Below are 137,641 nucleotides of genomic sequence, written 5' to 3' on the forward strand. Positions count from 1 at the left end.
GTTGGCACAGTGGGGACGACGTCTCCTCCTTTAGGCGCAATCTAGTTTTGGACGTTGTGTTTGCTCGGGAGCAGTGGAGAGGGCATTGTCAGACAGTGGTTGGAGGTTGACCATTGGGTTAGTATCTCCATTTGTAGTGCGGGCTCTTTGTCCATCGCGGGGGCCTCGACTAGGAGGGGCGAATTCTGCTCCTCTTGTCGTCTGAGGAGATGGGATCCGGCTTCATGTTGGAGGGAGCAATTGACACTGAGGGGCCCTGAGAACACCCCCTCATCGTTCGGTTTGGAGGATTTATGACGTATGGACTTGTTCAAACAAATTAGGTGACTGCCATTGGATGGTTAAAAGTGTCTAGAGAGGCCGATTCTGACATTTTTTGGGGCGATTTTGGTGATCCACGTTGGAGTTGTCCTTATGGTAGGCATTTTTACAGGTGAAACTAGTCAATTGGTAGTCATGGTAACCAACTTAGAAGGATCTTTCGTTGATAGGTAGTCATAGTAGGGGGAAAAGGAGTTGCTTTTCTGTATCACTAAAGTTGCCTCCGTAGCACACAAAGTTGCTCGAAAAAAAAGTTCGTTGAAACCTACTCATATGGGATCTAGTTTTGAAGAACTCATCGCGAGAAACCCAACGGTGAAAAAGAATCTGAATTTTGACACTTGAATCAAAAGTTACAACTTTTTAAAATTTTTGATCCCTTAATAAATACAGGTGGGATAGATAACATGACCACATGGGACAAGTCGCTTTCTTTTTTGGTGCAATTGAAAAGGTCCTGGTGCTGTCGTTTCTTTAAAAGGAAAGTGTGCCCAATCCAACGAACGAGTGCACGGGCGCCGGCTAGCTAGGTCCTGAAACAATCGTGTTTAAGATACTCCGAGTTTTCCAAATTGGCCCTTGTGATGAATCTGTGAGACGTAATTCCCTGCCCACGCGCACAGCATATGGACGTCATGTATGGTGTCGTGTGATTTGGCACCGGTTCGTCCACCTGGTCTAGCAGGCTAACCTGCATCTCATCTTGATAGCTCGCTTAGCATCAACATCAACACCATCATCACCATTGGTATCATAACTATGGCCGACAACGTCGGCGTGGTGAAGAAATAGAGAAAAAGATATACAGTCGGTAGAATCTCTGTCGAAACCCAAACCCGCGGTCGGCGTGGTTCCTAACTATCACTTTTTTAATTTTTCTCAGAAAACTACCAAACAAGCGGTCGGCTGTTTCAAAAAACCCAAACCCGCAGTGACTAGCGATTTAACCATTTTCCTGACGTGCTGGGCCCACCTGTCAACCCACCTGGCCACGCGCGCTCACGGCGCAGCCGTTGACGGCCGTTAGCCCGGCCGGTCCGGTCGGAACCAAAGTAGGCGGTCGGGCCGCACTCTCTCTCAGTCTCCCCCTCCTCTCCCCCGCAGTGACCTAGGTGGGCGATGGCTGCGGCGGCGCAGCCAAATGCCGTCGGCGGCGAGCTATTGAGCCAAGGCGTCACCGGCCAGGAGGGCGGTGGACATTCAGAGGTGGACAAATGGCTAGGCAGCTCGAGCTTCCCGGCACAACGGTCGCAACAGCCATCACCGCCCGCGGCTCAGGTAGATCCGGCGAGCTCAGATCCAGCAGTCTGCACGGCTAGGGCAGTGGCGAAGTGCATCCACGCGGATCCAGATGGAGGCTACAGTTGGGCGTCGTCCTTTGGTGGGGTGAGGTAAGAAATTTCTGGGCCCTTCATACGTTTAGTTCAAATTAGAACTAGGGTTAGTACTTGTTTGTTCTTGGCAGGGTACTGTATTTTATTGGTTATGTCACTGTAGAAGATAGTGCATTTGGTTAGTTCATTTGGTTAGTGCAATTGGTCAGTGCATTTGGTTAGTGCATTCACTGTAATTAGAAGAAAGTTCAGTAATGTTCAGTGCATTTGGTCATTGTTTTAAGTTTCAGTGACTCAAAAAATAATTGTTTGTTAATTTAATCCTACAGTTTAGATGATGAGATTTGGGTCATGAGGCTACATTTTCAAGGAACAGATAATATGGAGAGAAAGTATTCAATTTCTTCAGATATCAGTTATCTGACCATATTAGCATTGGTTGAGTTGGAGGGCTATGGAATGGATGCTTTTCTGACTTATGTAAAGGAAGAGGGAAAGGGGCTGGAGGGGGTGGAGGCCCTGGATAGTGAGGAGGCATTAGAGGAAATGCTTGACTTATTTGTTGATAAGAAGGTACTGAACATCGATGTCAGAAAAGCTAATGATCCAAGCCCAGCAGATGTTAATATGGATCACATCATGCTTGAGGAACATATCCCCATTGATCATGTTGGTGGACCTGTTGTTTACAGAGTTTCACAAGAAGGTGTTCTGTACCCTGCCTCTAATGCTAGTTTGCCAGCTGTGACCCCTGATGAGCCCTACCTGAACACACAACAAAGCAGCAATTTGAACAAGGGGAAAATAGTTGTGGAAGAAGAAGATGTAGAAGAAGAAGCAGATGAAGAAGATGTACCAGAAGAAGAAGATGAGTTGAAGAGGACAAATCATCTTCAGATTTTGAGTTCTTTAGGGGTGATTACAGAGGGGAGAAAATATCTTACAAAGCTTGGTGTAGGGGTGAAGATGAGGCTGACACTGATACTGCAGAGCACTTTTGTGGAGCTAACTCAGAACCTTCTGAGTTTTGGCAGGAAGAACAAATTGTTTCTGAAGATGAACAAGCAGAGGATCCTGCTGCTCTAACTACAAAAGGAGCCAAAAAGCTTAAGCCAGTTAGAAAACCTGGCCCAACTAGCAAGTCTCACAGTGAGCCTGAGCACATCAAGTTTGAAGATTATGTCCCTGAAGCTGATGAGTACTGTTTTCCAGGTGATTTTGGCCTAAGTGATGAAGAGGATGCTCCAAGGCTGCCATCTGGAAGGAAGAGTAGGAAGAAGCAGAAGAAGGAGAGGAGATGGTATGATCCATCCAGGCCTGATGCACATGAGCAATTTTCAATGCATTTGTGCTTTGAAAATGTAGTTCAGTTCAGAGAAGCACTTAGAAATTTTCATGTGAGGACTCTTAGGAATTTTGAGTATCACAGAAATGAACCAACTAGGGTTATTGCTTGGTGCTCTGAGAGAAAACATGGTTGTGAGTTTTACATAGTTGCCTCTAGGATAGCTCATGAGGCAGCTTTCAGTATCAAGAAGATGAACCTGGATCACACTTGTGGAGGAAGTGGAGAGAACACAAAGGTGACAGTCAGTTGGGCTGCTAAGGTTTGTGAGGATACAGTCAGATCCAACCCTGGAGCTGGTGTTGACACAATTATGTCATACACAAAGAAGAAGTTTGGTGTCCATGTGCCTAAAAGCTTGGCATATAGGGCAAGGAAGCAAGCCATTGAGGTTGTGCAAGGAGATCACAAACTCCAGTATCACAGAATAAGGGACTACCTGCAGTGTGTGCTAGATACTAACCCTGGCAGTAGGTGCATAGTAACAACACATGAGGACCCACTAAACCCAGCTCCTACCCCAAGGTTTCACTATATGTTTTACTGCTTGTTTGCATGCAAGGAGGGTTTTCTGAATGGATGCAGGCCATTTATAGGTAAGTATTCAGACACAAATGTATATGATATTTTTGCATTGATGTAATTAGGCACTCATGTGATCATGTTAGCAGGTCTGGATGGTTGCTTCATCAAGCTAAGCACTGGTCAGCAGATATTGGCAGCTACAGGGAGGGATGGCAACAATAACATCTTCCCAATAACTTTTGGTGTTGTTGATAAGGAAGAGACAGACAGCTGGACATGGTTTCTCACACAGTTGAGAACAGTCATTGGAGCCGACAATAAGTTTCGCAAATACACAATTATGTCTGACAGGCAGAAGGTATTGTTATGTACCTAGTCTTTACATTTGCCATGAGTCAAATGTTATTCAGTAGTAACACTTAAGATTGCACTACATTGAACAGGGATTGTTGAATGCAATAGATGATGTATTCACTGACTCTCCACAAAGGTTTTGTCTTAGACATATTTATGCCAATTTCCAATCTGTTGGTTTCAGAGGAGAGGAACTTAAGAAACATTTAGATAAGGCTGCCTATTCTTTTACCAAACATGGTCATGATTTAGTGTAGCGACCAGACCTCAAATGGCCTGTGCTGCTGTGCACCAGTGTCATCCCTGGATCAGTAATGCTGACACGCACAGTACAAATGGAGGATTTATAACAGAGTAGCAATCACACACTTATTACAACGAATATCTCCAAAGAGATTAAGTATGATAAGCATGGCTTAAGGCCATCTAATAACGATAACAGCGGAAGACTTGGAAGATAAGTGAGTCCATCAACTCCAGCGGCATCACTGAGTATAAGACCACGACCTAAAGCACCTTACTCATCGTCTGAAAAGTCTGCAACATGAAATGTTGCAGCCCGAAAACGGGTCAGCACATAGAATATGCTGGCAATATAACACATAGAGAACAATGAACAATAACAATGCTGTACTACATGCATATATGGCTGGTGGAAAGCTCTATGGTTACAGTTTTTGCGAAAAGCCAATTTTATCCTACTTCAAAGGAATAAATTTTATTTAACTATCATGGTGGTTGTGAAACATTGAGATGGTTGACAGCATCTCAATCCCAATTAAAAATCATCAATAACCCAACAAAATTAATTAGTAGTAACATAGTGATGAGATTCACATGATAATCCAAGTACTAGATACTCAAGTTGTCCATAACCAGGGACACGGCTAACCATGATTAGTTTTTACACTCTGCAGAGGTTTGCGCACTTTTCCCCACAAGACTCGATCGCCTCCGCTTGATTCTCGCACTGCATGATGTTTGAGAAACGGATGACCGAGACACAGTCTTTCAGAAACAATCACTCTTTACTCTGGATGGACCGGTACACCTACTTTCCCCTACATCTGCTAGTCCACCTCTTCAAGAGATCCTGTAACCTACTCAGCTATGCTAGAGCCCATAATAGCTTGTGGCTGCACATGGAAGTTACTAGCATGAATAATCTTATGATCCCTTTGACCCTGGGTGGCGGACCTTATACATACAGACAACACTGGGTTCTCCAGGTGCCTCAATCCACCCAGATGTGAGATTTAGTTGCCACCTTAAGTTGAACCATTAATAAACATCTCACACCTGTCATGAATTTCTCTCAAACCCAATCCACGTCTACGAGCATAGCATGGCAATAATAAAAGCAACGTAGAAGTAACTCCCAAGGGTTTGATAAATGAAACAGGTAATAGGTACTACCTCAACTACTTCCCAATACCCACAGTTTAATTAGATCCTAATCATGCAAGTGTTTGAGGAAATAGATCTAATGCAATAAAACTGGGTATGAACGGGGTATGATCAAAGTGTTACTTGCCTTGCTGATGATCCGCAAAACCTAGCGAGTCGAAGAAACAAGCGGCACACTCCGGGTACTCTATCACAAACAAACAAGCATACAATCAGTACTCATCTAATGCACAAGTAAAACTCGAATGAAAGATCCAACCAGAAAGTTCAACTTAAGAACTCCGGTTTGCAAAAAGAATCAACTCGAAAGAAGCAACGAAAGTCAAACGGCGAAAGAAAGAAACTTCGTTTGCTAATCTGGATCTAGGTCAAATTTTACTGTAGCAAAACTTGTTTGAGTAGGTTAAACGGAAAGAGAATTTCGAGACGAAACTCTAGGCGCTTGAATCGCCTGATTCCGATAAACGAGCGAGAAGTTAAACAGAATCGAAGATTCGATCAGAAATCGAATCTGAGAAAATAACGAGAAAATCCGACGAAAAAGAAAAAAACGGACGAACGGTTAAATAACGGACGTTCGTTAACAGAGAAAAACCGACAAACGCGTTCGTTAAAACGAACGGTTCGGTGAACGCTCGCAAAAATAATAAAACCGAAAAAAACCGATCTAGGTTTTTTTTAAACAAACAGTTTTTTAAAACAAAAACCGGCAAAGGTCAACGGCATCGGGCAGTACCTCGTCGGGCTACTCCGGCGAGGGCTCCGGCGGGGCTCCGGGCTCGGGCGCGGGGCTCGGGGCTCGGGGGGGGGGGGTGCGGCGAGGCGAGGGGCGGCGGCTCCGGCGGCGGCGGCGCGGGCTACGGCGGCGGCGGCGCGCGGAATGCGGGCGGCGGCGGCGGTGAGTGCGGCGGCTTGCGGGTTGAGGGAGAGAGAGAGGGGGGGGGCTATTTAAGGAGGGGGGTCCGAAGCTTGGGGAAGGGGGCGGCCGGGGCGACGTGGCGGGGGCGGACTCCGGCGGCGGCTCGGCGTCGTGCGGGAAGAGGAGAGGCGCGAGGCGGGCCGGCGCTCGGCTGGGCTTCGGCCCGGTCGGGCGTCGCGCAGTTTTTTTTAAATAAGTTCCGCGGAAAATAATTCATAGAAAAATAAATAAAAATCAGAAAAATACAAAATAAAATGTCCCCGTCTAGTTAGAAAATCTAGAATAGGGTGAACATTTTTTTAAAACAAAATAAATATTTTGAAAACATGCAATATTTTTTAATGCAATAAAATTGCCAATAAAATCCAAATAAATTCCAAATAATGATTTTAACATTTTTCCTCCAGTATTTCAATTGTTTTGGAGAAGTCATATTTTCTCCTCTCGTTTATTTTAAAAATGAAATATTTTTCCGGAGAGAAAATAATTAAAACCAAAATCCTCGTCTTATTATTTGATGAAAATCAAATATGAAAATTCGAGAAAATCCCCAACTCTCGCCGAGGGTCCTTGAGTTGCTTAGGATTTATCGAGGATTTGTCAGAATGCAATAAAACATGATATGCAATGATGATCTATGTATAACATACCAAATTGGAAATTTGGGATGTTACAAACCTACCCCCCTTAAGATGAATCTCGCCCTCGAGATTCGGGTTGGCTAGAAAACAGGTGGGAGTGGTTTTTCCGTAGATCTTCCTCTCGCTCCCAGGTGGCTTCATCCTCCGTGTGGTGACTCCACTGGACTTTGCAAAACTTGATAACCTTGCCGCGGGTAACTCGGCTGGCATAGTCGAGAATCTTCACTGGCTTCTCCTCATAGGTCAAATCACTTTCCAGCTGAATCGCTTCCAGCGGCACAGTATCTCTCAATGGAATCTCAGCCATCTCTGCGTGGCACTTCTTCAACTGCGAAACGTGAAATACATCATGAACTCCAGACAATCCTTCGGGCAATTCCAGCTTGTAAGCAACTTCTCCCATACGTTCCAATACTCTGTATGGTCCGATAAAACGGGGCGCTAACCTTCCTTTAACTCCAAAACGCTTCACTCCTCGAAGGGGTGATACTCGAAGATACACTCTGTCTCCGACTTCGTGAACGGTCTCCTTTCGTTTAGAATCAGCATAACTCTTCTGCCTGGACTGGGCTACTTTGAGCCTATCGTGAATCAACCTCACTTTCTGTTCAGACTCCTTAATCAAATCTGGTCCAAACAACTGACGGTCTCCAACTTCGTCCCATAACAACGGTGTTCTACACCTCCTTCCGTACAAAGCTTCGAAAGGGGCCATCTTCAAACTGGTTTGATAACTGTTGTTATAAGAAAACTCCGCATATGGCAAATTGTCGTCCCAACTAGATCCATAATCTAGTGCACATGCTCTCAACATGTCCTCCAAAATCTGGTTGACTCTTTCGGTCTGTCCATCTGTCTGTGGGTGGAAAGCTGTACTAAATTCCAACCTGGTTCCCAATGTTTCATGTAACTGCTTCCAAAACTTCGAGGTAAATTGGGTTCCTCTGTCTGATACAATGGTCCTCGGAACTCCATGCAAACATACTATCCTGGTCATGTATATCTTTGCCAACTTAGCACTGGTGTAAGTGGTCTTCACTGGAATGAAATGAGCCACTTTCGTCAAACGGTCGACTACAACCCATATCGAGTCATAGGCTGAACGAGTCCTGGGTAATCCTGTGATAAAATCCATACCTATTTTATCCCACTTCCATTCGGGTATCGGCAATGGCTGTAGCAATCCTGCTGGCTTCTGATGCTCTGCCTTCACTCTCTGACATACATCACAAACTGCTACATACTCCGCAATATCCTTCTTCATTCCGGTCCACCAGAAAGTATTCTTCAAATCCGAATACATCTTGGTATTCCCTGGGTGAATCGAGTACGGTGAATCATGGGCTTCTTGCAAAATCAACTTCCTGATCTCCGGATCATTTGGCACATATACGCGGTCCTCGAACCATAAGGTATCGTGCTCATCCTCACGAAATCCCTTGGCTTTTCCTTTGCTCATCTTCTCCTTTATCTCTTCAATCTCCTTGTCTGACTTCTGAGCTTCTCTGATCCTTTCCATCAAGGTAGACTGAATCTCCAACGTCGCTAAATAGCCTCTTGGGACTATCTCCAAACATAGCTCGCGTAGGTCCTCGGCTAACTCCTGAGGTAACTCTCCGGTCATGAGGGTGTTGATATGACTCTTGCAGCTCAACGCGTCTGCTACTACGTTAGCCTTTCCAGGGTGATAATGCAATCTCATATCATAATCCTTGATGAGCTCCAACCATCTCCTCTGTCTGAGATTTAACTCCTTCTGCGTGAAAATGTACTTCAAACTCTTGTGATCCGTGTACACCTCATAATGGTTTCCGATGAGAAAATGTCTCCATGTTTTTAATGCATGCACCACGGCTACTAATTCCAAATCATGCGTAGCATAATTCTTCTCATGGGGTTTAAGTTGTCGTGAAGCATATGACACAACTCTTCCTCCCTGCATAAGCACTGCTCCAAGTCCTCGACGAGAAGCGTCGCAAAAAACTTCATAATCCTTGCGCTGATCTGGCAGAATCAACACTGGTGAGGTAACCAATCGTTTCTTCAGCTCTTGGAAACTAGCTTCACATTCCTCAGTCCAATTGAATTTGGTGTCCTTCTTCAATAGCTCAGTCATGGGCTTAGTAATCTTCGAGAAATTCTCGATGAATCTCCGGTAGTATCCTGCAAGTCCAAGAAAACTCCGGATTTCTCCAATGGTCGTGGGTGATTCCCAACTTGTCACTGTGTCAACCTTGGCAGGGTCTACTGCTATTCCTTCTCCAGAAATGACATGTCCAAGGAATCCAACTTCCTTCAGCCAAAACTCACATTTGCTGAACTTGGCATATAACTGATGTTCTCTGAGCTTCTCAAGTACCAATCGTAAATGCTCCTCATGCTCTTCTTCATCCTTGGAAAATATTAAAATACCATCAATGAACACCACGACGAACTTATCCAAAAACTCCATAAACACTTTGTTCATCAGGTTCATGAAATAGGCCGGTGCGTTAGTCAGACCAAATGACATAACGGTATACTCATACAATCCATATCTGGTGGTAAATGCCGTCTTGGGTATATCCTGCTCTCGAATCTTTAACTGATGGTATCCTGATCGTAGATCGACCTTGGAAAATACTTTAGCTCCTTGTAGGCGGTCAAACAAATCATTGATCATCGGCAGTGGGTACTTGTTTTTGATGGTCACTTCATTCAAACCTCGGTAATCAACAACCATCCTTAGTGATCCATCTTTCTTCTCCACTAGAAGTACTGGGGATCCCCAAGGTGACGAACTTGGGCGAATATAGCCTTTATCCAGTAACTCCTTGATCTGCTTCTTAATTTCCTCCAAATCCTTTGCGGGCATCCTGTACGGTCTCTTAGATATTGGCCCTGTGCCTGGCAAAAGTTCAATCAAAAACTCAATGTCTCTATCTGGTGGCATGCCTGGCAACTCTTCTGGAAATACATCCGGATAATCCTTCACCACTGGTACTTCCTCCTGTACAACTCCTGATAAGGAATTCACTTGAGTCCTCTTCGGCATATGCCGGGATACATACTTGATCCTTTTTCCTTCCGGGGTGGTAAGCAAAATTGTCTTGCTGGCACAATCGATGTTTCCTCCATACAACGATAGCCAATCCATTCCCAGAATCACATCCAAACCTTGCGATTCCAAAACAATGAGGTCTGAGGGGAAAACATGCCTACCAATGGCCAACGGTATCTGAAAACATCCTTGGGTGGCCATATACTCTGCTCCTGGCGAGGTTACTAACATAGGGCTTTTGAGAACTTGGGTGGACATCTTAAACTTGTTTACGAATCCCCTCGATATGTATGAATGCGATGCACCAGTATCAAAAAGAACGGTTGCAGTAAATGACTTAACCAAAAACTTACCTATTACTGCATCAGGCTGAGCTTCAACCTCCTCCACGCTCACGTGGTTCACATGTCCTTTGTTGAACGGGTTCGGCTTCTTCCCAGAGCTTCCATTGCCATTTCCATTTTGGGCTTCGGGACAATCAGTAGCATAATGTCCCGTCTTCTGGCACTTGAAACAAGTAATGTGACTTAGATCTCTCTTGGTTGGGGTAGATGGGTTGGTGCGGTTCTGTCCGTTTCCTCCTCCATTCCCATTACCATTCTTGGAGCCATTATGGTTGTGCGAACTACCTCCTCCATGGGTATGCTGAAACTGTCCTCCCGGCTTCGGGGTAAATCGTGGCTTCTGCTGAGCTCCGGAATTATACTTCCCTTGTCCATACTTCCTCTTACGGTTTTCAATCTGCTGTTGCTTTCCTTTAATCATGAGAGCTCTATCTACCAGCTCCTGGTAGTTGTTGAAGGTTGCTACCATCAACTGCATACTCAGTTCATCATTCAGTCCTTCCAAGAATTTCTCCTGCTTGGCAGCGTCTGTAGCAACGTCATCTGGTGCATAACGTGCTAACTTACTGAAATCCTCCACATACTGACCTACGGTGCGTCCACCTTGGCGTAGATTGCGAAACTCACGCTTCTTCATAGCCATAGCTCCTGCTGAAACATGAGCTGTACGGAAAGCTTGCTGAAACTGGTCCCATGTGACAGTGTCAATAGGGTGCGTGGCTGTATAATTCTCCCACCATGATGCTGCAGGTCCATCAAGCTGATGTGCGGGAAAACGCACTCTTTCCGCATCTGTGCATCCTGCAGTGGTCAACTCCCTTCCAACTTTGCGGAGCCAATCATCTGCAACAATCGGCTCGGTGCTACTGGAAAACACCGGCGGGTTTAGCCTTAAGAAACGGGCTAAGTGATCAACAGGTGGTGGTGGCGGTGGGTTGTTGTTGTTGTTGTTGCCTTGGTTCTGAACTAACACTTGCATCAGGGCATTCTGTTGCTGAATCAACTGGGTGATCTCTGGTGGGAAAACAAATCCGGTGTCGCGTCTCGGAGGCATCTGATAGGTTTAGAAAAGATGAGAGTTAAGAATAGAATGAGGTCTAGAGAGAAAACACTACCCATATGCTCATGAGACAAATTCAATCAATATCACTCAATCAATTCAAACAAGGCAAAACAATCGATCTAACTAACGTTACAAGGTGCTTGAACTATACTATTGAATGGGGGAAAACTACTACTGATATGGTGGTCTACTAAAAATTCTGATCCGTTGAAGACTCCATGATGTATGCTCCAGCTTCATCAATCCAGTCGTCTTCGCTTGGTTCCGAGTCGGTGTCGTCGATGATGATGTAGTTATCCGGACAAGTGCATTCGTCGACTTCTGCTTTTGGCACTGGATTTCCCACGAATGCTCCAATCTTATTCTCCAGGTCGTCAATCTTCCCTACTAGTGCGTTGATTTCCTCCAAGTAATCTTCGCGTGTAGCCTTGAGTTCTTCTTGGAGTTCCTTGATCTTCGTGAATGCCTTCTTCAGTTCTTCCTTGTTCGTGCACATCTGATTCTCCTGGCGTCGAATATGTTGGTTCTGCTCCTGGATGAAAGCTGCAATTGATCCATCCTTCTTGGTCTTGATCATCTCCCATTGCGCGTCTCGACGTCCACAAATCTGATAAATTGTATCCTTAAGCTCCTGGTGATAGACTTCTCCAATGCGTCCCATGGCGATGTGTGCGGCCATGCTCTTCCCTAAACTCCAAGTTGGTGCTTCAAAAACCAATCTCATGGCACTAAACATCCTTCCTGGAATGATAACTTGAATCTTCCAGCTCTCCTCTTCAGGTAATGTGGCGTTGTAGGTTCCGGTGATGCTTGGTATTCCTATGTTCAAGTACTTGGTGACTTCCTTCAAGTGTCGACCAAACGACGTGTCTTCATCTGGTTGCATGAACTTGCTCCTTGCATTCGCCATTCCTAAAAGAATAGAAAGTGGAGAGGGGTCAGAAATGAGAAGAGAGAAGTTTTCTAGGGCTTAAGCTTAGTGGTCGTGTCCTACAGTCAGCGTGTGCTCTGATAGCAACTTTGTAGCGACCAGACCTCAAATGGCCTGTGCTGCTGTGCACCAGTGTCATCCCTGGATCAGTAATGCTGACACGCACAGTACAAATGGAGGATTTATAACAGAGTAGCAATCACACACTTATTACAACGAATATCTCCAAAGAGATTAAGTATGATAAGCATGGCTTAAGGCCATCTAATAACGATAACAGCGGAAGACTGGGAAGATAAGTGAGTCCATCAACTCCAGCGGCATCACTGAGTATAAGACCACGACCTAAAGCACCTTACTCGTCGTCTGAAAAGTCTGCAACATGAAATGTTGCAGCCCCAAAACGGGTCAGCACATAGAATATGCTGGCAATGTAACACATAGAGAACAATGAACAATAACAATGCTGTACTACATGCATATATGGCTGGTGGAAAGCTCTATGGTTAAAGTTTTTGCGAAAAGCCAATTTTATCCTACTTCAAAGGAATAAATTTTATTTAACTATCATGGTGGTTGTGAAACATTGAGATGGTTGACAGCATCTCAATCCCAATTAAAAATCATCAATAACCCAACAAAATTAATTAGTAGTAACATAGTGATGAGATTCACATGATAATCCAAGTACTAGATACTCAAGTTGTCCATAACCGGGGACACGGCTAACCATGATTAGTTTGTACACTCTGCAGAGGTTTGCGCACTTTTCCCCACAAGACTCGATCGCCTCCGCTTGATTCTCGCACTGCATGATGTTTGAGAAACGGATGACCGAGACACAGTCTTTCAGAAACAATCACTCTTTACTCTGGATGGACCGGTACACCTACTTTCCCCTACATCTGCTAGTCCACCTCTTCAAGAGATCCTGTAACCTACTCAGCTATGCTAGAGCCCATAATAGCTTGTGGCTGCACACGGAAGTTACTAGCATGAATAATCTTATGATCCCTTTGAGCCTGGGTGGCGGACCTTATACATACAGACAACACTGGGTTCTCCAGGTGCCTCAATCCACCCAGATGTGAGTTTTAGTTGCCACCTTAAGTTGAACCATTAATAAACATCTCACATCTGTCATGAATTTCTCTCAAACCCAATCCACGTCTACGAGCATAGCATGGCAATAATAAAAGCAACGTAGAAGTAACTCCCAAGGGTTTGATAAATGAAACAGGTAATAGGTACTACCTCAACTACTTCCCAATACCCACCGTTTAATTAGATCCTAATCATGCAAGTGTTTGAGGAAATAGATCTAATGCAATAAAACTGGGTATGAACGGGGTATGATCAAAGTGTTACTTGCCTTGCTGACGATCCGCAAAACCTAGCGAGTCGAAGAAACAAGCGGCACACTCCGGGTACTCTATCGCAAACAAACAAGCATACAATCAGTACTCATCTAATGCACAAGTAAAACTCGAATGAAAGATCCAACCAGAAAGTTCAACTTAAGAACTCCGGTTTGCAAAAAGAATCAACTCGAAAGAAGCAACGAAAGTCAAACGGCGAAAGAAAGAAACTTCGTTTGCTAATCTGGATCTAGGTCAAATTTTACTGTAGCAACGACTTGTTTGAGTAGGTTAAACGGAAAGAGAATTTCGAGATGAAACTCTAGGCGCTTGAATCGCCTGATTCCGATAAACGAGCGAGAAGTTAAACAGAATCGAAGATTCGATCAGAAATCGAATCTGAGAAAATAACGAGAAAATCCGACGAAAAAGAAAAAAAAACGGACGAACGGTTAAATAACGGACGTTCGTTAACAGAGAAAAACCGAGGAACGCGTTCGTTAAAACGAACGGTTCGGTGAACGCTCGCAAAAATAATAAAACCGGAAAAACCGATCTAGGGTTTTTTTTAAACGAACAGTTTTTTTTTTAAAACAAAAACCGGCAAAGGTCAACGGCATCGGGCAGTACCTCGTCGGGCTACTCCGGCGAGGGCTCCGGCGGGGCTCCGGGCTCGGGCGCGGGGCTCGGGGCTCGGGGGGGGGGGGGGGTGCGACGAGGCGAGGGGCGGCGGCTCCAGCGGCGGCGGCGCGGGCTACGGCGGCGGCGGCGGCTTGCGGGTTGAGGGAGAGAGAGGGGGGGCTATTTAAGGAGGGGGGTCCGAAGCTTGGGGAAGGGGGCGGCCGGGGCGGCGTGGCCGGGGCGGACTCCGGCGGGGGCTCGGCGTCGTGCGGTTAAGAGGAGAGGCGCGAGGCGGGCCGGCGCTCGGCTGGGCTTCGGCCCGGTCGGGCGTCGCGCAGTTTTTTTTAAATAAGTTCCGCGGAAAATAATTCGTAGAAAAATAAATGGATATCAGAAAAATACAAAATAAATTTTCCCCGTCTAGTTAGAAAATCTAGAATAGGGTGAACATTTTTTTAAAACAAAATAAATATTTTGAAAACATGCAATATTTTTTAATGCAATAAAATTGCCAATAAAATCCAAATAATGATTTTAACATTTTTCCTCCAGTATTTCAATTGTTTTGGAGAAGTCATATTTTCTCCTCTCGTTTATTTTAAAAATGAAATATTTTTCCGGAGAGAAAATAATTAAAACCAAAATCCTCGTCTTATTATTTGATGAAAATCAAATATGAAAATTCGAGAAAATCCCCAACTCTCTCCGAGGGTCCTTGAGTTGCTTAGGATTTATCGAGGATTTGTCAGAATGCAATAAAACATGATATGCAATGATGATCTATGTATAACATACCAAATTGGAAATTTGGGATGTTACATTTAGGCATCGAGAATTTGAAAAAAGAAAGTTTAGAAGCTTGGCAGTGGTTGTCACAGATACCAGAGCATACATGGGCTAGGTATAAAATGGACACTGTGTGCAAAACAGACCTGGTAGTAAACAACCTTAGTGAGGTTTTCAATAGAATGATATTGGATGTTAGGAACAAGCCAATCAGGACTATGTTAGAGGGCATAAGAACAAAGCTGATGATCAAGTTTCAGAAGATCAGAGAGAAGACAGAGTCATGCAGATGGGAGATGACACCTACTTATTCAGAGATTTTAGAAGAGGGGAAGAAGTGGGTGTTGGGGAACGTAGTATTTCAAAAAAAAAATCCTACGATCACGCAAGATCTATCTAGGAGAAGCATAGGAACGAGCCGGGAGAGTGTGTCCACGTACCCTCGTAGACCGAAAGCGGAAGCGTTTAGTAACGCGGTTGATATAGTCAAACGTCTTCGTGATCCAACCGATCCAAGCACCGAACGTACGGCACCTCCGCGTTGAGCACACGTTCAGGTCGATGATGTCCCTCGTACTCTTGATCCAGTTGAGGCCGAGGGAGAGTTCCTTCAGCACGACGGCGTGGTGACGGTGATGATGAAGTTACCAGCGCAGGGCTTCGCCCAAGCACTACGACGATATGACCGAGGTGTGTAACCGTGGAGGGGGGCACCGCACACGACTAAGAGATTGTCTGTTGTGTTATTGGGGTGCCCCCTGGTCACGTATATAAAGGAGGGAGGGAGAGAGGAGGCCACCCAGATAGGGCACGCCAAAGGGGGAGTCCCCCTTTTCCTTTCTTCCACCACAGGGAAAGGGAAGGGAGAGAGAGGGGGAAGGAAAGAGGGGGGCCACCCCCCTCCCCTAGTCCAATTCGGTTTGGGAAAGGGGAGGGCGCGCCCCTCTCTTGTGTCCCTTTCTCCTCTCCTCCAGTAAGGCCCACTAGGCCTTCTCCCGGGGGGTTTCGGTAACCTCCCGGTACTCCGGAAAAATGCCCGAACCACTCGAAACCATTCCGATGTCTAAATGCAACCTTCCAATATATGAATCTTTATGTCTCGACCATTTTGAGACTCCTCGTCATGTCTGTGATCTCATCCGGGACTTCGAACAAACTTCGGTACATCAAATCACATAACTCATAATACAAATCGTCATCGAACGTTAAGCGTGCGGACCCTACGAGTTCGAGAACTATGTAGACATGATCGAGACACATGTCCGGTCAATAACCAATAGTGGAACCTGGATGCTCATATTGGCTCCTACATATTCTATGAAGACCTTTATCGGTCAAACCGCATAAGAACATACGTTGTTCCCTTTGTCATTGGTATGTTACTTGCCCGAGATTCGATCGTCGGTATCCTCATACCTACTTCAATCTCGTTACCGGCAAGTCTCTTTACTCGTTCCACAATGCATCATCCCGTAACTAACTCATTAGTCACATTGCTTGCAAGGCTTATAGTGATGTGCATTACCGAGAGGGCCCAGAGATACCTCTCTCATACTCGGAGTGACAAATCCTAATCTCGATCTATGCCAACCCAACAAACACCTTCGGAGACACCTGTTTAGCATCTTTATAATCACCCAGTTACGTTGTGACGTTTGATAGCTCACAAAGTGTTCCTCTGGTATTCGGGAGTTGCATAATCTCATAGTCAGAGGAACATGTATAAGTCATGAAGAAAGCAATAGCAATAAAACTTAACGATCATTATGCTAAGCCAACGGATGGGTCTTGTCCATCACATCATTCTCTAATGATGTGATCCCGTTCATCAAATGACAACTCATGTCTATGGTTAGGAAATTTAACCATCTTTGTTTAACGAGCTAGTCAAGTAGAGGCATACTAGGGACACTCTGTTTGTCTATGTATTCACACATGTACTAAGTTTCTGGTTAATACAATACTAGCATGAATAATAAACATTTATCATGATATAAGGAAATATGCCCTAGAGGCAATAATAAAGTTAATCAAAGATGGTTAAGTTTCCTAGCCATAGACATGTGTTGTCATTTGATGAACGGGATCACATCATTAGAGAATGATGTGTTGGACAAGACCCATTCGTTAGCTTAGCATTATGATCGTTTCAGTTTCATTGCTACTGCTTTCTTCATGACTTATACATGTTCCTCAGACTATGAGATTATGCAACTCCCGAATACCAGAGGAACACTTAGTGTGCTATCAAACGTCACAACGTAACTGGGTGATTATAAAGATGCTCTACAGGTGTCTCCAATGGTGTTTGTTGGGTTGGCATAGATCGAGATTAGGATTTGTCACTCCGTGTTTCGGAGAGGTATCTCTGGGCCCTCTCGGTAATGCACATCACTATAAGCCTTGCAAGCAATGTGACTAATGAGTTAGTTGTGGGATGATGCATTACGGAACGAGTAAAGAGACTTTCCCGTAACGAGATTGAACTAGGTATGGTGATACCGATGATCGAATCTCGGGCAAGTAACATACCGATGACAGAGGGAACAACGTATGTTGTTGTGCGGTTTGACCAATAAAGATCTTCGTAGAATATGTAGGAGCCAATATGAGCATCCAGGTTCTGCTATTGGTTATTGACCGGAGATATGTCTCGGTCATGTCTACATAGTTCTCGAACCCGTAGGGTCCGCACGCTTAACGTTCGATGACGATTGGTATTATGAGTTTATGTGATTTGATGAACCGAAGGTTGTTCGGAGTCCCGGATCAGATCACGGACATGACGAGGAGTCTCGAAATGGTCGAGAGGTAAAGATTCATATATTGGAAGGTTGCATTCGGACATCGGAATGGTTTCGAGCGGTTCGGGCATTTTTCCGGAGTACCGGGAGGTTACCGGAACCCCACGGGAGAAGTAATGGGCCTATTGGGCCTTATTGGAGGAGAGGAGAAAGGGCCACGTAGGAGGGGCGCCCTCTGGTGGAAGAAAGGAAAAGGGGGGGGCCAAATCCTACTTGGACTAGGAGTCCAAGTAGGACTCCCCCTGGCGCGCCCAACCTGGCCGGCCTCCTCTCTCCCTCCCTCCTTTATATACGTGGCCAGGGGGCACCCCAATAGCATAGCAGACAATCATATGATATTTTTGCATTGATGTAATTAGGCACTCATGTGATCATGTTAGCAGGTCTGGATGGTTGCTTCATCAAGCTAAGCACTGGTCAGCAGATATTGGCAGCTACAGGGAGGGATGCAACAATAACATCTTCCCAATAGCTTTTGGTGTTGTTGATAAGGAAGAGACAGACAGCTGGACATGGTTTCTCACACAGTTGAGAACAGTCATTGGAGCCGATAATAAGTTTGGCAAATACACAATTATGTCTGACAGGCAGAAGGTATTGTTCTGTACCTAGTCTTTACATTTGCCATGAGTAAACTGTTATTCAGTAGTACCACTTAAGATTGCACTACATTGAACAGGGATTGTTGAATGCAATAGATGATGTATTCCCTGACTCTCCACAAAGGTTTTGTCTTAGACATATTTATGCCAATTTCCAATCTGTTGGTTTCAGAGGAGAGGAACTTAAGAAACATTTAGATAAGGCTGCCTATTCCTTTACCAGCATGGTCATGATTTAGGCATCGAGAATTTGAAAAAAGAAAGTTTAGAAGCTTGGCAGTGGTTGTCACAGATACCAGAGCATACATGGGCTAGGTATAAAATGGACACTGTGTGCAAAACAGACCTGGTAGTAAACAACCTTAGTGAGGTTTTCAATAGAATGATATTGTATGTTAGGAACAAGCCAATCAGGACTATTTTAGAGGGCATAAGAACAAAGCTGATGATTAAGTTTCAGAAGATCAGAGAGAAGACAGAGTCATGCAGATGGGAGATGACACCTACTTATTCAGAGATTTTAGAAGAGGGGAAGAAGTGGGTGTTGGGGAACGTAGTATTTCAACAAATTCCTACAATCACGCAAGATCTATCTAGGAGAAGCATATGAACGAGCGGGGAGAGTGTGCCCACGTACCCTCGTAGACCGAAAGCGGAAGCGTTTAGTAACGCGGCTGATATAGTCACACGTCTTCGCGATCCAACCGATCCAAGCACTGAACGTACGGCACCTCCGCGTTGAGCACACGTTCAGGTCGATGATGTCCCTCGTACTCTTGATCCAGTTGAGGCCGAGGGAGAGTTCCTTCAGCACGACGGCGTGGCGACGGTGATGATGAAGTTACCAGCGCAGGGCTTCGCCCAAGCACTACGACGATATGACCGAGGTGTGGTAACCATGGAGGGGGGCACCGCACACGACTAAGAGATTGTCTGTTGTGTTATTGGGGTGCCCCCTGGTCACGTATATAAAGGAGGGAGGGAGAGAGGAGGCCATCCAGGTAGGGCGTGCCAAAGGGGGAGTCCTACTTGGACTCCTAGTCCAAGTAGGATTCGCCCCCCTTTTCCTTTCTTCCACCAGAGGGAAAGGGAAGGGAGAGAGAGGGGGAAGGAAAGAGGGGGGCTGGCCCCCTCCCCTAGTCCAATTCATTTTGGGAAAGGGGAGGGCGCGCCCCTCTCTTGTGTCCCTTTCTCCTCTCCTCTAATAAGGCCCACTAGGCCTTCTCCCGGGGGGTTTCGGTAACCTCCCAGTTCTCCGGAAAAATGCCCGAAGCACTCGGAACCATTCCGATGTCTAAATGCAACCTTCCAATATATGAATCTTTATGTCTCGACCATTTTAAGACTCCTCGTCATGTCCGTGATATCATCCGGGACTCCGAACAAACTTCGGTACATCAAATCACATAACTCATAATACAAATCGTCATCGAACGTTAAGCATGCGGACCCTACGGGTTCGAGAACTATGTAGACATGACCGAGACACATGTCCGGTCAATAACCAATAGCGGAACCTGGATGCTCATATTGGCTCCTAAATATTCTATGAAGATCTTTATCGGTCAAACCGCATAACAACATACGTTGTTCCCTTTGTCATCGGTATGTTACTTGCCCGAGATTCGATCGTCGGTATCCTCATACCTACTTCAATCTCGTTACCGGCAAGTCTCTTTACTCGTTCCACAATGCATCATCCCGTAACTAAGTCACTAGTCACAATGCTAAGCCAACGGATGGGTCTTGTCCATCACATCATTCTCTAATGATGTGATCCCGTTCATCAAATGACAACTCATTTCTATGGTTAGGAAACTTAACCATCTTTGCTTAACGAGCTAGCCAAGTAGAGGCATACTAGGGACACTCTGTTTGTCTACGTATTCACACATGTACTAAGTTTCTGGTTAATACAATTCTAGCATGAAAAATAAACATTTATCATGATATAAGGAAATATTAATAACAACTTTATTATTGCCTCTAGGGCATATTTCTGAAGGAAATATGCCCTAGAGGCAATAATAAAGTTAATCAAAGATGGTTAAGTTTCCTAGCCATAGACATGTGTTTTCATTTGATGAACAGGATCACATCATTAGAGAATGATGTGTTGGACAAGACCCATTCGTTAGCTTAGCATTATGATCGTTTCAGTTTCATTGCTACTACTTTCTTCATGACTTATACATGTTCCTCAGACTATGAGATTATGCAACTCCCGAATACCAGAGGAACACTTAGTGTGCTATCAAACGTCACAACATAACTGGTAGATTATAAAGATACTCTACAGGTGTCTCCGATGGTGTTTGTTGGGTTGGCATAGATCGAGATTAGGATTTGTCACTCCGTGTTTCGGAGAGGTATCTCTGGGCCCTCTCGGTAATGCACATCACTATAAGCCTTGCAAGCGATGTGACTAATGAGTTAGTTGTGGGATGATGCATTACGGAACGAGTAAAGAGACTTTCCGGTAACGAGATTGAACTAGGTATGGTGATACCGACGATCGAATCTTGGGCAAGTAACATACCGATGACAGAGGGAACAACATATGTTGTTGTGCGGTTTGACCAATAAAGATATTCGTAGAATATGTAGGAGCCAATATGAGCATCCAGGTTCCGCTATTGGTTATTGACCGGAGATGTGTCTCGGTCATGTCTACATATTTCTCGAACCCGTAGGGTCCGCACGCTTAACGTTCGATGACGATTGGTATTATGAGTTTATGTGATTTGAAGAACCGAAGGTTGTTCGGAGTCCCGGATCAGATCACGGACATGACGAGGAGTCTCGAAATGGTCGAGAGGTAAAGATTCATATATTGAAAGGTTGCATTCGGACATCGGAATTGTTTTGAGTGGTTCGGGCATTTTTCCGGAGTGCCGGGAGGTTACCGGAACCCCACGGGAGAAGTAATGGGCCTATTGGGCCTTATTGGAGGAGAGGAGAAAGAACCACGTAGGAGGGGCGCCCTTCCCCTTGACCAAACCGAATTGGACTAGGGGAGGGGGCCGGCCCCCCTCTTTCCTTCCCCTTCTCTCTCCCTTCCCTTTCCCTCCGGTGGAAGAAAGGAAAAGGGGCGGGGGGCGAATCCTACTTGGACTAGGAGTCCAAGTAGGACTCCCCCCTGGCGCGCCCAACCTGGCCGGCCTCCTCTCTCCCTCCCTCCTTTATATACGTGGCCAGGGGGCACCCCAATAGGACAACAGACAATCTCTTAGCCGTGTGCGGTGCCCCCCTCCACAGTTACACACCTCGGTCATATCGTCGTAGTGCTTAGGCGAAGCCCTGCGCCGGTAGCTTCATCATCACCGTCGCCACGCCATCGTGCTGATGGAACTCTCCCTCGGCCTCAACTGGATCAAGAGTACGAGGGACGTCATCGAGCTGAACGTGTGCTGAACACGGAGGTGCCGTACGTTCGGTGCTAGGATCGGTCGGATCGTGAAGACGTATGACTACATCAACCGCGTTGATATAACGCTTCCGCTTTCGGTCTACGAGGGTGCGTGAACAACACTCTCCCCTCTCGTTGCTATGCATCACCTAGATGGATCTTACGTGTGCGTAGGATTTTTTTTTGAAATGACTGCGTTCCCCAACAGTGGTATCAGAGGCAGGTCTATGCGTAGATGTTATACGCACGAGTAGAACACAAAGAGTTGTGGGCGATAATAGTCATACTGCTTACCAGCATGTCATACTTTGATTCGGCGGTATTGTTGGATGAAGCGGCCTAGACCGACATTACGCGTACGCTTACGCGAGACTGGTTCTACCGACGTGCTTCGCACACAGGTGGCTAGTGGGTGTCTATTTCTCCAGCTTTAGTTGAATCGAGTGTGACTACGCCCGGTCCTTGTTGAAGGTTAAAACATCACACTTGACGAAAAATCGTTGTGGTTTTTGATGCGTAGGTAAGAACGGTTCTTGCAAGAAGCCCGTAGCAGCCACGTAAAACTTGCAACAACAAAGTAGAGAACGTCTAACTTGTTTTTGCATGGCTTGCTGTGATGATATGGTCAAGACGTGATGATATATAAATTGTTGTATGAGATGATCATGTTTTGTTAAAGTTATCGACAACTGGCAGGAGCCTTATGGTTGTCTCTTTATTGCATAAGATGCAAGCGCCATATAATTGCTTTACTTTATCGCTATGCGATAGCAATAGTTGCAAAAGCAATAGTTGGCGAGACGACCATGTGATGACACATTGATAGAGATCAAGATGATGGAGATCATGGTGTCATGCCGGTGACGATGGAGATCATGACAGTACTTTGGAGATGGAGATCAAAGGCACAAGATGATGATGGCCATATCATGTCACATATTTTGATTGCATATGATGTTTATCTTTTATACATCTTATTTTGCTTAGTACGACGGTAGCTTTATAAGATGACCCCTTACTAAAAATTTCAAGGTATAAGTGTTCTCCCTGAGTATGCACCGTTGGGCAGTTCTTCGTGCTGAGACACCACATGATGATCGGGTGTGATAAGCTCTATGTTCACATACAACGGGTGCAAGCCAGTTTTGCACACGCGGAATACTCGGGTTAAACTTGACGAGCCTAGCATATGCAGATAAGGCCTCGGAACACTGAGACCGAAATGTCGAGCGTGAATCATATAGCAGATATGATCAACATAGTGATGTTCACCATTGAAAACTACTCCATTTCACGTGATGATCGGACATGGTTTAGTTGATATGGATCACGTGATCATTTAGATGACTCGAGGCATGTCTATCTAAGTGGGAGTTCTTAAGTAATATTATTAATTGAACTTTAATTTATCATGAACTTAGTCCTGATAGTATTTGCATATCTATGTTGTAGATCAATAGCTCGCGATGTAGCTCCCCGTTTACTTTTGATATGTTCCTAGAGAAAAATAAGTTGAAAGTTGATAGTAGCAATGATGCGGACTTGGTCCGTGATCAGACGATTATCCTCATTGCTACACAGAAGTATTATGTCCTTGATGCACCGCTAGGTGACGGACCTATTGCAGGAGCAGATGCAGACATTATGAACATTTGATAAAGCTCGGTATGATGACTACTTGATAGTTTAGTGCACCATGCTTTACGGCTTAGAACCGGGACTTGAAAAACGCTTTGAACACCACGAAGCATATAAGATGTTCCAAGAGTGGAAATTGGTATTTCATACTCATGCCCGTGTCGGGAGGTATGAGACCTCTAACAGTACTTTGCCTACAAGATGGAGGAGAATAGCTCAACCAGTGAGGATGTGCTCAGAATGTCTGAGTACTATAATCACTTGAATCAAGTGGGAGTTAATCTTCCAGATAAGATAGTGATTGACAAGGTTGTCTAGTCACTATCACCAAGTTACTAGAACTTCTTGATGAACTATAATATGCAAGGGATGACGAAAATAATCTCTGAGCTCTTCATGACGCTGAAATCAGCGAAGGTAGAAATCAAGAAAGAGCATCAAGTGTTGATGGTTAACAAGACCACTAGTTTCAAGAAAAAGGGCAAAAGGAAGAAGGGGAACTTCAAGAAGAATGGCAAGCAAGTTGCTTCTCAAGTTAAAAGCCAAAGTCTGGTCCTAAGCCTGAAACTGAGTGCCTCTACTGCAAAGGAAATGGTCACTGGAAGTGGAACTGCCCTAGATACTTGGCGGATAAGAAGGATGGCAAAATGAACAAAGGTATATTGGATATACATGTTATTGATGTGTACTTTACTAGTGTTTATAGCAACCCCTCGGTATTTGATACTGGTTCAGTTGCTAAGAGTAGTAACTCAAAACGGGAGTTGCAAAATAAACAGAGACTAGTTAAGGGCGAGGTGATGATGTGTGTTGGAAGTGATTCTAAGGTTGATAAGATCACCATCGCACACTCCCTTTACCTTCGGGATTAGTGTTGAACCTAAAATAAATGTTATTTGGTGTTTGCGTTGAGCATGAATATGATTGGATCATGTTTATTGCAATACAATTATTCATTTAAGTCAAAGAATAATTGTTGTTCTATTTACATGAATAAAACCTTCTATGGTCATACACTCAATATAAATGGTTTATTGAATCTCAATCGTAGTGATACACATATTTATAAATATTGAATCCGAAAGATGCAAAGTTAATAATGATAGTGCAACTTATTTGTGGCACTGCCGTTTAGGTCATATTGGTGTAAAGCGCATGAAGAAACTCCATGCTGATGGGCTTTTGGAATCACTTGATTATGAATCACTTGATGCTTGCGAACCACACCTCATGGGCAAGATGACTAAAACTCCATTCTCCGGAACAATGGAGCGAGCAACTGACTTATTGGAAATAATACATACTGTATGCGGTCCGATGAGTGTTGAGGCTCGCGGCGGGTATCGTTATTTTCTGACCTTCACAGATGATTTGAGCAGATGTGGGTATATCTACTTAATGAAACATAAGTCTGAAACATTTGAAAAGTTCAAAGAATTTCAGAGTGAAGTAGAAAATCATCGTAACAAGAAAATAAAGTTTCTACGATCTGATCGTGGAGGAGAATATTTGAGTTACGAGTTTTGTCTTCATTTGAAACAATGAGGAATAGTTTCGCAACTCACGCCACCCGGAACACCATAGCGTAATGTTGTGTCCGAACGTCGTAACCGCACTTTATTAGATATGGTGTGATCTATGATGTCTCTTAGTGATTTACCGCTATCGTTTTAGGGTTATGCATTAGAGACAACTGCATTCACGTTAAATAGGGCACCATCTAAATCCGTTGAGACGACACCATATGAACTGTGTTTTGGCAAGAAACCTAAGCTGTCATTTCTTAAAGTTTGGGGCGGCAATGGTTATGTGAAAAAGTTCCAACCTGATAAGCTCGAACCCAAATCGGAGAAATGTGTCTTCATAGGATACCCAAAGGAAACTGTTGGGTACACCTTCTATCACAGATCCGAAGGCAAGATATTCGTTGCTAAAAATGGATACTTTCTAGAGAAGGAGTTTCTCTCAAAAGAAGTGAGTGGGGGGAAAGTAGAACTTGATGAGGTAATTGTACCTTCTCTCGAATTGGAAAGTAGCTCATCACTGGAATCAGTTCCAGTGATGCCTACACGAATTAGTGAGGAAGTTAATGATGATGATCATGAAACTTTAGATCACGTTACTACCGAACCTTGTAGGTCAACCAGAGTATGATCCGCACCAGAGTGGTACGGAAATCCTATTCTGGAAGTCATGTTAATAGACCATGATGAACCTATGAACTATGATGAAGCGACGATGAGCCCAGATTCCGTGAAATGGCTTGAGGCCATAAAATCTGAGATGGGATCCATGTATGAGAACAAAGTATGGACTTTGATTGACTTGCCCGATGATCGACGAGCCAGTAAGAATAAATGGATCTTCAAGAGGAAGACGGACGCTGATAGTAGTGTTACTATCTACAAAGCCCGAATTGTCGCAAAAAGTTTTCGACAAGTTCAAGGTGTTAACTACGGTGAGATTTTCTCACTCATAGCGATGCTTAAGTCTGTCCGAATCATGTTAGCAATTGCCACATTTGATGAAATCTGGCAAATGGATGTCAAAACTGCATTCCATAATGGATTTCTTAAAGAAGAGCTGTATATGATACAACAAGAAGGTTTTGTCAATCCTAAAGGTGCTAACAAAGTGTGCAAGCTCTAGCGATCCATCTATGGACTGGTGTAAGCATCTCGGAGTTGGAATATACGCTTTGATGAGCTGATCAAAGCATATAGTTTTATACAGACTTGCGATGAAGCCTGTATTTACAAGAAAGTGAGTGGGAGCACTACAGTTTTCTGATAAGTATATGTGAAAGACATATTGTTGATCGGAAATGATGTAGAATTTTTTGGAAAGCATACAGGAGTGTTTGAAAGGAGTTTTTCAAAGAAAGACCTCGGTAAAGCTACTTACGTATTGAGCATCAAGATCTATAGAGATAGATCAAAACGTTTGATAAGTTTTTTCAATGAGTACATACCTTGACAAGATTTTGAAGTAGTTCAAAATGGAACAGTCAAATAAGGAGTTCTTGCCTGTGTTGCAAGGTGTGAAGTTGAGTAAGACTCAAAGCCCGACCACAGCAGAAGATAGAGAGAGAATGAAAGTCATACCTATGCCTCAGCCATAGGTTCTATAAAGTATGCCAAGCTGTTGGGGAACATAGCAGAAATTCAAAATTTTCCTACGTGTCACCAAGATCAATCTAGGAGATGCTAGCAACGAGAGGGGAGGAGTGCATCTACATACCCTTGTAGATCACGAGCGGAAGCATTCAAGAGAACGGGGTTGATGGAGTCGTACTCATCGTGATCCAAATCACCGATGATCCTAGCGCCGAACGGACGGCACCTCCGCGTTCAACACACGTACGGAGCGGGGACGTCTCCTCCTTCTTGATCCAGCAAGGGGGGAGGAGAAGTTGATGGAGATCCAGCAGCACGACGGCGTGGTGGTGGAAGTAGCGGGATCCCGGCAGGGCTTCGCCAAGCGCAAGCGGCGAGGAAGAGGTGTCACGGGAGGGAGGGAGGCGCCAGGGCTTGGGGTTTCTGCTCCCATGCGCCTCCCCACTATATATAGGGGTGGAGGGGGCTGGTTTCTTGCCCTCCAAGTCCATTGGGGCGTTGGCAAAGGTGGGGGAAAGAAATCCCATCATTTCCCTTCCCCACCGATTGTTATCCCCCTTTTTAGGGATCTTGATCATATCCCTTCGGGATATGATCTTATTCCTTCTAAGGTGGGATCTTGGTGCACCTTGACCAGGGGTGTGGGGCCTTGCCCCCACTACCCACGTTCATGTGGGTCCCCCCATGCAGGTGGGCCCCACTTCGGAACCTTCTAGAACCTTCCCGGTACAATACCGAAAAATCCCGAACATTTTCCGGTGGCCAAAATAGGACTTCCCATATATAAATCTTTACCTCCGGACCATTCCGGAACTCCTCGTGACGTCCGGGATCTCATCCGGGACTCCGAACAACTTTTGGTTAACCGCATACTAATATCTCTACAACCCTAGCGTCACCGAACCTTAAGTGTGTAGACCCTACGGGTTCGGGAGACATGCAGACATGACCGAGACGACTCTCCAGTCAATAACCAACATCGGGATCTGGATACCCATGTTGGCTCCCACATGTTCCACGATGATCTCATCGGATGAACCACGATGTCGAGGATTCAATCAATCCCGTATACAATTCCCTTTGTCAATCGGTACGTTACTTGCCCGAGATTCGATCGTCGGTATCCCAATACCTTGTTCAATCTCGTTACCGGCAAGTCACTTTACTTGTAACGTAATGCATGATCCCGTGGCTAACTCCTTAGCCACATTGAGCTCATTATGATGATGCATTACCGAGTGGGCCCAGAGATACCTCTCCGTCATACGGAGTGACAGATCCCAGTCTCCATCCGTGCCAACTCAACAGACACTTTCGGAGATACCCGTAGTGCACCTTTATAGTCACCCAGTTACGTTGTGACGTTTGGTACACCCAAAGCATTCCTACGGTATCCGGGAGTTGCACAACCTCATGGTCTAAGGAAATGATACTTGACATTAGAAAAGCTCTAGCAAACGAACTACACGATCTTTTGTGCTATGCTTAGGATTGGGTCTTGTCCATCACATCATTCTCCTAATGATGTGATCCCGTTATCAATGACATCCAATGTCCATGGTCAGGAAACCATAACCATCTGTTGATCAACGAGCTAGTCAACTAGAGGCTCACTAGGGACATGTTGTGGTCTATGTGTTCACACATGTATTACGATTTCCGGATAACACAATTATAGCATGAACAACAGACAATTATCATGAACAAGGAAATATAATAATAACCATTTTATTATTGCCTCTAGGGCATATTTCCAACAGTCTCCCACTTGCACTAGAGTCAATAATCTAGTTCACATCACCATGTGATTAACACTCAAAGTTCACATCGCCATGTGACTAATACCCAAGAGTTTACTAGAGTCAATAATCTAGTTCACATCACCATGTGATTAACACTCAATGAGTTCTAGGGTTTGATCATGTTATGCTTACGAGAGAGGTTTTAGTCAACGGGTCTGCAACATTCAGATCCGTGTGTGCTTTACAAATCTCTATGTCATCTTGTAGATGCAGCTACCACGCGCTACTTGGAGCTATTCCAAATAACTACTCTACTATACGAATCCGGTTCACTACTTAGAGTCATCCGGATTAGTGTCAAAGTTTGCATCGACGTAACCCTTTACGACGAACCCCCTTTCCACCTCCATAATCGAGAAAATTCCTTAGTCCACTAGATACTAAGAATAAGTTCGACCGCTGTCATGTGATCCCTTCCTGGATCACTATTGTACCCCTTGACTAACTCATGGCAAGGAACACTTCAGGTGCGGTACACAGCATAACATATTGTAGAGCCTACGTCTAAAGCATAGGGGACGACCTTCGTCCTTTCTCTTTCTTCTGCCGTGGTCAGGTCTTGAGTCTTACTCAATACTCACACCTTGTAACACAGCCAAGAACTCCTTCTTTGCTGATCTATTTTGAACTCCTTCAAAATCTTGTCACGGTATGTATTCATTTGAAAGTACTATTAAGCGTTTTTGATCTATCCTTATAGATCTTGATGCTCAATGTTCAAGTAGCTTAATCCAGGTTTTCCATTAAAAACACTTTTCAAATAACCCTGGATACTTTCCAGAAATTCTACATCATTTCTGATCAACAATATGTTAACAACATATACTCATCAAAAATTCTATAGTGCTCCCACTCACTTCTTTGGAAATACAAGTTTCTCATGAACTTTGTATAAACCCAAAATCTTTGATCATCTCATCAAAGCGTTCATTCCAACTCCGAGATGCTTACTCCAATCCTTAGAAGGATTGCTGGAGCTTTGCATACTTGTTAGCATCTTTCAGGATTGACAAAACCTTCTGGTTGTATCACATACAACCTTTCCTCAAGAAAATCGTCGAGGAAACAATGTTTTGACATCCTATCTGCAAGATTTCATAAATAATGGAGTAACTGCTAATATAATTCTAACAGACTCTTAGCATCGCTACGAGTGAGAAAGTCTCATCACAGTCAACTCCTTGAACTTGCCGGAAAACATCTTAACGACAAGTCGAGCTTTCTTAATGGTGACACTTACCATCATTGTCTGTCTTCCCTTTAAAATCCATTTGTACCCAACAGCCTTACGACCATCAAGTAGTTCTTCAAAGTCTACACTTTGTTTTATACATGGATCCTCTCTCGGATTTTATGGCCTCGAGCCATTCATCGGAATCCGGGCCCACCATCGCTTCTCCACAGCTCATAGGTTCATCGTTGTCCAACAACATGACTTCCAAGACAGGATTACGTACCACTCTGAAGTAGTACGCATCCTTGTCGTCCTATGAGGTTTGGTAGTGACTTGATCTGAAGTTTCATGATCACTATCATAAGCTTCCACTTCAATTGGTGTAGGTGCCACAGGAACAACTTCCTGTGCCCTGCTACACATTAGTTGAAGTGACGGTTCCAGTCTCCACCATCCTCCCACTCAATTCTTTCGAGAGAAACTTTTCCTCGAGAAAGGACCCGTTTCTAGAAACAATCACTTTTGCTTCCAGATTTGAAATAGGAGGTATACCCAACTGTTTTGGGTATTCTATGAAGATGCATTTATCCGCTTTGGGTTCGAGCTTATCAGCCTGAAACTTTTTCACATAAGCGTCGCAGCCCCAAACTTTTAAGAAACGACAGCTTAGGTTTCTCTAAACCATAGTTCATACGGTGTCGTCTCAACGGAATTGCGTGGTGCCCTATTTAAAGTGAATGCGGTTGTCTCTAATGCCTAACCCATAAACGATAGTGTAATTCGATAAGAGACATCATGGTATGCACCATATCCAATAGGGTGCAGTTATGATGTGCGGACACACCATCACACTATGGTGTTCCAGGCGGTATTAGTTGTGAAACAATTTCCACAATGTCTTAATTGTGTGCCAAACTCGTAACTCAGATATTCATCTCTATGATCATATCATAGACATTTTATCCTCTTGTCACGACGATCTTCAACTTCACTCTGAAATTACTTGAACCTTTCAATAATTCAGACTTGTGTTTCATCAAGTAAATATTCTTAGCATCTACTCAAATCATCTGTGAAGCAAGAACATAACGATATCCACTGCATGCCTCAGCACTCATTGGACTGCACACATCAAAATGTATTACTTCCAACAAGTTGCTTTCTTGTTCCATCTTAGTGAAAACGAGGCCTTTCAGTCATCTTGTCCATGTGGTATGATTTGCATGTCTCAAGTGATTCAAAATCAAGTGAGTCCAAACGATCCATCTGTATGGACTTTCTTCATGCATATATACTAATAGACATGGTTCGCATGTCTCAATCTTTTCAAAAACGAGTGAGTCCAAAGATCCATCAACATGGAGCTTCTGCATGCGTTTTATACCAATATGACTCAAGTGGCAGTGCCACAAGTATGTGGTACTATCATTATTGTCTTATATCTTTTGGCACGAACATGTGTATCACTACGATCGAGATTCAATAAATCATTCATTTTAGGTGCAAGACCATTGAAGGTATTATTCAATATGATTCAAACAGCAACTGATTTGCCGTTTCATGAAGTATCCCTTCTTGCCCTTGCCCTTCTAGAAACTAGTGGTTTTACTAACCATCAACAATTGATGCTCCTACTTGATTTCTACTTTCGCGGTGTCAAACATCGCGAGTTGCTCAAGGATCATCATGTCTATCCCTGATATGTTATAGTTCATCACGAGGCTCTAATAGCTTGGTCGCAGTGACTATGGAGAACCATCACTATCTCATCTGGAAGATTAACTCCCACTCGATTCAAGTGATTGTAGTACTCAGACAATCTGAGCACATGCTCAATGATTGAGCTTTTCTCCCTTAGTTTGCAGGCTTAAGAAACTTGTCAGAGGTCTCATACCTCTTGACGTGGGCATTAGTCTGAAATCCCAATTTCAGTCTTTGGAACATCTCATATGTTCTGCGACGTTTCAAAACTGTCTTTGGTGCCACAATTTTAAACCGTTCAACATTACGCACTGAACTATCACGTAGTCATCAAAACGTGTATGTCAGATGTTCGCAACATCCACAAACGATGCTCGAGGTTCAGCACACCGAGCGGTGCATTAAGGACATAAGCCTTCTGTGCAGCAATGAGGACAATCCTCAGTTTACGGACCCAGTCCGCATAATTGCTACTATCAACTTTCAACTAAATTTTCTCTAGGAACATATCTTAGTAGAACTAAAGCGTAAGCTACGACATTATCTGCAAAGACCTTTTGACTATGTTCATGATAATTAAGTTCATCTGATTATTTAATGAACTCCCACTTAGATAGACATCCCTCTAGTCATCTAAGTGATACATGATCCGAATCGACTAGGCCATGTCCGATCATCACGTGAGACGGACTAGTCATCATCGGTGAACATCTCCATGTTGATCGTATCTACTATATGACTCATGTTCGACCTTTCGGTCTCTTGTGTTCCGAGGCCACGTCTGTACATGCTAGGCTCGTCAAGTCAACCTAAGTGTTTTGCTTGTGTTCCGAGGCCATGTCTGTACATGCTAGGCTCGTCAACACCCGTTGTATGCGAACGTTAGAATCTATCACACCCGATCATCACGTGGTGCTTCGAAACAATGAACCTTCGCAACGGTGCACAGTTAAGGGAAACACATCTCTTGAAATTTTAGTGAGGGATCATCTTATTTATGCTACCGTCGTTCTAAGAAAATAAGATGTAAACATGACAAACATCACGTGCAAATCATAAAGTGACATGATATGGCCAATATCATCTTGCGCCTTTGATCTCCATCTTCGAGAAGCGGCATGATCACCTTCGTCACCGGCATGACACCATGATCTCCATCATCGTGTCTTCATGAAGTTGTCTCGCCAACTATTACTTCTACTACTATGGCTAACGGTTAGCAATAAAGTAAAGTAATTACATGGCGTTTTCATTGACACGCAGGTCATACAATAAATTAAGACAACTCCTATGGCTCCTGCCGGTTGTCATACTCATCGACATGCAAGTCATGATTCCTATTACAAGAACATGATCAATCTCATACATCACATATATAATTCATCACATCCTTTTGGCCATATCACATCACATAGCATACCCTGCAAAAACAAGTTAGACGTCTTCTAATTGTTGTTGCATGTTTTAGTGGCTGCTATGGGTTTCGAGCAAGAACGTTTCTTACCTACGCAAAAGCCACAACGGTGATATGCCAATTGCTATTTACCCTTCATAAGGACCCTTTTCATCGAATCTGATCCAACTAAAGTGGGAGAGACAGACACCCGCTAGCCACCTTATGCATCAAGTGCATGTCAGTCGGTGGAACCTGTCTCACGTAAGAGTACGTGTAAGGTCGGTCCGGGCCGCTTCATCCCACAATGCCGCCGAATCAAGATAAGACTAGTAACGGCAAGCAAATTGAACAAATCATCGCCCACAACTACTTTGTGTTCTACTCGTGCATAGAATCTACGCATAGACCTGGCTCTGATACCACTGTTGGGGAACATAGCAGAAATTCAAAATTTTCCTACGTGTCACCAAGATCAATCTAGGAGATGCTAGCAACGAGAGGGGAGGAGTGCATCTACATACCCTTGTAGATCGCGAGCGGAAGCGTTCAAGAGAACGGGGTTGATGGAGTCGTACTCGTCGTGATCCAAATCACCGATGATCCTAGCGCCGAACGGACGGCACCTCCGTGTTCAACACACGTACGGAGTGGGGACGTCTCCTCCTTCTTGATCCAGCAAGGGGGGAGGAGAAGTTGATGGAGATCCAGCAGCACGACGGCGTGGTGGTGGAAGTAGCGGGAACCCGGCAGGGCTTCGCCAAGCGCAAGCGGGGAGGAAGAGGTGTCACGGGAGGGAGGGAGGCGCCAGGGCTTGGGGTTTCTGCTCCCATGCGCCTCCCCTGTCACATCCTAGCTAGTTCATGCATTAGAGTGTTGCATCATGTCTACTTTTCACAGAAACTTGAAATGGGGATGCCAGAAACCCCCAGCACCCCCCTGAACACAACTAGGGTTTACTAAAATCCTTTTCAATGAACCTGAAATGCCCTCCATAAATGTTCACCATCTTTGGTCCTGGCTAAAACCTCTGCCAAAAATGGTTTCATATTTTTGGAGGCCATTCTGGATTTTTGCACCAAGCCATAAGTATTTGCATTTGGGCAATTTAAATCCTATAAATATTTTTAAATGCCCAAATAATCTTGAAGGTATTTTTAGGCTGTTGAGAACATTTTCAAATGTGCCTCTGAATATTTTCAGGTTTTTCCTAAATGGAATAGTATTTCTACTATTTCAAAACACAGAACAGAAACAAATAAAAAGAAAAACAGAAAGCAGAGAAGGAACTTACCTGGCAGCCCACCTGGCGGCCCAGCACTGTGCTGGCCCATGGCCAGTCAGCTGCTTGCTCCCGCCAGAGCAGGCACAGAGGTGACGCCGGCGTGCGCGAGCTCGCCACGGCGCCACCTACTTGCCGCCTCGCCCGTGGACGAGCTGGACGACCTCCACGTCGCACCCCCGGAGTCCTGCCTAGCCTCGCATGTGTTTCATATCGTTCCTGTGTCTGTCCCTTCGGGGAAATGTCACGCGGTGACATCCGGAGTCCTGCCTAGCCTGCTACAGCCCGGGTTCCCGGAGTCCTGTTAGCCCAGTGCTACAGCCCGGATTCACACGCTGCTGACCGACACGTTCGATGTTGATTCATGTATGCCTGTCCCCATACGTTAGTGCCGCTTTGGGTTCACAACTAGCCATGTCGGCCCGGGTTCTCTGTCATATGGATGCTAGCGACATTGTCATATACGTGAGCCAAAAGGCGCAAACGGTCCCGGGCCATGGTAAGGCGACACCCGTGGGAGTACCGTGCGTGAGGCCGCAATGTGATATGAGGTGTTACAGGCTAGATCGGTGTGACTTAGAATCGGGGTCCTGACAGCGTTGGCATCAGAGCCGGACTGCCTGTAGGTGCGTTAAGCCAAACTGGTCGATGTCGAGTCTAGAAATGCTTTAGTTATATGTAGGGGAATTGATTGTGGGAGGGAACGTAAGGCGCTTTTACTCCTTTACCTTATGCCCTCTGATCTGAGTCATTCTCTTCTCATTCTACGTGGGTTAAGGACTAGGCTCTTTTCTCTCTATCAGGTTCACGTGTTACTAATCCGTAGTAACTTATAGGATTGTTGGTTCCATGCTTCGGTTTAGTTTCCACTACCATAGTATGTTGTCCGTTGAACCAGAACCTTAATATGATATTGTTGAGTGGTATTGCAAACTGTTGTGAATGTCTCAAATCTTTTTCCGAGCATTTACAGCCGTTATGCTGTCCGAATTCTCCTAGAAATTCTAATGCCTTTGCATTATTTCGTGCTTTCAGATGGCCACCCGTTGTGTTATCCATTACATTCCGTATTTCCCTGCCAAGATTTAGCCATCCTTGTCTAAACCGTTGTCTTGTTTATCCTAGGATGGTCAACACCCGCAACAACCCTGCTGTCCAGGCGCAGGGTGAAGCCAATGCAGTTAGGGGGGAGAATCTGCCTCAACCGCCTTCTCTGGCCGAAGTCATGCTGGAGGCAGAAAGAAACAAGCGTGAGACTAACCGCTTGCTAGAGCGAATTGAGCAGAATACTGCACGTCATCAGAGGAACGACCTGGTGTCCATCAATGACTTTATCAAGTTGTACCCACCAAAGTTTAACCATTCCGTCGAGCCCCTCGATGCGGATGATTGGCTTCGCAGCATCACCCATAAGCTACGTTCTGCCAACGTAGCCGAAGCTGATAAGGTTACCTACGCTGCCTATCACCTCGAAGGCCCTGCTAGCCTCTGGTGGGAAAACTTTGAGGCTATGCGCCCAGCCGGTCAAATCACTACTTGGGCTGAATTCAGTGAGGCTTTCTGTGAGCATCATATTCCAGAGGGTCTCATAGATCGTAAGCGGGAAGAATTCTGCAACTTCACCCAAGGCAGACTGACTGTGGATGCATACAGCCGTGAGTTTGGAAATCTAGCACGCTATGCTCCTAAAGAGGTATCCACCGACGCCAAGAAGCAGGCAAGGTTCCGCAAGGGACTTAGCCCCGAGCTTCACCGTGATCTTCGTCTGCACGAGTGCACCTCTTTCCAGAAATTGGTCAATAAGGCCATCAGTGCTGAGACAGGACAGACTGACTATGACGCTACACGCAAGCACTCTCGCGATTTTGGTTCCTCATCCGGCTCCGGATCTCAGAAGCGCCGGGTCTGGATTCCAAACACTGCTCTGCCACCTAGGTTCACCCCGAGGCCATCCTTCGAGGCGCCTCGCCCCAACCAGCAGTATGCACCGCCCAAGGTCTATGGTAGCCCCGCTGCTAATGCTGCTCCACGCCCCAATGTTGTGGCATGCTTCAAGTGTGGAGAAACGGGTCACTATTTGCGCGCGTGCCCCCGAAACAACCCCAATCAACCTGGACAGTCCGTTGGCCGTGGTAAGCCAGCAGGAAAGACTTACTACGCCAAGCCAGCCACCACTGCACGTGGCCATGTCAACTATGTTTCAGCTGAAGAAACTCATGAGGATCCCAACGTCGTCCTTGGTACGCTCCTTGTTAATTGCCATCCGGCAACTGTTCTTTTCGATACTGGAGCATCTCATTCATTTATCTCTGAGAGCTATGCTCGATTGCACAACACCACATTTAGTGACATGCCCACCTCCATGGACATTCAAACTCCTGGTTCTAGATGGAAAACCTCTAGGATAAGCCATGGAAATGAAATTCTTGTCGACAGATTGGTCTTCCTTGCATCACTAATAGCTCTCAAGTCCTCGGACATAAATATCATCTTGGGTATGGACTGGATGTCAGCTCGTTATGCTAAGATTGATTGCTCTACTAGAACTGTTCAACTCACCCATCCGTCGGGCAAGACAGTCAATGTTTTGACCCGTGTGTCTAAGCGTCAGCTTTACTCATTAAATGCCAACCCTCTTCCAGACCTTGAAGATGTTCCGGTAGTCCGTGACTTCCCGGATGTCTTCCCAGAAGAACTGCCAGGTATTCCACCTGACAGGGATGTCGAGTTCGTGATAGACCTTGTTCCAGGAACTGTCCCAATCTCTAGAAGACCCTAAAAGATGGCACCCCTAGAACTAGCCGAGCTAAAGAAACAACTCGATGAGTCCTTGAAACAGGGTTTCATCCGTCCTAGTTCTTCTCCGTGGGCTTGCCCCGTCCTCTTCGTCAAGAAGAAGGATGGTACGGATCGGATGGTTGTAGATTACCGACCTGTCAACCTAGTCACTATCAAGAACAAGTATCCGCTCCCCAGGATCAACGACCTGTATGATCAGCTCACTGGATCCTCAGTCTTCTCTAAAATGGATTTGAGGTTGGGCTAACATCAAATCAAAATCAAGAACGGGGACATTCCTAAAACGGCCTTCGTCACTCGTTATGGCCAATACGAGTACACCGTCATGTCTTTCGGTTTAACCAATGCTCCAGCCACCTTCTCTCGGTTAATGAACTCGATCTTCATGGAGTACTTGGATAAATTCGTCGTGGTATACCTCGATGATATACTCATCTACTCCAAGAATGAGGAAGAACATGCCGAGCATCTAAGGCTAGTGTTGATGAAACTTCGAGAGCATCGCCTTTATGCTAAATTCTCTAAGTGTGAATTGTGGTTGCCAGAAGTGACCTATCTAGGCCATGTAATTTCTGGTAAAGGTATTGCTGTCAATCCCGAGCGAGTTCAAGCCGTCCTTGACTGGACTCCACCTGAATCGGTCAAGCAAGTTCGGAGTTTCCTTGGCTTAGCGAGCTACTGTCGCCGCTTCGTCGAGAATTTCTCCGAGGTTGCTAAACCTCTAACTGAACTCCTTAAGAAAGATAAAAAGTTCGAGTGGACCCCACAGTGCGAGTTCAGCTTTCAGGAACTGAAAAGACGCCTGACATCTGCCCCCGTACTCATACCACCAGATTTTTCGAAGGACTTTGTTATCTATTGCGACGCCTCGCGACAAGGACTAGGTTGCATACTCATGCAAGATCGTCACGTGATTGCCTACGCTTCCCGACAGTTGCGTCCACATGAGGATAATTATCCCACACATGATCTAGAGCTTGCAGCCGTAGTCCATGCACTCAAAACATGGCGACATTACCTTCTCGGTAATCGTTGCGAGATTTTCACTGATCACCAAAGTCTGAAATACATCTTCACCCAACCGGATTTGAATCTCAGGCAAAGACGTTGGGTCGAGTTGATCACAGATTACGACTTAGGAATAACTTACACCCCGGGCAAAGCCAACGTCATGGCTGATGCGCTAAGCCGTAAATCTTACTGTAACAACTTGATGTTACAACAAAGTCAACCACTTCTCCACGAGGAATTCTGTAAGCTTAACCTTCACATTGTTCCTCGAGGGTTCCTATCCACCCTGGTGGCGAAACCTACCCTTACGGATCAGATCATCAAATCTCAGAAGGTAGATCCGGGAATCTCCCGTATTAAGAGAAACATCAAGAAAGGAGTTGCGGATTGTTTCTCCGTGGATGACCAAGGTGTTGTGTTCTTTGGAGACCGCCTAGTGGTTCCCAAGGTACGCAACCTGAGGCGATTGATCCTTAAGGAAGCTCATGAATCTCCTCTCACCATTCATCCCGGTAGTACCAAAATGTATCAAGACCTACGCCAGAGGTTTTGGTGGACTAGGATGAAGAGAGAAATTGCTCAATACATTGCTAATTGCGACGTCTGCCGTCGTGTTAAAGCAGAGCATCAATGGCCTGCTGGCACCCTTCAGCCTTTGGCTATTCCTGAATGGAAATGGGATAAAATCGGTATGGATTTCATTACCGGGTTTCCCAGGACCAAGAGAGGGAATAATGCTATCTTCGTTGTTGTCGATCGTCTTTCCAAAGTAGCCCACTTCCTACTTGTTCGTGAGAGTATAACCGCGAGCCAGCTAGCTGACTTGTACATCTCCCGAATAGTGTCTCTTCATGGTGTTCCATTGGAAATTAATTCAGACCGTGGAAGTCTCTTCACCTCTCGATTTTGGGAAAGTTTCCAAAATGCTATGGGAACACGCCCCTCCTTTAGCACCGCCTTCCACCCTCAATCAAGTGGTCAGGTAGAACGAGTTAATCAAATTCTGGAGGATATGCTCCGAGCTTCTGTCATCTCTTTCGGCATGGATTGGGAGAAATGCCTTCCATTCGCCGAGTTCACTTATAACAATAGTTATCAAGCTAGCTTGGGCAAAGCTCCTTTCGAGGTTCTCTATGGACGAAAATGTCGAACGCCTCTTAACTGGTCAGAAACCGGGGAAAGACAACTCTTTGGCCCGGATATGATTCAGGAAGCAGAAGAGCAGGTTTGCATTATTCGTGAGAAATTGAAAACAGCCCAATCTCGCCAAAAGAGCCATTATGACCGCAAACATAAGGCTATGACTTTTGAGGTTGACGAGAAGGCTTACCTTCGGGTTACTCCTTTAAAGGGAACCCATCGATTCGGTATCAAAGGCAAATTGGCTCCTCGTTACATTGGACCCTTTCGCATTCTTGCCAAGCGAGGAGAAGTTGCCTACCAATTGGAACTACCTCCGCATCTTTCCAAGGTTCATGACGTCTTCCACGTTTCTCAACTCAGGCGTTGCTTCTCGGATCCTATCCGTGGAGTGGACCACGAAACGCTTGATCTCCAAGATAATCTCACATATCGGGAATATCCCGTTCGAATCCTTGATCAAGACGAGCATACCACTCGACGCCAAAACATCAAGTTTCTCAAGGTTCAATGGTCACACCATTCCGAGAAAGAAGCTACTTGGGAAAGGGAGGATCGTCTTCGACTTGAGTACCCCACCTTCTTCCCAACGGATCCTAAATCTCGGGACGAGATTCTTTTGAGTGGGGGTGAGTTGTCACATCCTAGCTAGTTCATGCATTAGAGTGTTGCATCATGTCTACTTTTCACAGAAACTTGAAATGGGGATGCCAGAAACCCGCAACACCCCCTGAACACAACTAGGGTTTACTAAAATCCTTTTCAATGAACCTAAAATGCCCTCCATAAATGTTCACCATCTTTGGTCCTGGCTAATCTTGAAGGTATTTTTAGGCTGTTGAGAACATTTTCAAATGTGCCTCTGAATATTTTCAGGTTTTTCCTAAATGGAATAGTATTTCTACTATTTCAAAACACAGAACAGAAACAAATAAAAAGAAAAACAGAAAGCAGAGAAAGAACTTACCTGGCAGCCCACCTGGCGGCCCAGCACTGTGCTGGCCCATGGCCAGTCAGCTGCTTGCTCCCGCCAGAGCAGGCACAGAGGTGACGCCGGCGTGCGCGAGCTCGCCACGGCGCCACCTGCTTGCCGCCTCGCCCGTGGAAGCTGGACGACCTCCACGTCGCGCACCCGAGCCCCTGGACACCCCCATTCGCCCCCATCGCCTCTCCCTTGCTCTCTCTCGCCATGGCCGACGCAGCCGCTGCCACCTCGCCGGAGTAGCCGTAGCCACCGCCGTCCCCGCGTCACCTGACCGTGTCCAGCAGCTCCGCCGTCGCCTTCTCCTTCGAGCAAGTCGAGCCCCGAGCGCTCGTTTGCCCCGAAGCCACTGCTTCGACCTCGCCTTCACCGCCCACCGCCGGAGATCCCCTTCGCCGTCACCACCGCAGCAGCTCGTCCCCGACAGCGCCACCTAGCTCATCGCCCCCGCCGTGAGCCTCTGCCCCTTCCCCATCCTCTCATTCTCGCTGCCGCCCTTTGCGTCGACCGTAACCAGCAGCACCGCACACGCCGCCGCACGAGCTCGTCGCCGACGAGGCTCCGACCATCCAACGGTCGCACCACCATGGCCGTTAGCTTCACTGCGTCGCCAGGTGCCCGTAGCACCATCGCACGCCCCTCGCCGTGCTCTCTAGCGACGGGTTCGACTACACCCGTACCCCGGCAGCCGCATGGCTCGTCGCCGGCGTCGATTCCGGCGACCCCGAGCTCCACCACCACCACCAGTCGATGCGGCTCGTTCCCAACTGCGTGTAGATGCTCTCCGCCGCCCATTTGGTCGCCGGAGCACGGATCCCGCACCCCACCGCCGCGTCTGGACGTCGCCGGCGGCTAAACGCCGATGAGTCAGCGTGGTTTGACCACGGGTTTGACTCCCCAAAGTCACTGACAAGTGGGGCCCGCCTGCTAATTAACCTGGGTTAGATTTAAGTTAATCCCAATTAGTTAATTATCTAACAGTGACACTGACACAGGGGACCCACACGTCAGGTTTGACTTGGACGACCCCGTTGACCGCTGACGTCATCATGACACACTGCTGACGTAATAAGTAACTTAATTACTGGAATTATTCTTATACAGGAAATTCCAGAAATTATCACAAACTTCAAAAAATCATAGAAAATAATCTATAGCTCAGAATGAAAAGATTTATATATGTAAAATGATCAAAAAAATCCATTCTATCCATCTGTACTGGTTTCATGCATGTTTAAGCAAGTTAACCTACTGTTTAATGCAGAACAAGATAAAGCACTAACATGGGCCATTTATGAACTTGGAATTTGAATCTTTGATTCAAAATAGTCCAAACCCATCCGGTCTTAGTTGCATTAGCCCAATACATCCATTTTGCCATGTCTCATGCATGCATCATATTGTTGCACTTGCTTGGTGTTGATTGTGCTTCGATGTGTTCATTGTGGTAGGTCCTGCCTCCGAGGATATTCACGAGTATCCAACTGAAGGGCAGTATCCCACCACCACTCCGTCAGGCAAGCAACCCATTGATCATTTTGATACAAACCCATCTTCTCGCTTCTGCTCTCATTTACTGCATTAAGACAACGCGATTCAAACTGTTGTGTGTTGCGGTAGTTGAACCCACTTTCCTTTGCATGACCTGTCATTGCCACAGTAACTAGATGAAACCCACTAGCATGTGTAGGAGTTGATTGAGCCATGTTGTGTTCCTACAATGCTATGCTTGCTACGCTTAGAGTCGTGTCAGGTCTGGCTCATCAGGGTGATGAACTAGAGTGAAAGCGTGTGTCGGTAATGAGAGTGAGGTGTTGAATACGATTTGGTAAAGGTATCGATGGGAGGCCATGTAGGAGTACATGGTGGGTTGTTTCATTGAGACCGTCCCTAAGAACTGAGATCTGTATGCGTGATTTAAGATTCAGCTACTACCACGCATTGGGCCCGAAACCAATGGACCCCCTCGGCTTCTTAATCACCCTTGTCCTCTGTCCAGGAGTTGCACGTAGTTTCTGGTGTTTGTAGTAAGCTGGAGGCCGTGGACAGCGCTGACCAAGGGGTGGGCTGTGATGCGGTAGGCTCGTGGCCCGGTGTACCGAGTCGCCCGTTTGGTGTCTCGAGAACCCTGCACACATCGTTCGAGGCCGTATGTGGAAACCTCGGCCGGACTCCCTGCGGATGGAACCTGAATAGGCGATAAACCTGGACTAGAGACTCGAGTGTTTAGGTAGGCTGTGGCCGACACCCTCGCTGGGCTTCCGCTTGAAGGTTGCCGAGTACACACTGTGTAAACGGTGGTAAGTGGTGAGAGCGTGTGTGACGAAGTACACCCCTGCAGGGTATAAAACTATTCGAATAGCCGCGCCCGCGGTAAAGGACTACTTGGTCGCTTATGCAGTTCATAGACAAGTAAATGGATACTATTAAAAGCCTCAAGATAAGTGTGAGTACCGTGGATGGCTCTCTCGTGGGATGACGAGGGAGGATCCACGGTGGAGTATTGAAATGGTGATTAGTGGACTCGTGTGCGAAAACTATTTCACAAGTGGTGTCTCGTAGGATAGCTTAGCCAAGAGTCAAAGCTGGCTTGCTGCAACAACTCCACTACCTTCTTGAGAATGAACATGTATAGTAGGATCTGTTGTAAGACTTGCTGAGTACCTTTGTACTCATGTTGCTTCAATTACTGTTTTCAGACGACAACACCGCCCCTTCCAATGGGTTCTATGTAGAACTCGACGACGACGAGTGACTTGCCACCCAGGTGGTGATCTAGGCTTGTGAAGGGCCTACGTAGATAGACAGGCATCGTCAAGCCTTCTTTCTTTCTAGTGTCTGTACCCAGACAAGTTGCTTCCGCATGTGTTTGTATGATTGTATGACTTGAGTGTCGGGTCATGTGACCCCTATCTGTATGAACAAGTTATGTAAGGCTCTCCGGAGCCCTTTAAATAAAGTACTTTGAGTTGTAGAGTTTTGTTGTGATGCCATGTTGTATTTGCACATATCGAGCATATTGTGTGTATGATTGAAATGCTTGGTATGTGTGGGATCCGACAATCTAGTTGTTTATCCTCGGCAGCCTCTCTTATGGGGAAATGTAGTCTGGTGCCTCCTTGAGCCATAGTAGTCCACTACATCCCGGTTCACCGGAGTCCTGCTAGCCCAGCACTACTGCTCTGGACACTTGACTGGCCGGCATGTGTTTCATATCGTTCCTGTGTCTGTCCCTTCGGGGAAATGTCACGTGGTGACATCCGGAGTCCTGCCTAGCCTGCTACAGCCCGGGATCCCGGAGTCCTGTTAGCCCAGTGCTATAGCCCGGATTCACACGCTGCTGACCGACACGTTCGATGTTGATTCATGTATGCCTGTCCCCATACGTTAGTGCCCCTTTGGGTTCACAACTAGCCATGTCGGCCCGGGTTCTCTATCATATGGATGCTAGCGACATTGTCATATACGTGAGCCAAAAGGCGCAAACGGTCCCGGGCCATGGTAAGGCGACACTCGTGGGAGTACCGTGCGTGAGGCCGCAATGTGATATGAGGTGTTACAGGCTAGATCGGTGTGACTTAGAATCGGGGTCCTGACATCCCCACTATATATAGGGGTGGAGGGGGCTGGTTTCTTGCCCTCCAAGTCCATTGGGGCGTTGGCAAAGGTGGGGGAAAGAAATCCAATCATTTCCCTTCCCCACCGATTGTTATCCCCCCTTTTTAGGGATCTTGATCTTATCCCTTCGGGATATGATCTTATTCCTTCTAAGGTGGGATCTTGGTGCACCTTGACCAGGGGTGTGGGGCTTTGCCCCCACTACCCACGTTCATGTGGGTCCCCCCATGCAGGTGGGCCCCACTTCGGAACCTTCTAGAACCTTCCCGGTACAATACCAAAAAATCCCGAACATTTTCCGGTGGCCAAAATAGGACTTCCCATATATAAATCTTTACCTCCGGACCATTCCGGAACTCCTCGTGACGTCCGGGATCTCATCCGGGACTTCGAACAACATTCGGTTAACCGCATACTAATATCTCTACAACCCTAGCGTCACCGAACCTTAAGTGTGTAGACCCTACGGGTTCGGGAGACATGCAGACATGACCGAGACGACTCTCCAGTCAATAACCAACATCGGGATCTGGATACCCATGTTGGCTCCCACATGTTCCACGATGATCTCATCGGATGAATCACGATGTCGAGGATTCAATCAATCCCGTATACAATTCCCTTTGTCAATCGGTACGTTACTTGCCCGAGATTCGATCGTCGGTATCCCAATACCTTGTTCAATCTCATTACCGGCAAGTCACTTTACTCGTACCGTAACGCATGATCCCGTGGCTAACTACTTAGTCACATTGAGCTCATTATGATGATGCATTACCGAGTGGGCCCAGAGATACCTCTCCGTCATACGGAGTGACAAATCCCAGTCTCGATTCGTGCCAACCCAACAGACACTTTCGGAGATACCTGTAGTGCACCTTTATAGCCATCCAGTTACGTTGTGACGTTTGGTACACCCAAAGCATTCCTACGGTATCCGGGAGTTGCACAACCTCATGGTCTAAGGAAATGATACTTGACATTAGAAAAGCTCTAGCAAACGAACTACACGATCTTGTGCTATGCTTAGGATTGGGTCTTGTCCATCACATCATTCTCCTAATGATGTGATCCCGTTATCAATGACATCCAATGTCCATGGTCAGGAAACCATAACCATCTATTGATCAACGAGCTAGTCAACTAGAGGCTTACTAGGGACATGTTGTGGTCTATGTATTCACACATGTATTACGGTTTCCAGTTAATACAATTATAGCATGAACAATAGACAATTATCATGAACAAGGAAATACAATAATAACCATTTTATTATTGCCTCTAGGGCATATTTCCAACACAAGCTGTGTACCAGACCTATTGTATACCCTGCCCTGAGTTTGGCAAGGGAGTACAATTTTGATCTAGGAGTAGATCACTGGACAGCGGTCAAAATTATCGTTAGAGGACTATGGAAACATTTCTCGGTTATGGAGGTGATAAAGAGTTCGTCGTAAAGAGTTACGTCGATGCAAGTTTTTACACCAATCCGGATGACTCTAAGTCTCAATCTGGATACATATTGAAAGTGGGAGCAATTAGCTAGAGTAGCTCCATGCAGAGTATTGTAGACATAGAATATTTGCAAAATACATACGTCTTTGAATGTGGTAGACCTGTTGACTAAACTTCTCTCACAAGTAAAACATGATCACACCTTAGTACTCTATGGGTGTTAATCACATAGCGATGTGAGCTAGATTATTGACTCTAGTAAACCCTTTGGGTGTTGGTCACATGACGATGTGAACTATGGGTTTTAATCACATGGTGATGTGAACTATTGGTGTTAAATCACATGGCGATGTGAACTAGATTATTGACTCTAGTGCAAGTGGGAGACTGAAGGAAATATGCCCTAGAGGCAATAATAAAGTTATTATTTATTTCCTTATTTCATGATAAATTTTTATTATTCATGCTAGAAGTGTATTAACTGGAAACTCAGTACATGTGTGAATACATAGACAAAACAGAGTGTCCCTAGTATGCCTCTACATGACTAGCTCGTTAATCAAAGATGGTTAAGTTTCCTAGCCATAGACATGTGTTGTCATTTGATGAACGGGATCACATCATTAGAGAATAATGAGTTGGACAAGACCCATTTGTTAGCTTAGCATTATGATCGTTTCAGTTTCATTGCTACTGCTTCCTTCATGACTTATACATGTTCCTCGGACTATGAGATTATGCAACTCCCAAATACCGGAGGAACACTTAGTGTGCTATCAAACGTCACAACGTAACTGGGTGATTATAAAGATGCTCTACAGGTGTCTCCGATGGTGTTTGTTGGGTTGGCATAGATCGAGATTAGGATTTGTCACTCCGTGTTTCGGAGAGCTATCTTTGGGCCCTCTCGGTAATGCACATCACTATAAGCCTTGCAAGCAATGTGACTAATGAGTTAGTTGCGGGATGATGCATTACGGAACGAGTAAAGAGACCTGCCGGTAACGAGATTGAACTAGTTATGGTGATACCGACGATAGAATCTCGGACAAGTAACATACCGATGACAAAGGGAACAACGTATGTTGTTGTGCGGTTTGACCGATAAAGATCTTCGTAGAATTTGTAGGAGCCAATATGAGCATCCAGGTTACGCTATTGGTTATTGACTGGAGATGTGTCTCGGTCATGTCTACATAGTTCTCGAACCCGTAGGGTCCGCACACTTAACGTTCGATGACGATTGGTATTATGAGTTTATGTGATTTGATGAACTGAAGGTTGTTCGGAGTCTCGGATGAGATCACGGACATGAAGAGGAGTCTCGAAATGGTTGAGAGGTAAATATTCATATATTGGAAGGTTGCATTCGGACATCGGAATGGTTCGAGTGGTTCGGGCATTTTTCCGGAGTACCGGGAGGTTACCGGAACCCCCCGGGAGAAGTAATGGGCCTATTGGGCCTTATTGGAGGAGAGGATAAAGGGCCACGTAGAAGGGGCGGCCTTCCCCATTCCCAAACCTAATTGGACTAGGGGAGGGGGCCGGCCCCCCTCTTTCCTTCCCCATCTCTCTCCCTTCCCTTTCCCTCCGGTGGAAGAAAGGAAAAGGGGTGGGCGAATCCTACTTGGACTAGGAGTCCAAGTAGGACTCCCCCTGGCGCGCCCAACCTGGCCGGCCTCCTCTCTCCCTCCCTCCTTTATATACGTGGCCAGGGGGCACCCCAATAGCACAACAGACAATCTCTTAGCCGTGTGCGGTGCCCCCGTCCACAGTTGCACACCTCGGTCATATCGTCGTAGTGCTTAGGCAAAGCCCTGCGCTGGTAGCTTCATCATCACCGTCGCCACGCCGTCATGCTGACGGAACTCTCCCTTGGCCTCAACTGGATCGAGAGTACGAGGGACGTCATCGAGCTGAACGTGTGTTGAACACGGAGGTGCCGTATGTTCGGTGCTAGGATTGGTCGCATCGTGATGACGTACGACTACATCAACCGCGTTGATATAACGCTTCCGCTTTCGGTCTACGAGGGTACGTGGACAACACTCTCCCCTCTCGTTGCTATGCATCACCTAGATGGATCTTGCGTGTGCGTAGGAATTTTTTTGAAATTACTGCGTTCCCCAACAATTTCCTTCTGTCTCCCACTTGCACTAGAGTCAATAATCTAGTTCACATCGTCATGTGATTTAACACCAATAGTTCACATCATTATGTGATTAGTTCACATCGCCATGTGACTAACACCAAAAGGGTTTACAAGAGTCAATAATCTAGTTCACATCACTATGTGATTAACAACCAAAGAGTACTAAGGTGTGATCATGTTTTGCTTGTGAGAGAAGTTTAGTCAACGGGTCTGTCACATTCAGAGCCGTATGTATTTTGCAAAATTTCTATGTCTACAATGCTCTGCATGGAGCTACTCTAGCTATTTGCTCCAACTTTTAATATGTATCCAGATTATGACTCAGAGTCATCCGGATCGGTGTAAAAGCTTGCATCGACATAACTCTTTACGATGAACTCTTTATCACCTCCATAACCGAGAAATATTTCCTTAGTCCTCTAAGGATAATTTTGACCGCTGTCTAGTGATCCACTCCTAGATCTCTATTGTACCCTCTTGCCAAACTCATGGTGAGGTACACAATAGGTCTGGTACACAGCATAACATATTTTATACTCCCTCCGTCCCAAAATTCTTGTCTTAGATTTGTCTAGATACGGATGTATCTAACACTAAAATGTAACTAGATACATCCGTATTTAGACAAATCTAAGACAAGAATTTTGGGACGGAGGGAGTAGAACCTATGACTGAGGCATAGGGAATGACTTTTCATTCTCTTTCTGTTTTCTATCGTGGTCGGGTTTTGAGTGTTTACTCAACTTCACACCTTTCAACACAGGCAAGAATTCCTTCTTTGACTGTTCCATTTTGAACTACTTCAAAATCTTGTCAAGGTATGTACTCATTGGAAAAACTTTATCAGGCATCTTGATCTATCTCTATAGATCTTGATGCTCAATACATAAGCAGCTTTCACCGAAGTCTTTCTTTGAAAAACTCCTTTCAAACACTCCTTTATGCTTTCTAGAAAATTCTACATCATTTCCGATCAACAATATGTCATTCACATATACTTATCAGAAAGGATGTAGTGCTCCCACTCACTTTCTTGTAAATACAAGCTTCACCATAAGTCTATACAAAACTATATGCTTTGATCAACTCATCAAAGCGTATATTCCAACTCCGACATGCTTGCACCAGTCCATAGATGGATCGCTGGAGCTTGCACATTTTGTTAGCACTTTTAGGATTGACAAAACCTTCTGGTTGCATCATATACAACTCTTCTTTAATAAATCCGTTGAGGAATACATTTTTGTTATCCATTTGCCAGATTTCATAAAATGCGGCAATTGCTAACATGATTCGGACAGACTTAAGCATCGCTACGAGTGAGAAAATCTCATCGTAGTCAACACCTTGAACTTTGTCGAAAACCTTTCGCGACAAGTCGAGCTTTGTAGATAGTAACACTACCATCAGCGTCCATCTTCCTCTTGAAGATCCATTTATTCTCAATGGTTTGCCGATCATTGGGCAAGTCCACCAAACTCCACACTTTGTTCTTATATATGGATCCTATTTCATATTTCATGGCCTCAAGCCATTTTGCGGAATCTGGGCTCATCATCGCTTCCTCCTAGTTCGTAGGTTCGTCATGGTCTAGTAACATGACTTCCAGAACAGGATTACCGTACCACTCTGGTGCGGAACGTACTCTGGTTGACCTACGAGGTTCGGTAGTAACTTGATCGGAAGTTTCATGATCATCATCATTAACTTCCTCACTAATTGGTGTAGGCATCACTGGAACTGATTTCTGTGATGAGCTACTTTCTAATTCAGGAGAAGGTACAATTACCTCATTAAGTTCTACTTTCCTCCCACTCACTTCTTTCGAGAGAAACTCCTTCTCTAGAAAGGATCCATTCTTAGCAACGAAAATCTTTCCTTTGGATCTGTGATAGAAGGTGTACCCAACAGTCTCCTTTGGGTATCCTATGAAGTTGCATTTATCCAATTTGGGTTCGAGCTTATCAGGTTGATGTTTTTTCACATAAGCATCGCAGCCCCAAACTTTAAGAAACGACTGCTTAGGTTTCTTGCCAAACCATAGTTCATACGGTGTCGTCTCAACGGATTTAGATGGTGCCCTATTTAACGTGAATGCAGTTGTCTCTAATGCATAATCCCAAAATGATAGTGGTATACCGGTAAGAGACATCATAAATCGCACCATATCCAATAAAGTACGGTTATGACATTCGGACACACCATTAAGCTGTGGTGTTCCAGGTGGCGTGAGTTGTGAAACTATTCCACATTGTTTCAAATGAAGACCAAACTCATAACTTAAATATTCTCCTCCACGCTCAGATCGTAGAAACTTTATTTTCTTGTTACGATGATTTTCCACTTCACTCTGAAATTCTTTGTACTTTCAAATGTTTCAGACTTATATGTCATCAAGTAGATATACCCATATCTGCTCAAATCATCTGTGAAGGTCAGAAAATAACGATACCCGCCGTGAGCCTCAACACTCATCGGACCGCATACATCAGTATGTATTATTTCCAAAAAGTCAGTTGCTCGCTCCATTGTTCTGGAGAACGGAGTCTTAGTCATCTTGCCCATGAGGCATGGTTCGCAAGCATCAAGTGATTCCAAAAGCCCATCAGCATGGAGTTTCTTCTTGCGCTTTACACCAATATGACCTAAACAGCAGTGCCACAAATAAGTTGCACTATCATTATTAACCTTGCATCTTTTGGCTTCAATATTATGAACATCTATATCACTACGATCGAGATTCAATAAACTATTTATATTAAGTGTATGACCATAGAAGGTTTTATTCATGTAAACAGAACAACAATTATTCTTTGACTGAAATGAATAACCGTATTGCAATAAACATGATCCAATCATATTCATGCTCAACGCAAACACCAAATAACATTTATTTTAGGTTCAACACTAATCCCGAAGGTAAAAGGAGTGTGCGATGGTGATCTTATCAACCTTGGAATCATTTCCAATACACATCATCACCTCGTCCTTAACTAGTCTTTGTTTATCTTGCAACTCCTGTTTTCGTGCTACTACTCTTATTAACTGAACCAGTATCAAATACCGAGGGTTTGCTATAAACACTAGTAAAGTACACATCAATAAAATGTATATCCAATATAGCTTCGTTCACTTTGCCATCCTTCTTAACCACCAAGTATCTAGGGCAGTTCCACTTCAGTGACCATTTCCTTTGCAGTAGAAGCACTCAGTTTTAGGCTTGGGTCTAGCTTTGGGTTTCTTCATGGGAGTGGCAACTTTCTTGCCATTCTTCTTGAAGTTCCCTTTCTTTCCCTTTGCCCTTTTTCTTGAAACTAGTGGTCTTGTCAACCATCAATAATTGATGCTTTTTCTTGATTTCTACCTGCGCCAATTTCAGCATCGCGAAGAGCTCGGGAACAGTTTTCGTCATCCCTTGCATATTATAGTTCATCACGAAGTTCTAGTAGCTTGGTGATAGTGACTAGATGAAAGGAACTAGATGACGACTAGAGGGGGGGTGAATAGGCGTTTTAAAACTATTACGGATTTAGCTTTATCATAATGCGGAATTAAACTAAACGGATACTTTTCAAGCACAAATCCTAAATATGCTAGGCTCAACTAAGTGCACCAACAACCTATGCTAAACAAGATAGGCACTCAAGGAAACTAGCAACCACAAACTATATCACAAGACATGGAAGTGTAGGAACAACTAAGCAATTCAACTAGCACAAGATATATTAATAAGAGCAAGTATGAATTGCGGAAAGTAAAGGGTGTGGGTATGAGATAACCACAAGTGAGTCGGGGACGCGGATTTATCCCGAAGTTCACACTCGTGAGAGTGCTAATCTCCGTTAGAGCGGTGCCGAAGCCAAAGCTTCGGGGCGCCACCAAGTAGCTCACCGTATTCTCCCTTTCGAGTCACCCCCAACGGATGAGCCTCGATTCACTCGGGGTTGGTCTTGAAGGCGACCACCACACCTTTACAAACTTCTCCGGAGCACACCACAAACAAGGAAGCTTCCGGAGGAACCTTGACCACTTAGGCCACTTCACACCCTTCCCTGGAGCACACCACAAAAGGAAGCTTCCGGGGGAACCTTGGCCACATAGGCCTCTTCACAATCTTCCCAATGAATATCACCAAACCGTCTAGGAGGCCGAAACCTCCAAGAGTAATAAACTCACGGACTCTCACTCGAACTAATCGCCGTGGGGAGCTCAAACCAATGCAACAAATGCAATGCAATGTCAAGCAAATAATGCTCAACACACTCTCTCAATTTCACAAGATGCACTCTTGAAAGTAGGAGATTGAGGAGAGGGGATGCAATGGATATGATCAACAAATGGCTCACTAATCCATCCACAAATCCCCCTTCACATAGAGGGGAGATAGGGGTTTGGGAGAGGTGGAGAGAGGCTCAAAATGGTGTTTAGAATGTGTGTGAACCAACCCCCAACCGGTGGGAGGAAAGGGCCCTTAAATAGCCAAACTCAGAAACTAGCCGTTGGGGCTCCAACGGGCATTTCCTGGGCACCCCGTGTGCACGGGGGTTGAGACCCCATGTGCACGGGGTCCTGTGTGCACGGTACGAGCCCGTGTGCACGGAGTACCCAGAATTCTGGACACCCCGTGCGCACGGGGGTCAAAGACCCCGTGCACACGGGGTACCCAGGACAGCCAGCAGCAGCCCACTAAAACATCGATAACTTGGGCATACGGACTCTGAATACGATGATCTTGGGCTCGTTTTGAAGCTATGGAAAAGCCCAAGGTCCTCACATAGAGAACCACCCAAGATCAACAAGAAAGAATGATGCAAGTAATGCAAAGGTTTGAGCTCTCTACATGCGATGTGATCAAGCTACTTGCCCGAGAGTCCCTCTTGATAGTACGGCTATCAAACCTATAATCCGGTCTCCCACCAAGCACTATGAGACCGGCAAAACTAGGAAAACCTAGCTAAGGTATACCTTTGCCTTGTACATTCAACTTGAGCTTGATGATGACTTTAATGCTTGCCTCAAGTTGGAATCCCTTTCTTGTCCACGACCACTTGGTGAAGATACTCGAATTGCTTCCTCATGATGCAATGAGGGAAGCCTTATCTCAAGCCCATATTCACATGCACATTATCATGATGTGGACCGCAAGCTTCAAAGCATATAACCTCCGGCTTCTCATCTTGCACCTGGACTCCCCGAACTCGATGACCATCACCACTTGATGTCATCCACACATAGACTACACGAGATCTTTCCTTTTGATGCACATAGACATAACAAACATATAGCATGGGTTAGGTAACAAAGCACAATTCACAGTTACTTACCATACCACTAGATCACTTGATCTCACGTGGTACATTGTTTGTGCTTTGTGAGTTGACCACTTAGATATACCCTTCGAGCTTCATCTTGGTCAACCAACATCTGTACTTCAAGCTCCATCTTGGTTTCTTGAAAGCCACAATGAACTCTTCATTTCACTTCATTGCTTCAAGACAATATCACCAAAGACTCTTTCATGACCATATCAAGTTCCACTATGAATATCATCTTGGTCACCACTTGCCCTTCTAAAAACTCCATCACAATCTCTTGAGAGGCATAATGAATTCGTCACTCTAGTTGCTTGCTTCAAGACTTGATCAACCGAAACCCAACACATGAGCTCACCATGATCTTGTCTTGAAACCATAACTTGAATTCTTCTCTTTGATTACTCTCTCAAGCCTTGATCCTCAGAAGCCCAAATATATCAATCTTTGAGATCCTCCAATGAACTCCATCATGAACATAATTAGATTAGGCATTGAAACCAATCTTGATGGCTTCAATAGAGGTACCCGAAGACCAACTTGAAACCTCACTGGATATGGGATCTCGAGAGCCAACACCTAGGCCCCATGAGCATGGGGTATCCAGAGAGTTGACACTCGACCCCGTGCGCACGGTACAAGCCCGTGTGCACGGGGTATCCAGAGAAGGATACCATGAGAACTTCTTCGGATGCTTTGATGGCAGACTTCACAAAACAACCCAATGCACTTCAAGCATCACTATGGAACACTTCTTCATATAAGATTCAATGCACTTGATGCTCCATAGGAATTGTCATTTAATACCAAAGCATAGGGAAAATATATCTTCATATATATGGACTTCATCCTTGATTCCGTCCAATATCCTTGAGGCACTATCTTCATATATATATGGACTTCATCCTTGATTCCGTCCAATATCCTTGAGGCACTATCTTCATATATATGGACTTCATCCTTGATTCCGTCCAATATTCTTGAGGCACTATCTTCATATATATGGACTTCATCCTTGATTCCATCCAATATCCTTGTGGCACCATCTATGGACAAAACCTTCAAATATATCTCACTGAAAACATTAGTCCATAGAGATTGTCATTTAATTACCAAAACCACACTTAGGGGCTACATGCCCTTTCACTAGAGAACACTATCAATCACTATATTATCTCAAAGATTAACTCCCACTTGACTAAAGCTATTGTAGTACCCAGACAATCTGAGCACATGCTCACTGGTTGAGCTATTCTCCTCCATCTTGTAGGCAAAGTACTGTCAGAGGTCTCATACCTCTCGACACGGGCATGAGTATGAAATACTAAATTCAACTCTTGGAACATCTCATATGCTCCATGGCGTTCAAAACGTTTTTGAAGTCCCGATTTTAAGCCGTAAAGCATGGTGCCCTAAACTATCAAGTAGTCATCATATCGAGCTTGCCAAACGTTCACAACGCCTGCATCTGCTCCTGCAATAGGTCTGTCACCTAGCGGTGCATCAAGGACATAATTTTTCTATGCAGCAATGAGGATAATCCTCAGATCACGGACCCAGTCCGCATCATTGCTACTAACATCTTTCAACTTAGTTTTCTCTAGGAACATATCAAAAATAAAACAGGGGAGCTATACACGAGCTATTGATCTACAACATAGATATGCAAAAACTATCAGGACTAAGTTCATGTTAAATTAAAGTTCAATTAATCATATTACTTAAGAACTCCCACTTAGATAGACATCCCTCTAGTCATCAAAATAATCACGTGATCCATATCAACTAAACCATGTCCAATCATCACGTGAGAGTGAGATGGAGTAGTTTTCAATGGTGAACATCACTATGTTGATCATATCTACTATATGATTCACGCTTGACCTTTCGGTCTCAGTGTTCCGAGGCCATATCTGCATATGCTAGGCTCGTCAAGTTTAACCCGGGTATTCTGCGTGTGCAAAACTGGTTTGCACCCGTTGTATGTGAACGTAGATCTTATCACACCCGATCATCACGTGGTGTCTCGGCACAACGAACTGTAGCAACGGTGCATACTCAGGGAGAACACTTATACCTTGAAATTTAGTGAGGGAGCATCTTATAATGTTACCGTCGAAGTAAGCGAAATAAGATGCATAAAGGATAAACATCACATGCAATCAAAATAAGTGATATGATATGGCCATCATCATCTTGTGCCTTTGATGTCCATCTCCAAAGCACAGTCATGATCACCATCATCACTGGCTTGACACCTTGATCTCCATCGTAGCATCGTTGTCGTCTCGCCAACTATTGCTTCTACTACTATCGCTACCGCTTAGCGGTAAAGTAAAGAAATTACATGGCGATTGCATTTCATACAATAAAGCGACAACCATAAGGCTCCTGCCAGTTGCCGAGAACTTCTACAAAACATGATCATCTCATAGAACAATTTGTATATCATCACGTCTTGACCATATCACATCACAGCATGCCCTGCAAAAACAAGTTAGACGTCCTCTACTTTGTTGTTGCAAGTTTTACGTGGCTGCTATGGGCTTCTAGCAAGAACCATTCTTACCTACGCATCAAAACCATAAAGATTTTTCGTCAAGTGTGCTGTTTTAACCTTCAACAAGGACCGGGCGTAGTCAAACTCGATTCAACTAAAGTTGGAGAAACAGACACCCGCTAGCCACCTGTGTGCGAAGCACGTCGGTAGAACCAGTCTCATGAACGTGGTCATGTAATGTCGGTCCGGGCCGCTTCATCCAACAATACCACCGAATCAAAGTAAGACGTTGCTGGTAAGCAGTATGAATATTATCGCCCACAACTCTTTGTGTTTTACTCGTGCATATAACATCTACGCATAGACCTGGCTCTGATACCACTGTTGGGGAACGTAGTATTTCAAAAAAAATCCTATGATCACACAAGATCTATCTAGGAGAAGCATAGCAACGAGCGGGCAGAGTGTGTCCACGTACCCTCATAGACCGAAAGCGGAAGCATTTAGTAACGCGGTTGATGTAGTCGAACGTCTTCGCGATCCAACCGATCCAAGCACCGAACGTACGACACCTCCGCGTTCGGCACACGTTCAGCTCGATGATGTCCCTCGTACTCTTGATCCAGTTGAGGCCGAGGGAGAGTTCCGTCAGCACGACGGCGTGACGACGGTGATGATGAAGTTACCGACGCAGGGCTTCGCCTAAGCACTATGACGATATGACTGAGGTGTGTAACTGTGGAGGGGGGCACCGCACACGGCTAAGAGATTGTCTGTTGTGTTATTGGGGTGCCCCCTGGCCACGTATATAAAGGAGGGAAGGAGGGAGGAGGCCGGCCAGGTAGGGCGCGCCAAGGGGGGAGTCCTACTTGGACTCCTAGTCCAAGTAGGATGCCCCCCCTTTTCCTTTCTTCCACCGGAGGGAAAGGGAAGGGACAGAGAGGGGCCGGCCCACTCCCCTAGTCCAATTCGGTTTGGGAAAGGGGAGGGCGCGCCCCTCTCTTGTGGCCCTTTCTCCTCTCCTCCAATAAGGCCCACTAGGCCCAATACTTCTCCCGGGGGGTTTCGGTAACCTCCCGGTACTCCGGAGAAATGCCCGAACCACTCGGAACCATTCCGATGTCCAAATGCAACCTTCCAATATATGAATCTTCATGTCTCGACCATTTCAAGACTCCTCGACATGTCCGTGATCTCATCCGGGACTCCGAACAAACTTCGGTACATAAAATCACATAACTCATAATACAAATCGTCATCGAATGTTAAGCGTGCGGACCCTACGGATTCGAGAACTATGTAGACATTACCGAGACACATCTCCGGTCAATAACCAATAGCGGGACCTAGATGCTCATATTGGCTCCTACATATTCTACGAAGATTTTTATCGGTCAACCCGCATAACAACATATGTTGTTTCCTTTGTCATCGGTATGTTACTTGCCCGAGATTCGATCGTCGGTATCCTCATACCTAGTTCAATCTCGTTACCGGCAAGTCTCTTTGCTCGTTCTGCAATGCATCATCCCGTAACTAACTCATTAGTCACATTGCTTGCAGGGCTTATAGTGATGTGCATTACCGAGAGGGCCCAGAGATACCTCTCCGATACTCGGAGTGACAAATCCTAATCTCGATCTATGCCAACCCAACAAACACCTTCGAAGACACCTGTAGAGCATCTTTATAATCACCCAGTTATGTTGTGACGTTTGATAGCACACAAAGTGTTCCTCCGGTATTCGGGAGTTGCATAATCTCATAGTCAGAGGAACATGTATAAGTCATGAAGAAATCAATAGCAATAAAACTAAAGGATCATTATGCTAAGCTAACGGATGGGTCTTGTCCATCACATCATTCTCTAATGATGTGATCCCGTTCATCAAATGACAACTCATGTCTATGGTTAGGAAACTTAACCGTCTTTGATTAACGAGCTAGTCAAGTAGAGGCATACTAGGGACACTCTGTTTTGTCTATGTATTCACACATGTACTAAGTTTCCGGTTAATACAATTCTAGCATGAATAATAAACCTTTATCATGATATAAGGAAATATTAATAACAACTTTATTATTGCCTGTAGGGCATATTTCCTTCAGTCGGCTAAGTATTGTGAAGCATACATGGCAGGTCCAGGCATATGGCAAGTCACAAGTAGCTCTAAAAACACATATTGTGTTAATTTGAACAACGAGACCTGTGACCGTAGGAGGTGGGACATGACAGTTGTCCCCTGCAGTCATGCCATTGCTGCAATGCAGAAAGTGAAGATACATCTTGAAGACTATCTGAATGCTTTCTTCAAGAAACCCATGTATTGTGAAACATATAAGCACATAATATTTCCTATGCCAGGTCCTGACCATTGGCCTCATACACCTGGTGATGATATTTCTCCACCTGTTTTTAGAGAAAAGAAAGGTAAAAAACAAACTGCCAGGAGGAAAGGCATGTTTGAGGTGCCAGCTAAAAAGGATACTTCTAGGATTGGTACAGTGACATGCAGCAACTGCAAGAAGCAAGGGCACAGTGAACAAGCACCAGGTAGGTCCTTCAGTTCCATTCATTGCATTGTTACATTCATTTCATTTGTAGGAAAATAGAGCTAACTAATCTTCTTGTGTAGGAAAATAGAGCTAACTACTCTGAGGCTGGTTCTTCAAGAAGAGAAGCACCAACATTGAGGCTACAACAGCAGCACCACCACCTCTCAAGAGGAGCAGGACCAACACCTCTTCAGCAACACCAGTACCACCTCCCAAGAAGAAGAGCACAACTATTTCTTCAGCAGCAAATAACACCAGGTCATCAAGGTCTTCTCCAGCAAAGAACACCGGGTCAGCTTCTGCCAATAGAGCTGGCAATGGATCTTTCATTGCTCCTAGACAATCCGCTAGAAGTGCTGTGCAGGATGGGTCAAAGAGGGTCTTGGAAGCCATCTGGGAGGCTGAAGGATTACTTTTATGCAAGTGGTAACTAGCTGAAGTGGTTGAACTCCTCTGTTATCCTAGGTTATGTATGCAAGTGAACTGTTGGATTTGGTTTGTAATAACACTGCTTCACTAAGTACCTAATACTGTTGGATTTGATTTGGTTTGTAATATGATACTGTTTGTGGATTCAGCACTAGGTTGTCTGCAACTTCAATTTATCTGCATCTTCACAACATTTAGCATACATTGATATATACATAGTCACTGACCAAATGGTGCTGATTCAGAGAAATTGATGGTGCTGATTGAGAGAAATTGAGATATACATAGTCACGGACCAAATGCATACATTGATTCAGAAACATCCAAACGTTACATAGATAAAAAGATAGTCATCAAAATCTCACAAATAGTACCACAACTCTCTCTCTCTCTCTCTCAGATAGACTTACATAGAAAGACAGATAGATAGGTAGATACATAGATTCATCAGTCATAACGCTCGAAGAAACAAACCCACTTGGCCCTAGTAGCTGGATGGGGAGCCATGACTGCCCTCATCATTGCCCAGCTAATGATCTGCATGAACGTTCTTCCCCTGCCACCAGTGAAAACCAGCTCCAGTTCTTCATCATTGCATTTCTCCAGTACCTTGTCGGAGAGTCGCCGGTTGTACTCCTGTTGCTGCTCATCCTGGGCCGCCTCAAGTGCCTTGTGCCTGCGCCTCCTCCTCCTCTTCCTCCTCTGTGCTGCTGCAACCCTAACCTCCACAGCCTCCCCCTCCTCTGTGACATCTCCCATGTCAGGATCCATCTCTAGGTTTTTTTGGGTGGCGGCTGGTGGAGTGACTGGGAGAAAGGGTGGGGGTGGGGAGGGGTTTATATTGATAGATGGGGTTGGGTTTTAGTAGGCCTAGGGTTGCATTTGGTCAGTGACTAGTGGGACACTAAGCCCAATTACCCACACAAATAATATATGTAGGCTAACATATAACATAGAAAATCAATTTGAACACTTAATAGCATAGAAGATCCATTTCCACTACTTAGTAGCATAGGAGATCCATTACAACTTACTTAAGAACATAGGAAATAAGGTTCTTACATAAGAAACTAAAGTTCAAATGCATGGCCAAAAACTAGGTAACTTCACATTCCCCCAAAATGTACACCCATATAATCACTTCAGACTGTTAGGCCACATCCTTATATATAGGCCTTGGATGTACTTACTTCACCAACATCTCACAGCAACTTCATGACTCAAGGATGGCCTTGATTTGCTCTAACTTCTCCTTGCTGCCATACCCATCTTTCAGCAGCTCAGCAACAACTAGCTCAAGCTTTGCCTTCTCCTTCTTAAGAACATCTCTGTCAACTTACACATCCTTCATAGCCTTCCTGGTGTTCTTGATGATATCATCTTGGCTCTGCAAAATGCACCTCTACTCTTTTGCAAGTTTAAGCTTTTCCATCTGCACCTCCATCATAGCTTTCTCCTCTATCTCCTTCTTCTTCTTCTCAAGTTCTTCCTCCTCCACTTGTTTCTGGTTCACCTTCCTCACCCTACCATCCTGCCAATAAAACATCTTGGATACATCATCAACAAGCTTGGTGTACTCAATGCAAAGCTTGTCATTTTCAATCTTAAGCTTGGCCTACTCCCTTTCATGTTCACTCTTAAGCTTGGCCAACTCCTTCTTAAACTTCTCCTTGTCAAGTACCCTTCCACAGTTCTGCTCATGGAACATTTCCCATAGCTTGGACAGACATCTCTGAAGAACAGGAGGCCAAGGCCCATCAACCCACTCTACAACACCACAATTCACACCATTTTCCTGCATTTGTAAATGTGATAAGTTATTACAAGTGGACTAGTAGCTTAATTCAATTCCATGATTAACTTGATAAACTTGATATTTTCTAACAATGAATAATATAAATGAGATATGATAAGTTATTACAATGCCATGATTAAGTTTCCAAAGTAACAAAAATACATAAGTGACTATCATATCAAACATCAGTGAACATCCATAGCAGTAAACTTAATTGGCATCTAACCTGGACTGGGCAGCCATAGAAACGCCTTCCTGTTACAATGCCTTTAAAAGCAACATGCTTAATAGGCCTCATTTGGTGCAGAATGCACTTGGGTTGAGCAAGCTCAAGTTGGCCACAGAAAAGGGGCGCCACAATGGTGTCTGGTTCCTCCTGCAACCAACATAACCAACAGAACACTAGTTTCAATCTACACTCAATACCACAATCAACTTGCACTGTTCATTAACCCTGAACACTAGAAAATCCCCAAATCAGCATGAACCCTAACACTGTACAGAGATGAACCCTAGTTTACCTCAATCCTACAATCAAACCCCACCCTCACTAATCAAGAACAATATCACAGAGACAACAACAACACTACACTCAGCAAGATCCATGGCTGTAGCCTAGGCCTAATAGCACCTAACCTAACCCTAACCCTAGGTGGCAAAGAAAAACTTACCATAAGTCCCATGTCCATGCTGACGACCTCGCACTCCTCCTCGGAGCTCATTTCCTCGTCGTTCCAGGAAGGCATTGCGGTAAGGAGGTCGACGGCGAGCGGCGACGAGCTCGTACTGGAGCAGGGGAGTGAGCGAGCAGGGTGCGCCCGATCGACCGAGGGGGTATTTACCCCAGTTCCGACCGGGCCGGTCGGCTAACGGACGTTAACTGCTGCGCCGTCCACGCGCTGGGCCACGTGGGCTGACAGGTGGGCCCAACACGTCAGGAAAACGGTTAAATCGCTAGTCACTGCGGGTTTGGGTTTCTTGAAACAACCGACCACTCGTTTGGTAGTTTTCTGAGAAAAATTAAAAAGTGGTAGTTTTTTGGAACGCTAACCTGTAAACTAGTAGTTTTATGCTATTTACTCCATTTTTTGGTTATGTACATAGTTTGAAATTTTTCCATGTATAAAAATAGAAATGAGCCACAGCCTAAATAACATTTTCCATGAGTGACAAAAGCAGTGAAGGGACATTTGTCAACATAATATAGTAGGAGTATATAAGAAACAGAAAATGACAGTAAAAACAGAGAGGGTGCATTTTCGGCACCTGTGTTTGAGGGCGTTTGTCGACAGCAACATCCTTTCCTGTCATGTCTATGAAATCATCCATCAATAGCCCCACAATTCTTAATATGCGGAAAAAGATACACAAAAAAGCACGGCAAAAATACCACCTATGGGAGTCGAATACATAAATAAATATCATTGTGTGCGGTAAATTATCCCCTTGGATTTTGCCTTTCATGTGGAACACGCCAAAAATGAATTAGAAAATGGCAAATCTCCATCAAACAGCGCACCCAACCCTCTAAGGTAGCAAACAGAAAAGTTCCTTGGATTTCATGGTAGATAACCCCTTAAATTTTTCGTCCCGAAACATGGCATCAACCATCGCAGCCGTGTCACCGCAAATGATTTGGCAAACCACCACCACCCTACCTCTGCGAGTGTATGTTGTGAAATTGCCACAGGCCGATGACTGCCGCCCCAAAATTGCCACAGGGAACTGCTAGTCGTTTTCCCCTTCATTTCACCGCGCCGCCGCCGCGTCCGGACCACACAATCACGTCACCACGAAAAATGCAACCGCCGCCGCTTCACCCAATCGCGAGACCGCCAACCCCGACAAGCCCTAGCGGCAACTCAATGACGCCGACCAAGACGGAATACATTGCCCGTTCCTAACCCCAACACGAAAACTAACGCTGCACCCCAAGAAAATCACTTACTCCCCCAAATCCCTAGCCCAAGTCCGCAAAGCAATCAGAAGGGTGGTGGGCACATATCTCGAAGGCTTGAGCCATGGCGTGAAGAAATGACGAGTACGATGCAAGCAATCGACGATGCGTGAATCTTCGGGGAGATGGAGAGCCGCCACACGAAATCGCAGGAGCATGCGGAGAGTGAGAGGAGTGGGCTCAAGACAGGGGGTTATGGTAGCTCGGTCGCGCGGTCACCATGAAGAGCGAACGGTTACAAGAGCTGACGCGGCGACATGTCAATGCGTCAAGATTAGCGCGCTTCATCCAACGGGCCACATATCGCCGCGCCAAATCAGCCCGTGGCGAACGTCAGTTCCACAGAATTTTCAAGAACCAATCCTCGAATAAATCTCCGAGTGGATCCTCCCTCCCGATAGCCCATTCCCGCTGCAGTACTTCCCTGTACGCGTACAAGGATATCGTTCCTTCGCTTCGTGGCATCGTGGCCGTATAACCTTTTTGGCCTTCCCATCTTCCCTCCTCAGTACCTACGCATCGCGGAGGCATCGCCGCCTAAACCCTAAATCCTAAAACCCCTTCCTAAATTCAAACACCTCAACCTCCTCCATCAAGCCGCCGCGCGCCTTCACCTCACCCCCGCGGAGATGGGAGGCGACGGGCCGGCGATCGGCGTCGACCTCGGCACGACCTACTCGTGCGTGGCCGTGTGGCGGCCGTCCCACAACCGCGTCGAGGTCGTCCCGAACGACCAGGGGAACCTCACCACGCCGTCCTGCGTCGCCTTCACCGACGCCTGGCGGCTCATCGGCGACGCGGCTCTCAACCAAGCCGCAAGGAACCCCGTCAACAGCGTCTTCGGTAAAAAAAAAAAACTAGATCTGATGTCGACCTGCTGGTCTGCTTGATTTTGCTGCGGTAGTTTGTCAGCTCGATCACGAGTGTTAGTTTGTGTTCAGTTCCCCGCAGCCTGATATTTCAAATTCTCAGCTGAAGGGTGAACATTACATGACCCAGATTTCGTATTTGTGATCATTAGTACGAGAACCTCTATTAGGCCACTAGCTAGTAAATAAATACATCTAAGATACATAGATATGATATGATAATTGCAATCTTTCATTACAAACTGAATATATACAGGGATGATATGATGATGCCTTTTCAATCACACTACACAAAATGACTCCTTGGCAAAATAATAATAATGCAGATGTATCCAGGGACACTCATAGGGTTTGTACGAGCAAACACTGAGATCGATTGGCTTATCAGATTCAGTGGTACTACGTCACTCCATTTTGTGTGTTGAAATCTTTATGGAAACTTACAGCTGCAAGTTTAATTACACATGAGATTTATGTAAACGCATTGCAAGCTGTAGTTTTAAGATACTATAATATTACATAACTACCGCCTTATGCAAATTAAGATATATAATTTGTTTACACGGAATTCCTCTTGTTTTGCAAATCTGCACATCTGAAACAAACCACTATGATTTTCTTTCAGATGCGAAGCGACTGATTGGCCGGCGATTCAACGACGCGTCTGTGCAAGGAAATATCAAGCTATGGCCTTTCAAAGTCATTCCAGGCCCTGCTGACCGACCGATGATGGCGGTTCAGTACGGGGGTGAGGAGAAGCATTTCACGGCAGAAGAGATCTCCTCCATGATACTTGTTAAGATGAAGGAGACTGCCGAGGCCTACCTCGGCATGTCGGTGAAGAACGTCGTCATCACTGTCCCGGTTTACTTCAACGACTCCCAGCGCCAGGCCACCATTGATGCCGGTGCGATTGCTGGCCTCAACGTCCTGCGCATCATCAACGAACCCTCCGCAGCAGCTATTGCCTACGGCCTTGACAAGATGCCCGGCAGCGGTGAAGCGAAGACGGTACTCATCTTTGATCTCGGCGGCGGTACTATGGATGTCTCCATTATCAGTGTACAAAATGGTGTCTTCACGGTCAAGGCCACGTCTGGTGACACCCACCTGGGCGGGCAGGATCTCAACAACCGGATGGTGGAACACTTTGTGCAAGATTTCCTCAAGAAACACAAGAGTGACATCAGAGGCAGCCCGAGGGCGCTCATGCGGCTGAGGACGGCCTGCGAGAGGGCCAAGAGGATGCTGTCCTCCACGGTGGAGGCGAAATTCGAGATCGACAAGCTGCACGACAGCATTGACTACTATGGGAGGATCACTCGTGCCCGTTTCGAGGAGCTCAACATGGACCTCTTCCGCAAGTGCATCGAGCACGTCGAGAAATGCCTCAGCGATGCCAAGATGGACAAGTCTCAGATCCATGACGTTGTGCTCGTGGGCGGCTCCACCCGGATCCCCAAGGTGCAGCAGCTGCTCCAGGATTTCTTTGATGGGAAGACGCTCTGCAAGAGCATCAACCCCGATGAGGCCGTCGCCTACGGTGCCGCCGTCCTCAGTGGCGAGTGCGACCGCAAGGGGCAGGACTTCCTCCTGCTGGACGTCACTCCACTCTCGCTCGGGGTCGAGATATATGACTCGCGAGTGCAGCCCCATATACCTGGTTTCATGAACGTGCTGGTTCCCCGGAACACCACCATCCCTGTTAAGAGGGAGGGGCGGTACACGACTGAATTCGACAACCAGAAGAGCGTGCGCATCAAGGTGTATGAGGGTGAAGGGGCATGGACCAAGGACAACAAGCTTCTGGGGGAGTTCATGCTCGAGGGCCTCGTCCCAGCGCCAAGGGGCGTGCCGAAGATCATTGAAACCATGGAAGTCGAAGCGAACGGCATCCTGAAGGTGACGGCGGTGGACATGACGACCGGGAGCAAGAAGAGCATCAACATCACGACCAACAAGGGCGGGCTGAGCAAGGAGGAGATCGAACGCATGGTGAAGGACGCCGAGAAGTACAGGTCCGAGGACAGGAAGAGGATAATGAAAATGAAGAAGGAAGACGAGGAGGGCTGGCTGAGCAAGGCTGATTTTGAGAGGATAGTGCCGAATAGCAAGATGCAAGTGAAGAAAATAAAGATGGAAGACGATGAGGGTTGGCTGAGCAAGGAGGAGTTTGAGCGGACGGTGCAGCATGCAAAGAAGCAGAGGAAGCAAATAAAGGAGGAAGCCGGAGGCCCATAATGCCCTTCTCTTAAACTAATTACATGAAAGAGGAAGGCAATGTGTTCTGCAATCCTACTGCCTTTACTAATGCATGCTTAGCAGTTAGTACTAGTACTGACATTGAGTAATCGTCTATATATCAGTCTTATGCGTACTATTTTCATGGGCATCAGAATACTGATGTTTTTACATTCTATCAGACTAGTCATTAGCCATTGGATATTTGGATTAGAAGCAGGATGTATGTTGGATCTACTAATGTAGGCCCCGCCTGTGATTAGTTGTAGCCGCTAATTGAATGCTTCCTAACTGCTCCGGTAACCCACGCTCGGGTTATTATCTCTCTCCATCTGTTTCTTTTTCCCTAAGACGTTGCTTCCTTGTTGCATGCTTTCTTAAAGCACGCTAGGTTACCAGGTTCAAGCATCAAGAGTTATTTACCCAAAACCATCACAGTTGGGGTTAGGGTAACAACTTAGTACCACATTTGAGCCAGGGCACAAGAAACCACCAACTTTGTGCCTAACCAATAACGCGGAGCGCTGATTGTCTGATTTGCTCCCGAAAACAGTGAAACCGATATGTGGGCCCCATCTGTCGGGCTGATGTGGCATGCTTGTGTGGACAATTTTGCTGAGTTGGATGAGGTCCCACCTGTCAATGACTCGAGTGTTTATCTTTTTCACTTTTTCTTTTTCCATTTTTCTCATGGGCATTACAACAAACAGGCTATGGGCGTCTCTGTAAGCGGCTCCACTACCAGGAAGCAAGGCCGTGCGGCAGCTCACCGGGGAGCCGGCTTATGCAGTCACGACAAGGAGAAGCTCCGGCGGCGCCGCGACCAGGCGAGGCCGCGCGACGGCTCACCTGGGAGCCGGCTGATGCAGTCGTGACAAGGAGAAGCTTCGGCGGCGCCCATGGTGGTCTTCTGTGACGTGAAGGCGATGGTGGGCTCGGGCGCACGTAGGGATGGCAGTTTTGCCCATGGGTATGGGTACCCGCGGGTACCCTACCCGAAAATAATGGGTATGGGCAAGACTTGAAGAGATTTTCTACCCACAGGTAATGGGTACCCATACCCGCAAAATATGTGGGTAGGACATGGGTAAGAAATTGTGACCATGGGTAACCCAATGGATACCCAGAAAAAATTAATAAATGAAAATAACTCCTATAACATGTGGGGTTAACATCCAACTCATATGGTCCAACCCTAAAGCTCATATTCCTTAAACAAGTCATAGCTCATAGGCTCATAATCATCTGCTCGCCACTCCTCATACGTCCTATGTAACTCCTCAAAAAGATGAAATATTGACTCTTCGCTACCAGACTCTTGTCGAACACTCGATCCAGCGATCCCCAATTCCCACCACCGCCTTCCACTACGTCGGTCTTCCACCAACCGCTGCTCATACTCCCCTGATGCCTCCAAGAGGCCACCCAATGGAGGAGGCCACATACGTGCTATACTACTCTACCATGATCACTTGAATTTTGAACTCATTTTTCTACCTCTTAAGAATTTGAATGCTATATATTGTACCCAATGGATACCCATTGGGTATAGGATACCCGATGGGTATGGGCATGGGTGTCAGTTTGTACCCATGGGTATTGAAGTGGGTGGGTATAGAAAGTTTCTATGGGTATGGGTCTGGGTAAAAGGAGGTTGTACCCGCCCATACCCTACCCATTGCCATCCCTAGGCGCACAGGACGCCGATGGCGGACTCGCGACCGCAGCCGGACATGCCCTCCATGGCGCCCCAACACAGGTGAGGCCAGGGCCTCCCTGCGCACCGCCGTGGTGCCGCCAGCCGCCGCGTAGAGCAGCTCGAGCGCCGCCAGCCGCCGCGTAGAGCAGCTCGAGCGCCGCCAGCGCGTGCTCCACCGTGGCGTCCATCGGGACCGACGCTACAACCGCTTCCGCCTCCATTAGTCCAAGCACGAGGAGGAGGTCCCGCGCAGGAGACGCCTCGGGAGCGGCCCGATGCTTCTGGCCCGTCGACAATGGATGCTAGGTGGCTGGGGCCGGCGGCTCGCTGCTGGTGGGGTGGCTTGCTGGGGTTGGGCTCCGGCGGCCTTGCGGATAAGGTTGTGGTCGGGGTTGGTTGATTGGATGGAGAGAGAGGAAGAAGACAGAGGCTGACAGGTGGGACCCCATCCAACTCAGCAAAATTTCCACACAAGCATGCCACATCAGCCCAACAGATGGGGCCCACATGTCGGTTTTACTGTTTTCGTGAGCAAATCAGATAATCAGTGCTCCACGTTATTGGTTAGGCACAAAATTGGTGGTTTCTTGTGCCCTGACTCAAATGTGGTACTAAGTTGTTACCCTAGCCTCAACTGTGCTGGTTTTGGGTAAATAACTCAAGCACCAACGATGATGGAAGCATTACTTGTGAGAATCACTACATCTGATCTTTTAGGAAACAGAACCACTAAATTCTAAGGTATAACCCCCGTAGATGATGCTTCTACTGTAGGTGATGAATCTCCAAAATCTTCCTGATTGTTTCTATTCCGTAACACATATGGCAATGGAAGCATTTTCTTTTCTTTTCTTTTTTCAATTGCAATGGAAGCATTTTCTCATGAGATGAAAACAATTTATGTAGCTATCGATGCAAACATTTATTCGACCAAATTACCCCATGATTGATTCTATTCCATAGCCCAACATTTGTCACATTCCATGGAAGTTATTGGTGCAAACATTTTTTCAACCAACGGGCGCATACTTATGTTTTGTAATGGAAACATTTTTCAGTGTCAATGAAACACTTCTTCACGTCGGTGCTTCATACTGAATATTTTCCACAAAACGTAATAGAGCTTCATTGCTTATCATCCGATGTGTCATTTAATTTGCTTCATACAGAAATTAGTAAAGATTCATTGCTTATCATTCAATGCTTTGGTTACACAAGCTTTGCCATATCTCAATATTTTCTGCGATGGCAGACCAACGTATATGCAGTATATATATATTAGTTGCTTTGGATTGTATAAACATTGCTTCAAAACTCTCTGCTAGATGCTTCGAGAGAGTGGATCACATGCGTCGTGACGATCAAATATGGGAAGGTTGCCGACATGCTGCCTTATCGAACCGGCGGCGGAGGGAACGGTGGCGACGTACATGTAGCTATGGATTACCCAAGTGCTTTCCACAAATGAGTTTTTTCCACATGTCGGGAAGACCTAAGACAATATCGTTTAACCGATCAGCTACATATCGGCTCTTGAGAATACACTGGTTCCCGTGCTTGTTACCTGAGAACATATGTAATATGTTAGCAAATCTGAAAAAATGGATTAGATGTAATGAACAACTGCACTTGCTATCTGATGAAAATAATTGTGTGGAAGCAAGGCATTAGAACTAAGAATGCTTGTTTGTTGAATGCAGTACAACAAGCAAGAATGTAGGAAACATGGAAATATGGAAACTCAACACTAGTAGACAAGAAAGTAAGATTTGTTTTTTTGGCAAGGAAGTAAGATTTGTAACATCCTAAGGCCAGCCCTAGCATCTCGGAGGCCCTAGTGCGAACATGGCACAATGGGCCCTACGGTCACACCTTACGTCTCCATGTTGGCAGCTGCACGTCGCAGCCGCAAGTTCGTTCAAACTATCCCTTGGCCCGGCGGGAGAACCCATCGACCTCGACAACCTTGGATGCGAATGAGGGCATTTTGCCAACGCTGTCTTCGCGGCAACAATGCAGTCAAAAAATAGATGTATAGATTCAACAACCGCACATATTGTGTCACCTGCATACATTCCTGAAGCCTGGAGCGGTTTGGGTTGCATGTGATCTCTATTTTAATTTCGGTCGTGTCACAATTATTTTCGGTTTGGGTTTGCAGAGAGAGCCTTGGCTCAGTGGTTAGGTATGCGGTTGTGCAGCCCAACGACCCGAGTTCAATTCCCAGAATTGACAGGTGATGCACAGGGGTTTTCTCCCGTTTATTGAGGATCAAGCTTGATGTGTGGTGGAACCACTCATCAAGAAATATCTTGATACTCATTCAAAAAAAAAATATGAGGACCATGTTTATCTTGGTACTCATACTAAAATGGCCGTATGGATCCTTAGTTGGTGTAGAGGCCGGGAAGTGAAAATCTCTCCCATTTTTAGCAGAGAGAGCCTTGGCTCAGTGGTTAGGTATGTGGTTGTGCAGCCCAACTACTCGAGTTCAATTCCTAGAATTGATAGGTGATGCACAGGGGTTTTCTCCCGTTTATTGAGGATCAAGCTTGATGTGTGGTGGAACCACTCATCAAGAAATATCTTGATACTCATTCAAAAAAAATTATGAGGACCATGTTTATCTTGGTACTCATACTAAAATGTCCGTATGCATCCTTAGTTGGTGCAGAGGCCGGGAAGTGAAAATCTCTCCCATTTTTAAAGAGGAGAGGTTATACTCAACAGCAAGAAGGAAAGGAAACAGCCATCGCGTGCCGCCCGCGTCGCCCCCCGCGTGGCGGCCGGGTGGCTCCTAGATCCCATCGCCACCGGTCTCCACATCTCCTCCTCCTCCTCCCTCGCCGCCGCCCAAGGGCACGGCCAGGCGAAGCCTTGCCGTTGCCGGCGGCGGCGGGGACTCGTGGTCCTCCCGCTCGTGGGGCTGGTGCCCCCGGGTCGGAGCGTGGCGCTGGGACGGACGCCACGGCGGGTGGTGGCGGCGCTTCGGCGGTTCTCTTCCCCCGCGACAGGCGGCTTCATGGTCTGGTGCGTCGCGGTCGCCAGGGACGGCGGCGGCGTGACCAGATGGGTTCGCGGCGGCACGGCCGGATCTGGGTCCAGTGGGCCTTGGTCACTGGATTGCCGTCGGCGCGGTGGTGGGTGCGGCTCGTCGGCAGCTGGGCGGATCCGCAGAGATTCTTCCCTTGTCTGGTCCTTGACAGCACGGGCAACTCCGGGGGAAACCCTAGATCTCCTTGGGATCGAGCGATGGCGGTGCTTTTGTGTCGTAACCCCTCTTCAGGGCATCGTTTTGGAGCTTACCCCGGTTGAAGGGATCAGCGACGCTGGCGGCGCACGTCTGGTGGAGCAACTGCCCATGAAAATCGCGTCGACTACGGTCATGGCGGACGATGGCGGCATCTTAGATGTCGTTACCTTGTCGAGGCATCGTCGTTGCAGTTTGCTTCATCAGGCTCGGGCTGCTCCGGGGGAAACCCTAGATCTGGGTCTCCCGGATCGGACGATGATGGCGTTCTTAGTAGCGCTTTCCCTCACGGGGCATCGTTTTGGAGCAAGTGATGGCTGGAGGTAACAAGAGGAGGAGCGGTGCTTCATCACACACATTGATGGTGTCGGATCTCGATGGCACGGCACTCTGGAGATTAGGCGTCTGATGTGCGTTGATGGACTCGCGCAGGAGGTCGACGCTGTCTGGCGTCATGGTGGCGTCGGCGGCAGTTAGACCGGGCAAGGTTCATGCAGCAGTACAGCTCTGAAGATGGATTGGTGGCAGGTGGCTGCGGCGGCCTCATACCCGGCAGGCGTCCTGGTTGAGGAGCTCGCCGGACTTGTGGGTGCCCATACCCGGCAGGCGTCCTGGTTGGGACCTCAGGTCTTAGATGTTAGGTATGGCTGCAAGGTCTGTTTGGTATTAGGCCCAGACTATCAGCATCCCTTCATCATTTGGATAGGAGTAGCGACACTTTTGTTACCTAGACGGTGGCTTCGACTTACTGTTGTTTATGACTTTGTAAAGTCTTATGTGAATAATTAATAAAGTGGCTGCATGCATCGTCCAGATGCAGAGGCCGGGGGTCCTCCTCCATTTCTAAAAAAAAAACGTGCTGCCGGGGAGCGGAAGGAAACGTTTGATCACGCAGAACATGGAGCGCTAGGTGGGATTTCAAATTCAAGGACGTCAAGCAAGATGCATGGCACACTGCCATTTCTTTCTCGAAGGTCACTTTTGCTTCCTTACTCCTTAGTGCTCTTATCGTGGGTTATGGTGATGAAGAGGCAAGACAAACACATTTAACCTAGAGAGAACTCCACTAAGTTTGTGTGGCTAACGTTACTGATGGATTAAATCTGCCGTGATGCTTAATTTTGCAGGAGAAGAGAAAATATGGTTTCGTGATCTACTCACTACGTTCACAAATATAAGATATTTGGATATTTAACACGGACTACATATGGACTGAAATGAGTGAACAAACACACTAAAACATGTTTATATACATCTGATTCAATAAAAAGTTAGAACATCTTATATTTATGAACAAAGGGAGTACCTCTCAACCTGGGGATCCTACTTGCCAACCAGGAGAGTTTCTTCAAAAGTGGCTAAACATGCTTCCGCCTCAGCGCGACAAACGTGGATGTGGAATCTGACGGCCAGGTTCTCATTAATGCAATCCAGGGCAAGGCACCTGATCGAGTAGCTGAAGGAGTGATCTTCAGAGACATCCAGGAGTTTGCCCGGTTAAACTTTACTAGCGTTTCTTTCTCTTTTGCCCCTAGGGCGTGTAATAAGTTAGCACACTCCATAGCTGCCTTTGGTGCACGCTGTGATGCGAGCTGGCAGATTTGGTCGGAGGACCTGCCCGAGAAAAAAGTCCAAAACAAACCTTAAATTTGTAGGCAAAAGCTAAATCAAACCCAAAACTCTCAATCCCTGAAATCAGCACACCGAACTCTATAATTCCGGTCTATTTTAAACCTTGAGAGGACTCGGCTGGTATTTGCTGAATTGGGCCGGCCCAGTAGCACAGTCGCTCGTGCGCGCACACTAGTCTTTTTTTTCTTTTACGCTTTTTCATTTTTACACATGTCTAATTTTTCTCAGTACCCAATGTACATTTTGAACGCAGACAATAAATATTTTTTGATAAACTTTTGATATTTTCAAATATGTTATGGACATTTTGAAATTAATTGTTTTCAAAACTTTTTTGAATACATGGTAATATTTTTCGAAATACATGTTTTACATTTTCTTAATGACAATACACATTGTACAAAACTACATGAACACTTTACATGGTTCAACATTTTAAAATTTGCATACACTTTTTTCTATTACATGTCACGTATATTCTGTTAAGGTTATGACACATTTTTGTACAACACAAAAACATTTTCCGTACATTTTACATACATTTTTTTGAAAATGCCACAAACACATTTTCTGAAACTCGTGAACATTCTTGAAATGTTACATTTTTTAATGTACAAAACCTTTTTTTTAATCACACGAATATTATTATACATTGTATAAACATTTGTTTGAATTGGCCCATACATTTTGTTAGAATTTGTGGTATATTCTAGATGTCACAAACTCAGAAAATGTTTATGTGTCAACAAGTGTTCGCACTTCAAAATTTTGTTCAGGTTTTAGAAAAAATTTATGTTTTAAAAAGTGTTTGCACTTTAAATTTGTGTTAAGGTTTCAAAAAATGTTTATGTTTCAAAAGGTGTTGGCTTTTTCAAAGTTGTTGGTTTTTAAAATTATTCGGAAATTTCAAAAAGTTCTCGCACTTTATGAAATATTTGAAGATTTCAGAAATAAATACGTTTTCAATACTTGATTTCCCCTAATAAAAGTTTTCAAAGTTCGACGCTTTGGTTTCTGCTTAAATACTTTCGGCAGGTCAACCATGCTAGGCCCCAAGTTCGACTCCACGGCATGTTTTTTGTTTTGTTTTGGAATGGTTACGTCGCGTGTTAAGAAAAAGAAAGAATGAATTTTTATGTCTCGTGTGAAGCAAAAAAAAAACTCGCGTCATGTCTGGTGGGCCGGCCCAATCGATTCCGCAACCAACAATTGAAAACATTTTTAAAAAACATTATTTACGAAACATTTTATGAAATTCGAAGAACATATTTTAAAAATGTGACACAATTTGAATAATCTGAAAAAGAATCATAGCATCTGAAAAACTGTTGGTATTATGAACATTTTTGACAAATGTGTTTTTCTTTTTGAAGTCACAAACAGTTTATTAAAATGCTAATAGAATTTTAAAATGCAAAACATTAAAAAAACAGAAAATGAATTGAATTTGCGCCAAAAATAGAAAACAGGGACATGGATGGCCAGCAGTGTAGCTGAGCCGGTGTGATTTATGGAATCGGGAGTGTTCCATCTCAAAAAAAATAAAAATTGGCTAAACACAATATCCTCCGTTTTACGGATGATGCCACATATGGCCATGCACAACAGAGTAGGGCCACTTCCGCAAATTCCTACGGGAACATTGTATCGCAAAGGTGATGGTCTAGGAAATGCATTTAAGCACTATGATGGAGATATTAAAAATTCTTTTTAAAGATAAGGCTAAGGGCTAAAGTTTGTTGCACATGGTGCCATCCACTTTGGAAGATTCACCACTAACATTCCTTAGTTTCTATTTTCCATTGTATTGGCGCACTTCAATCTTTGTGAAGGGATTGGGCAGCCGCTACTGCATTTTACTCCTGCAAAATGATTCCGAAGCCGCACGCTAAGTTTGCATCTTCTGAAAGTGTGGTCCAGATTCTTTGCAATATATTAAGCACACATCGATGACTGACTATTTGCATGTTTTTGTTATGAGTTGTCTATTTGCAGTAACTGTAAATCAGGCTGTCGTTAAAAATAGGGCGGTTCAGAAAGAGTTTAGGGAAGAGAGAAGAAACGACACGCTGGAGTACTTGATTTCAATTGTGCGGCGCTGCACAATAAGCAACTAAAATCAAGGATATTTGATTCCACCTTGAGCTGGAGAGATGCACGTGTGTCTGGACTGGAGAGACGAGTCTGATCATGCGTTAGATTGTTCGTTTTTGAGAGAGATCATAAGTTAGATTTGATCACATGATCTGATATCAGTCGGTAGATGTTTGTCCAGTTTGTAGATTAGCTGACGTGACAAAAGAACATGCATGGCTTGCTTACTAACGAAGCAACAAAAGGTACGAACAAAAGAGAGCAATCCATCTGATTGGGGTGAGGAATCCGATCGACTTTCATTCACATTATTAACTCGTAATGAAATGATGTACCTCCATGAAATGATTGTTCATAGAAATTTTTATTTTCTTTCATGTTTGAAAGCCCAAACATGCGAATGTTTCGACGAATCGTATACATGCATGTGAGTGTTTCCACGAATCAAAAAGGCCTTGGTTTACAAACCCGTTCTCAACACAGAAGAAGGATAAGAATTGGCTAACATATATATACCCTCCCGTACATATATAGTACATGATGTGTCTATATCCACAGGCAAAACAATCAAAAAGCAGAAGATGCAACCATGCTTTTGCTCGGTGCAATGGATGTGCCCGCTCCTTTTACACTATGCTAGTCTTTCCACTTGCTTTCTTATATTAGCGACATCAACCCCACCACCCAACCACTACTTGCTTCCGATATGATCTCTTTCACCTGCCCACCAAGTAGCACACAGATTTAAGGTAGCCGGGATTCTCGAAACAAAACAAAGCAGAAGCATAGAGGGCGGAGCTACCCATACCTGACTAATATTAGATCATGGGGAACATACACCAGGCCGGCGTCAAGAAAGATGACCATGGCGGCGGTGACAACCAGCAGCTACAGGTGGTCTCCGTTCTCGAGCTCCAGGCCGGCGTTGTGGAAGACCAGCTGCAGCCTCTCGGCGGATGGCATGCCCTCGAGGCAACCTCCATGGTACGTGGGTCCTTGCCTAGTGCGTATACCTGTGCTCCGGCCACGGCAAGCCAGCTTTCTTTGCATGTGAAGTTTATCGCTGTTGCACCTATTCCAATTCCTGGTCAAACTTCTTTTGGATGAAACAACTCTTTCATTATCTGCATTGAAGATGACAATACAAGAAATTTGTTGATTTGTAACGCTGAGATTACGTCGGTTTTGTGATGAAATTCAGGTGGTCAAAAGTTGAGCATCATTACTAGACTATATTACGCTTCTGAAAATTTTGAGGTGGCTAAAGTCGATTTTCGAAGGACTTTGGGTTTAGTATCCTTCATCGATTTCACACAAGAATACCTTTGCCTGTTCCCCTCTTAATTGTATGATTTTCCTACACTCAACATGAATCTTGAATTCACCAAAAACCTGCTAAAAGCTCGAGGTAGGCAACTTGAAAAGTTGTAGGTAGGGGCCGGCCACCACTCATATTCCACTTAAAGTCAATATGACTGAAACCTTTTTTTAGGGGAGTAGGACTAAAACCTGAAATAAAACATTAGTCCTCTCAATGGTTGTGTCATAAATCACCAAAACCCAACTAGGTGTTTTAAGAGATACACTTTCATAACCATTTTCCTAAATCTAGCTTCTCTCCCAAAAAAATTCACCCTCAAATCACCTTGAAAATTGAAATAGTATCTTGTCGGGGCAGTGGAATACGTACTGTGAGCACATCCTGACAGTTGAAACAAAATATATGCCTCAGTTGTGCGCACAAGAAGCGGGTAATTCTAAAAGAAACATCTCGGATGGGGTGCTTCTCCCATACGATTGTTTCATACCAACTATTGGGGAAGTTTCTAAAGTGTATGTTGGGGCACAACCACTAGGATATATCTTACATCTTGGGGGAATCTCTCATCCAAGACAACATAATTTCCAACAGCCCAAAGTGTCTCGGATGCAGTGTCTCGTAAAGAGTGACATGTGCTAGTGATATGAATCAATTTGGATATTTCTATATAATATGGAACCTCCATTTCTTTTTTCTTTAATCTAATCCATTATAACTCGGTCTCACTAGATGGATGGCTTGTATTTTTTTCTCTCTGACCAACATGGAAATTATTAGGGAACATGTAATTAGTAGTAGTATTTTTCAATAAATTTTGTGATTGATCTGTGTCTAATTTGTGCATGCTTGCAGTTGGAAAATTGCAAGACAAACAGTACTGCTACAGATGGAGGCACCAGCAGCAGGATAGATATCCCCGGTCCTGCAACCGAACAGAACATCCCTAAACCCAGTAATCCTCTTCATCCATGCCCGCCGCCACAGTCGCTGCCGGAGGGTGTGCAGTCCGTGCTCAACACGTCACGGGTCAGATACGATAATCCATCATTCACAACCCTGATTAAGTTTAGTTTGTTACCGCCAGCATCTACTCCCTCTGTTCCTAAATATAAGTTTTTTTAGACATTTCAAATAAAGTACAACATACGGATGTATATAGACATATTTTAAAGTGTAGATTCACTCATTTTGCTACGTATGTAGTCACTTGTTGAAATCTCTAAAAAGACTTATATTTGGAAACGGAGGGAGTAGTAAAGTGATCTTAATTTGTTACATGCATGGATAAACACGCGCACAGGTTAACCGAAAGTGCATTGGAGACGGTGATGGCTTCACTGCTTATGAGGAGAGGTATATGCAAATTAACTCAACCTGGCTAGATTTAGTTTCCTGTCCCTGCCTCACTTCAAATATATGACCTAGCTTTAATTTCCTCCCCGCCTCGCTGGAAAACTAGCTACTTCAATATGCGCACGCGAAATATTTGTTGATAAGAGTAAACAATATTTTTTTAGGGAATTTGGTGTCACTAAAACTAATTAAATCGCAATGCTTAATTCTGTTGCATATGTGAATATACTATGTATCTAGTGAATTTGTGAAAACATCTAAATCTGACTGAACTGAGCAAAATTTGGATTTAAATTCAAATTTAAATTCAATTGCGTTAACCGAAACACGGGCTGTAATGATATATTTTCCGTCATCTTGTAACCTGTAATGTCATGGCAACATGTCTCATTCAGTATTTCTGTGAGCAGGATTGCAGGTGATACAGACATCCGAGATCCACCGAAATACAAAATTAGAATGAAGTATGTATACTGTTAATTCTTTACATGGATGGTATTGTTTTTAAAGTTCAATGTACTTGACTAGCTAGCCTTGTAAATGACAACATCTAGCATATTGTATAGAGCTAGTCCTATTTCGGTTGTCCACATGGTCATTTTGAGTACTCATGGAGCCCAAATGGACTTTGCATGCAAAATTTGTAGCCATTCACCAGCACTGTAAGTTGGCTTTTTTTTCCTGGCGGTCCCAACAAACACATCATAGGCAGGTGACACTTGCAACTTGTCACTATTGACATGTTATCACTGACACACCGATTCATATTGGAAGCATCCCAATCTGCGATAGTGTCTCATCCTTGAGGGGATTTGTTAAGTACTCCCTGTAAAGAAATATAAGATCGTTTAGATCACTACTTATATTTCTTTACAGAGGGAGTACATGTTTGTAATAGTGATGATTGTGTCTATTGAATTGACAGATGTGTTTGATGGATTGTGAAATTTCAAATGTAGACATGTACTTGGGAGTTTCAATTTTAGTCGATGAAATATATTTTTTAATTATGTAAATGCATTCTTCTTTTCAAACGACGAAACATATATTTAATAAAAAATAAATTTCATTGCCTACCCCAACTTGTTTGGGACTAAAGGCTTTGTTGTTGTTGTTGTTGTTGTTGTTGTTGTTGTTGTTGTTGTACTATTTCTACATTAAATGACAGTTTTAGTGTTGTAGCTACAATTTTTTAAAGGATGTTTAATATAAATTTGAATTATTAAGAAATTATAACATAATAGTTTGAAACCTATAATATAGAATTCATCTTCAAAAGTGTTCAAATATCAAGGCCAAAATAACTCATATTAGTACATTATATTTATTGATTAACTTGTGTTTGACCTTAGGACTATATCTACCCATAAAAAGTTGTTTTATATTATTTATAAAGCAACAACTCCATCGAGACTTGCCTCGTCGCTGCCAGACTCAGTCAACAAAGACTACATACTCTGTTTTCACCCCAAGATGCTAGCAACAATGCCTTCACCAGCAATGCCTTCTTGAAAGTAACACCGCACAAACATCGTCGTTGCCGGATTTGACCACCAGGGCAGACCTAGGGTCTTGTCTCTACCGATAACTGAAATTATTTGGCTCAAGTCACAACTCGTACTTTTTATCTATTTTGTCAAAGTTTATAGTAACTACTACGTATTGTCTTATGAGAATTAATTAATGATCATATGTCGTGCCATAGGCTTTTACAATAGGCTTCAAGAGAAGAGTGCGTTTACTTTGTGTGAATCAATAGGGGGATTGATGCACCGGAGCTGGATATGGAATATGGCATGGAGTCAAAGGATGAATTGGTGAGGCTTATTGGGGGGAAGCGTGTTTCGATTCTTGTGTATGGGCCAGACAAATATGGACGATCTCTTGGTGACATCTACTGTGACGGCGTCTTTATCCAAGTGAGAAAGAAGATATGATCTTTTATCGAAAAAAAGAAAATATGATCTAGCTTGCACTTTTTTTTTCTGCAGTTCTGTGATGTTTGTGTCTAAATTCTTCAGGAACAAATGCTGAAAGGGGGCTTTGCCTGGCACTACAAAATGTGCGACAAACGTCCTGAATTTGCAAAAGTAAGATATTTGATCTCAATCCATTTTTTATACCCCCCCCCCCCACCCAAAAAATCATTCTAGCATCTTCAACATAATTCTTACAAGCATTTTTGATACCCCATAACTTAGCATATGATGCCGGTTTATTATTAATCAGTGGTCAAAACTCCATGGCGAATGCCTATAATGTGTGATTTTCTCATCCTTAATTATACATGGCATGAGGTTCTCTCTCACATTTTGATCAATTGTTTTGTTCAGTGGCAGAGAGAGGCGAAAAAGGCACGCCGAGGGCTTTGGTCGTTAGATAAACCTCAAAAACCATGGATTTGGAGGAGAGATAATCCACGCATTGACAACAAGAAGGGGAATGCAGATGACATTCAGGTTAGCGAAAATTCCCGTTCTTTAATGATCCAAGAGCATGGTTTCGACGTGAGGTTACCAAGAGCTTCACGCAGATGCGCGCTCTTTGGCTTTTTGGATAGATGCACACAGTCCAACAGTTTAGGATTGTTCGTACTTTCAAAGTGATAAGTACGTTAACATATATAGGCACAAATGCCTGAAATAACCAGGAGGGATCGAGACTATGTCTAAAACGCCACCCATGTGGCGAACATAAAGTCCCTGGTAGCAACTTCTAGTTTGCGAATAAGTGGCGGGTTTTCAGTTAGTCACAAGTAGGGTATTGGATAGTGGAGGGTTTTTCAGCATGCTCTGTCATTACAACCAGGTAGGGAACATTTAGGTTCTAGCCAATGACATGCTACTTCTGCTCTGCTGTCCAACTGCTCTTCTACTTTGGTTGTAGTTAGATCAGTAGTCTTCAGAGAGTCATTTCTCCTCGGGTCGTTTGTAATCTGACTTTATGTTTCTCTCTATCTATTCACATACAGTCCTCGTGCATAGTTCAAAAATAAATAAATTGTACGTCATTTCTATGTGTGCGTAATGCACTTGTAGATAGTCTAACAGATTGTTTTACGCCTAATTAAATTTCTTGCAGGTAGAACCGCAGAACCAGGTCAATGAGAGCAGTGTAGGTCTACCATTGTTGATAATGAAAGATATGGAGGATCTGGGTAGGAAATGGAAAGGGAGTCTGGAAAATTTTGTGTCTGAGAATATGAAACTACATGATCAGGTCCAGGAGTTAAAGAGAGATAAAAAGGAGGCCGAGGAGCGAGCTAAGAAGGCTGAAAAAGAAATGGGAAATGCTATGGCTGACAACATGAAGCTGAATGGTCAGCTCCAGGAATCGGAAAGAAATAAAAAGGAGGCCGAGGATCGAATTTTACAGTTGGATTTCTTCTCAGGAAGTGTGGCAGCTGTAAACATGGATTTGCACAATAAGATAGAGGTTCTAGAAAATGAGCATAAAAAGGCCGAGGACCAAGCCAAGGAGGTAGAAAGTGAAATGGAGGGTGTTGTGGCTGAGAACAGGACGCTGAAGGATCAGCTCCAGGTAGTAGAGGTCCAAGCTATGAAGTTGAAATATTTTTCTGAAAAGGTTGCAGGTGTAAACATAGTTTTGTACCGTAAGCTGGAGGGGTCAGAGGAGAAGAATAAAATGGCTGAGGAGCAAGCCAAGGAGACAGAGAAGGAGATGAAAACTATTCTGGATGACAATGTGAAACTAAGTGGCAAGATTCAAAAATTAAGTAAGATAAATAAAGAGATTACCACCTTTGCTAATAATAGTAAAAGGAAATTGCAAAGTGTTCTAGCCGTAAACATGGATTTGGACAAAAAGGGGATGGAGCGAGCTACTCTACCGGATAAGGGATTGGAAATTGTTGGAGTTGAAAATATGAAGGGGAAATTACAAGGCACAAGTCACAAGAAGAGTGAACAAACTGTGGAGACCCCATCGGCAACTCCAACCAAAGACTTTGGCGTGAAAAAACCCACTGTGTGGCGGATGAAAACGGCCGCAACGACATCTTCGGCGCCTCCACCAAAGGGTCATTATGAATAGACACAACTATGTGTTGAATTTAAGCTATTGCCTATATATACAAGTTCAACGACGGCATGTGTTGCTACAAATTAAAAAAACTATATATTATATAATCTATAATCACGTGGCATTTTGTGTTTCACCCGAACATATTTCCTTTTGTTTTGTATAAATAATATAATGACATTTAATTCTATCTTATTGATCCACCCCCGTTGGAGAGGGTCTCCATGCTATTTTGCCTTGATCTGTCAGTATATATGTTTACTCCTATCTATTATATTATGCGGCTTTGTTCTTTAGGGTCGATAATGTGGCGGTGTCGACCTTTCTCGCCGTGTCGATTTGGTTCGCGTTTTTTTTCTGAAGTGTGCGTCCCCTTCATGGTCGTGCAATGGAGACGACAGACCTCTTGTGGAGCTAAATGTGATCTGCTTGTTGTGATCCTCCCATGGTGCTCCCGGTTGCCACACGTCCATTCAGATTCTTGGGGGAACCACTTCGCCTGCCGACAGAGCGGCGTCCTTTTGATCCGGAAGGATGTCAATGTGCCCATGTTGTTCATCATTCAGGAGTGGACTTGGGGTGTCTTTTTGACCGGAACGGCAAGAGCTCTGCCTTTTCATTATATTAGAGGGAAAAATTGTACAAGACTGCCAGAAGCAGCAGCAGGAAATGATTATAGCAAGGAAGAAAAAGGAAAAATAGGCTGAAGCCAAAGGCATCCAGCCATGCCACCCTCAGGCTACTACTCCCCTGCCTCCTTAAGGAGGCCGATCGCATCTCTTGCAAGAAGTAGCACAGTAGAAGTAGAGCTCAACGAGGCCTTGAAAACTCTGTTGTTTCTCTCAATCCAAAGGTGCCATGCAATATACACTGCCGCTGTGCATTCATCAGTAGCATTGCCTTTCTTCTTCAGGCTTCTCACTTTACTCCACCAATCCAGGATGGATGTCGCACCCAAGGCTGCCTGAGCAACCGCAGGATAAGAGCCACTAACTTTAAGTCAAACCTCTTTCGCAAAAGGGCAATCAAGGATCAGGTGCATGGCAGATTCTAAGGTTTGGTCACAGTACGAGCAAGCATCATTGTGATCCCAATTACAAGCCCGGAGTCCGTCAGCCGTCCATAATCTGTTCTGAAGCAGAGTCCATGTAAAAAATTTGATCTTCCCCTCCGCTTTGATATTCCAAACTCGCTGAAGATGTGGCTGTGGAATGCGAGTTAGGAACTGAAAGTGATAGGCCGATTTTGCAGAGTACACTCCATTTGCCGTTAGGTTCCAGCAAATTGAGTCAGGCCAAGGTTGCAACGAGGTTCCTTGCAAAATCCACCAAAGGTTAATGAAAGAGTCCATTAACATCAGGGTGTTTATATTCCTCAACCCTCTCATCCAAGCGCCATTGGACAAAGCTTCACATACAGATAGCCTCTTAGATCTGGCAACCTTGAACAGATCAGAAGCAATCTCTTTGGGGGCCATGCCCCTACAACCATCTTTGGTTCCAAAAGCTTGTGTTTCGACCATCACCCACATAAATGGTAGTACATGCCGCAAAAGATTCATGTCAGCCTGCTCGCAAGGCACCGGAGTCCCCTTCCAGGGTCTATCCACATCACCCCATTCATACCACGGCCATCGAAGACAAAGAGCCCATCCGAATGCATGTATATCTTTGATGCCTAGGCCACCCACACTCTTGGGCGCGCATATCCTTCTCCAATTAACAAGACATTTTCCGCCACGTGCCTCCTCATCAGCATTCCAAAAGGAAATTGCGCCTTAACTTGTCAAATTTCTTAGTGAACCAACCATTCGGTGCAAAAAAAAGTTAGGAAAAAGGTGATTGTGTCCGTGAGGACGGTGTTGATCAAGTCAAGGCGGCCATTTCGGTTCAGAAGCTTTCCCTTCCATATGCTTAACCTCCCAGCACCCTTTTCAAGGAGTGGCTGCAAATCAATCATTCTCAGCTTCTTAAACGAAAGGGGGAGCCTAAGATATTTGCAAGGGAACGATCCAACAGCTCCATCGAACCCAGCAAGACCGTTCTGCATTGTATCCTTCTGGCAGCGAATGGGATAGATGATGCATTTTGCTGGATAAATTTTGAGGCCGGAGATAGAGCCGAATACCTCTAGAATCTTGAGGATAGTATCAAGCTGGGAGCGATCTGGAGAAGCAAAGATGGCAGTGTCTGTTGGGGAACGTAGTAATTTCAAAAATTTCCTACGCACACGCAAGATCATGGTGATGCATAGCAACGAGAGGGGAGAGTGTTGTCCACGTACCCTCGTAGACCAAAAGCGGAAGCGTTAACACAACGCGGTTGATGTAGTCGTACGTCTTCACGATCCGACCGATCAAGTACCGAACGCACGGCACCACCGAGTTCAGCACACGTTCAGCTCGATGACGTCCCTCGAACTCCGATCCAGCCGAGTGTTGAGGGAGAGTTTCGTCAGCACGACGGCGTGGTGACAATGATGATGTTTTACCGACGCAGGGCTTCGCCTAAGCACCGCTACGATATTATCGAGGTGTAATATGATGGAGGGGGGCACCGCACACGGCTAAGAGATCAATGATCAATTGTTGTGTCTATGGGATGCCCCCCCCCCCCCGCCCCCGTATATAAAGGAGCAAGGGGGAGGCGGCCGGCCTAGGAGGAGGGCGCGCCAAGGGGGGAGTCCTACTCCCACCGGGAGTAGGACTCCTCCTTTCCTTGTTGGAGTAGGAGAAGGGAAGGGAGAAGGAGAAGGAAGGAAGGGGGCGCCCCCCTCCCTAGTCCAATTCGGACTAGTCCATGGGGAGGGGTGCGGCCACCCTTTGGGGCCTTTCTCTCCTTTCCCGTATGGCCCATTAAGGCCCAATACGAATTCCCGTAACTCTCCGGTACTCCGAAAAATACCCGAATCACTCGGAACCTTTTCGATGTCCGAATATAGTCGTCCAATATATCGATCTTTACGTCTCGACCATTTCGAGACTCCTCGTCATGTCCCCGATCTCATCCGGGACTATGAACTCCTTCGGTACATCAAAACTCATAAACTCATAATAAAACTGTCGTCGTAACGTTAAAAGTGCGGACCCTACGGGTTCGAGAACTATGTAGACATGACCGAGACACGTCTCCGGTCAATAACCAATAGCGGGACCTGGATGCCCATATTGGCTCCCACATATTCTACGAAGATCTTTATCGGTCAAACCGCATAACAACATACGTTGTTCCCTTTGTCATCGGTATGTTACTTGCCCGAGATTCGATCGTCGGTATCTCAATACCTAGTTCAATCTCGTTACCGGCAAGTCTCTTTACTCGTTCCGTAATACATCATCCCGCAACTAGCTCATTAGTTGCAATGCTTGCAAGGCTTATAGTGATGTGCATTACCGAGTGGGCCCAGAGATACCTCTCTGACAATCGGAGTGACAAATCCTAATCTCGAAATACGCCAACCCAACAAGTACCTTCGGAGACACCTGTAGAGCACCTTTATAATCACCCAGTTACGTTGTGACATTTGGTAGCACACAAAGTGTTCCTCCGGTAAACGGGAGTTGCATAATCTCATAGTCATAGGAACATGTATAAGTCATGAAGAAAGCAACAGCAACATACTAAACGATCGAGTGCTAAGCTAACGGAATGGGTCAAGTCAATCACATCATTCTCCTAATGATGTGATCCCGTTAATCAAATGACAACTCATGTCTATGGCTAGGAAACATAACCATCTTTGATCAACGAGCTAGTCAAGTAGAGGCATACTAGTGACACTCTGTTTGTCTATGTATTCACGCATGTATCAAGTTTCCGGTTAATACAATTCTAGCATGAATAATAAACATTTATCATGATATAAGGAAATAAATAATAACTTTATTATTGCCTCTAGGGCATATTTCCTTCAGTCTCCCACTTGCACTAGAGTCAATAATCTAGTTCACATCGCCATGTGATTTAACATCAATAGTTCACATCACCATGTGATTAACACCCATAGTTCACATGGTCATGTGACCAACACCCAAAGGGTTTACTAGAGTCAGTAATCTAGTTCACAACGCTATGTGATTAACACCCAAAGAGTACTAAGGTGTGATCATGTTTTGCTTGTGAGATAATTTTAGTCAACGGGTCTGTCACATTCAGATCCGTAAGTATTTTGCAAATTTCTATGTCTACCATGCTCTGCACGGAGCTACTCTAGCTAATTGCTCCCACTTTCAATATGTATCTAGACCGAGACTTAGAGTCATCTATATTAGTGTCAAAACTTGCATCGACGTAACCCTTTACGACGAACCTTTTGTCACTTCCATAATCGAGAAACATATCCTTATTCCACTAAGGATAATTTTGACCGCTGTCCAGTGATCTACTCCTAGATCACTATTGTACTCCCTTGCCAAAATCAGTGTAGGGTATACAATAGATCTAGTACACAGCATGACATACTTTATAGAACCTATGGTCGAGGCATAGGGAATGACTTTCATTCTTTTTCTATCTTCTGCCGTGGTCGGGCTTTGAGTCTTACTCAATTTCACACCATGTAACACAGGCAAGAAACTCTTTCTTTGACTGTTCCATTTTGAACCACTTCAAAATCTTGTTAATGTATGTACTCATTGAAAAAACTTATCAAGCGTCTTGATCTATCTCTATAGATCTTGATGCTCAATATGTAAGCAGCTTCACCGAGGTCTTTCTTTGAAAAACTCCTTTCAAACACTCCTTTATGCTTTGCAGAATAATTCTACATTATTTCTGATCAACAATATGTCATTCACATATACTTATCAGAAATGCTGTAGTGCTCCCACTCACTTTCTTGTAAATACAGGCTTCACCGCAAGTCTGTATAAAACTATATCCTTTAATCAACTTATCAAAGCGTATATTCCAACTCCGAGATGCTTGCACCAGTCCATAGATGGATCGCTGGAGCTTGCATATTTTGTTAGCACCTTTAGGATTGACAAAACCTTCTGGTTGCATCATATACAACTCTTCTTTAATAAATCCATTAAGGAATGCAGTTTTGTTTATCCATTTGCCAGATTTCATAAAATGCGGCAATTGCTAAGATGATTCGGACAAACTTAAGCATCGCTACGGGTGAGAAGGTCTCATCGTAGTCAATCCCTTGAACTTGTCGAAAACCTTTCGCAACAAGTCGAGCTTTATAGACAGTAACATTACCGTCAGCGTCAGTCTTCTTCTTGAAGATCCATTTATTTTCAATGGCTTGCCGATCATCGGGCAAGTCAACCAAAGTCCATACTTTGTTCTCATACATGGATCCCATCTCGGATTTCATGGCCTCAAGCCATTTTGCGGAATTTGGGCTCACCATTGCTTCTTCATAGTTCGTAGGTTCGTCATGGTCTAGTAACATAATCTCCAGAACAGGATTACCGTACCACTCTGGTGCGGATCTTACTCTGGTTGACCTACGAGGTTCAGTAATAACTTGATCTGAAGTTTCATGATCATCATCATTAACTTCCTCACTAATTGGTATAGGCGTCACAGAAACTGGTTTCTGCGATGAACTACTTTCCAATAAGGGAGCAGGTACAATTACCTCATCAAGTTCTACTTTCCTCCCACTCACTTCTTTCGAGAGAAACTCCTTCTCTAGAAAGGATCCATTCTTAGCAACGAATGTCTTGCCTTCGGATCTGTGATAGAAGGTGTACCCAACTGTCTCCTTTGGGTATCCTATGAAGACACATTTCTCCGATTTGGGTTTGAGCTTATCAGGATGAAACTTTTTCACATAAGCATCGCAACCCCAAACTTTAAGAAACGACAACTTTGGTTTCTTGCCAAACCACAGTTCATAAGATGTCGTCTCAACGGATTTAGATGGTACCCTATTTAACGTGAATGCAGCTGTCTCTAATGCATAACCCCAAAACGATAGTGGTAGATCGGTAAGAGACATCATATATCGCACCATATCTAATAAAGTACGATTACGATGTTCGGACACACCATTACACTGTGGTGTTCCAGGTGGCGTGAGTAGTGAAACTATTTCACATTGTTTTAACTGAAGGCCAAACTCGTAACTCAAATACTCTTCTCCACGATCAGATCGTAGAAACTTTATTTTCTTGTTACGATGATTTTCCACTTCACTCTGAAATTATATGAACTTTTCAAATCTTTCAGATTTCTGTTTCATTAAGTAGATATACCCATATCTGCTCAAATCATCTGTGAAGGTCAGAAAATAATGATACCTGCTACGAGCCTCAATATTCATCGGACCACATACATCTGTATGTATGATTTCCAACAAATCTATTGCTCTCTCCATAGTTCCGGAGAATGACGTTTTAGTCATCTTGCCCATGAGGCACGGTTCGCAAGCATCAAGTGATTCATAATCAAGTAATTCCAAAATCCCATCAGTATGGAGTTTCTTCATGCGCTTTACACCAATATGACCTAAACGGCAGTGCCACAAATAAGTTGCACTATCATTATTAACTTTGCATCTTTTGGCTTCATTATTATGAATATGTGTATCACTACGATCGAGATCCAACAAACCATTTTATTGGGTGTATGACCATAGAAGGTTTTATTCATGTAAACAGAACAACAATTATTCTCTAATTTAAATGAATAACCGTATTGCAACAAACATGATCAAATCATATTCATCCTCAACGCAAACACCAAATAACACTTATTTAGTTTCAACACTAATCCCAAAAGTATAGGGAGTGTGCGATGATGATCATATCAATCTTGGAACTACTTCCAACACACATCGTCACCTCGCCTTTTACTAGTCTTTGTTTATTCTGCAACTCCCGTTTCGAGTTACTACCCTTAGCAACTGAACCAGTATCAAATACCGAGGGGTTTCTATAAACACTAGTAAAGTACACATCAATAACATGTATATCCAATATACCTTTGTTCACTTTGCCATCCTTCTTATCCACCAAATAGTTGGGGTAGTTCCGCTTCCAGTGACCAGTCCCTTTGCAGTAGAAGCACTTAGTCTCAGGCTTAGGACCAGACTTAGGCTTCTTCACTTGAGCAGCAACTTGCTTGCCGTTCTTTTTGAAGTTCCCCTTCTTCCCTTTGCCCTTTTCTTGAAACTAGTGGTCTCGTCAACCATCAACACTTGATGTTTTTCTTGATTTCTACCTTCGTCGATTTCAGCATCACGAAGAGCTCGGGAATTACTTTTGTCATCCCTTGCATACTATAGTTCATCACGAAGTTCTACTAACTTGGTGATGGTGACTAGAGAATTCTGTCAATCACTATTTTATCTGGAAGATTAACTCCCACTTGATTCAAGCGATTGTAGTACCCAGACAATCTGAGCACATGCTCACTGCTTGAGCTATTCTCCTCCATCTTTTAGCTATAGAACTTGTTGGAGACTTCATATCTCTCAACTCGGGTATTTTCTTGAAATATTAACTTCAACTCCTGGAACATCTCATATGGTCCATGACATTCAAAACGTCTTTGAAGTCCCGATTCTAAGCCGTTAAGCATGGTGCACTAAACTATCAAGTAGTCATCATACTGAGCTAGCCAAACGTTCATAACGTCTGCATTTGCTCCTGTAATAGGTCTGTCACCTAGCGGTGCATCAAGGACATAATTCTTCTGTGCAGCAATGAGGATAATCCTCAGATCACGGATCCAATCCGCATCTTTGCTACTAACATCTTTCAACATAATTTTTCTCTAGGAACATATCAAAAATAAACACTGGGAAGCAACAACGCGAGCTATTGATCTACAACATAATTTGCAAAATACTATCATGACTAAGTTCATGATAAATTTAAGTTCAATTAATCATATTACTTAAGAACTCCCACTTAGATAGACATCCCTCTATCCTCTAAGTGATCACGTGATCCATATCAACTAAACCATGTCCGATCATCACGTGAGATGGAGTAGTTTCAACGGTGAACATCACTATGTTGATCATATCTACTATATGATTCACGCTCGACCTTTCGGTCTCCGTGTTCCGAGGCCATATCTGTTATATGCTAGGCTCGTCAAGTTTAACCTAAGTATTCCGCGTGTGCAACTGTTTTGCACCCGTTGTATTTGAACGTAGAGCCTATCACACCCGATCATCACGTGGTGTCTCAGCACGAAGAACTTTCGCAACGGTGCATACTCAGGGAGAACACTTATACTTTGATAATTTAGTGAAGGATCATCTTATAATGCTACCGTCAATCAAAGCAAGATAAGATGCATAAAAGATAAACATCACATGCAATCAATATAAGTGATATGATATGGCCATCATCATCTTGTGCTTGTGATCTCCATCTCCGAAGCACCGTCATGATCACCATCGTCATCGGCGTGACACCTTGATCTCCATCGAAGCATCGTTGTCGTCTCGCCAACTATTGCTTCTACGACTATCGCTACCGCTTAGTGATAAAGTAAAACAATTACATGGCGATTGCATTGCATACAATAAAGCGACAACCATATGGCTCCTGCCAGTTGCCGATAACTCGATTACAAAACATGATCATCTCATACAATAAAATTCAGTATCATGTCTTGACCATATCACATCACAACATGCCCTGCAAAAACAAGTTAGACGTCCTCTACTTTGTTGTTGCAAGTTTTACGTGGCTGCTACGGGCTTAGCAAAAACCGTTCTTACCTACGCATCAAAACCACAACGATAGTTTTTCAAGTTGGTGCTGTTTTAACCTTCGCAAGGACCGGGCGTAGCCACACTCGGTTCAACTAAAGTGAGAGAGACAGACACCCGCCAGTCACCTTTAAGCAACGAGTGCTCGCAACGGTGAAACCAGTCTCGCGTAAGCGTACGCGTAATGTCGGTCCGGGCCGCTTCATCTCACAATACCGCCGAACCAAAATATGACATGCTGGTAAGCAGTATGACTTATATCGCCCACAACTCACTTGTGTTCTACTCGTGCATATAACATCAACGCATAAAACCAGGCTCGGATGCCACTGTTGGGGAACGTAGTAATTTCAAAAATTTCCTACGCACACGCAAGATCATGGTGATGCATAGCAACGAGAGGGGAGAGTGTTGTCCACGTACCCTCGTAGACCGAAAGCGGAAGCGTTAACACAACGCGGTTGATGTAGTCGTACGTCTTCACGATCCGAGCGATCAAGTACCGAACGCACGGCACCTCCGAGTTCAGCACACGTTCAGCTCGATGACGTCCCTCGAACTCCGATCCAGCCGAGTGTTGAGGGAGAGTTTCGTCAGCACGACGGCGTGGTGACAATGATGATGTTTTACCGACGTAGGGCTTCGCCTAAGCACCGCTACGATATTATCGAGGTGTAATATGGTGGAGGGGGGCACCGCACACGGCTAAGAGATCAATGATCAATTGTTGTGTCTATGGGATGCCCCCCCGCCCCCGTATATAAAGGAGCAAGGGGGAGGCGGCCGGCCTAGGAGGAGGGCGCGCCAAGGGGGGAGTCCTACTCCCACCGGGAGTAGGACTCCTCCTTTCCTTGTTGGAGTAGGAGAAGGGAAGGGAGAAGGAGAAGGAAGGAAGGGGGCGCCCCCCTCCCTAGTCCAATTCGGACTAGTCCATGGGGAGGGGTGCGGCCACCCTTTGGGGCCTTTCTCTCCTTTCCCGTATGGCCCATTAAGGCCCAATACGAATTCCCGTAACTCTCCGGTACTCCGAAAAATACCCGAATCACTCGGAACCTTTTCGATGTCCGAATATACTCGTCCAATATATCGATCTTTACGTCTCGACCATTTCGAGACTCCTCGTCATGTCCCCGATCTCATCCGGGACTATGAACTCCTTCGGTACATCAAAACTCATAAACTCATAATAAAACTGTCGTCGTAACGTTAAAAGTGCGGACCCTACGGGTTCGAGAACTATGTAGACATGACCGAGACACGTCTCCGGTCAATAACCAATAGCGGGACCTGGATGCCCATATTGGCTCCCACATATTCTACGAAGATCTTTATCGGTCAAACCGCATAACAACATACGTTGTTCCCTTTGTCATCGGTATGTTACTTGCCCGAGATTCGATCGTCGGTATCTCAATACCTCGTTCAATCTCGTTACCGGCAAGTCTCTTTACTCGTTCCGTAATACATCATCCCGCAACTAGCTCATTAGTTGCAATGCTTGCAAGGCTTATAGTGATGTGCATTACCGAGTGGGCCCAGAGATACCTCTCCGACAATCGGAGTGACAAATCATAATCTCGAAATACGCCAACCCAACAAGTACCTTCGGAGACACCTGTAGAGCACCTTTATAATCACCCAGTTACGTTGTGACATTTGGTAGCACACAAAGTGTTCCTCCGGTAAACGGGAGTTGCATAATCTCATAGTCATAGGAACATGTATAAGTCATGAAGAAAGCAACAGCAACATACTAAACGATCGAGTGCTAAGCTAACGGAATGGGTCAAGTCAATCACATCATTCTCCTAATGATGTGATACCGTTAATCAAATGACAACTCATGTCTATGGCTAGGAAACATAACCATCTTTGATCAACGAGCTAGTCAAGTAGAGGCATACTAGTGACACTCTGTTTGTCTATGTATTCACACATGTATCAAGTTTCCGGTTAATACAATTCTAGCATGAATAATAAACATTTATTATGATATAAGGAAATAAATAATAACTTTATTATTGCCTCTAAGGCATATTTCCTTCAGCGTCGTCAGCATATAAGCTTGTTCTCATCCTTACGACATTCCTTGGAATGGGCTCTAGAATGCCACGACTTGTGGTGCACTCGAACATCCTCGGCAGGGGGTCCATGGCAAGAATGAAGAGCACTGGAGATAGCAGATCTCCTTGACGCAGTCCCTTTTTATGAGCGAATGGAGGCCCGTGGCATCCATTAAGAAGAACTCGAGAAGATGACGAGGCCAGCAACAAACTGATAATATCTCGCCATCTCTGCCCAAAACCATAAGCCTCCATTACATCCAGCAGGTAGGGCCAACCAACAGAGTCGAAAGCCTTGGCAAAGTCAACCTTCAGGAAAACCAGAGGGATATTTCTCTTGTGTGCATCTTTGATAGTGTTCTGGACATAAAGAAAACTGTCTTGGATTGATCTTCCGCGAATGAAGGCACTTTGAGTGCAAGATATAAGTTGCTGCAATTCCGGGCCCAACCTATTGGCCAACAACTTGCAGACAATTTTGGCAAAGTTGTGCAACAAGCTCACTGGTCTGAAATCATTGGCTGAGACCGCAACCTTAGTCTTGGGTAGCAGGACAATATGCGCAGAGTTAAGGAGATTCCAGTTATCTCCTCGAAGGCAAAAAAATCTGATGTACTGCAGCCACCAAATCATCTTTGATTAAAGTCCAGAATCTCTTAAAGAACTTCCCAATAAAACCATCTGGCCTCGGTGCTTTTTCATCATGCTAGTCAAAGACAGCCGCTTTAATTTCCTCCTCCATGAAAGGCATCTCCAAGTGTTGCAAGTTAGCCAATGGATGTTGAAGCAGGTCCCAGTTGAAGACCTTCCTCGCAGAAGAAGATGTCACCAATAAAGATTTGAAATGATTCAGAAGGAGCTCTTCTTTGAGCTTGTGCTCGTTAACATCGCCGTTCAGCCCTCTAAGCACAGGTATATGGTTCTTCCTCCTTCGCCCGTTAGCTTGTAGGTGAAACAATCTAGAGCTAGCATTGCTTGCTTTGATCTTGGTAATTCTTAAGCATTGGCGCCAAAGGATTTTATCTATCGTCGCAATACCCAGCAGCCGTGCCTTAAGCGTTCTTCGGAGAGCCCATTCAGTCTCGGAGAGCTCCCGATCCTCCATAGCCAAATCCAAGTTAAAGATAACCTCATTGGCCACATTGAATGTCAGATTGGAAGAAGCCTTGATCTTCTTATCCTAGGCCTTCAGGGCCAAAGTAGTGCGAGATAGCTTAGCATGAAGTCTCCGCAAAGGTTCTTTGGATCTCAGTGGCTTGTTCCAACTTTTGGAGACCACATCAACCATGCAGCCTTAGCCAGTAAGCCTCGAATCTGAATCCTTTGTAAATCTGGACATCCATCTTCTTGAGAAGCAGAGGAGAGTGATCGGACACAATAGAAGAGGTCGGAGATAGCTGATATTGGGGGGTATCTTAATTCCCAGTCATTGGACATGAGAACGCGGTCAATCTTTGTCATAGTGGTGCCTGCTCTTTCATTGGATCAAGTGTACTTCTTTCCAAAAAGAGGTAAATCCCTCAGCTCCAGCAAGTCAATAGTGTTCCTGAATTGTCCCATAAGCCCGAGATTAAAGTTGTAGTTATTCTTATCCTCGACTTTGCTAATAAGGTTGAAATCGCCCAGCACCAGCCATTCCTTCTTAACCAACGGTTGCAGCTCAGCAAGTTCAGCTAAAAAACGGGTCTTATCCGAGACAAGTTGCGGACCATACACGCAAGTGAGATCCCAAGAAGAATTGTTGGACTTATCCAAGATAGCAGCCGACAGAGAGAACTCGTCCGACACCAACACCAAAGGGGTAATGGAGAAATCCTCTGAGCACACAATTAGGACGCCACCTCTAGAGCCCGAGGCAGATTTGAACACAAAATCGTTAGAGAATTTTGCACCAACAGATTCAGCAACAAAAGCCCTATCAATCTGCTCCATCTTTGTCTCTTGCAAGCATATAATATTACAGTTCAGACCAGCAATCAACTTTGCAACAGCACTCCGTTTAGCACGGTTATGAAGCCCTCGCACATTCCAATTGGAGATGTTTAAATCCATACAAACAAAGGCAGACTCAGAGGGCAGCCGACAGCTTCGGCAACACATATACAATCGGACAGGGACGTCCGGCCCAAGAACCAGAGCAACTGGAGCAGTAGCAGCACCGATACAACACCCATACCAGACCAGAGCAACCACAGAACGAGGGGCCTGCCCGGCGACGGCCTCGCAACAAACCAAAGTAAACTGACAACATACACGACACTGACGAAACTGAAGAAACCCAAAGAACAGAACAGAGAACAGCCGCCACACCTGCCGACAGCAGACTGAAGAACTACTAAACATAAGCAAACACACATGGAACCAGTACCAACGCAACGATCAGGTCGCCACCACCATCCCATCCGCGCCCAGCCCAACAGAAGAGGCCGGCAACTTGGTCTTGCCCACCGTCGTAGCCTTCACCAGGGCAGTCACGACGTCGTTGAAGTGAAGAGGTAGCTCATCAAGTATCTAGTGCTAGCTGCTTTGGCGGACGAAGACCCCGACGGATCAAGCTCATTTCTTCGGTTCATCTTGGTAGTTGCTTGTGTTGTATTCGGTCCGTGCACAAACTTATTTGCAGCATGCATCTGTCGTCTGAGGTTGTTTGACCATGATTTCTTTTTTATTTCTTTCTGATGCTTGTAAGTGGTTGATCATTGTAATTCTGGCCGGGGTTTTGGTAATTGTAAGTCGGGCTAGGTTTGAGCCTTTTCTTGGGTTCGAACGACGTCTTTTCTATAAATAAGGACTCCGACAATACATATTTTAACGTGAAAAACAACCAACTATTAGGTAGTGCTGAGAGCATGACTGATGTCAGAAACATTTGGCATTTGCTAAACTTATCAAAAATTGACAACTCTTTTTTTATAAAAGAAGTACAAATGCAAACGCTCACATACATACACGTACGCTTAGTCCTATGAATGCACGCGCGCACACCATATCCCTATGACAAGTCTTGAAAAATAGGCGACATGAGTTGGTACTCAAATCAATTGTTAGCCAATTTTCTAGTTTGACTAAATATAAGCAAAATCAAGCAGCGTCGCACGCTCGCTGTCCAAAGAAAAACAGCGTCGAACACTCTCAGTTGCAAATTTCCAATCGATCAACGCGGCGCGTTCACCAAACCACGCCGCTGGACAGACCATACCCACTGAACCGTGGGCCCCGCGTGTCAGCTTCACCTCGCCAAAACCACCAATCCCCAAACCCCACGGTGTCGTAACACCCAAACCACCTCCCACTCCTCTCTCCCCTACCCCCCCACCCCATCGCCGCCGCCGCCGCCGGCGACGGCGACCCCGATGGGCGCCACCGCCTCCGTCCTCTCTCTCCCCGTGGCCGCCTCCTTCCCTGGCGCGGCCACCGCTATCGCGGGCGCCGCCGGCTGCTTCGCGCTCGGCTACTTCCTCGCGCTCGCCCGCCTCCCCATCCACGCCGCCGCCGCCGCCCCCGACTCCGGCGAAGACGATTCCGAGGACGACTCGGACGAAGATGATGACGAAAATTGCGGCCGCGCCGCGCCGGCGAAGCGAGCCGCCGGGCGGAAGCGGACCGGGCTCAGGCTGCTGTTCTGGTCCCGGAACGTGGTGACCAAGTCCGACTCCGCCAGGGAAGCCGAGAGGGCGCAGGCCCAGGCCGCTTCCGCCCCCCTGGAGATCGAGAACCTCGCCAAGATAATAGAGGATTTCAAGATGGTATTGGAGTTTCTTTCTTGCCAACACTTCTTCCCTTTACTCGGATTTTGGGCGTTTTCATTTGGGGGAGAGAATGGGAAATAACTTGGTTGATGTTCTTGCTGGTGCAGGTGCTTGTGGTGAGAAACGACCTGAAGATGGGAAAGGGGAAAATCGCTGCGCAATGCAGGTAACACATTTCAGAATCAGGATAGGCTAAGAATAGAAACTTACTAGATTGGGAACCGATATCGATGGTTAACACGGAGTGATGAAATGGTCAGTGTATCATGTTGTTAAGTGTGTCCATCTTTGCAACAGGAGATATTGAGCTGACATACCTGTTTGAGACTTTAGATTGTTTCTTAGCTCTGATCATGACATGTTTTTATGAGCGTCAAACTGAACAAGGATTATAACGTAGACAAAATTTTCCTTTCTGTTAATATGTGTGTTTGTCTGGGATGAATGCAGTTTCACACACAAATTGGTCATGCCAAAGCCATGTGGCAATCTGTCATTTTTCTTGCTGCTTGTTTTCTATGAACATGTCTGCTAGGTGCCAATGGTGCATGCCATGTCCTTTCTTAGAAGTTAGAACTATCCTGCAGCTATAGTACACAGTTCATGACTGCGATTGGCATTCTTTACATCTTACTCTTACATTAAAAGAAGTATTGGGTTGTAGGGGTTCAAGGAATGGAAGACTATTTTGGTTTGGCCTGATGCTCAAACCAGGTGGCCGCCTCACCTAATTCTTCGCAATTGCTATTTGTTTTGAAAACTAGATGGTAGCATTTTCCTTAACACTTAAGCCAACTGGCTTTTTTATCCAAGACAAGGGGTATGTTTGGTTTTAGCCTAGCTTTACCCTAGCAAATAGTTGGCTGGCCAAAATTTTGGTAGAGTTTTTTGCTTGCCCACGAATTGGCCGACATTGGCAAGAAAAGTGAACTAGATTAGTAAAAGAAGTATTGGCATGCCAAAAGTTGGTGGTCATCCAAATATAGACCAAAATTTTGGTCATGATTTTTTAGTAGGGTTGATTTTGGCCACCATCCAAACACACCCAAGGTTTCTGATCATCACCAGTATTCGGTCCTCCCAAAAACCAAGGCAAATTTTATCATGGCTGCATGAATGCTTATTGCGGTAGAACTTTTGCAATGTCCCGATGTGATCTCTGTACTCATACCAACCAGCCAATATATTTTCCATCAGATTTCCTTGACCAGACAGCAAGGAAACACTACATATCTACTAGCCGCGCCGAAGCTGAGGTCCCAGGATTCCCCTCCCCGCCACCGGCCGCCGGAGAGGCATGTAGATGGGAGGTGAATCCACGGGCTCATCGGCGGAGATCGAGGGGAGAAAGGCTTTGCCCTAGTCACCTTAGAAGAGGGGAAAGAAAAGCACGTATACGACCGTTACATTATCTTGACGGCATCAACGATTATCAGGGAGAGCATGGACATCATTGCTCAGGCAAATGTGTCGTGCATGCTCTCTTGAGTAGGTGACGAGGGCCTAACTCCCTTGGCTGATCAGACAAGCAAACCTATACCCGATTGGCAGACCAGTCAGCATGTTGCCATCCAGTCAAGATGATAATGGCTCACCCCAAATGATAATATTCCTTGTGAGATGTGATCCACCAAAGAGAGAAACTGTTGGCATATACCTTTTTATCTGAATGATGAAGCAGTTAGCTGTAACCGCCACTGACCAGAAAGATGGATAGGTTACGTCCAAGACTGTGTGATCTATCCTGCAGCTTTAGTATACAATCCATGAATATGATCTGTATTCCTTACGTCTTAACTTTTACGTAAAGAAACCATAGAGATGGAGGGGGTGAGGGAATGGAAGACTATTTTGGTTTGATCTGATGCCCAAACCAGGTGGCTGCTTCTCCTAATTCCAAATTGGAATTGTCATTTTGTTTTGAAAAATAGATAGATGGTATAGTCTATAGTGTCTCCCATAATACCTAAGCCAGCTTTGCTTCTTTATCCAAGATAAGGTTTCTTATCACCCATATTTGGTGCTCCCAAAAAATCGTGGCAAATTTAATGCTTATTGCGTTATAATCTTTGCAATGTCCAAATGTTGATCTCTGTCCCCATGCCAACCAGCCAATATATTTTCCATCAGATTTGATTGGCCAGACAGCGAGGGGGCACTCTAGGTACCAAACTAAACTCGTTTTTCACCCCTATGATGGCATTCACCAATCCTCATTGTAACTACTCGACTACTCATCTAGAACTAGAAACACTTAACCTAACAATCTAACACTAGGTAGTTGCTTGAACTCAGCATGGTTATTCAACATATTTGAACAATGGTAAACATGCTGTATGTGAAAACATGTGGCATTTCAATTAAGAAAGCATGTGTATCTTTGCTTCTGAGTGTTTTTAGAAGTGGATGAGTGATCGCTCTTTATTTTACTATGCTTTTGTTATTTTCAATACATGGGAGTGGTGGGCTAATTATGGTTGGTTGTTTCCTTTTCTGTTTGCTCAGCCATGCAACACTGGGCTTGTTTAAAAAACTCCAGCAGAGAGCACCAAAGTCTTTACGAAGGTATCGTTATCAGTAGCTACTTCTCCTGTTTGTACTAATGCATAATCAAGTGTCCTAAAGGGGAAAACAAATTTCCTTTCATTTTTATCTTGTACAGATGGGAGAGGTGTGGCCAAGTTAAGGTGGTTGTGAAAGTAGAAAGTGAGGAAGATATGCTTGTTTTACAAGTAAGTATTATGTCTTGTTGTTCACTGGCACTTTAATCTTGAAACCACCTTGGGTATATCAACAAAACCAGTCATTAAACAATTTGCTCTTATCAGATAATCTACATTTACACAGTTATCGGAGGAATTAAAATACTAACAATATTAGTATTTAAAAAAACATCTTACAAAAACTGGAAATTTTGTAGCTGAATGTGTCCTGTCCTGAAACATCAACAACAATTTCATCCCTTCCCATTTTTCCAGAAAAATGAAACATTTCATTTTTTACTTGGCCTCATCCTCCATGTTCTTCTTTTACATAAATTGTTTATTTAATCTATGTATTTAAAACAAAATAAAGTAAGTTTGTAGTTATATCTTAAACATGCTTATCATTTGGAACAATGTTATTTTTGTCCCATCACATGTGGGCCCACTTTTGGGTGCAGGGGAGAGCAAAATCTATGAATCTGCCAACTCACATTACCATTGATGCTGGAAGAACACAGATTGCACCTAGTGAGTTATTTAATCTTCATCTACACACATCCAATTCAATTCTGTCTGTTTATCTCTTGATGAATTGATTTTTTTTTGTCTTGCGATCCTGTAGATTCCAGAACAGTCATGGCTATTCTTGGTAAGTTACATGCATGCTTTTCACGGTGTATCATGTTTTCCAGAATTTATGGGCTTGTAATGAGCTGATATCTGGCTGCTGTTTGTGCTGTTTCATTTGAGCAGGGCCGGCTGACATGGTTGATGATGTCACTGGTGGTCTGAAGCTCTTGTAACATGACTTCAACATCCTCAAACATACGAGTTAAAAGAGCACTGCTGGAGTTTTGCAAGCGATGATACTTTGACTGGTCTCCTGCTGAAGAATGAACCTTGGCTTTGTTGGTTTACTTGATATCATTCTTCCGTGAACTATCTGAACTCCTTCAAAACAAAAAAGGAAAAATAAAAACTATCTGAACTCTCTTGTCTGATTCTGCACACTTGATGCAAGCCTGGATTAACGCCATGTTTTTCTTCGTTAACTCGAAGTTTAGCCGGGCATTTTGCTTGCAATAGAACAGAGACCGTTCCATCTAACTGGTTCTCAACATCACTCTGATGTAACGAATGGTTACTACACATGGAAGTAGTAGATCATCACCATCGTACTTATACTGAAAATCAAGAGGATACAATACAATACAATACAATGGTGTTAATCAGTACACCACCATATACGTACGTTCATACAGGTACAATGATTTGCTGCAGCAGCGACTCGAAGCCGCTTTGGTGGATGGATCGATATATAACAAATATAATCGCGAATTCGTGATTTCTGGGCAAGCTATAACATGGTCAGACAGGGCAGGATGACATTCTTCTCCCTTAATTTCGACGAAATTGCATAGATCAGATGCTCTGCAGCTTGCCGTTCCCGCTGAAGATCCGGTTGAGGATCGCCGCCAGCCTGACGGCCCCCTGAGCGATCCTCTTCTCAACGACCGGCAGCGCCTCGGAGTAGTACTCATCTGCAGTTCAGTTCCAGCAAAGATCTCATCGCACTCGTTCCAAAGGAATCATAATTTTAGTCTTATTGATTGATCTCGTACGTTACGGTACCTCCTAAGGTGGAGTCCTGCTCGACGCCCTTGTACGCGTCGCAGGCGAGCGCCGCACTCTCCTGAGCGTACCTGCACTCATTTCAAGCCGTCAGCCTCTCAACATGTATCCAGTTTTGCTGCTGGAATGGATCATCGTGGTGACTGGTGAGCCTACTTGTCAGCGCAGGTCTTGGTTTTGCTGCGGCACGCCTCCCACTGCTTCTCCTCCCTGGACCAGTCCTCCTGTGAGCGAAATTTAAAATCACTCAAGGTGAAATTAAGCTCAGGTGATGCTGCAATTCAGTGCAGTGCAGCGTAGAAGTTGCTGGCTTTGGCTTACGGTGATGTTGCGCTGGATGGCCTTGACCATGGCGTCCTGGTCCTTGCCGTAGAAGTCCTTCATGGCCTGTTCGATGACGTCCACGTCCCACACCTAGTAGTTATATATACACAGGTAAGCATATGATTATTGATGATTGTACTATGGATCATCGTGGATGGAGCTGAGACTGTCAGTGGTGGTACGTTACGTACGTGGTGCAGGTTGCTCTTCCTCCTGTACCAGCGGACGAGGATGGTGTTGCCGCCGAGGTCTTCCACGTGGCCGCAGTGAAGCGGCTGGTGCACGTCGCCGACGAAGTGGGCCAGGAACATCAGGCTCTCCGTCCGATTATCTGGACGAGGATATACATGCCATGCATCCAGTATTAGTACTTCCATATACCAATATATGCCCCCGTTTCCCTCTATCAATGCAATGATACATGTATCAAACGTATTCATAAAAAAAATACCAATATAGGCCACCCGTGAAGAAATTGATATGCACTACTGTATTGCTTACATGGGCTGGACGAGTCCTGCAGCGCGGCGGTGTAGTTGTTGATGGCCCCGACCACGCACGCGTTCTTGTTCCCTTTGGTGTCGTGGCAGTCCCCTGCCCACAAATCAAAATCAGTAGGAGCATCCAAGCATGGCATAATAATAAGACCAAGTGCAGCAATTCTGATGAGATCTTGTGTTGTCTTTGCTCGTGAAACTCTACGACTGTTACATTAGCTTGACGGCATCAACGATTGCTCAGGCAAACGCGTCGTGCATGCATGCATGCATGCCCCCTTGAGCGGGTGACGAGGGGCACAACTCCCTTGCCCAAGCACACGAGCAAACCTATACTCGATTGCATGCCACCGTCCAGTCAAGCTAATAATAACCCGCCCCAAATGATAATATTCTTTCTCCATCAAAGAGGGAAACTGCCGGCCTTCTTATCTGAATGAATGATGATGAAACAGTTACCTGTAACCGCCCACTCACCAGACACATATGGATAGGTTGCTTGCTTCAGTAGCATGCAGCTGGACGCACGCTAGGCAGTTTTAAGAAAGGAAAAGGTGTTTCTTAAAAACATGGAAAATTTTCAAAAATGTTTGTAATGGTCACATGAAAAATGCAGATTTTTTTGTTTCCAAAAACATGGCAAATTTAGAAAAACTCTAATGGTCACATGGAAATTACAAATTTATTTTCTACAACAAGGCAAATCTAGAAAAACTTGCAATGTTCACATGGCAAGTTTAGGAATTTTGTTCTACAAAACATGAGAACATTTTTTTTTTGGAAATATCTAATGGCACATGGCAAATTTACGATTTTTAGCTCCTTAAAACATGAAAAATCAAGTATAAACTTTTGGTCCCTGAATGATGACAAATTTAGAAATTTAGAAAATGTTTGTACTGGTCACATGGCACTTTAGAAAACTTTGGTCCCAAAATGATGGAGAATTTAGATTTTCTTTTGTAATATTCACATGGTAAATTTACGAATTTTTCTATCTAAAACATATCAATTTTTAAAAATATTTGTCCTTATCACATGGAAAATTTATTATCTACGTAATTGCAACTCCACCCACCCCACACTCCCTAGTTTTTTTATACCATGGCAACTTCTCTATGTTTTGTGCATAAACTCTTTTTTTTTACCATAATATGTAACCGTATGACCCCATGGCAGCTATACATACATCATCATCATTTTTACATATCATGGCAAATTTTACAAAATTCATTCTATAATTCAAGGAAGATATATAATTTTGTAGCACTGGTCATATGGCAACTCTACAATATTTTGCTCTCTAGATCATGACTAATGTAGCCAAAAAAATAAAAAATAAATCTAATGTAGCAAAAAATTACTATTTTGTGTTTGCTAAAACCATGGCAGTTTGTAGACATTTGTAATCGCGACATGACAACTTCAGATAATTTTGTTCTCCACTATCATGTCAACTTTTACAAATGTATTTACTGGTCACATGACAACTTTAGAAATTTTTGTACTGCTCACATGGCAATCTTTTTGTAAAGTTCACATGGCAACTTTATGTAGATTTTGTACACCATAAATCAGGTAGCGCGGGAAGGATGAAGAAACAGATAGGGGGCGGGGCGTTGCTTGACGCTCGAACGGCGCAGCGCTGATCATTCTGTCATGCGGGAGCGCTAGCGCGTGAACGGTTAGTCGCATTGGGATCTCGGGAGAGCGATCGATGCACCCTATTAGCATCCTTTTTTTGAGCTAAAAGTAAAACCAAGTGCTTTATGCCGTAAGAATAAAACTAAGCAACAACTGAGAGAGAGGGGGGGGCGGGGGGGGGGGGGGGGGGGGGGGGGGGAGGGGGGGGGGTTCGTACTGGCGTAGCTGAATTTGCAGTCTTTGGGGGTATCGGCAAAATGCAGGGGGCTCGACCACCGGTACCGGAAGCGCTGCGTGTCCGCCCACGAGCACACCTCCGCGAGCTCGCCGTTGGCCGACGACGGGAGGAGAGCCTTCACCCCCGCCGTTGCCTCCTTCGTCAGGAAGCCCTGCATTGATAAACACCAGCTTAGTTAACCTCTACGGCCGGCGCCGGTGAAGACAGGTGGAATCGATCACTAGTGCTGGGCCAGACGACGGGTCGGTGGTTTACGTACATCGGCGATCTTGCACGTTATGTAGTGCCCCTCCTTGCCCCAAGCCTGCGCCGCTGGGGCTCCGGCCGCCGCCGCGGCCAGGAGGACGTGAAGCAGCAGCAGCAAGCCCATCCTAGCTTAGCTCTCTCCTTCTCTGTGTCTTCTTGTTGTGTTGCTTTCCGTCTTGTCTCATCTACCTTGTACTGCTCCCCTATTTATACAAACAACCACCGGCCAACCCATGGCCGCGTTCTAGACTAGGGAGATTCCTGATCCGCGATGCTTTTTTTTTGTCTGAACCAGTAGCATTTATTTATTGATATTAGCAGGAAAATACTCTGTATATAGTTTGAACCGGTGACAGGAAAATACTCTATATATGGTGTCAAGCTATTTATTTATTTATATTAAAGTGAAACTAAAGCTTCATATGGGGATATATATAGAGAGCCCAACCAGATCCACACAAAACGAATTTGGCTGTTTGTTTGCATGCATTCACTGTCTGGCTTGCATAGCACGAACTTTAAAGCACCTCTCAGCCAGGCCAGTTAGGAATGACCGATTCGACCGTTTCCCCTCAGCCAGACTCGGGCGATGCAGGGGAAAGGAACGCAACGCTGAGCTCATGAACTCATGCGACCACAGAGATGGCGCAAACTCACGCGTCTCTCCAACTCTGGATGTAAGTGCCACGTTTTTTCCGACTTTGCTAGAACAACAAACCAATCTATCCAACTGGTACTAATGTACGCATCACTTTGTTGTAAGAAAATAGTTACAATCACAAGAAGGTTAGATCACTATAGCTAGTATTATCCCACTGAGGAAATGAATATGATACATTGGTGTCAATAAATACAACACCACATACATACATATGTACGTACATACAATGATTTGCCGCAGCAGCGAGTCTAAGCCGCTTTGGTGGACTGATAACAAATTCAATCGCGATTCGTGATTTTTGTGTAGCCGCTTCTTTTACTACGAGTAGTACAGTATATCAATCACATGCTCTGCAGCCTGCTGTTCTTCCCACTGAAGATCTGGTTAAGGATCACCGCCAGCCTCACGCCCCCCTGAGCGATCCTCTTCTCGACAACCGGCAGCGCCCGGAAGTAATAGTCGTCTGCACTCCAAATTCAAAAAGACCTTATCACACTTGTTGCAATGGAACCATAACCAACCACTAATCAAGTTTACACAAGAAACACATGGTTTAGTCTTATTAACCTCCTAAGGTGTCGCCTTCCTCGACGCCCTCGTATGCGTCGCAGGCCAGCAATGCGCTCTCCTTGGCGTACCTGCATTCGACCATTCTCAGCCGTCAGATCCAGCCTCTGAATATATACAAGTTCAGTTTTGCAGATGGATTGGCTCGTCATCGTCGTGATCTGGGAGCTCACTTTTCGGCGCAGGTGATCTTCGTTTTGCTGCCGCAGGCCTCCCACTGCTTCTCCTCGCTGGACCACTCCTCCTGCAGGAGATCAACATAATCAGGGTTTACTCAGGGTGAAATTTAAGCCGAGGTGATGGACTGCAAGTCAAGGCAGTGCAGGAATTGGTAGGTAGCTTACGGTGATGTTGCGCTGGATGGCCTCGATCATGGTGTCTTGGTCCCTGTTGTAGAAGTCCTTCATGGCCTGTGTGATCACGTCAGAGTCCCACACCTAGTTTTGGGAAGAGAATACCGACGTTAAATTAGACAGTGAACAATACGGATCGACCAGCGGGTCCAAGTCTGAATATGGAGCATGGAGCTGAGAGTGTGCTAGGACGTACGTGGTGCAGGTTGCTCTTCCTCCTGTACCAGCGCAGTTTGATGGTGTTGCCGCCGAGGTCGTCCACGTGGCCGCAGTGGAGCGGCTGGTGCACGTCGCCCACGAAGTGGGCCAGGAACATCAGGCTCTCCGTCCGATCATCTGGATGATACACAATTACACATACGTACATACCATGCAGTGCATGTGTACGTCGTATGCTCAGTACACAATACCATGCGTGAAGAAAATGATACTACGTACATGCACGTACTGTACTACTTCATCCGTTTATAAATATAAGTTGTTTTTAGTATTTCAATATAAACTGCTAACAGACTGAAATGAATGAACAAACACACTAAAAGAACTTTTATTTTGTGAACAGAGGGAGCACTTACATGGGCTGGATGGGTCCTCGAGCGCGGCGGTGTAGTTGTTGATGGCCCCGACCACGCACACGTCCTTGTTCCCCTTGGTGTCGTGGCAGTCCCCTGCCCACAAAGTAAAAATCAGTAGGAGCATGGAAGCATGACGTAATAATTAAGAAAGAAAATCAATGAAATTTTCGCAATTTCGCTCATTTCGAAGGTCCTCAAAACATTTGTGTTTTTTTTAAATTATTTTGGTATTTTCAAATTAACTTGTGGAATCAATCTAAAACATATTCCTTTGGTTAGCATAGCGGTAGTAGGCAGGGTGTTGTTGCCTAGTTTAGGGCTATGGTTTGAATCGCAGTCTCACAATTTTTATTTTTTTAGTACTTTACTATTCTTGGGATTCGAACCTAGATCAATAGAGACTGAAGTAGCAGCCGAACCATTGCCATAGATGAGTTCTTATGTAAAAGTGTTGCTAAAACATTACTTATTCAATACTTTAAGTTTGAATTTATCCAAATTTAATTAAAAAATTCGTTAATTTGCTCGAAATGGTTTTCGAAACTTATGACATTTCGGAAATTTCGGTGCTTTCAAGGGTGAGCGAAATTTTGTTGGTTTCGAAAGTCAAAACCTTGCGGAGTTCCTTTTTTTTTTCCTTTTTTATTATTTTAAGAACGAAGGCTCGTGAAGAGCCCTTTTTTTTCTTGCGGATAAAAAAAAACGTATCTACGTGTTGGGCTTTTTTGATTAGTAGTTAGTTGTTGTTCTTGCTTGTGAAACTCTAGCTCGTGAACATTAGCTTGTCGTGCACGCCCTCTTACTCCCAGTTGGTGACGAGGACTCCCTTGCCCAATCAGGGAAGCAAACAGATGGACCGGCCGGTTGCTTCAGTACGTAGCAGGTGAACGCGAGCACGGCAAATAACGTGTCGGGGCGGACCTCCAATCTATAATCAAGCACGTACGTACGGGCTCAAAGTCAAAGCGCGTCTTAACCTCCGATGGCGAGATGCTGATGTTACTGGGGCATGCGGTAGCTCTACCAGATTATCTATCTGAACATGTGTCTGTTTTGCTAATTTATTGTGAGTTACAAAAACGTAAGTGTTTTTTTTTCGTTGTGCGCATGGGTGAAACCTAGAAGCAGCTGAAATTGTAAATGGAGGCATGCATGCATGGCTGGCAGGTTGGTTCAGATTCAGAACAAGCATGATGCATGGCATGGTAGAGCGTACGTACTGGCGTAGCTGAAGTTGCAGTCTCCGGGGGTGTCGGCGAAGTGCAGGGGGCTGGACCACCGGTACCGGAAGCGCTGCTTGTCCGCCCACGCGCACGTCTCCGCGAGCTCGCCGTTGGCCCACGACGGCAGGAGCTCCTTCACCGCCGCCGACGCCTCGCTCGTCAGGAAACCCTGCACGTAAGAAGAAGAAAAAATCCAGTTCATTTCAGCTTATACCTAGCTCAACGGCGTAGATACTTAGATAGAACTGATCGATCACGTCGGACGACGGTCGGTGTGTGGTTCACGTACGTCGGTGATCTTGCAGGTCATGTAGTGCCCCTCCTTGCCCCACGCCTGCGCCGCCGGGGCTCTCGCCGCCGCGGCGGCAACGAGCACCTGAAGCAGCAGCAGCAGCCCCATCCTAGCTTAGCTCGAGCTTACTTTGCTCTCTATTTCTTCGTGTCTTTCTCTAGTGTTATCTAATTGTTTTGCTTCCTTACTTGTCTCATGTACGTTGTGTACTGCGCCCCTATTTATACAGACGGCCACCGGCCAACCGATGGCCGGGATTTGGACTTGGAAGATTCCTTGTTCTGATCCGCGATGCTTTTATGTCCGGAGGAGTTTGAAGCCTTCAAGGGAGCGGTACTTCCATTCCATGTGAGACTGACGTATGGGGTCGCTTGCGCCTCCCCCAGCTTTGCAGCCATGATGTGCAACTATGTCGCCGTGGTTCACATGTGCAGCACGCAACATACTCTGGTCGCCATCCGCTAGCTCCGCCGCAGAATTGGCCGACCGGCCGATCAGCTCCTGCATGCCGCGTGCGCGCTTGATTCTTGCCCACCCCCAACGAGCGCCTACGGCTCCGGCCGGTCTCTGAACTCCGAAATGGTCGGTAGGCACAGGCGTGCAAGATTCGTGGAGCTTCAGACTCAGAGTTCCCAACCAAACAAAAACATGCATAAATGACCGACTTAAGGACGAGACCGCTTACACAAACTACCGATAGCTGCTCGTCCTAGATTATCGGAAGATAAGGGTTGACGCAATCACCAACGACGACAGGCAGCATATGCCCAACGCCTCCTGTATATATTCCGTCGACAGTGTTTGCCTGTTTGCACGCAGTGGTTAATCATTTACTACTACATGTGTGTGACGCAAAGCGCCGTCTCCCCCAGGTCGCTGCCGCCGCTCTGACTCCGTTGCAGCCGCCAAACCAACGGAGAGCGAGCCTGCCAGCCCCGCGCGCTCCTCGTCCACTCCCAACCAACGCTACGTGCTCCAATTCCTCAGCCGCAACAGACGACGACTGAAGGAAGTGTCTACAAAGCATGGGACGATGATTGATGGCTGCTCGGTGCTCGCCCTAAACAATCACCGAATAATGTTTTACAGAAAAGACACGTGGACTGAAGATTCAGAATTGTGTGCAGTTTCCATGAATAGATCCATGCATGCAGATTATGATGATGAGAGCTTAATTACTCCCTCCGTTCCATAATGTAGTGACTATAGATTTTTGCAAAAATCAAACATTACAAACTTTGACCATCCAGATATTTATCAAGCTTGGATGGACGTCTCGGGGGCGGAGCCTATGAGGCGATTTTCCCCTCCCCCTCCCTTCCTCCTTCTACCTACCACCCACTCGCCATTACCACGCTTCCCCTGCACTCGATTGCTCCCTCCATTGCTGGGGCGGATGACCTCTCGCCGACGCGGTGCCCCTCGTCGTCTTAGACCGGCGTCGCAGGTGGCGGAACCCCTGCTGCTTCCGCCTCCCCCAGTCGATGCGAGTTCGCCGGAGGCGTATCAGGAGATGGAGCGGGTGGTGCGGGAGAGATTCCCGAACCGCTTGGAGTGGTCGGATCTCTTCGACCTCATCATCCAGCATGCCACGTTCGAGGAGTATGCGAGGTTCACCGGCGACGACGGCGCATCGGATGTGGAGCTCCTGTTCTGGGTCATTCAGGAGGCGAGTTCTCCAAATCCAGTGCAGGTGTCGAGATGGAGCTACTTCCGCGCGCCCGATCCGCCTCATCTCAGCATCGCAAGGCCGCGGGTGGATGCTCTGTCTAGAATTCCACCGGATGCGTTGCCGCCGGGGGTTCGGCCGCCTCGCCAGCAATAGTCGTCGCCGCTGGCGATGGTCGGAGCACGCGAGGCGAGGACCCCTCTCCTGCTGGTCACAATGAGGCGTACCCGAGGAGCAAGCGCGACATCGAGCCCCCTCCATGGCCTGGAGACCATGGTATGATTCCTGAGATCCTGTTCGCTGCTTCCCTTGATTATTTGCGTGCATTTCGTTCTCGCCGCCGATATGTGATTAAGTGTACTTCCACTTCAGAAGAGAATGATTTAGGTGATGTTGTTTGAGGGGATAATAATGTGGATAATGATCAAAATAGTGAGATATTGAGGGTTCTCCCTCAGGAGGTCGATGAGGTAGTTAATCTCGAGTCTGAAGTTGGGATGGTTATTTCTGAAGATTTTAGGGATAAGCCAGAATTGAGGTCCTGTGCCTCGCCGCGTTCGAATACTGACAACGAAGCTTTTGCTTTTGGAAAGCCTGATAAAACTAAAAGTGATAACAAACCTGGCCCTGCGGTTCATGTACCGCTCATCCGTGGATGTGTGGTGAGGGGCAAAGCGGATTCTGAAAATCTGTCTTCTTGTTCTCAGGATTGTGACCTAGAGTATATAGAGGAACTATATGGCCAGCTATGGTCCATTCCTGCCCCCTCCCCGCCGCAGCAGTAACCCTAGTTCGTTCTTCCCCAAACCGCTCCCTAGTATATTTTGGATTAGGAAAGATCTACTAGCTACGGGAGAGTTTACCCTGTCTGATTGTTACCCTGCTAAGTTGCGATTATCTAATCGTGTTCCAAAGGAAATCCACATTTCGTGCGAGGAATTGGTCCGGGCTCTCGATCATTTGCTGAAGCTGTTAAGCTTGGTGTGGACATGGCTGATCGTCGTCAGTCGGGATCCAGCTCTGGGGCTGCATCCCAGCGCGGTCCTGCCTAGCGTGCCCCAGCCCCTGTGCAGCGTAGGCAAGCATCTGCTCCATCTGGTAAGGATCTTATGCCTGCGCGGAATTCCAAGTCTACTGCTTCTACATCGTCATCTTCTCAAGTCCCTGCGCCTCAAGTTGTCGCTGGTGAGATAGAGCAAGTTCTTGACCCTAGATATAAGGACATGATATGTTTCAATTGTGGGTGCCTGGTCACTATGTGGGGAATTGTGTGAAATCCAAGGCTTGTTTCATTTGCCAGCAAAATCATAATGTCAATAACTGTGCTGCTTGGACCAAAATTCAACCATCTGCTACCTTCTTTGGGAGTGGTGCTAGTGGCTTAGGTTTTTACCATGTTGAGGTCCCTGTTGCTTCTAAAACTAAATGGCTTAACTATCAGAACTGTGCTGTGGTGAATAGAGTTAAAGGTGATGTTCTTAAATCTGAGCTTTTTGGCTTGCTCTCTGCTGTGTTCTGCAAAACTAGACAATGGCCATGGCAAATCAGGGAGTTATCCAGTAGAACCTTTTTGGTTAGGTTTCCACCTTGGAAGAATGCAGAAGATTTGATAGAATTTCCTACTTTTGATCTACCCAAGGATGGAGTGAATGTCAATGTGACTGAATGGAAAGGTGCTTGTGACCCTTTTGGGGAGCTTGTGGAAGCATGGGTTTTGGTTGAAGGTATTCCACCAAAATGGTGTACTTGGAAGGTATTTGTCAAGTAGCCTCTCTGTTCGGTGTTCTCACTGATGTGGACTGGAATGGTATGTTTAGGACCTTTTTTGAGAATGTGAGGATAAAGATTGCATGCAGAGACCCAGCTAAAATTCCTTTTGAAAGGTTGATTGAGATGAAAAAGAAATTGTTCCTCCTTGGGTTTACTGTGGAGGGATATGAACAGGTTGGTGGGATTGGTTTTGTGGTGGATGATGAGGATGGAGAGGATGAGGACATTGATGAGGATAATGGTAACTTGCATGGAGATAAGGCTGATGATGTTCAGAATGAAAAACTGACTAATGGTGAAAATGCTATTGATGAGTTGGATAAAGCCAATTTGAACTCACATGGAAAAGGGGCTGGTAGTAGCCACAAAAAACATCTGAGGCAGTTTTTTGCCATGTTACTTGTACTGATAGTGAACATGAGAATTTCCTTATGGAGTGTGTTGTGGAGAATGGCAAGAATTATAGTGTTTCATTGCAGGATGGGTCTAGTGAGGGGTTGTCCCCTGATGAATGCTGGAAATCTTATGACCAGGATCAAGCTGAAGAGGCATGTCAGGCTTTGATGACTAATGCAATAAGTGAAACCCCTGTGGGGAAGAATGTGACCTCTTTTGAGGATATGGGAATTTGTACAACCAAGACAAATGAAACTCTCCTTGAGGATGTTTATCCTTGTGATGACCATAATGATGAAGATGGAAACAAGAGTGTGAGATATTGTGAAAAGCTACTGCTGTCTGTTGATTGCTCTGAATCTGAGGATGAGATAAGCAAAGAAGATGAGATGGATGTTCTACCTACTGAAGCTGTTAAATTGATCAGTTCTTGTGGGCTGAAGAGATCACTGATTAATTCTTTGGAAGAGGTGGTTGATACTGGAAAAACTAAAAACACAAAGGTCAAGTGGGGCCCTGTTTTTGTTGGGGAACGTAGCAGAAATTCAAAATTTTCTACGCATCACCAAGATCAATCTATGGAGTAATCTAGCAACGAGGGGAAGGGGAGTGCATCTACATACCCTTGTAGATCGCGATGCGGAAGCGTTGCAAGAACGCGGATGAAGGAGTCGTACTCGTAGCGATTCAGATCGCGGTTGATTCCGATCTAAGCGCCGAACCACGGCGCCTCCGCGTTCAACACACGTGTAGCCCGGTGACGTCTCCCACGCCTTGATCCACCAAGGAGGGAGGGAGAGGTTGGGGAAGACTCCGTCCAGCAGCAGCACGATGGCGTGGTGGTGGTGGAGGAGCGCGGTACTCCAGCAGGGCTTCGCCAAGCACTGCGAGAGACGAGGAGGGAGAGGGGCAGGGCTGCGCCAAGAGGGAGAGCAAATCATGTGTTGGGCAGCCCCCATACCTCAAGTATATATAGGGGAAGAGGAGGGGCTGCGCCCCCACCTAGGGTTCCCTCCCCAGGGGTGGCGGCAGCCCCCAGATCCCATCTGGGTGGCGGTCAAGGGGGAGAAAGGGGGGGGCGCACCTAGGGTGGGCCTTAGGGCCCATTTGCTCCTAGGGTTTGCCCCCTCTCCTCTTGAGGGCGCCTTGGGCCTTGGTGGGAGGCGCCCCAGCCCACCTAGGGGCTGTTCCCTTCCCACTATTGGCCCACGTAGGCCTCTGGGGCTGGTGGCCCCACCTGGTGGACCCCCGGGACCCTCCCGGTGGTCCCGGTACGTTACCGATAGCACCCGAAACTTTTCCGGTGACCAAAACAGGACTTCCCATATATAAATCTTTACCTCCGGACTTTTCCGGAACTCCACGTGACGTCAGGGATCTCATCCGGGACTCCGAACAACATTCGGTAACCACGTATATCTATTCCCTATAACCCTAGCGTCATCGAACCTTAAGTGTGTAGACCCTACGGGTTCGGGAACCATGCAGACATGACCGAGACGTTCTCCGGCCAATAACCAACAGCGGGATCTGGATACCCATGTTGGCTCCCACATGTTCCACGATGATCTCATCGGATGAACCACGATGTCGGGGATTCAATCAATCCCGTATACAATTCCTTTTGTCTACCGGTATAGTACTTGCCCGAGATTCGATCGTCGGTATCCCGATACCTTGTTCAATCTCGTTACCGGCAAGTCTCTTTACTCGTTCCGTAACACATCATCCTGTGATCAACTCCTTGGTCACATTGTGCACATTATGATGATGTCCTACCTAGTGGGCCCAGAGATACCTCTCCGTTCACACGGAGTGACAAATCCCAGTCTCGATTCGTGCCAACCCAACAGACACTTTCGGAGATACCTGTAGTGCACCTTTATAGCCACCCAGTTACGTTGTGACGTTTGGTACACCCAAAGCATTCCTACGGTATCCGGGAGTTGCACAATCACATGGTCTAAGGAAATGATACTTGACATTAGAAAAGCTCTTAGCAAACGAACTACACGATCTTGTGCTAGGCTTAGGATTGGGTCTTGTCCATCACATCATTCTCCTAATGATGTGATCCCGTTATCAACGACATCCAATGTCCATGGTCAGGAAACCGTAACCATCTATTGATCAACGAGCTAGTCAACTAGAGGCTTACTAGGGACATGGTGTTGTCTATGTATCCACACATGTATCTGAGTTTCCTATCAATACAATTCTAGCATGGATAATAAACGATTATCATGAACAAGGAAATATAATAATAACCAATTTATTATTGCCTCTAGGGCATATTTCCAACAGTCTCCCACTTTCACTAGAGTCAATAATCTAGTTCACATCACCATGTGATTAACACTCACAGGTCACATCACCATGTGACCAACATCTAAAGAGTTTACTAGAGTCAACAATCTAGTTCACATCACTATGTGATTAACACTCAATGAGTTCTGGTTTGATCATGTTATGCTTGTGAGAGAGGTTATTAGTCAACGGGTCTGAACCTTTCAGATCCGTGTGTGCTTTACGAATATCTATGTCATCTTGTGGATGCTACCACGCGCTACTTGGAGCCATTTCAAATAACTGCTCTACTATACGAATCCGGTTTACTACTCAGAGTCATCCGGATTAGTGTCAAAGTTCGCATCGACGTAACCCTTTACGACGAACTCCTTTTCACCTCCATAATCGAGAAAATTCCTTAGTCCACTAGATACTAAGGATAAGTTCGACCGCTGTCATGTGATCCATTCCCGGATCACTATTGTACCCCTTGACCAACTCATGGCAAGGCACACTTCATGTGCGGTACACAGCATAGCATACTGTAGAGCCTACGTCTAAAGCATAGGGGACGACCTTCGTCCTTTCTCTCTCTTCTGCTGTGGTCAGGTCTTGAGTCTTACTCAATACTCACACCTTGTAACACAGCCAAGAACTCCTTCTTTGCTGATCTATTTTGAACTCTTTCAAAATCATGTCAAGGTGTGCGTTCTTTGAAAGTATCATCGGGCGTCTTGATCTATCTCTATAGATCTTGATGCCCAATATGTAAGCAACTTTATCCAGGTCTTCCCTTGAAAAACTCCTTTCAAACAACCCTTTATGCTTTCCAGAAATTTTACATCATTTCGGATCAACAATATGTCATTCACATATACTTATCAGAAATGTTGTAGCGCTCCCACTCACTTTATTGTAAATACAAGTTTCTAACAAACTTTGTATAAACCCAAAAACTTTGATCACTCCATCAAAGCGTATATTCTGACTCCGAGATGCTTGCTCTAGTCCATGGAAGGATCGCTGGAGCTAGCATACCTTTTAGCATCCTTAGGACAAAACCTTTCTTATTGTATCACATACAACCTTTCCTTACGAAAACTGGTAAGGAAACTTGTTTTGACATCCATCTGCCAGATTTCATAAATGCAGCTAATGCTAACATGATTTCGACGGACTTAAGCATCGCTACGGATGAGAAAATCTCATCGTAGTCAACTCCTTGAACTTGTGAAAATACTCTTTGCCACAAGTCGAGCTTCATAGACGGTAACATTACCGTCCATGTCCGCCTTCTTCTTAAAGATCCATTTATCTCAATGGCTTGCCCATCATCGGGCAAGTTCACCAAAGTCCATGCTTTGTTCTGATACATGGATCCTATCTCGGATTTCATGGCTTCTAACCATTTGTCGGAATATGGGCCCACCATCGCTTCTCCATAGCTCGTAGGTTCAGTATTGTCTAACAACATGATATCTAAGACATGATCACGTACCACTCTGAAGTAGCACGCATCCTCGTCGTCCTACGAGGTTTGGTAGTGACTTGATCCGAAGTTTCATGATCACTATCATAAGCTTCCACTTCAATTGGTGTAGGTGCCACAGGAACAACTTCCTGTGCCCTGCTACACACTAGTTGAAGTGACGGTTCAATAACCTTATCAAGTCTCCACCATCCTCCCACTCAATTCTTTTGAGAGAAACTTTTCCTCGAGAAAGGACTCGTTTCTAGAAGCAATTACTTTTGCTTCCCGATCTGAAATAGGAGGTATGCCCAACTGTTTTGGGTATTCTATGAAGATGCATTTATCCGCTTTGGGTTCGAGCTTATCAGCCTGAAACTTTTTCACATAAGCATCGCAGCCCCAAACTTTTAAGAAACAACAACTTAGGTTTCTCTAAACGGTGTCGTCTCAACGGAATTGCGTGGTGCCCTATTTAAAGTGAATGCGGTTGTCTCTAATGCCTAACCCATAAACGATAGTGGTAAAGAGACATCATGGTATGCACCATATCCAATAGGGTGCAGTTATGATGTTCGGACACACCATCACATTGTGGTGTTCCAGGCGGTATTAATTGTGAAACACTTTCCACAATGTCTTAATTGTGTGCCAAACTCGTAACTCAGATATCTCTATGATCAAATCATAGACATTTTATCCTCTTGTCACGACGATCTTCAACTTCACTCTGAAATTACTTGAACCTTTCAATAATTCAGACTTGTGTTTCATCAAGTAAATATTCTCAGCATCTACTCAAATCATCTGTGAAGTAAGAACATATCGATATCCACTGCGTGCCTCAGCACTCATTGAACTGCATACATCAAAATGTATTACTTCCAACAAGTTGCTCTCTTGTTCCATCTTACTGAAAATGAGGCCTTTCAGTCATCTTGCCCATGTGGTATGATTTGCATGTCTCAAGTGATTCAAAATCAAGTGAGTCCAAACGATCCATCTGCATGGAGTTTCTTCATACCAATAGACATGGTTCGCATGTCTCAATCTTTTCAAAAATGAGTGAGTCCAAAGATCCATCTACATGGAGCTTCTTCATGCGTTCTATACCAATATGACTCAAATGGCAGTGCCACAAGTATGTGGTACTATCATTACTATTTTATATCTTTTGGCACGAACATGTGTATCACTGCGATCGAGATTCATTTTAGGTGCAAGACCATTGAAGGTATTATTCAAATAAACAGAGTAACCATTATTCTCCTTAAATGAATAACCGTATTGCGATAAACATAATCCAATCATGTTTGTGCTCAACGCAAACACCAAATAACAATTATTTAGGTTTAACACCAATCTCGATGGTAGAGGGAGCATGCGATGCTTGATCACATCAACCTTGGAAACACTTCCAACACATATCGTCATCTCACCTTTAGCTAGTCTCCATTTATTCCGCAGCTTTTATTTCGAGTTACTAACACTTAGCAACCGAACCGGTATCTAATACCCTGGTGCTGCTAGGAGTACTAGTAAAGTACACATTCATATAATGTATATCCAATATACTTCTGTCGACCTTGCCTGCCTTCTCATCTACCAAGTATCTAGGGTAGTTCTGCTTCAGTGACCGTTCCCCTCATTACAGAAGCACTTAGTCTCGGGTTTGGGTTCAACCTTGGGATTCTTCACTAGAGCAGCAAATGATTTGCTGTTTCATGAAGTATCCTTTTGCCCTTGCCCTTCTTGAAATTAGTGGTTTTACTAACCATCAACAATTGATGCTCCTATTTGATTTCTACTTTCGCGGTGTCAAACATTGCGAATAGCTCAAGGATCATCATATCTATCCCTGATATGTTATAGTTCATCACGAAGCTCTAATAGCTTGGTGGCAGTGACTATGAAGAACCATCACTATCTCATCTGGAAGATTAACTCCCACTCGATTCAAGCGATTGTGGTACTCAGACAATCTGAGCACATGCTCAACGATTGAGCTTTTCTCCCTTAGTTTGTAGGCTTAAGAAACTTGTCAGGGGTCTCATACCTCTTAACGTGGGCACTAGTCTGAAATCCCAATTTCAGTCTTCGGAACATCTCATATGTTCTGTGACGTTTCAAAACGTCTTTGGTGCCACAATTCTAAACCGTTAGCATTACGCACTGAACAATCACGTAGTCAGCAAAACGTGTATGCCAGATGTTTCGCAACATGTACAGACGACGCTGAGGTTAAGCACACCGAGCGGTGCATTAAGGACATAAGCCTTCTGTGCAGCAATGAGGACAATCCTCAGTTCACGGACCTAGTCCGCATAATTGCTACTATCAACTTTCAACTAAATTTTCTCTAGGAACATATCTTAAACAGTAGAACTAAAGCGTAAGCTATGACATAATTTGCAAAGACCTTTTGACTATGTTCATGATAATTAAGTTCATCTGATTATTTAATGAACTCCCACTCAGATAGACATACCTCTAGTCATCTAAGTGATACATGATCCGAGTCAAACTAGGCCATGTCCGATCATCACGTGAGACGGACTAGTCATCATCGGTGAACATCTCCATGTTGATCGTATCTACTACACGACTCATGTTCGACCTTTCGGTCTCTTGTGTTCCGAGGCCATGTCTGTACATGCTAGGCTCGTCAAGTCAACCTAAGTGTTTCGCATGTGTTCCGAGGCCATGTCTGTACATGCTAGGCTCGTCAACAACCGTTGTATTCGAACGTTAGAATCTATCACACCCGATCATCACGTGGTGCTTCGAAACAACGAACCTTCGCAACGGTGCACAGTTAGGGGGAACACGTCTCTTGAAATTTTAGTGAGGGATCATCTTATTTATGCTACCGTCGTTCTAAGCAAATAAGATGTAAACATGACAAACATCACATGCAAATCATAAAGTGACGTGATATGGCCAATATCATCTTGCGCCTTTGATCTCCATCTTCGAGGCGCGGCATGATCACCTTCGTCACCGGCATGACACCATGATCTCCATCATCATGATCTCCATCATCGTGTCTTCATGAAGTTGTCTCGCCAACTATTACTTCTACTACTATGGCTAACGGTTAGCAATAAAGTAAAGTAATTACATGGCATTTTCATTGACACGCAGGTCATACAATAAATTAAGACAACTCCTATGGCTCCTGCCAGTTGTCATACTCATCGGCATGCAAGTCGTGATTCCTATTACAAGAACATGATCAATCTCATACATCACATATATCATTCATCACATCCTTTTGGCCATATCACATCACATAGCATATCATGCAAAAACAAGTTAGACTCCCTCTAATTGTTGTTGCATGTTTTACGTGGCTGCTATGGGATTCTAGCAAGAACGTTTCTTACCTATGCAAAAGCCACAACGTGATATGCCAATTTCTATTTACCCTTCATAAGGAACCTTTTCATCGAATCCGATCCGACTAAAGTGGGAGAGACAGACACCCGCTAGCCACCTTATGCAACTAGTGCATGTCAGTCGGTGGAGCCTGTCTCACGTAAGTGTACGTGTAAGGTCGGTCCGGGCCGCTTCATCCCACGATGCTGCCGAATCAAGATAAGACTAGTAACGGCAAGTAAATTGAAAAAAATCGACGCCCACAACTACTTTGTGTTCTACTCGTGCATAGAAACTACGCATAGACCTAGCTCATGATGCCACTGTTGGGGAACGTAGCAGAAATTCAAAATTTTCTACGCATCACCAAGATCAATCTATGGAGTAATCTAGCAACGAGGGGAAGGGGAGTGCATCTACATACCCTTGTAGATCGCAATGCGGAAGCGTTGCAAGAACGTGGATGAAGGAGTCGTACTCGTAGCGATTCAGATCGCGGTTGATTCCGATCTAAGCACCGAACCACGGCGCCTCCGCGTTCAACACACGTGCAGCCCGGTGACGTCTCCCACGCCTTGATCCAGCAAGGAGAGAGGGAGAGGTTGGGGAAGACTCCGTCCAGCAGCAGCACGATGGCGTGGTGGTGGTGGAGGAGCGCGGTACTCCAGCAGGGCATCGCCAAGCACTGCGAGAGACGAGGAGGGAGAGGGGCAGGGCTGCGCCAAGAGGGAGAGCAAATCATGTGTTGGGCAGCCCCCATACCTCAAGTATATATAGGGGAAGAGGAGGGGCTGCGCCCCCACCTAGGGTTCCCTCCCAGGGGTGGCGGCAGCCCCCAGATCCCATCTGGGTGGCGGCCAAGGGGGAGAAAGGGGGGGCGCACCTAGGGTGGGCCTTAGGGCCCATCTGCTCCTAGGGTTTGCCCCCTCTCCTCTTGAGGGCGCCTTGGGCCTTGGTGGGAGGCGCCCCAGCCCACCTAGGGGCTGGTCCCTTCCCACTATTGGCCCACGTAGGCCTCTGGGGCTGGTGGTCCCACCTGGTGGACCCCCGGGACCCTCCCGGTGGTCCCGGTACGTTACAGATAGCACCCGAAACTTTTCCGGTGACCAAAACAGGACTTCCCATATATAAATCTTTACCTCCGGACCATTTCGGAACTCCTCGTGACGTCCGGGATCTCATCCGGGACTCCGAACAACATTCAGTGACCATGTATATCTATTCCCTATAACCCTAGCGTCATCGAACCTTAAGTGTGTAGACCCTACGGGTTCGGGAACCATGCAGACATGACCGAGACGTTCTCCGGCCAATAACCAACAGCGGGATCTGGATACCCATGTTGGCTCCCACATGTTCCACGATGATCTCATCGGATGAACCACGATGTCGGGGATTCAATCAATCCCGTATACAATTCCCTTTGTCTACCGGTATAGTACTTGCCCGAGATTCGATCGTCGGTATCCCGATACCTTGTTCAATCTCGTTACCGGCAAGTCTCTTTACTCGTTCCGTAACACATCATCCCGTGATCAACTCCTTGGTCACATTGTGCACATTATGATGATGCCCTACCGAGTGGGCCCAGAGATACCTCTCCGTTCACACGGAGTGACAAATCCCAGTCTCGATTCGTGCTAACCCAACAGACACTTTCGGAGATACCTGTAGTGCACCTTTATAGCCACCCAGTTACGTTGTGACGTTTGGTACACCCAAAGCATTCCTATGGTATCCGGGAGTTGCACAATCTCATGGTCTAAGGAAATGATACTTGACATTAGAAAAGCTCTTAGCAAACGAACTACACGATCTTGTGCTAGGCTTAGGATTGGGTCTTGTCCATCACATCATTCTCCTAATGATGTGATCCCATTATCAACGACATCCAATGTCCATGGTCAGGAAACCGTAACCATCTATTGATCAACGAGCTAGTCAACTAGAGGCTTACTAGGGACATGGTGTTGTCTATGTATCCACACATGTATTTGACTTTCCTATCAATACAATTCTAGCATGGATAATAAACGATTATCATGAACAAGGAAATATAATAATAACCAATTTATTATTGCCTCTAGGGCATATTTCCAACAGTTTTATCTTAGAAGCCACAAACTAGGGGGCATGGCAATGTTAACATTATGAAAAAAAGCTGCTAAATACAAACGAAAACAAAATTTGGAGGTTCCTCAGACTTACAAAGGTAACTCATTTGCTTTACTTGATCCTGCTATTCTTACTCAACATACTGATAAGATTAGTCTGAAATTTGGTGATGATGCATACTCTCAATCTGAGATCATTAATGATTTGATTGTTGATGAGAATGAAAAATGCTTGCATTTTGCCAATAATAATCCTGAAATTGTTTTACCACCCAATTTAGATATTGATTTGATTAATAATAGTCATAGTCCAGTTAGGTCTTCTCTTCATATATCAGTGGGCACTGCTGATGCTTTGAGAGAGTCACCTGCTGTTTTGACTAAAGTTAAGCCTTGTGGCTTGTCTCACCCATTCAAGATAGCTTAATTATGATTGGCCTTATTTGGAACATTAGAGGCTTGGGACAACCTGGGAAAATTCAGTGCCTATGAGATACTATTGCTAAAGCTAACCCTGATTTCATTGGGTTCCAAGAAACTAAGAGAGAACTTATATCTGAGGGTTTCCTCAAAGCCCTGGACAAAAGAAATCTATTTACCTGGCATTTTTTGCCTGCTTTAAAAACTGCTGGTGGTATTTTAGTAGGCTTCAAAAATGATCTGTTTCAGGTGATTGCTGATACGTCTCCGTCGTATCTATAATTTTTGATTGTTCCATGCCAATATTATTCAACTTTCATATACTTTTGGCAACTTTTTATACTATTTTTGGGACTAACATATTGATCCAGTGCCCAGCGCCAGTTCCTGTTTGTTGCATGTTTTATGTTTCGCAGAAACCCCATATCAAACGGAGTCCAAATGGGATAAAAACGGACGGAGAATATTTTTGGAATATTTGTGAAATATGGGAAGAAGAATCAACGCAAGACGGTGCCCGAGGGGGGCACGAGGCAGGGGGCGCGCCCCTGACCCTCGTGGGCCCCCCGTAAGGCGGTTGCTGCTCTTCTTTGGCCGCAAGAAAGCTAATTTTCAGAGAAAAATCTGGGCGAAGGTTTTAGTCCAATCGGAGTTACGGATCTCCGGTTATAAAAGAAATGGTGAAAGGGCAGAATCCAGAACGCAAAAATAGAGAGAGACAGAGAGACAGATCCAATCTCGGAGGGGCTCTCGCCCCTCCCATGCCATGGAAGCCAAGGACCAGAGGGAAAACCCTCCTCCCATCCAGGGAGAAGGTCAAGGAAGAAGAAGAAGGAGGGGGCTCTCTCCCCCTCGCTTCCGGTGGCGCCGGAACGCCGCCGGGGGCCATCATCATCACCGCGATCTTCACCAACACCTACGCCATCTTCACCAACATCTCCATCACCTTCCCCCCTCTATCTACAGCGGTCCACTCTCCCTCAACCCGCTGTTCCCTCTACTTGAACATGGTGCTTTATGCTTCATATTATTATCCAATGATGTGTTGCCATCCTATGATGTCTGAGTAGATTTTCGTTGTCCTATCGGTAATTGATGAATTGCTATGATTGGTTTAATTTTCTTGTGGTTATGTTGCTGTCCTTTGGTTCCCATCATATGAGCGCACGCGTGGATCACACCATAGGGTTAGTTGTATGTTGATAGGACTATGTATTGGAGGGCAAGAGTGACAGAAGCTTCTACCTATCATAGAAATTGATGCATATGGGATTGAAGGGGGACCAATATATCTTAATGCTATGGTTGGGTTTTACCTTAATGAACGTTAGTAGTGCGGATGCTTGCTAATAGTTCCAATCATAAGTGCATAGAATTCCAAGTCAGGGATGACATGCTAGCAGTGGCCTCTCCCACATAAAACTTGCTATCGGTCTAGTAACGTAGTCAATTGCTTAGGGACAATTTCGCAACTCCTACCACCACTTTTCCACACTCGCTATACTAACTTTATTGTGTCTTTATCTAAACAACCCCTAGATTTTATTTACGTGCTCTTTATTATCTTGCAAACCTTTCCAAAAACACCTACAAAGTACTTCTAGTTTCATACTTGTTCTAGGTAAAGCGAACATTAAGCGTGCGTAGAGTTGTATTGGTGGTCGATAGAACTTGAGGGAATATTTGTTCTACCTTTAGCTCCTCGTTTGGTTTGACACTCTTACTTATCGAAAGAGGCTACAATTGATCCCCTATACTTTGGGGTGGTTTCTACTACTAGATCCAAAACTGATAACCTTGTGTGGCAATTAGTTGTGGTGTATGGTTCTTCTTATCCTGGATTTAAAATGGATTTTATTGCTGAACTACATGACATCTTGGGAGCTATCTCCTATCTTGTGCTGGTGTGTGGTGATTTTAATTTAGTTAGACATGAGACAGATAAAAGTAGTGGGATCATTAATTCTCACATTACCTTTTTGTTTAATGATTGGGTGAATAGGTGGGGCTTATTGGAGATTCTATCTCCAATAGGACATTTACTTGGTCTAATAATCAGAGCAACCCAATCTTTGATGTTCTTGATAGGATATTCACTTCTGTGGATTGGGACAAACATTTTCCTTTATCTTCCTTGAGTGCTCTTCCCAGGGTGGGAAGTGACCACACCCCCCTGGTACTGGATACTGGGGCTAGGAAATTCTCTAGTCCAAAAATGTTCAGATTTCAAAAATGGTGGCTATCTGATACATCTCCAACATATCTAATTTTTTTATTGTTCCATGCTATTATATTATCTGTTTTGGATGTTTAATGGGCTTTATTATACACTTTTATATTATTTTTGGGACTAACCTACTAACCCAAGATCCCAGTGCAAATTGTTGTTTTTTTGCCTATTTCAGTGTTTCGCAGAAAAGGAATATCAAATGGATTCCAAATGGAATGAAACCTTCAGGAGATTTATTTTTGGAACAAACGTGATCCAGGAGACTTGGAGTGGACGTCAAGAAAGAAGCAAGGAGGCCACGAGGCAGGAGGGCGCGCCCCCCACCCTTGTGGGCCCCTCGCAGCTCCACCGACCTACTTCTTCCTCCTATATATACTCATATACCCCGAAAACATCCAGGAGCACCACGAAACCCTATCTCCAACGTATCTATAATTTTTTATTGTTCCATGCTATTATATTATCTGTTTTGGATGTTTAATGGGCTTTATTATACACTTTTATATTATTTTTGGGACTAACCTACTAACCCAAGGCCCAGTGCAAATTGCTGTTTTTTTGCCTATTTTAGTGTTTCGTAGAAAAGGAATATCAAATGGAATCCAAACGGAATGAAACATTCGGGAGAGTTATTTTTGGAACAAACGTGATCCAGGGGACTTGGAGTGGACATCAAGAAAGCAGGGAGGAGGCCACGAGGCAGGAGGGTGCGCCCCCACCCTCGTGGGCCCCTCGCAGCTCCACTGACCTACTTCTTCCTCCTATATATACTCATATACCCCGAAAACATCCAGGAGCACCACGAAACCCTATTTCCACCGCCGCAACCTTCTGTACCCAAGAGATCCCATCTTGGGGCCTTTTCCGGAGCTCCGCCGGAGGGGGAATCAATCACGGAGGGCTTCTACATCAACACCATAGCCTCTCCGATGATGTGTGAATAGTTTACCACAGACCTTCGGGTCCATATTTATTAGATAGGTGGCTTCTTCTCTCTCTTTGGATCTCAATACAAGTTCTCCTCGATCTTCTTGGAGATCTATTCGATGTAATTCTTTTTGTGGTGTGTTTGTCAAGATCCGATGAATTGTGGGTTTATGATCAAGATTATCTATGAACAATATTTGATTCTTCTCTGAAATCTTTTATGTATGTTTTGTTATCTTTGCAAGTCTCTTCGAATTATCAGTTTGGTTTGGCTTACTAGATTGATCTTTCTTGCAATGGGAGAAGTGCTTAGCTTTGGGTTCAATCTTGCGGTGTCCTTTCCCAGTGACAGCAGGGGCAGCAAGGCACGTATTGTATTGTTGCCATCGAGGATAAAAAGATGGGGTTTATATCATATTGCTTGAGTTTATCCCTCTACATCATGTCATCTTGCTTAATGCATTACTCTGTTCTTATGCACTTAATACTCTAGATGCAGGCAGGAGTCGGTCAATGTGTGGAGTACTAGTAGTAGATGCAGAATCGTTTCGGTCTACTTGTTGCGGACGTGATGCCTATATACATGATCATGCCTAGATATTCTCATAATTATGCACTTTTCTATCAATTGCTCGACAGTAATTTGTTCACCCACCATAATACTTATGCTATCTTGAGAGAAGCCACTAGTGAAACCTATGGCCCCCGGGTCTATCTTTCATCATATAAGTTCCAAACTATATTTTATTTTGCAATATTTACTTTTAATCTATATCATAAAAATATCGAAAATATTTATCTTATTATCTCTATCAGATCTCACTTTTGCAAGTGGCCGTGAAGGGATTGACAACCCCTTTATCGCGTTGGTTGCAAGGTTCTTATTTGTTTGTGTAGGTGCGAGGTGACTTGCGTGTAGTCTCCTACTGGATTGATACTTTGGTTCTCAAAAACTGAGGGAAATACTTATGCTGCTTTGCTGCATCACCCTTTCCTCTTCAAGGGAAAACCAACGCATGCTCAAGAGGTAGCAAGAAGGATTTCTGGCGCGGTTGCCGGGGAGATCTACGCCAGGTCAAGACATACCAAGTACCCATCACAAACTCTTATCCCTGGCATTACATTATTTTCCATTCGCCTCTCGTTTTCCTCTCCCCCACTTCACCCTTGCCGTTTTATTCGCCTCTTTTCCGTTCGCCCTTTTCCCTTCCGTCCCTTTTCTCTTGCCTTTTGTGTGCTCGTTCTTTGTGCAATTTGTTGCCATCATGTCTGAAACTGGGGAGGTTATCGTTGATAAGGATAATAATATGGAAAACTTTGATGCTTTTGATGATCCTCTTAAAGATCCTACTATTTTACACACTAAAAAGTTTCGGATTGGTAGTGGTAATATTATTAGAAAAGGAGTTATTCAAGATTTCTTTACTTGTGCCTGTGCTTTGCCCACCATGAGCGGGTCTATTCTTCATAAAACTAGTAGTTTTGCGGATGCTATATCTTTGCTCGTGGTTGAACTCGAAAGACAATTTTTCCATATGCATCCTTGCATTCAGAGGATTTTTATAGAATTTTCTAATATTGAGCATTCTTCTGTTAAGCGAGCTGCTACCATCTTTTTAGCTCATGAGTTCAGATTTATAATAAAAGAGGCCAATGAATTTTTGCGCATTATAGGGTGGATGCCGGCCGTCCTCCCATAGAAGCAATCCTTTTCTATCAATAGGACATAATGCGCTTACGATCTTTAGATCATGTTGCTTTTAATGAAAACCTTAGAAAAAAGGTTCCTACCGATGTTCTTGTTGATAGGATCTCAGAACTTAATGATAATTTTGCTATCCAGAACAATGGGTTAGGTTTTTCCCTTGAACAAAAGCTCATGACATTTGTCAAAAGAATGCTTATAATGATGAATTGGTTGTGCAATATGAGGGGCCAAAGGAGGAACCAATACCTCCCGAGCTTGATCTTGGGGACTTTTGTCTCATTAAATTTAGCCCTTTTGATTACTTTTGCTTGCCACAAAGAAAGCTTGCTGCTGAAAGTAGGGAGTATGAGATGAGTTTTTGCGATTTACTTTATCATTATCATGGCAATACCTAGATCTATCCTTGCTTTTATGCCTAGCTAGGGGCGTTAAACGATAGCGCTTGTTGGGAGGCAACCCAATTTTATTTTTGTTCCTTGATTTTTGTTCCTGTTTAGTAATAAATAATTTATCTAGCCTCTTTTATGGTTGTGTTTTTTGTGTTTAATTAGTGTTTGTGCCAAGTAGAACCTTTGGGAAGACTTGGGGAAAGTCTTTGCGATCTTGCTGTAAAAAACAGAAACTTTAGCGCTCACGAGATTGGCTGCTATTTTTTTATTGGAGAGTGATATTTAGTTGATTATTTTTGCAGATGATTAATAGATAAATTCCTCACGTCCAGCAATTTATTTAAGAATTTTTGGGGTTCCATAAGTATACGTTTGATACAGATTACTACAGACTGTTCTGTTTTGACAGATTCTGTTTTTCGTGTGTTGTTTGCTTATTTTTATGAATCTTTGGCTAGTATCGGAGGGTATGAACCATAGAGAAGTTGGAATACAGTAGGTTTAACACCAATATAAATAAATAATGAGTTCATTACAGTACCTTTAGGTGGTGGTTTGTTTTCTTATACTAACGGAGCTCATGAGATTTTCTGTTGAGTTTTGTGTTGTGAAGTTTTCAAGTTTTTGGTAAAGATTTGATGGACTATGGAATAAGGAGTGGCAAGAGCCTAAGCTTGGGGATTCCCAAGGCACCCCAAGGTAAAATTCAAGGACAACCAAAAGCGTAAGCTTGGGGATGCCCCGGAAGGCATCCCCTCTTTTGTCTTCATCCATCGGTAACTTTACTTGAGGCTATATTTTTATTCACCACATGATATGTGTTTTGCTTGGAGCGTCTTGTATGATTTGAGTCTTTGCTTTTTAGTTTACCACAATCATCCTTTCTGTACACACGTTTTGGGAGAGACACACATGAATCAGAATTTATTAGAATACTCTATGTGCTTCACTTATATCTTTTGAGCTAGATAATTTTGCTCTAGTACTTCACTTATATCTTTTAGAGCACGGTGGTGGTTTTATTTTATAGAAATTATTGATATCTCATGCTTCACTTATATTTTTTTGAGAGTCCTTTAGAACAACATGGTAATTTGCTTTGGCTATAAAATTGGTCTTAATATGATAGGCATCCAAGATGGGTATAATAAAAACTTCCATAAAAGTGCATTGAATACTAAGAGAAGTTTGATACTTGATGATTGTTTTGAGATATGAAGATGGTGATATTAGATTTGTGCTAGTTGAGTAGTTGTGAAGTTGAGAAATACTTGTGTTGAGGTTTGCAAGTCCCGTAGCATGCACGTATGGTAACCGTTGTGTAACAAATTTGAAACATGAGGTGTTCTTTGATTGTCTTCCTTATGAGTGGCGGTCGGGGACGAGCGATGGTCTTTTCCTACCAATCTATCCCCCTAGGAGCATGCGCGTAATACTTGGTTTTTGATGACTTGTAGATTTTTGCAATAAGTATGTGAGTTCTTTATGACTAATGTTGAGTCCATGGATTATACTCACTCTCACCTTTCCATCATTGCTAGCCTCTTCGGTACCGTGCATTGCCCTTTCTCACCTTGAGAGTTGGTGCAAACTTCGCCGGTGCATCCAAACCCCGTGATATGATACGCTCTATCACACATAAACCTCCTTATATCTTCCTCAAAACAGCCACCATACCTACCTATTATGGCATTTCCATAGCCATTCCGAGATATATTGCCATGCAACTTTCCACCGTTTCATTTATGACACGCTTCATCATTGTCATATTGCCTTGCATGATCATGTAGTTGACATCGTATTTGTGGCAAAGCCACCATGCATAATTTATCATACATGTCACTCTTGATTCATTGCCCTTCCCAGTACACCACCGGAGGCATTCATATAGAGTCATATTTTGTTCTAAGTATCGAGTTGTAATCATTGAGTTGTAAATAAATAGAAGTGTGATGATCATCATTAATAGAGAATTGTCCCAAATAAAAAAGGAGAAGGCCAAAAAACGAAAGGCCAAAAAAATATATAAGTAAAAAGGGGCAATGCTACTATCCTTTTTCCCACACTTGTGCTTCAAAGTAGCACCATGATCTTCATGATAGAGAGTCTCTTGTTTTGTCACTTTCATATACTAGTGGGAATTTTTCATTATAGAACTTGGCCTGTATATTCCAACAATGGGCTTCCTCAAATGCCCTAGGTCTTCATGAGCAAGCAAGTTGGATGCACACCCACTTAGTTTCTTTTATTGAGCTTTCATACATTTACAACTCTAGTGCATCCGTTGCATGGCAATCCCTACTCCTTGCATTGACATCAATTGATGGGCATCTCCCTAGCCCGTTGATTAGCCGCGTCAATGTGAGACTTTCTCCCTTTTGTCTTCTCCACATAACCCCATCATTATATTCTATTCCACCCATAGTGCTATATCAATGGCTCACGATCATGTATTGCGTGAAAATTGAAAAAAGTTTGAGATTACTAAAGTATGAAACAATTGATTGGCTTGTCACCGGGGTTGTTCATGATGAGAGCATTCTTGTGTGACGAAAATGGAGCATGACCAAACTATATGATTTTGTAGGGATGAACTTTCTTTGGCCATGTTATTTTGAGAAGACATGATTGCTTAGTTAGTATGCTTGAAGTATTATTATTTTTATGTCAATGTTAAACTTTTTTCTTGAATCTCTCGGATCTGAATATTCATGCCACAATAAAGAAAATTACATTGAGAATTATGCTAGGTAGCATTCCACGTAAAAAATTCTGTTTTTATCATTTACCTACTCGAGGACGAGCAGGAATTAAGCTTGGGGATGCTTGATACGTCTCCAACGTATCTATAACTTTTTATTGTTCCATGCTATTATATTATCTGTTTTGGATGTTTAATGGGCTTTATTATACACTTTTATATTATTTTTGGGACTAACCTACTAACCCAAGGCCCAGTGCAAATTGCTGTTTTTTTTGCCTATTTCAGTGTTTCGTAGAAAAGGAATATCAAATGGAATCCAAACGGAATGAAACATTCGGGAGAGTTATTTTTGGAACAAACGTGATCCAGGGGACTTGGAGTGGACATCAAGAAAGCAGCGAGGAGGCCACGAGGCAGGAGGGTGCCCCCACCCTCATGGGCCCCTCGCAGCTCCACTGACCTACTTCTTCCTCCTATATATACTCATATACCCCGAAAACATCCAGGAGCACCACGAAACCCTATTTCCACCGCCGCAACCTTCTGTACCCAAGAGATCCCATCTTGGGGCCTTTTCCGGAGCTCCGCCGGAGGGGGAATCAATCACAGAGGGCTTCTACATCAACACCATAGCCTCTCCGATGATGTGTGAGTAGTTTACCACAGACCTTCGGGTCCATAGTTATTAGCTAGATGGCTTCTTCTCTCTCTTTGGATCTCAATACAAAGTTCTCCTCGATCTTCTTGGATATCTATTCGATGTAATTCTTTTTGTGGTGTGTTTGTCGAGATCCGATGAATTGTGGGTTTGTGATCAAGATTATCTATGAATAATATTTGATTCTTCTCTGAAATCTTTTATGTATTATTTGTTATCTTTGCAAGTCTCATCGAATTATCAGTTTGGTTTGGCTTACTAGATTGATCTTTCTTGCAATGGAAGAAGTGCTTAGCTTTGGGTTCAATCTTGCGGTGTCCTTTCCCAGTGACATCAGGGGCAGCAAGGCACGTATTGTATTGTTGCCATCGAGGATAAAAAGATGGGGTTTATATCATATTGCTTGAGTTTATCCCTCTACATCATGTCATCTTGCTTAATGCGTTACTCTGTTCTGATGAACTTAATACTCTAGATGCAGGCAGGAGTCGGTCGATGTGTGGAGTAATAGTAGTAGCTGCAGAATCGTTTCGGTCTACTTGTTGCGGACGTGATGCCTATATACATGATCATGCCTAGATATTCTCATAATTATGCACTTTTCTATCAATTGCTCGACAGTAATTTGTTCACCCACCGTAATACTTATGCTATCTTGAGAGAAGCCACTAGTGAAACCTATGGCCCCCGGGTCTATCTTTCATCATATAAGTTTCCAAACTATATTTTATTTTGCAATCTTTACTTTTAGTCTATATCATACAAATACCAAAAATATTTATCTTATTATCTCTATCAGATCTCACTTTTGCAAGTGGTCGTGAAGGGATTGACAACCCCTTTATCGCGTTGGTTGCAAGGTTCTTATTTGTTTGTGTAGGTGCGAGGTGACTTGCGTGTAGTCTCCTACTGGATTGATACCTTGGTTCTCAAAAACTGAGGGAAATACTTACGCTGCTTTGCTGCATCACCCTTTCCTCTTCAAGGGAAAACCAACGCATGCTGAAGAGGTAGCACTATCCCAACCTGGGTTCTCCCAGCTAGTCCATGATGTTTGGGTAGCTAATGGGGAATCCAGTTCCTCTATTGAAAATTGGATGTGCAAGACCAGGGTCCTTAGGAAGTTCATTAAAGGGTGGAGTACTAATATTGAGGCTACTATGAAGAAAAAGAAAAGATCCCTCCTTATGGAGTTTGATATCCTGGATGTGCTCTCTGAGAGTAATCCTCTTTCAACTAGTGATCATGAGAGGATGAATCAGATCAAAGCTAAACTAGATGAAATTGGGAAGAAGGGGGAAACTGCCTTATGGAAAAGATCCAGGGATAGGAAAATCCTGGAAGGGGATCGTAATAATGCCTATTTTATGGCACTGGCGAATCATCGGCACCATAAAAACCACTTAACTGAATTGAATGGCCCTGATGGCCCTGTCACCTCCACTACAGATATGCTATCCATGGCTACTACCTTTTATAAGAGGTTATTTTCTTTTGAGCCCAAACCCGACATTCATCTAGACTCTAATTTTTGGGATGATTGTGAAATGATTACTGAAGAAGATAGAGTTCTTCTTAAGAGACCCTTTTCTGAGGAGGAAATCAAGGAGGCTATCATGAGTTCTTATGCAGGGGGGGATCCTGGCCCGGATGGGCTCTTCTTTATTTTCTATCAAAAATTCCGGGATTTGATTAAAAATGACTTTATGTGGTTGGTTAGAGATTTTGAAAATGGTAATCTTGATGTATCTAGGTTGAATTTTGCTCTTATCACTCTTATCCCTAAAGTTCCTAATGCTAAGGACATGAAGAACTTCAGACCTATTAGCCTTGGTAACTGCTGTGTTAAGATTTTTTCCAAGGCTATGAATACTAGGGCTTCTCCCATCTTGTAAGGGAACGCGACAAAAAACAAAAATTTTCTGACCTACGCACCAGCCCAGGACCACTATGGAGACTGCATACAAGGTTTGATCTTTTTCATTACCGACTCGTAGCGCAGCGGAAGTAGAGTCGACGACGAACGGCGGTGCAGATCCCCGCAGCTAGGATTTACAACCTCCCAACCGCGAGGATGTATACCCTCATCCGCCCCACGGATAGCCCTCCGGGAGGCGGTCGGACAGTCCCTCGGACGGTGTCGCGGACAGCCCTTCGGGAGGACCCTCAAAACTCGGACGGTCACTCGGACAGCCCTTCGGGAGGATTCACAGAACTCGGACCGTCACTTGGACAGCCCATCGGGAGGCACTCTCAAAACAGCCCCTCGGGCAAAAGGATCGAAACTACGACCTCTCGACGGGGTTGCACACATACGGTGTCATCTATCCGGCAGGGCTTCGCCGTCCAGAACTAGTTCCCACCGGAACCCAGACAGCCTTTCGGCTCTATGAAACTATTTCGCTGGGAGGGAGAGAGAAGCCAGATCATGCATGCCACTTGTATGTGAGAAGGGATGAGAGTGGAGGGCTGCCCCTCCACCTCTATTTATAGGAAATCCCAAGGGGTAGGGTGGTTTTACATTAAAACCCAAGTGTGGCCGGCCACACCCCCATGAGGGGTCCCAAAAAGGGCTCCTATCCATCCATGCCACACCCCAAGGTCTTTTGGGCAAAGCCCCAAAAGGTGGCTTTCCATAAAATATCGCAAAAAGCCCTTTCACTATTCACGACGACATTTTTCAGCGTCCGTTCGAACTGAAAATATTTATGTGGGCTTAGAACATTTCCAGTACCCACCATAATAATTTTCAACGCGTTCTGGAACAATTCCAGTTTAGTGATTTTCATCTGCGAAAAGCATCTGAACCGGTTCTGGCAGCTCCGGAACATTTCCGGTTTTTATTTCTGAAAATTCTAAAAAGTTTCCAGAATGATTCTGGCACCCTCCAAGAATTATCAGGCATGTGCCGAAAACATTTTGACTTAATGGCATACCCCGAAACAACTTTTTTGGTTTCACCGAAACTCATCCGGTGACCTCTCTTATAGAAACTTTTTCGCTGTCTGTGAAAACTTTTTCCGGAAACTTTCTCTCAGACTCCCTGTCTAGTATTCAGCAGATAGATGACCCTTAAGCATGTGACCCTATAGGTTCGGTGAAGTATATACATGACCCGGAACCCCTTCCGATCAATGATCAACATCGGAGCCGTGGACACCCATATTGACCCCTATACCCACACGAATGAATATTCGAGTGAACCTCCAGTTGACGTGTGTTATTCCTGTTGCTTCGCGATATGTTACGAATACCCGAGGTGAGACATGTTGGCATCCCTGTGGATCAACTCCTTGTCCACTATGCCATTTACCTCGTTATCGATATTGTTCTCTTTTCTCGTTCCGTGTTCCGGCATCCCCGTGATCAAATCACCCTTTGTATGGCCAGATGATGATGGATACCGTAACACCGAGAGGGCCCAGAGATATCTCTCCATCGTCGGAGGAGCAAATCCCAATCTTGAGCTGTCTCGTTACTTGCCATACCTTTCCGTGAACCCGTAAGCCGCCATAATAGCCACCCAGTTACGGATGACATTTAACAAACCCCAAAGTTCACGAAGCAAGTATGAAGGAACTAGATACTCTCATGGTCTAAGGAATTATGCAAACATTAACTTCTCTGTGTTATTAACCATTAACTTGTGACGAATGAATCTCATAGCATAACATCAGTACGGGTCGATTCAACACAAATGTTCTCTTAACATTGTGCCCTCAAAATTGCTGGCATAGACATGCCCATGATCAGGAAAACAGAACCATCATGTAACACTTGAGCTAGTCTTAGAGGCCAGACTAGGAATACTTCTTATCGTTTATTATTCCACACGTGCATATGAGTCTTCCTCCGAGCCTCGTTTTATTTGTAAACTCGAGAACCATAGCAGTTATAGCATGGAACATAAACCTAATTATGAACAGGGAGATAATCAATAACATTTATTATTGCCTCTAGGGCATATCTCCTACAGACTCCCACTTGCACTAAAGTCAATATCTAGTCAATGCTAATGCACTTTACACCTATGGCATACTGGTGTAGAAAATTCTTCGTTGGTGGTATAGCCTGATGTCCAACGGATCTGACGACTTCAGCTCAGTGTGTATCTTTGCATATCCTCACGTTTTCACGCTTTCACAAAATTCATTTGTTATGTGGACTTGGCTTTTATGTATGTGAATCACAGGTCGAACCTGGATTCCTCAGACTGAGTTATGGAGAAACTACCTACAGTAGTGTCCCATTGACAAAAGCCATCTTGGAACCATACTAAGTTCATGAATGAAGTATATGATTCAACATCTTGTTTGTCACTTCTAAAGCGTCAACATACTTAGTCATTTGTTATAGAATTCGCCACAGTATCCTATTGGGAACAATTTCCAACTACCGTGCCACCATATTGTGTATTACACAAAACCCTTAACTTAAATCAAAAATCGCATGGAGAAAAGATGAAGACTGTATCGATGTAACATTTTACAACGAACTCTTCATGATCTCCGCTTGCGAGAAAACATATCATCAGTACTTACTCTAGTACTCAATGACATCTTTCACTGTAGTCCCACGATCAGTACTTTGATCACTTTAGTATCCATACTCGCAACACCTTGGGAGTATCGGACATTTCTGGTTGTTTTACATACCATGGAATACATGATTAATCCAAACACAAAAGTGTGTGGAATCTGCATCATGTATTTTTCTCATAAGTGTTTTGGGACACCGAGTCTTGCAAAAAACTCTTCCATGTGATTCCGGCAAGAATCACTCCTTGGCGGTTTTAAATGCTAAAAGGTTTTAGCACCTTGTCAATATGTATTCATTGCTTAGCCCTATTAGGTAAATCTATCTCCATAGATCATTATGCCTCATATTGAGGCTATTTAGCCTAAGCACTTCATCAAAAAACTATTTTCAAATGAAGTCCTAATTCGTGTCAAGAAATTTATTTCCAATTAACAATGTGTCAAGCACACAAGGTTTTTACAAATATTATTATGCTCCCACTTACTTTCTTGAATTACAAGACCCTTCGTTACCCATTGATGAAGTCAAACCCCTTTGACCATTTCATCAAAGCACGAAGATTCCAACTCCATTTTGCTCTCTTCTGTCCATCGCTGGAACTCTGAAGTTTGCACCCTTAATAGCATCCTCTGGATAGAAAAAATGCCTTGGACTGTAAAACATGCAAGTCCTTGGTTTCATTTCCATCAGATGGAAATCCTATTGTCATCCATGTTTCATATCTCATGATTGAAATATGTATTAATTGCTAGTTCAACCTGAACCGACTTTAAGCATGGCTACGATGAAAACAATCTCATCGTAGTCAACTCTTGAACTTGTTATTTCAACAAGTCGAGCTTTATGGATAAAACATTTTTATCCGTATCAGTTTTAAGTTCCATAAATATTCGTTAGACTCTAAGTCTTCCGAAAGGTGTATCAAGGTTTTAATCTTGAATCACTTATATGGAAACTAACTCGGGTTGTATTGGCATTTAGCCAATTCCGGAGTCAGGGCCCATCAACGCTTCCTTGTGTATGGTAGGTATAATGTTGTCTAACAACAATATCTCGTTTGCGCACCTAAGAGGTTTGCACGAGCCTTGCCTACGTGGTTCAGCTACAAGTTCGACCGAAGTTCATACATTTTATTGTAGAGACTTCCGTATCAGTCGCAGTAGGAAAGTCTGGAATTACTTCCAAGGTCTCTTTCCTTTGATCTGATGACGAAGATACTGTTTATCTTGTCGAGTTGCACTATTCTCCCACTCACCTTTTTGAAAGAACCATTCTCTTTAAAAGCACACCGTTTCGCGGCAAAACTATTTGCCTCGGTATAGTGAGGGGGGAATACCCAACATTTTGGTATAACCTACAAACTAGCACTTGTATGATTTGGAATAGGTTTGTAACCTTTTACACAAGCCCCATATTCCAAATGTTAAGAAAAGATATAACATGGTTGGGCGTACCATACCATGGCTTCATTTCAACATACCCGATGTATCTCTTTTCAGTGTAAAAGCCGCAGTCTCTAAAGCATCACTTTAAAAGGGATAATGGAAAATTTATTTATGTCATCTTTGACCTTACCATGTCATAAATGGTTAGATTACATCTCCACGGACTTTCCAGTTGCAGTGGTGTTCCGGGAGGTGCAAGTTATGAAACCCCTTTCATAACTCATCAGACATTCGCTAAACATGTAACTCAAATATTCCTTTGTGCAATCAAATTGCAGAAACATAATTTTCTTGTTACAATAACTTCTACTTCATTTTTGAAAACCTTTCGAATGATTTCAAAAGATCCAGACTTACGTCTCATCAAGTAAATATCCATATATCTACTTGAGTCATTTCTAAAGATAAATAAATCCACCACTTGCAACAATATTTATTGAACTACACACATCAAAATGTATGATCACCAATAAGTTTGTTGCTCGTTCCTTATGGCATGTGAACGGTATTTCAGTCACTTCACTTTTCAGAGGAAAGTTGCAAGTGTCAGATGATTCAAAATCAAACGATTTCAAAATCCATCATAATGGAATTTTTCCATGCGGGTTTCTCCAATGTGACCAAATGCAGTGCCACACATGTGTGGTATTCTGATAGTCTTACGACATTTAGCGTTAGCGTTATGGATGTATCATTTTACCATCAATATTCATAACATACATCCCATCTTGGATGGAAGCATGGCCCTTCATGTTATTCATAATACTGAACAACAATTGTTCTTTTATGAACAACCGTTTTGCAATAAACATTGTGCAATGGGCTAGAGTGTAAGAAACTCTAAAATGAATTATGAAAGTAAACACAGAGGTAATATATTAATATCATTATTCATAACATACATCTCATTCACAATGAAAGTATGGCCCTTATGTTTATTCATAATACTGAACATCAAAAGTTCTCTTACGAACAACCTTCTTGCAAGATACCTTGTGCAAAGGGTAGAGTGTAAGGAACTCTAAAATGAATTATGAAAGAAAAAACATAGGTAATACACCGATGGAAGGTATAGTAACTTTTACTATGTTCCCAACATGTATTAAAACCTCATTCCTGGCTAGTCTTTTTAGGCCATAGTAGCTCTTACATTGATTCGCAACAGAATGCAATCGAGCGGGTATCTTTGTGATTAACTCACAATACCCAAGAATTAGTGATTAACATGTTTAACCATAATTCCCAAGAACTATATCTTTGACCAGCCTACTATACATCAAAAACTTGTATGACATTCATACATGAGCTGGATATTCCAGTCATCTTTCTTTCTGCCTTTATACTTCTAACAGTTTAACTTTTAGTATTTCTCCTACTCGCAAAAGAAGCACCCAACTTAAGAGTGGCGTTAGCCCCGGACTTCCTAGGCGTGTAAGTCATACTAACAACCTTTGGACACTTCCTTTCTCTTTAAGTTGTTGTTTTATTCACCTTTCATTATATGACAGGCGTTCTTCTGGATCCTTTTCCCAACAGTCAAATGCATAGTAAACACTTTTACTAATACTTGCAAACAAACATTGCTTTGTTTGTATCTGAAAATAATTTTTAGTTCCATGAATATCATATAACTATCCCAACTTTCGAAGTTTGGGTTTCATGGAAGCAAACATATTCCACTTGACCGTAACAGAATTCTAGCTTTTGGATCGACGGACGAGAGTCACATGATCCATAGAATTAGCGGGAGGATACGGAAAGCATGCGACAGGACAAAGTCCTTCTCGGCACTTTTGAGGACAATCCTCACATTACGTTACCAATCGTAAAGTTTTAACTAGATATTTAACAGCTATTCAATTTTAACAGGGAAGGTGGAAACGCGAGCCATTATTCTACAACTATTTTGCAAGAAACACTTAGACAGTGTTCATAATTAATTGCACTGAGAATTAAACATGTTAATTCAACAGTGCGCTCCCACTCAAATCAATATCTCTCAAAATTTATTATGAGTGACACAAGACCCACATATCCATTCAACGCCATTGAACGAGATGAACACTGATGGCGCGAAATTCAATCGGTAGGCAAACTTGCCGATCACATCTCTATGTGACTCTTGTTCATCTTTCGATGGGCGTGTTCCGAGCTCAGGGAGATCCTTCCAGAACGTCAAGACAACCAAGTGATCTTGCTGCGAGGTCTCAACTCACCCGCCTCACACTTCCCTAATCGTTCGTACCCAGGGAGATCCTGCGATACCCCGAAAAGTTAGGTGCCGTGACGGTGCTACACTTGGGAGAACACTAACTACTTGATATTTTTGTGAGAGATCACCCTAATAAAATCGACTACCGCGCAATCAAGAAGGGTGCATCATAAGGGATAAACATCTCAGGCAATTCATAATTAGCATGATACGGTATAGCCCTTTCTGATGAAGAAGTCTTGTATTTCTTCGTCTTTCGGCGTTCGCGTCGGTGTTTACCTTCGCAAAGATTGCCACCACCTTGTCGATGCACCAGATAATATTGCTATCTCTATAGCTAATAAAATAAGTGCATTACTTAAGGTTGACACGCAGGTCATTAAAGTGCAATCATATGGCTCCAGCCATCATGCCGAATCATGACACACAGGTCATGTTTAATCAATTTACATCATATAGTCATCTCATACATAATCAAATTATTATGAGCACTGCTATACCACATCATATGCACATGCAAACCCTCCTGCAAAACCAAGTTAGACGTCTCTAATTGGTTCATGCAAAAAACTTGTTTTTCGTGGCTTCTAAGGTTTCGAAACAAACCGAAGCTACCAACATCCATCATCAAGCATGATTATCCATGTCGCCAGATTAACATTGCAGGGTGTATGAAACACGAGATAATAAAATCTCGAGCCCCATACCGAACTTTGTCATACGCATGACCCCCGTGCAGATCATATCTGCATTGCCCTTTCGTCTGTTAAATTTCATCTTTCTTTTTAACTACGGTGGAATTCAATGAACTGTTAGCACTTCGTTGATCAATAAGGATCGCGGATTGCCAGAACATTGAAACTCCACCATACTGTTATCAAGATCAGAAATATGCAAATTCCAGGGAAGCAACAAGAACATCGGGTAACAGATTTCATCTGTCACCCGCATAAATAATTTTCATTAATAGATCTCATCTACTACCTAATTATATTATGCAATACCTATACATCTCTATGTATTCTAGATTGCAACCTGCATCTACGCATAGCACGGCTCATGATGCCACTGTAAGGGAACGCGACAGAAAACAAAAAATTTCCGACCTACGCACCAGCCCAGGACCACTATGGAGACTGCATACAAGTTTGATCTTTTTCATTACCGACTCGTAGCGCAGCGGAAGTAGAGTCGACGACGAACGGCGGTGCAGATCCCCGCAGCTAGGATTTACAACCTCCCAACCGCGAGGATGTATACCCTCATCCGCCCCACGGACAGCCCTCCGGGAGGCGGTCGGACAGTCCCTCGGACGGTGTCGCGGACAGCCCTTCGGGAGGACCCTCAAAACTCGGACGGTCACTCGGACAGCCCTTCGGGAGGATTCACAGAACTCGGACCGTCACTTGGACAGCCCTTCGGGAGGCACTCTCAAAACAGCCCCTCGGGCAAAAGGATCGAAACTATGACCTCTCGACGGGGTTGCACACATACGGTGTCATCTATCCGGCAGGGCTTCACCGTCCAGAACTAGTTCCCACCGGAACCCAGACAGCCTTTCGGCTCTACGAAACTATTTCGCTGGGAGGGAGAGAGAAGCCAGATCATGCATGGAACTTGTATGTGAGAAGGGATGAGAGTGGAGCGCGGCCCCTCCACCTCTATTTATAGGAAATCCCAAGGGGTATGGTGGTTTTACATTAAAACCCCAAAGGCACATGAATGAAGTCCTTCCTCAAGGGCATAAAAGTGAAA

At 44.6% G+C, this 137,641-nt stretch overlaps 5 protein-coding genes across 5 annotated transcripts; 3 read left to right on the forward strand and 2 right to left on the reverse strand.

Annotated features, from left to right (window-relative positions):
- Positions 1–61,741: 61,741 nt before the first annotated feature.
- On the forward strand, positions 61,742–64,726 carry LOC109747067 (heat shock cognate 70 kDa protein-like). Its single transcript, XM_073509650.1, has 2 exons — positions 61,742–61,814; positions 63,111–64,726. Exons 1-2 carry the CDS (start codon positions 61,742–61,744, stop codon positions 64,724–64,726), a joined length of 1,689 nt encoding a protein of 562 aa, XP_073365751.1.
- A 9,388-nt stretch (positions 64,727–74,114) lies between these two features.
- LOC109747074 (uncharacterized) lies at positions 74,115–80,344 on the forward strand. The gene is made up of 8 exons (XM_020306162.4): positions 74,115–74,385; positions 75,575–75,748; positions 76,023–76,075; positions 76,486–76,539; positions 77,835–77,994; positions 78,097–78,165; positions 78,409–78,534; positions 79,157–80,344. Exons 1-8 carry the CDS (start codon positions 74,227–74,229, stop codon positions 80,126–80,128), a joined length of 1,767 nt encoding a protein of 588 aa, XP_020161751.1. The 5' UTR covers positions 74,115–74,226; the 3' UTR covers positions 80,129–80,344.
- A 13,801-nt stretch (positions 80,345–94,145) lies between these two features.
- On the forward strand, positions 94,146–98,319 carry LOC109747079 (uncharacterized). The gene is made up of 7 exons (XM_020306167.4): positions 94,146–94,610; positions 94,721–94,779; positions 97,119–97,178; positions 97,276–97,345; positions 97,777–97,846; positions 97,941–97,967; positions 98,072–98,319. Exons 1-7 carry the CDS (start codon positions 94,218–94,220, stop codon positions 98,119–98,121), a joined length of 729 nt encoding a protein of 242 aa, XP_020161756.1. The 5' UTR covers positions 94,146–94,217; the 3' UTR covers positions 98,122–98,319.
- Positions 98,150–102,023, reverse strand: LOC109747059 (endonuclease 4-like). The gene is made up of 8 exons (XM_045233377.2): positions 101,913–102,023; positions 101,633–101,804; positions 99,776–99,868; positions 99,466–99,605; positions 99,272–99,364; positions 99,107–99,174; positions 98,951–99,021; positions 98,150–98,859 (listed from the first exon to the last, which is right to left on the reverse strand). Exons 1-8 carry the CDS (start codon positions 102,021–102,023, stop codon positions 98,741–98,743), a joined length of 867 nt encoding a protein of 288 aa, XP_045089312.1. The 3' UTR covers positions 98,150–98,740.
- Positions 102,024–102,622: 599 nt separating this feature from the next.
- On the reverse strand, positions 102,623–105,867 carry LOC109747057 (endonuclease 4). The gene is made up of 8 exons (XM_020306148.2): positions 105,568–105,867; positions 105,276–105,447; positions 104,056–104,148; positions 103,677–103,816; positions 103,472–103,564; positions 103,301–103,371; positions 103,128–103,198; positions 102,623–103,023 (listed from the first exon to the last, which is right to left on the reverse strand). The coding sequence occupies exons 1-8, from the start codon at positions 105,676–105,678 to the stop codon at positions 102,902–102,904; spliced, it is 873 nt and encodes a 290-aa protein (XP_020161737.1). The 5' UTR covers positions 105,679–105,867; the 3' UTR covers positions 102,623–102,901.
- Between the last annotated feature and the right edge of the window lie 31,774 nt (positions 105,868–137,641).

Source organism: Aegilops tauschii, chromosome 2, assembly GCF_002575655.3.
Source record: "Aegilops tauschii subsp. strangulata cultivar AL8/78 chromosome 2, Aet v6.0, whole genome shotgun sequence".
Taxonomy (NCBI): Eukaryota; Viridiplantae; Streptophyta; class Magnoliopsida; order Poales; family Poaceae; genus Aegilops; species Aegilops tauschii.

Coding starts and splice junctions, on each gene's coding strand:
- LOC109747057 (XM_020306148.2), bottom strand. CDS start 105,678: ATGGGGCTGCTGCTGCTGCTTCAGGTGCTCGTTGCCGCCGCGGCGGCG. Junction 103,817..104,055: donor CGAGGACCCATCCAGCCCAT/GTAAGTGCTCCC, acceptor TGTATCATCCAG/ATGATCGGACGGAGAGCCTG. Junction 103,565..103,676: donor GGAAGAGCAACCTGCACCAC/GTACGTCCTAGC, acceptor TCCCAAAACTAG/GTGTGGGACTCTGACGTGAT.
- LOC109747079 (XM_020306167.4), top strand. CDS start 94,218: ATGGGCGCCACCGCCTCCGTCCTCTCTCTCCCCGTGGCCGCCTCCTTC. Junction 94,780..97,118: donor AAAATCGCTGCGCAATGCAG/GTAACACATTTC, acceptor CTGTTTGCTCAG/CCATGCAACACTGGGCTTGT. Junction 97,847..97,940: donor AAGAACACAGATTGCACCTA/GTGAGTTATTTA, acceptor GCGATCCTGTAG/ATTCCAGAACAGTCATGGCT.
- LOC109747067 (XM_073509650.1), top strand. CDS start 61,742: ATGGAGAGCCGCCACACGAAATCGCAGGAGCATGCGGAGAGTGAGAGG. Junction 61,815..63,110: donor GCTCAAGACAGGGGGTTATG/GTAGCTCGGTCG, acceptor ATTTTCTTTCAG/ATGCGAAGCGACTGATTGGC.
- LOC109747074 (XM_020306162.4), top strand. CDS start 74,227: ATGGGGAACATACACCAGGCCGGCGTCAAGAAAGATGACCATGGCGGC. Junction 76,076..76,485: donor TTCACTGCTTATGAGGAGAG/GTATATGCAAAT, acceptor TTCTGTGAGCAG/GATTGCAGGTGATACAGACA. Junction 78,535..79,156: donor GGAATGCAGATGACATTCAG/GTTAGCGAAAAT, acceptor AATTTCTTGCAG/GTAGAACCGCAGAACCAGGT.
- LOC109747059 (XM_045233377.2), bottom strand. CDS start 102,023: ATGGGCTTGCTGCTGCTGCTTCACGTCCTCCTGGCCGCGGCGGCGGCC. Junction 99,175..99,271: donor CCATCCAGCGCAACATCACC/GTAAGCCAAAGC, acceptor TTTCGCTCACAG/GAGGACTGGTCCAGGGAGGA. Junction 98,860..98,950: donor GCAGGACTCCACCTTAGGAG/GTACCGTAACGT, acceptor ACTGAACTGCAG/ATGAGTACTACTCCGAGGCG.